Here is a 122,697-nt window from a genome sequence, read left to right as displayed (position 1 = left end):
AAAGAAAAAACATAATGAGACACAATGAAACAGAGAGCGGAGGTGGCTCGAGTGATTAGGCGCCTCCCTCCCACAGCAGAGGTTCCTGGTTTGGTCCCTGGTTCCTCCTGAAGAAACAAGGAGGATGAACAGACACAGCAAGAGCCAACAACAAGTGGGTGGAGGGAGATAAATAAACAAAATAAATATTTAAAAAAGAAAAAGACCGGTGGGGAGCGGGTGTAGCTCAGGGGCTGAGCACCCACTTTTTAAATATGAGGTTCTGGGTTCAATCCCAGTATAAAGGGCTGGTATTTGTGAGATGTGAAAATTCACGTGAAATCTGCCTTTCCGGGTCCACAAATAAAGTTTTATCGGCACGCAGTCTTTCCCGCTTACAACAGCCAAGTTGAGTCGTCGCGACAGAGACCGTGTGGCTCGCGAAACTGAAAGTGTCCCCAGTGCCTCGGACGTTGCTGGTGGCTCACCTCGGGGGCACGGTGGGGCTGCGGCGGGGAGGGGCGGGGCGGGCAGGCGAGGCTGAGCATCGGGCCCGCGGGGGCCCCCGCGCCCCCGCTGAGCTTGGCTGGCCCCCGCGGAGCTCGCGTCCGGCGCCGGCCAACAGTGCTTGGCGTTCTCCCCTCGCCCTGCCAGCTGTGGCCACGTTTCCCGTCGCAGGAGCCCCCTCGCCTTGGGCTCAGGACCCCCCACTCCGTTCCATCGTCACCACCGTGTTTCCAACGACAGGCTCACTGGTCCCAGGGGCGCCTGGTGAGAGGCTGGGGTCAGCCTCCGCTGTCCCTTCTTGGGAACCTGCTCGCCTCCCCAGGCCACTGTGGGGACGGGGCGACGTGACAACGGAGACGCGGCGAGCACACCAAACACCGCCTTTACTGTCCTCCTGGGCTAGACACTGGGTACAGATGTGTGGGGGCACGATGGGGGGCCCCGGGGTGGGTGTTATGGGCCAAAAGGAGCCCCATGGAAGCGGAGGTGGCTCAGGCTGCTGGGTGCCTGCCTATCACACAGAGGTCCCAGGTTCAGTTCCTGGTGCCTCCTAAAGACGGGCAAGACAGTGAGCTGACGCAACAAAGAGACCCAATGAGGAAATACGACGAGAGACACGACAATCAGGGAGTGGAGGTGGCTCAAGTGATTGGGCGTCTCCCTCCCACATGGGAGGCCCTGGGTTCGGTTCCAAGTGCCTCCTAAAAAGGACAATGAACGAAGAGCAGACAGTGCGTGCAGACAACGAGGAGGAGAAATGAATAAATAAAAATAAATCTTGAAACAGGAGGCCCAGGTCCCAGCTGCCCCCTTCCTCTCAGCTCCCGGGAGGGGCTGGAGCGCGGCCAGAACACGGGCAGGGGGCTGGAAACCGGGAGCTCCCGGCTCAGGCCCCCGCCCAGGCTCGCTCGTGCCTCGCTGCCCGGGAGGAGGAGCCGTGGGCCCCCACGGAAAGCGGGGGAGAAGCGGGGCGTGGGCCCAAGGGGCAGGGCCCCTCCTCTCTGACTGAGCCACGGCGCGGCAGGAGGACCTCACCTCGGGGCACGACTGAAGGGGGCGCCCCAGAAAGTCACAGAAACGAACACCATCAAGGGGGTTTTAAAAGCGGAAGTGCACGCAGACCGCCCCCGGGGACGCTGCGCCGCGCCAGGCTGCCGGCCTCCCTGGCGGGTTCCGGTGCTTTGCCCGTCCTGGGGTTTTCACCCGTCTTGGTGGGCTGTGTTTTTAACGCCACGCTGCAGTGTTACCCGTGTCGACGTTGGGGCTTCACTGGCGCCCCCTTAAGTTGTGCGCCCGAGGCGGGCGCTGCTCTCCTCGCCCTGGGCCGGTCCTGGCCTCTGCGAGAAGAGGGGCAAAGCGAGGCGGCTCCCAGGCTCCCTCCGTCCCGGGATACCCTTCTCCTGGCTCGCGCCCCTCGGTTCCGGCGCCGCCTCCTCCAGGAAGCCTTCCCGGATGCCCCGAGGCCGGCCGAGCGGCCCTTGTTCTGAAAACGCCCTTGCCCCGTGCAGGCTGGGAGAGCAGCCGATGCCCCCAGCCCAAGATCCCCTTTCTCACAGCCACCCCCCACCCCCAGCAAATGGGCAGTGAGGAGCGTGGACTGGGGTGGGCTCTTCTGAGCCCCGGGACGCGGCTGTGCACACCCCCACCCAACCCTCGTCCCCGAGGCAGAGCTCCCAGCTCACGACGGTCTCCGCGAGGTCCCGTCTCCCTAGACCACACTGGGGGGTCTTGGGGGCTGCCAGGCTCTCGCCCGCGCCGCCCATCCCTCGCGCCCGAGCCTCGCGGCAGCCCCTCTGTGGGGGCCGGTACCGGGTGCACTCACCGCACGTCCATGATGCTGCTGCGCCGGCCGTCGCGGTGGCTCTCCAGGTGGGGAGAGCGTGAAGGCGGGCAGCCGGCGGATGGCGAAGCGCTCGTGCTCCCAGGCCAGCATGTCCTCCGCCAGGTTGATCTTCTTGTGCAGCATGGAGAAGCGCACGGCCGGGAACTGGTGCGCGGCCACCTGCGGCAGCGGGGGGCTCAGGGCGCGGGCAGGCCCCGCAGCGCACCCCACAGACGCTTGCGGGGGGGGGGGGGGGGGAGCCGGGGGCGGGGGGTGGCCAGGTCCCGCCATCCGGACCCTCCTGCTCTGAAAAGCGGGGCGCACGCCCTGCCGCCCGGGGGCGCCTCCTGCTACGGCCAGGCCGCCCCGCGAGTGAGGACGGGTGTCGGGGCGCGAGCAGGAGGGAGGGGGAGAGCAGCCTGGGTGTACGAGGAGAAACAAAACGGGGACTCCCAGGAGGGAACCAACAGCCGTCAAGGGGGCGGCGGCTCTGAACCTCAGAGACGCCACAGCGAGGGAGAGAAGCTGGGTGAAACACTGCGGAAATAACCCGAAGTGGGCAACGCGCAGAGGCGGGGGCAACCAGGTGGGGAGGGGTGGGGGCTCTGTGTTTGGGGGTGGGCGGACACGCCCGGTGCTGGCAGAGGTGGCAGCCCCGAATTGTACACTCGAAAGGAGGGAAAACGGGATGGCACGTTGTGCACACGTTACTGCCGCAAAAATTAAAAAAGGAAAAAGCAGAGAGCGCGGGGGGGCGCGGCGTGCTGGCCGGGGAGGGTGCTCGGCTGAGCCGGGCCGCCCGCGCCCCCGCGGCCCGCGGGGCAGGCACCCACCGTCTCGAGCTCGCGCAGGAAGGCGTGCTGCGGCGTCCCCTCCCGCGGCGGCTTGGACACGTGCAGGTAGAGGCTGTTGCCGCGGCCCAGCGTGTCGAGGCACAGCACGAAGGCCACGTTGTCCTGCAGCAGGCTCGAGTCTGCTCGGGGGCAACGGGGGCTGGTGGGGGGCAGCGAGAACCAGAGGTGCCCCCATGGCCGCTGCCGCCCGACACCACCCCGGCTGCGTGCAGCACTCACCTGTGTGGTCCAGGTTGTCCTCCAGCCAGCGCTTGGTGCCCTGGTAGTTGAACTTGCCGCCCCCGGAAGCGAAGAAGAGGAGGTTGTACCCTGGGGGGGCAGGGGGGCGGGGCTGGGCAGGTGGACTGGGGGAAGAGCCCGAGGACGGCGGCCCCCAGCGGGAGCCCCTCGCCAGCCCTCGCCGGGCACCGGCCATCAGGCAGGGCCTTCTCCGGGCGGGCGCCCCGGGCGCCGTGGGGAGGGGAGCAGCCTCCCGGGCCCCCGCCCCAGCTGTGACGACCACAGACGGCTCCAGACGTCGCCCTGCTGAGAGCCGCTGCTTTGGGGTGCAGCCCCTGAGCCCCCTGAAGTGCAGGAGGGACCGGGCCGCTCCCTGGAGACTCGACGCCCGCTGACATGAGAGTCCTCATCAAGAGAAAAGCGGCACCACTCCCGGCGGGGTGGGATGGGGACAGACGGACCCCTCCCCTGCCCCAGGGCCCTGCTGGGCCACGGCCACCTGCTCCCGGTCCCGTGTCAGCCGGTGGGTGTGAAGAGCCGCCGGGGGCTCGGCCCCCAGGGAGCCCCAGGGAGCCCGGCCGGGCGCCTGCCCCCGTCTCCGCGCTGGACCCCGGGTTCTTTGCAGGCAGCGGCTCCCGGGCCCCCGTCCCCCCGGCTCAGCAGCTTCTGCGGGGACGAGCCCAGCGCCTACCTGCCACAGACCCACGTCCCCACTGCGTGGATCGGGGACCACCAGCCACTTCTCGCCCACCTTGGCAGGGGAAACGGCCTGGCTTGTTCTCGGCCAGGCTGGGGAGGTGGGGGGGGGGGACCGGTCCCCAAACCTGCCCCCCAAGAGTTGGGGTCCAAAATTGGGGTGCAATCAAGAACTCCGAGGAAATGGAGGGTGGCCCGAACAGAGGCCCTGTCACACAACAGAAAGCAAGTCGGTGGCAAAAAAGAAAGGAGGCGTGGAAACGGAGGTGGCTCTAGGGGTTGAGCACCTGCCTCCCACACAGGAGGCCCCGGGTTCGGTTTCCGGTGCCTCCTAAACAGAAAACGAGCAAACGCAGAGAGCAGACAGAGCGCCAATGAGGGAATGTGAATAAATACAATAAATCTGGGGGGAAAAATAAAAGGCCAACCTGAGGGAGACTGGGAGGTGGGAACTAACCCTAAAGCTGCTCTAGAAATCAAGTCAATTAACAAAAAACAATAACAAAACCAAAAGCGGCCTGTGGAAACCTGGCTGGGCCCTGGGAGGTCCACGAGAGAAAGGCCCGGCACCCCCTGCGGCAGGGCCACGCAGGCTCAGGCGCCGAGCCCTGAGGCCGCCCCCCGCCCCCCACCCCCCGCCCGGGAGGCCAAGCCTGCATGGCAGCGCCGGGGCCTGGACGCAGCCAGCCCTGCTCCTGCCGGGTCAACGTTCTGGTTTCTCGAAAGGCTTTGGCTGCGGGGTGGGTGGACCGCTGCTTGACAATCATCTGAAAGCCACGCTGTCCCCCTTGGAAGGACTAGAAATCAGGGCAGGAACGCAGCGCTCACCGCCGTGGCCAGCGAAGGCGGGCCGGCCCAGGAGGCCCCAGGTGGAGGTGAGGCCGCAGCGTGGGGCCCGAGCCGGGTCCCCCTCTGGGGCCCTGTGAGCCCACCTGGGGGGGCCACACAAAGTGCCAGGGACAGAGCCTGAGGGGCGGGACAGAGGTGGGGCTGGTTTCTCCGTTCATTTCAGGGGGGATCTGGGGCTCGAGCCCGGGACCCTGTACAGGGAAGCAGGCGCTCAACCGCCGAGCCACACCCGCGCCCAGCTGGAGGGCGTTTAAACACCTCTGGGAGCCGACACCCGCGCACAAAGGCTGACGGCTTGGCCCTCGCACCTGTTTCCAGCGAGCGCTGGGGTAAAAAAGCAGGGGGCTCTTCCTGGAGCACCTGCTGTGGAAGGCGGGATCCTAAGGTGCCCCTGCCCCCTGGGGTGGACAACAGGTGAAGCCCCCTCGCCCCGGGACCAGATCACCAACGAGTGAACGAGTCTCAGGGCGGGCTTCCCGCGGGTGGGCCTGACCTAATCAGGCAAGCCACCAGCAAGGCATCCGACCTGCTAGCTCTAAGGTGAGACTGCCATGCTGTGGAGAGGGCTGCGCACATGGCCGGGGCCGGCGGACGGCCTCCAGGAGCCGGGGGCAGCCCCCCGCAGCCACAGGGGCTTGGGCGCAGCTCCTCCCCCCAGCGAGCCTCCGAATCGGGCACAGCCTGGCGTGAGGCCTGGTGGGTCACCGTTAAAGAGAACGCGGAAGACGCCACGTGGCTGGCTTCGAGGACGGAGGGGCCACGCGCCCGGGAATGCGGGCGGCTCTAGAAGCCGGAAGAGGCAGGGCAAGGCGCCTCCCGGGAGCCTCCCGAGGAACCAGCCCTGCTGGCCGTCTCGAGCCCCGGAGACCCGTTTCCGAACTGCCCGAGAACGCGTTCGTGGGTCCTGGGCCCGCAGCGTCGGGGGCGGGGGAGCCACGGGACGCCCTGCGGCCCGCCTCGAGCTCCCGCCTCACTACAGGCCCAGGAGTCACGGGCGTGGCGAGGGCAGGCGCGGGGAGCCCACCCAGGTGGTCCCTCAGCCGCGCCCGGCCGGGGTCCCTCACGCCATGAGCAGCCGCGTGGGACTCCTGCCGTGGCCCTGAGGCCTGCCCGCCCCCGGCTGGACTCCACCCCAACAACTCAGGCGGAAAAAGTGAGGGTCCGGCGGCAGCTACCCACCGCCCAGGACCTTCCGGAAGGGGTGTGGACAGACTGAGGTTCGAATCCTGCCTCTGCCCAAGGGGAGCAGGAAGCCAGCAGAGCCTGACTCCAGATCAGCAAATACTCTTTTTTTTTTAGTATAAGCATATCCCGAACCCTGTGTGAGGTAAACTGATCCTTAAAGGAATTCTTTCGGTTGTTCTTGTTGAGCTGAAATCCAGGTTTCACCGGGCGTCCTGCGTTTTCATTCCCTAAGTCGGGCCGTGCCCCTGCTACGCGCAGGCTGTGATCGGGCCACGTGGCCACTGTCTCCTTCAGTAACCCAGCAGCCCACCGGCCAGCTGACCCCATGTCAGCCCCAAGCCCGCCCCGTGGCTGCCGCCATCACACGGAGCTGCCAGCACTGGCTACTCGCCCGGCCCTGGGTCCGCGACGCGGCTCCGTGTGGCGTGAGACAAAGGCAGACAGCTGGGGGCCGGGGGCGTGAGGAAGTCTGCTCGCCCCTTCTTCAGGCTTCCTCCCCTTTCCCACCCTCGCCCTGCCTGAGCTTAGATGTAACTGCTGGAGCCGGGGCAGCCACTCGGTGACCACAAGGGAAGGGCCAGGAGACGCTGGCACGGCCACGGAGCCGGGACCTCGCTGAACAGCGCCACCACGTGTGGCCCCCGCCTCCGGCTTGGCTCACGGGGTCCTACGGTGGCATCTGTGATAGGGAGCCATTCTCAACCGCGGGGGCGGCCCTGCCGCGTGGGGACCACTGGACCGTGAGCAGAAACGATCGGGCTGGCGTGACCGGGGGTGGGGGCGCTCTTGGCATCGAGTGGGTGGAGATGGGGGACGCTGCTGAACGGTGCCGCAGCACGGGACGCTCCTGCCACAGAGCGTCAGCCGAGGGGCGACACGCCGGCCGCTGCGCGGGGAAGGATTCCCGGCTGGGACGGGGCTCGGCCCGCGGCGACGTCACCCCGGGGCAGGGGCCGCCAGCACCTCCGCGGGTGCGAGGCCCTGCCCGCCACACTTACGCCGCGTGGGTGCGCTTGTACGTGTAGAGTCTGGAGAAGAGCCGGGCGAGCTCCAGCAGCACCGACACGCCGCTCCCATTGGAGTCTGCGCCGCGCGACAGCCACTGTGGACGGGGCGGGGGCGCAGCCGGCCTGAGTCCTCCTGCGTGGCGGCCCCCCGCCTGCCCCCCACCTCCAGCCTCACTCCCCGAACCCCCGAGGGATGGCCCCCCACGCCCGCTCCCTCGCCTTGGTTCGGCCCTGTGCCCAGGGGATGCTTGCTGCAGAGGCTGGAGCCCCTGCAGCCTGCTCGGCTCCTCCCAGCCCGACCACCGCGCCCCCTCCCTCGGCACCCGGGTCCTCGCTCTGACCACGCGTGCCCCCCGGAGGCCCGAGAGCGCAAACAGGCACGGGGGGCAGCTGCTCGCCAAGCGAGACACCCACGAGCTGTGCTGTCCCTTCAGGCCAGACGCCCGTGCGGACTTCCACGTGGGGGTAGGACGCGGCCTCGGGGCTGCCCGCAGGGGGGTACGTACGGGGGCCACTCCGAAGGCGTCATAGTGCGCCACGATGACGATGGTGGGCAGGTCCTCCCCGCCGAGCCCCGTCAGTCGCCCCTGTGGAGAGAACGCCCATGAGTGGCCCCGGGCAGAGTGGGGACCCCGGGGCTGGTCGCGGCAGGTTCCGACGTGTCAGGGAGACGAGGCTCCCGGCGGAAGCCGGTGGGGAGGGGGGACCCCGGCCCTGCCGCGGCCAGGCCCATCTCGTCCATTTTCCATGCCGGGGCCCCGTGAGCTGTGCCAGAACAAGAGGTGCTGGAACGTCGAGAGAGCGGGAGGGAGGCACGTCTCCGGGAGGCCACCTCCTGCCGGCAGCCGGGCCCCCGCCGCTTCCCTCAGCGCCGCCCGCCCACGGCTCTGCCGGCTCTCAGGCCCCGAGGCGGGTGGCCCCTGCGTGTGGCCAGGGAGCCCTGGGCTGGGCCGCCAGAGCCCGGGAGCGCCCAGAGCCTGCGTCCACCGAGCGGGCAGGGCCGGCTGCCACGGAAACCGCTCATGAGAGCGGGCGGCCGCCGGGCAGGGCGCGGGGACGCGAACGCACACCTGCACGCCTGGTGGCGGCGCCGATCTCAAAAGCCAAGAGACGGAAGCCAGGCGCGCGTCCCTCCACCGATGGTCCCGCCAAGCCCGCCTACCTCCCAACACCGATCCTGGAGCTCGAGGCCGCTCCAGCCGGGAGGTAGGACAGAAGTTTCCGGAAGCGCACCGGGAGGCCTGGGGCCTGGCGCTGCCACCCGCTCCTCACGCCCGGAGCTGCTCGGCCCCCCGTCTCCACCGGGACCCCAGGGAGGGTGGTGTGGGGAAGCGCTGACGCAGGAGGGCCCCGCGCCTCCCTCCCCGCTCCGCTCCCCCGTGGGGGCGCACGCGGCACAGATGCTTCTAGAACCGAAGCCCCTAAAACCTGCAGGGGCGGCCCCGCCCACTGCCAGCCAACCCGGACCAGCCGGGGCTCCCCGAGCACCGCCGGGGCGGGAGGAGACGCTGCTCGCCCGGCTTTCAGGGCCAGACGCGGGGCGTGGAGCCATGTGAGATGAACGGCCATCGAGTCCCCTTCAGCGCGCCCACCCCTCGGCGCGGCGTCCCCGCCCTGCGCCTTGCCCCCTGCACCCGCGTCCTGTCCTCTGCACGGCCACCGCGCCCCCGTCCTGGGCCTCATCGCCGTCCTTCAGCTCAGCCTCCGACGCCCGCCTCGGGGAAGCCGTCCCTGCTCCCGGACGCATCCCCGCGCCCTGCACCCCATTTCTCCCAGCTGCCTGCTCTGCTGCGCCCCCATCTCAGCCACCAGGCCGGCTCGGAGCCCGCATGGCGGGGGCACCGGGACCCCTCGCCAGAACGGGGAGTTCGTGCTCCCGGGGCAGGGGCTGCGAGGGGTGAAGGGAGGGCCCGGGGAGGGGAGGGCACCCCAACACTGGTGGGGCGAAGCCCACTGAAGGGGGCACATGGGGGAGGGGCTGGGGCGGGAGAGCGCACGGCACGCGGGGGTTTCCACGAAAAGGTGGTGGCAGCGAGGTGCGCCACGGGCCCTGCGCGGGGCGTGGGGGCGGCGGGGAGAGGCCCGAGGGCGTGACGCGGGGAGACGCTGGGGCGGGAGCTCGGGGGCCGCGCTGGAGGGCGTGCCCTGGGTGAGAACCCCGTTCTCGGGGACATCCACCGTGTGGCCGTGTTCCGGGAGCACGACCCGCTGGAAGGAGGCGGCTGGACCGACGGACAGGGGCCAGGACGCTGCACGAGCGCGGCAGGACGGCAGGAGCTGGGGCGCTGGGGTTCTGGGGCCGGGGCTGGGAGCGCTGAGCCGCTCCCCTGTTCTTTTCACGGCTGTCCTGAGGCTGGAGTCAGTTCATACAGTAAGCCGGGGGTACAAGGCCCCGGGTTCGAGCCCCGCGACTTCCTTAGAAATAAAAACTTGAAGTGGCAAACAGACACTCGCCGGGAGGCTGCTTGAACACGCCGGGGTCTGAGGCCTGCGACGGGGCCAGGGCCGGGAAAGCGGCTGCGCCCGACGCCCGCGCTCTGCCTGCCCCACCGCGGGGCCGGCCCCTCCTGCCCCTTCACAGCGCGGGCTGAGCCCCGAGATCCTGGCCCAGCCAACGCCGGAGGAACACGGAAGGGGTCCTGGGAAAGCCCGCCGCAGGGGACGAGCACGCGTCCCCGGCGGCTCGCGTGGGCCGCGGCGTGAGCAACAGTGGAGGCCGCGGTGAAAGTGCTCTGGGGCCAGGGGGAAGAGATGCGCCCCCGGGTGCTGAGCGACTCAGGCAGGGGCAGCTACTGAGGAGGAAGGAGAGTCAAAGGTGCTTTGGGGGCACCGGGATCGTGTGGTCACAGAAGCCCCTCAGGGACGCGCGTCGGAGCTGACAAGACGACGTGAGAAGACGAGAAGGGCGGCTGGGCTGGGGCACTGAGCCCGTGGGGGCGGCCGGCGCAAAGGCCCTGGGGCGGACGAGGCAGCAGCGCGGGGCTGGGGGGCAGGGAACGGCCCGGGCGGGCAGGGGCGCAGCCACTGCAGAGTGGCCGCTGGGCCAGGAGCCCGGGCTCTGCTCGGACGCCACGGGGAGCGGCCGAGGGTCTGGCGCCCTCTGAGCTCCCTCGCGTGGGGAAGGGGCGGCGACGGGCCGCGGCCCGCGCGGGGCACTCACCTCCACGCTGGCGATGAGCCAGTCGCTCACGGCCTTGCTCTGGACGCCGCTGGTGACCATCTGGAAGCCGTTGGCGGTGGCCGTGTGCAGCAGCACTGAGGAGGGAGCGGGCGTCAGCCGGGGCTGCGCCCCGAGACCCCGGACCGAGGGGCCCCCCGGCGCGAGCCGCCGGCTGCCGGGCGTCGAGGGTCAGAGTGGCTCTAACCCGGCCCGGCCTCGCCCGGGGGGCCCCGGTTCAGGAGCCGTGGGCGCCGGTGAGCCAGGCCAGCGCCCAAGTCCGTCAGTGGGCACCCCCCTGACCTCGCCGTCCCACGTCTCCCGAGGCCACGACTCGCCACGTGTGCGGCGAGGGCAGGAGTCAAAGCCTCCGCCGGAGCCCCCGAGCCCAAGCCCCAGCCTCCTCTGCAAGTTTTATTTCCTTCGGCTCATAAACGTGATGGGTTCTGGGAAGCGGCTGTGGCTCAGCTGCCTGGGCTCCCGTCCACCACATGGGAGGCCCTGGGTTCGTGTCCCGGGGCCTCCTAGAGAAGGCAGGCTGGCCTGTGCGCTGTGGAGAGCTGACGGCCGGGGCCCACAGAGCTGGCACAGCAAGATGACGCAACAAAGAGAGACAAGCAGACACAGGAGAACGCGCAGCGAATGACACAGAAAGCAGACAGCGAGCAAGTCCCAAGAGGGGGATAAAAAAAGAGGTGATGTTTTTTTTCTGGAAAGAAATTGGGCCTCAGAAGCATCAAGGAGGACGGGGATGGCTGGGACGGGAACAGGGAGTAACTGCTTAATAGATAAAAAGTTCCTATACGGGGTAAAAGCTTCCTGACGGGTGAAAGCTTCCGGGCTGGCTGGCAGTGATGGCGGAACATCGTGGCCGCGGCTTATGCCAACGAGCTGTACGCCTGAAACGCGTGCGGTTAGAATGCCGCACGTAGGTGCCACGATAAAAATTAAAAACGAAACACAAAAAGAAAAACCATAAAGGCAAAAAATCGCTCTACTCCTATGACCCAAGATAATTAGCACAAGAAGGTCATGTTTCCTTGTACTCTTCCTTTGTGCTTTTCCTTTCTACGACTAAAAAGCCATTTTAGTAGACTCTTGCCCTCCATCGAAACACGGAGACGCCTGCTTATTCTAGAACGCGCGTCCCTTGAAATTAATAGACTGTCCGTTCCTTAACAGCCTGCTGTGAGGCTTTCTCTCGGCATCCTTACAATTCCTTCTCTACTGGACAACTGTCCTCGGCTTCATCCAGGGCGACAGTGAGCTCGTGCTTTCTAGAAACTACCCTTCAGTTCTGGGAACGTGTTTAAAGTACAACCATAAACAGTAAGAATTTAAAAAGCAAAACACCATCATTTTGTCCAGAAGGCACCATCCTTGGGAGCAGCATGGACCCTGCCGGGGAACTCTCTGAACTAGTTTTGCAACTTCTTGTGAATCTTAAACTATTCCAAATTAAAACGTTATTGGGAATTGGACGTGGCTCGGGGGACTGCGCCCCTGCCTACCACACGGGAGGTCTGTGGTTCGGTTCCTGGTGCCTCCTAAAGACAGAGCGCTGGCGCAACGGGCAGGCGCAACAAGCTGACATAACAAGACGATGCAACAAGACACACAAGCAGAAAAACGTAAGGAGAGACACAAGAAAGCAGGGAGCAGAGGTGGCTCAAGCGATTAGGCGCCTCTCTCCCACATCGGAGGTCCCGGGTTCGGCTCCCAGTGCCTCCAAAAGAATCAAGGAAGACACACGAACACAGCCAGTGAAAAACGATGAGGGGGTGGGGGAAATAAACAAAATAAGGAAAGTCTTTTTAAAAATCATTTTAAAAAGTCACAATCATCCATTTTTGAGATTTAAGCCTGATGTTACCACTGATTCTTGTGAAATGAGCACATCCCTGGGCCATGAGAAATTCTACGTGTTACCATTTTTTTAGTTATGTAACAGTCCAGCAAATGTAACATTTCTTCCCTCAGTGAGTTTAGTTATTATAAAATATTCCATCTATTGCCACGTTACAGCTGGCTCTTGTCAAAGACTTTATTCTAGATGAGGCGTTGGCCGATTTTTCCCGTAAAGAGCCAGAATTAAGTATCTTCTGCTCCGCGGGCCAGGCGGTCTGTGGCGACTCAGCGCTGCCCTTAGGGCGCCAATGTGGCCGCAAAGTGGGAAACGAGTGGGTGTCGCTGTGTGCCAATAAAACTGTGACACAAACCGGCGGCTCTCAGCTCGGTGACCCTGTCCAGAGCCCCACGTGGCTGTTAGTTTTTGTTCTTTTTAAGGAACTGAACCCGGGACCTCGTACGTGGGAAGCAGGTACTCAAGCGCCTGAGCTACACCTGCTCCCATGGCTGATGATTCTGTCATGAGGAACCGGCTTTTTCCTTAGGGCTTCGACACAAACCGCCCAGCTGCTCATCCCGAAGGGCCGGCTGCGCCCGCTCTGTGCGCACACCTCCCTCCCTGCTGGGCTCTCTGCGCACCAGCTGCTCTGACGGGGGCCCGTTCTGAGCTGCGCTTCTTTGCGTATTTTGTTGTCTCACGCTCGGCAGCTGGCCCGCTCCCTGTTCTCCTCATCAAGGGGTGAAACTGGGCGCCCAGCTCACGACAGCCACCGGCTCGTGGGGTGGTTGAGTCTTTACTTCCCAGGAACGCTGCAGACCCATCCTCGTGAACTCTACCCAGACCAGGGCCCTGGGGGCTTACTCTGCAGGTAGGATGGCGGGAGGGGTGCAGAGATCCTGTTTGTTTTCTTACCACCGAGGACGCGGCTGGCGGAGCCTCTCCCTCCCAACGCGGCGCCCGCGGCCTCGGCACGGGAAGGCCGGCAGGGCTCTTTGGGTGAAACTCCGTCCTGGAAACGGCGGTGTCGCCACGGCCCCCTGGGCAGGACCCCCTGCCCACACCCCCGCTGGCGCCCGGCACCCACCTTCGGCGGCCGAGGCGGAGCCCTGGGAGGCGGACGCCGCGCGCGTCTGCTCGTAGATGGCGAGCAGGGCCTCGTCCTCCACGGCGAAGTACACGGGGACGGCCGTCTCCGTGACCAGCATCTCCGGCTCGATCTCCATGAATTGCTGCGGGGGGCGGGATCTCAGGGCTCCGCGCGGGGAGCCGGGCCGATAACGCAGGGATGGCGATGGCAAGGAGGAACGGGGCGGGGAGGGGGATGGGCAAGGCCTCTAAGGACGGGGCTCAGGGCCCCCTGAGTGAGGACCCCGACTTGGTGAAGGGAGGCAAAGCGGCCGGCCCGTGGCCCCCCAGACCCCGAGCTCCGCTACGGAAGCTTCCGGAAGGGCCGGGCCAGGGGCCCTGGGGCGGGGGCGCGGGGGCTCACCCGGATGACGTCCTGGGGCACGGCGGCCATGGCCTGCGGCAGGATGATGACCACGGCGCCGGCCGACTGCCGCAGCGCCCGCTGGTACCGCTCGTACGAGAAGTCCGCCAGGCGCATCAGGACGCAGCGGCGGCTCAGCACGTCCGCGTCCACCGTGCGGGCCTCGGTGTTGAGCACCGCACTCCGCGTGCCTGGGGGAGGAAGCGCCGTTCAGCGGCGAGGCCGGGGATCCTCGTCCGGGACACCCCTGACGGGCGGCAGGCTTGTGCCGCGACGGTCACTGCCGCGGCCCCTGCGCTGGCCTCGTGCGCGCTTTGGGCTGGCGGCTCCCACCCCCGGCTGGCTCTGCTGAGGGTCCAGCCCACGCCCCGGCCCTTCTCCTTCAAGAGCCCCCCGGCGCACCACGGAACTCTTCCGCGCCATCCCCGCGCAGCGGCCGGCAGGCCTTCCCTGCAAAGCGTCTGCGGGAGCGTTCCCAGCTCGGCAGGTCCATCTCTGCTGCGACCCCTCGGCTCTGCGTGGGCGGCGCAGAAAACCCGCCAGGCGACACACAAGGGGATGTAAACTGCATTTGTAGAAACCTGGGGGGGGGTTGACTCGGCCCGTGGGCTGCAGCCCGTGACCCGGTGCTAGAAGGTTCCGGCCTGGGAACGCCCTGCGGCGGCCCCGTTCAAGGCGCCAGGTTAAAGCCCCGCGCTGAACCCCAACGTCAGAACGCCCGCCCCCAACCAACCCTGGAGACTTGGCTTTTCCAGGAACGCAGGGCCTGCCACGTGTAGGCGCGCCAACCCCCCCGCCGCTCCTCTCTGGGGCAAAGGGGGCGCCGGGGAGGCGGGAGCGGCGGGGGCGCGGGAGCTGTTTTCATGCTCCAGCTGCGCAACCCTGTTTTCACAGCTCTGGAAGCTCCTACAGGGCTCCCACGGTCCCCGTTAAACTTCTCGAAATCTAATTCTGTTTATTTGACTGTTTCTTTTCTGTACAATAAACTTTAGAGAGGGAGAAACGGTTTAGACTGTGGGAAAGTTACGTCGAAAGTACAGGGGCGAAATGAACATGGCTCAACTGATAAGCGACTGCCTACCACATGGGAGGTCCGCGGTTCAAACCCCGGGCCTCCTGACCCGTGTGGAACTGGCCCATGTGCAGTGCTGATGCACGCAAGGAGTGCCGTGCCACGCAGGGGTGTCCCCCGTGTAGCGGAGCCCCATGCACAAGGAGTGCGCCCCGTAAGGAGAGCTGCCCCCACGTGAAAAAAGCACAGCCTGCCCAGGAGTGGTGCCGCACACACGGAGAGCTGACGCAGCAAGATGATGCAACAAAAAGAAACGCAGATTCCCAGTGCCGCCTGATAACACAAGCGGACACAGAAGAACACACAGCGAATGGACACAGAGAGCAGGCAATGGGGAGGGGGAAGGGGAGAGAAAGAAATCTTACTTAAAAAAAAAAAAGCCCTTAGCGGATACACGGTCTTACAGAGGGAGCACCCAAGTTTCCTAGTAGACTCTACGCCTGAGGTCTCCCACTGCCTGCATGACGCTGTGCTCGGCTTGCGTCTTGATACCTCGCCTGTCCATTCACAGAGTTGAAACGTTATTCCACACGTTTGCCTGTTAAGTTGTACGGGGGGCACGAGCAGCTACAACCCAAAGGTATGATGACGCTACAGGATTCTCCACTTTCCTCTGTGGCGCCACACTGCAGCGTTCTTCACTTCCTCCTACGGCGTCGAGTCACCATCCGCTGTCCTTTAGTTTCAGCCTGCAGGGTCCCCCTGAGCCCTTCGCGCAGGGCAAGCCTTCTGGGACTTAACTCGTGCAGCTCCTGTTTACCTGTGAAAGTTCTCGTTTCTCCTTCGTTACTGACAGATCGTTTTGCCGGGTACAGGATTCTTGGTGCACAGGTTTCTCTTTCCGGAACGGCTTTGAAAGAGCCGTCCACTGCCTCTGGCCTCCAAGGTGTCCGGCGGGAAACCCGCTGCTCCTCCCAGGGGCGACTCCCTGCGCGTGACAGCCGCTCCTCTCCCGCCGCCTCCAAGTTCTCTCTCTGGATTTCCGCAGTTTCGCTGGGACGTGTCGTGGCGCCGCTCCTCCGGTCTGTCTCGCCTGGGGTCCGACGAGCGCAGGGCTGTGCGTCGTCACCGCTTTCCCCCGGGCCCGGCACGTTGTCGGCTGCATTCCTTCCAGCGCTTTTCCTGCCCCTTCCCCTCTCTGGTTCTCTGGGACGCCAACCACGCGTGTTCGTATGCTTGACGCTGTCCCGCGGGTCCCCCCGGCTCTGTCCACTTCCTTTTCTTCCCTCCTGCTCCTCACGCGGGATAATCCCCATTTTCTTGTCTTCAAGTTCCCAGAACCGTTCTCAGACCTGCTCAGATCTGCTGCTGAAGGCGGGTAACGGCGTCTCTCGCGTCAATCACTCCGCCCTGCGGCTCCAGCAGCTGTTTGGTTCTGGCGCTGTGTCTGTTTCGTTCAGATGTTTTCCTAGCTTCCTTCGCTTCTCTGAACGCGTATTCCTTCAGCTCACTGAACACGTCTAAGACGGCTGATTTAACGTCTTTGGCGTTTGGTGCCAAAGTATGAGCTTCCTCAGAGATGGTTTCTGGCTGTTTCTTTTTTCCTGGGGCTTGGCCAGACCTTCCTGTTCCTTTGTGTGTTTTCTAACTTTCTGCTGAGAGGTGGGCAGTCCGAATAGTATGTCGTCATATTCTGGAAACCTGGCTCTCCCGCTCCACCGGGATTGCTGGAGTCAAAAGCCGGTGACTCTTCCAAGCAGTTTTTTGCTCCCAAACAGGCAGCGACTGAGCAAGGCGGCTGCAGGTGAGGACGCTGAGCCTGCAGGCGGACCCCGGACGCCGCGAGAGGCCCAAGCTTCACCTGGACCTCCACCTCCAGAACCAGGAGACACAAATTTCTGTAGTTCTTAGGGATTTTTTCGAGGTACCGGGGGCTGGGCATTGAACCCAGGACCTCGTGTGTGGGAAGCTGGTGCTCAACCAGAGATGCAGCGGCTTCCCTGAGTCGTTTTTTTGGTTTGTTTGCTGGTCGGTTGTTTTCGTGGAACCACACCTAAGACCTCCCGTGTGGGAGGTGGGCGCTCAACTGCCCGAGCCACCTCCGCTCCTGCTGTTTTAGGCCCCTTGTCCTGGCTGCCCCCTGCGGCCTCACGTGGTACCTCCTCGCCTCAGGTCGAGCTGTGCCCCTGGGCCCCTGGCCCCCCCCCCCAACAGCTTGTTCCCCCCGGGCCTGGGCACCCCCTGGGGTGAGGTCAGCTACTCGTGAGCCCCTTTCCTCACCGGCCGGGAGCCCCAGTGGGCAGGGCACTGGCCGTGCCTAGCTGTCTCCCCGGCACGGATGGGCTCTTGGCCAACGCCCGCCGGCTGCAGAGAGGCGCGAGGCCTCGGGTCCCGGGTCCTCCACGCTCCCTGAACGCTCTCCGGGCCGAGGCGCCCCTCGGCGCGGCTGACACCGGACGGGGCCATGCTGGCCGCCTGGGGGCCTCCCCAGGGTCCCCCACTCGGGGCCAGGAGCGCCCCCACAGTCGTGACGAGCGCCTGCGTCACCCGTGCCCCCGGGGGTGTCGCCTGGCTGAGCACCCCACTCTGCACCCCACCTCCCACCATCTCCCACTTTTCGCCAGCACTCCAGAGCCTTGCAGAGGGTGATGGCTGGCATTCCAGCTCGCCCGCACCGTGGAGAGGGGCGGCCGGGGGGCGCCGCGCGGGACCCCCAGGATCAGCTGACCCCCTGAGGCGCACACAGCAGGACTCCGAGAGGCCCCGCTGAGCTCGGGGGGCTCAGGCAGACGGGCTGCGGGGAAGGGGCTCAGGCAGGCCCCGGCCGCCAGGGACAGGGAAGGCGCGTCTCTTTAAGGACAACAAGCCCCCCGGGCGGCCCCCAGCTCTTAGAGGGTCAGAGCCCTGATGTGGACACCGCCGGGGCCTCCTGGGAGGCCTGGGGATTAAGAGGGGACGGCAGGGGACGGCTCGGCCCAGGGCCTTGCCCTCGGGTCTCACGGGAAGCCCCCATGCCGGCCGGGCTCGCCTAGGGGTCCCCAGCTACTGGAACCCCCGGAGGCCTCAGGGTCCCTGCCAACGAGCAGACGACGAGACCCCCTCCTGCCTGGGATGCAGGACCGCCCAGCCTCCCCCCCTGGACCTCGGACCTTCACCCCAAGCCCCCCGTTCAGCTCGCAGCCCCGAGGCTCGCCCTGCCTGGGCCCGAGAGCCCTGCGAGGACCCCGAGAGCACCCGTCCCATGGAAAAGGGGGGCCGCTGTCCACACCCGTGAGCCCCAGTGGCCAGGCTGAGAAGCTGGAATCCCGACTCTTAGGGGAAACGGCCTGAAGTTCAAGGCCGGGGAGGACGCCACACGCTGTGCACATGGCCGGGCGGACCCGAGGCCCGCGCCGTCTCCGCCCTAAGACGCCGGCGGCCCGCACCCGAGGCAGGCTGGAGGGGCCAGGTCCCACCGATGGGCTGCCCCCGGGCTCCAGCTGTCCCGGGCTGTGCGCAGGGGCAGGCGTGGAGGCCCCCACCCACGAGGCGACCTGAGGGGCTGGCTCGGGGCAGGGAGGGCTCAGGGCCTGACACACGGGGCGGGGGGCTCAGCAGCAGCCCAGGCTTAGACGAGGAGTGCGGGGGGTCCCTGCCGCAGGCCCGGGGCTCACTGTCTCTGCCCGCCCCCCCACACTTCGGGGACCCCTCCCGGGCACTGTCTCTGCCTTCGGCCAGGCCCCGGAGCCCCGGGAGGGGCTGGGAGGGCGGTGGTGACCTCGAGAGGGTCAGGGCCTGGGAATGCAGACCCTTAACCCCGCCCCCCCGCTGCCCGGCCTCAGCCTGCCCTCCCAGGGCTGGGACGGGGGCCTCAGGTCACGCACAAGAGGAAACCGAGGCCCAGGGGCGGGGGCTTGCCGGGGCTTGAAGCGAGGGCCGCGGCCACGACCTGGGGCCCCCGGGGCCTTCTGGGCAGGGCCCATCTCCCACCCGAACTGTCATATGCCCCCGGGGGCCTCACCCGTTCCCCCCACGGGCCGCCCACCCACAAGGACAGACGGACTCCAGCCTCCCCGATGCCTTGTGCTGACGTATATGAGCATCAGGTGGCCTTGCCCGGGGCCCGTCCAGACAAGCAGGCATCAGGGCCTGGGGGGCTTCGCAAAGATGGGGACGGGCCAGCAAACCTCTTCTCCAAAGGGCCCACGGCTGGGGTTTCGGCTGCGTTCTCTGCCTGGGCTCCGGCATGACAACCTGGCTGTGCAAGAGCCACCGGGCATGGCCACGTACCAATAAAACTTTATTTATAAAAACAAGCAAGGCCGAGTCCTCCAGGGGGAGGGGAGCCGACGTGCCCCGTGCACACCTGGATGAGAAGCAACGGGGCGGGGCACATCACGGGCTTCCCGCTGTCCCTTACCCACAGGGCCTGCGTGCCCTTCACGCGGGGAGGCCAGAGTCCATGGGGCGAGGCGGGGCGGCTGATTAGCCCCAGGCCCGGCCCTGAGCACACACCGCCCAGGCCTGCCCTACCCCAGCTTTCTCAACCGTGGAGCGAGAAGGAAGTTGAGAAAGGAGACCGAACCCCAGGCGGGGGTGCCACCAGGGGCACGGCTCAAGGCCACGCAGGGGACAGGAGCGGGAGCCACCACTGCCCGGGGCCTCCCGAGCCCTCAGGACACCTGAGAACCAAGATGGCCAAGTCCTGGCTGGGCTGTCAGGGCCTCCCGTCCCTGGCCTCGGCTTTGGCAACAAGCTCCCCGCTTCCGAAATGCCTGACACCCCCCAGCACCGACGTCCTCCTCCCCAGGCGGCCACAGTCCACCTCCCCGGCCCCCCAACCCCTGCCAGCGGGGCCCCGGCCCAGAAGCCGCACGGCCCCCTCTGGGACGCTTTCCTCCCGGGGCGCAGACACGCTGAGGCCGAGAGGCACTGGCAGCGAGGCCGGCAGGGCCCGGCCGAGGAGGATGCTGGCTCGCTTCTGGAGGGGTGAAGGCTGGGGCTGGAGACGGATTACTCGGCGGGGGAGGCATACGAGAGAAGACATCAGGTCGGGAAAGTGGAATCCGAGGGAAGGCCGGCCCCAGGGAGTCAGGGCAGGGAGAAGAAGGACGTAAAAGGAAGCCATCAGGGAGAAAAGAGAGGGGACAGGCACCCAAAGGAAACGGGAGGCAACGGGGCCAACGATCCGGAGGCCAAGAAGGTTCCAGAAGAATGTGCAATGATGGGAAGGCAAATAAGGGGGCAGCTTTTGCAAGTCCGAGAGAGCCTGTCTGGCTAAGAGATGGTGGGACTGCCGCCCGCTGCACAATTCCGCCGTTTCCCGGGCCGTTTCCCGGGCCGGGGCGAAAGGGGCCCATTTCAGCGGCAAGCGGGATGGAGCCTGCACCGGCCAGGGGCGCGTAAGGCGGCTGACAACCGCTCCCCTGGGGGGCTGGGGACAGAAGCCGAGCATGCCGGGAAGGGCTTGGGCAAGGGGCTCGTGGCAAGGTCCGGGCAGCGTGAATAAGTGAGAAGACAACGAACAGCGACTCCAAAGGACGCAGGCAAGCTGGCTGGCTCAGACGCCAGGGTCTGGATTCCTCTTAGAGCAGCGTCCTCTGGGAAGCCCAAGAAAGCTCTAGAACCAAAGCGGGATCCACCAGCCACGCGGGGCCTTTAACTGAGTTGCGGCTGAACAGTACTGAACGCTGGCTCCCTCGCTGCTCACGCCACACGCCGAGGGCTGAGTGCCTGCGGCCGGTGGCTCCGAATCAGGCCTGTCTGTCCTGGACTGCGCTGTCAACCCCACCCCCAGCCCCCGCAGAAAATGCCACGCAACGCGTGGGAACCCGCTCGGCGTCGGCGTAGCGCTCCCAGGCCTTGCGCCCCCACCATTCCAGAGCCCAGAGCCTTAGGCTTGGGGTCTTCCCTCTAAACCGAGCTTTCTCGGCCTCGGCCCTGCGGGCATCCGGCGCGGGGCAGTTCCCGGGCACCGTGGGGTGTCCAGTGGCAGCCCTGGACTCCCCACTCAATGCCATGAGCGCCCCTGTCCCTAGTCGTAACAACCACAAATGTCCTCAAATGTCACCGATGTCCCCACTAAATGGAAACAAAGTGGGGCGAGGAGGGCCTGAGGCAAGGTCTGGCTAACCCTGCACACACGAGGGGCTCCCCAAGAGCCTGAGACGCTCCAACAAGTGGGCCGATCCCGGAGAACCGGGGCTCAGAAATGGGGGGGGACCAGGAGAACCTGAGGAGGGGGCCGCTCAAGAGCGGGCCTCAGCTCCCAGGGAGTTGAAGAGCTAAGCTGGAAGAAAAACAGGGATCCCTGGCGGGGGACAGAAGGTTCTGGAACACCTGGGCCTCGCCCGAGGTCCCAGAAACGACCGCAGTCAGGAGATGAGGGAACTGACTACGATTTTGGGCACTGAATGAGAGCAGGGCTGGTGAGCAGGAAACTACAGGCTCCAACCTGGGGGCTCTGGGGGGCTAACCGGGATGGGAGGGGGGGGGTCCCTGAGCCAACAGGGCGTGCGTGAGGCCAGAGGTGGCGGGAAAACAATGAAGAAATCCTGGGGAGATGGAGCAACCGGGATTCTCGGCAGTTGGAGGTGTGGAGGGTGAACGGACGGGTTGGGGCTGCAAGCTGGGATGAGGAAAGAGGTGGGGCCCCAGAGCAGGAGGGCTCCAGGCAGGCAGGGAACATGGGCGCTGGACAAAGAGAACAGGGGCCCTCAGGGGCCGTGGCGGACACGGGGTGGCTTGGCTTGGCAGCCAGCAAAGCGAGAGAGCTCTGAGCTTTCAAGGAAACCGGGCCAAAGGCTGCGGCTCTGGGCGCACCTGCGGAGTCAAGGATTTGGAGAAGGAGACCGGGGTGCGGGAGTCCAGAGCACGAGCTTCTGGGCAGGTGGGCCGGGAGGGGCCTCGGGAAGGAGAGGCTGGGCAGGTGGAACTGGCCCAGGTGGGAGGCAGGTAGACGGTGAGAAGGAGGCGCTGGGCCGGAGGCGTGGGGGCTCGGGCACCGGGCAGGGGGCTGCGGCGGCTGCTGCGGGGTCCTGGGGCGCCGGGCAGACAGCGCGGGGCCCGGCCGGGGGGCTCGCGGCTGCCGGAGGCCGGGGTGGCGGGTCCCGGGAGCCCAGGGCGCGCTGGGGAGCGGGCGGGCCGGGCCGGGGGCGCGGGCGCGGGGTCCACGCACCGTAGGGCTGGCCCTGCAGGTCGTACTGCTGCATGCGGTAGACGGTGAACTCGTGCGCGGCGTCGGCGGCGGGCAGCGGCGGCGCCACGAGCAGCAGCACGGCGGGCAGGAAGACGATGAAGCCGAGCGGCAGGCACGACGCCTTCAGCATGTTTTCCAGCACCTCGCCCGCTTCCTCCAGCATCCTGGCCGGCGGCGGGGCCGTGCGCGGCGGCGGCGTACGAGACGGGACGGCGGCGGCGGCGACTCCCGCAGACTCACCTCGGCATGGGTAGCCGCCGGGGTCTTGCGGGCGCCGCGCCGGGCAGCCCGCGCCAGCCCCGGGGTCCTGCGGGCATCGCCGCGGACCGCCCCGCCCGGGCGCGCTGCCTCCTGGGAGTGGTAGTCCTCCCGGCGCGCGCGGGGCCTCCTGGGAGTTGTAGGCTGCCTCTCTTACCCGCGACGGAAGCGGTGGGCTTTTTCGGCGAAAGCTGTTGACGTTTCACAGACACTTCAAGTGATAAGATAAGACTTAAAAAAAAAACTACTTGCAGGAGAACTTTTTAAAACCCTGTCATTGAGGGATGCGAGAGGCTGGGCAGGTGGGCCGGCTGGCCAGGGTGTGACCTTGCGACCCGGAAGTAGGTTGGACTGAAGAGAAGGAGAGAGGGCCTGTCTGGCGCGCTAAGGCCTCCTGGAAATTGTAGTCCCAGTGTCCGAACGCAAAGTCTCATGGGAGCTGTAGTCTTGCCGGCAGAAGTTTCTGAGCAATCCCCAAACTGTCAAGGAATGTGGATCATATAAACTCCATGAGGGCAAAGACGTTGGTCGGCTTTGCGCACGGATGTGCTCCCAGAATTCCGCAGAAGATGCGGTACCCAGTGGGTGGCCTATATCATTTTTGAATGAATGAAAGACTAGAGAAATCCGGACGGACGTTTCCGGAAGGCGGGGCTGAAGCAGTGCGTTATGGGACTTGGAGTCTGGAGCAGTGGATTATGGGATTTACCGTCTGACGCTTGCCCAGGGTCCAGAGCAGTGGATTGTGGGACTTGCAGTCTGTAGCTTGGCTTTAGGGCAGGGGGTCAGTGGCATGGCCTTATTTATACTTTTCATGCTGGAGACATACTATTCGTTGCTCATCTGGAATTCAAGTTTAACTGAGCGTCCTGTGTTGGAATTTGCTAAATCTGGAGGAAGCATCAACTTGCACGCCCCTCCCTCTTGAACAGATGGGAAGACTGAAGCCAGAGGGTGCCGGGAGAAAGGCACAGTCTAAGCTCCAGTCCCATAGGCTCCGTGCCCCTCTCAAAAGGACTCGTGGCTCCCCTCGTCCCCCAGAGAGGGGTGGCAATCGTGCTGGCTAACCGTCTGGGTTTGTGCCAGCTCCTCCCTCTCTATCCTTCCCAGCCTGGTGACCTTGGGCAAGTCACTTCACCTCTCTGAGCCTCCGTTTCTCCAGCAGTCAAAGGGGGGTGATAATAAAATAATCATGACTTACCATCACCCTCCCCGCCACCTCCAGGGTTCTGTAAGACCTCACTAAGAAAATCCACAGAGACTGACTTGGAAAGAGTGGGTACGCAGAAACACGCCGTAAGCGTCCTTAGTGTGAGAAGGCGCCAAGCTCGTGCAGCCTCGGGGCTGCTGCACTGCCCTTCCTGCTGCACAGAACACTCTTCCCTCACCTCGTTTTATCCTCCAAGGCCCAACGCATACCGTTTCTGAATAGATGCTGTGCCTTTCTTCATTGGGTGTTTACGATTTGTAACTCCCACCAGACCTGTGGGAGGGCAGCGAGCAAGTCTGGGCTGTTTGCTGTTGCTTACAGAGCAGAGACAGCCCCACAGTGGTTAAGAAAATGAATGAGCGAGTAAGAGAAGGAGCGCATGACATTCCCCAAAGCCAGATCAGTCCCTCCCGGCTGCGACCTTTGCTTGCTGCCGTCCCCAGACCTCCCCCAGGGTTTCCAAGGTTGGGGAAGTCAGGAGGGGCCGGGCAGGGTAGGTCTCCTGCCCCAAGACAGTCTTGGTTTTTCTGTCCATAAAATAGGAGATTCGACTAAGCCTTCCCTGCAGAGATGAAAGCAGGGCCTGAAATGGAGCATCCTTTTTGGGTTTCCCAAGGAGGGAAGGAATTGGTCTTCATCCATCCATCCATCCATCCATCCATCCATCCATCCATCCAAGAAGCAATCAGAAGCCAAGGATAAAGAAGTCACCCTGGGGAAGTGGATGCGGCTCAACTGATAGAGCGTCTGCCTACTATATGGAGGGTCTAGGGTTCAAACCCCGGGCCTGCTGGCCCATGTGATGAGCTGGCCCACACGCAGTGCTGCCATGCACAAGGAGTGCCCTGCCACGCAGGGGTGTCCCCCACGTAGGGGAACCCCATGTGCAAGGAGTGCGCCCTGTAGGGAGAGCCGCCCCGCATGAAAAGCGCAGCCCACCCAGGAGTGGCGCCGCGCAGAGGGAGAGCTGACGCAGCAAGATGACGCGACAAAAAGAGACACAGATTCCTGGTGCCACCAAGAATGCAAGCAGACACAGAAGAACACACAGTGAGTGGACACAGAGAGCAGACAATGGGGGGAAGGGGAAAGGGGAGAGAAAAAAATAAAAATAAAAATAAAATAAATATTTTTTAAAAATGTCACCCTGCCTGGATTGGAAGCCTAGCTCCCCCATTTCCCAGCTGCGTGACCTTGGGTAAGTCAGCTAACCTCTCTGCACCTCGGCTTCCCCATCTGCCAATAGCAGGACCTACCTCCCAGGTGGTTTGTGAGGATAAAATGAGTTAAAATAAAAGGGCTCACAACAGCCCCCGGCATTCACCGATATATTAGGGTCTGTTGTGATTGCTCATTAGAGCACCCACGTGCACAATTGTTCCATTCATGACTGCTTCCTGGGTGCCAGGGCCTTTATAAGACTCACTAGCGAACTCTCCCAGCAACCCAGGAGGGCAGGGGCTCCACTTTGCGGAGCAGGAAGCTTAGGCCCATGGTGTGTGACAGAGCAGGAGAAGGCAAATGGGTAGCAATGCCAGCAAAGGCGTCGCCATCAACCCCGGGACCGTCCACGAGCAGAAGTTGGGATTCTCGGGGATGGTTCCGCTGCTGTCAGGAAAAGGGGGCACATGGGAAGCTGCGGGAGTCCAGAGCAGGCCAAGGGAGCAGGGGAAATCACGGGAGCCTTCCTGGAGGCGGTGATGCCAACACTGAGACCTGCAGGATGAGCAGGCAGCAGCCGAATGAAGAACGAGGGCAGCTGAGAGCTTTGGGATGCCCTAGACTCCCACCAATCACCCCACATTCCAAGACCCCCATCTTGCCTGCCGTCACCCCAGATAAACATTTTCAGAACAGGAATCCGACATGTTAAGAAGCATCCTGGCTTATTGTGCACCCTGAATAAGTGTCTGTAACATTATCGACATCCTATCCAATAGAACTTTCTGGAATGTTCTAGGCCTGTGCTGTCCAATACAGTAGCCACAAGCCACCTGTGGCTACTGAGTACTTGAGATGTGGCCAGTGGGGATAAGGAACTGGATTTTTCTTCCCGTCTAATTTTAATTGACACACTGTTGGTCAGTGCCATCAAGAGTTCCCAACCAGCAGAAGACAAAACAGAGGGTCAGAGAACTGCAGCCTCATGGCCAGGGAGCAGGCAGAGCTGGAATCCAGGACCTGTGCCCTGACCACCCTTGGCAAGTCAGAGGCAGGGAATTGCTTGGTTCTGGGCTCATGGCCAGAAAGAGCTTCCCCCCAGCTAAAGCCACCACGTTTTCGAGCGTTAGCACCTGGGCTGTCCTATATGACAGCCACAAGTCCCGTGGGGCTACTTACCCGTAAATTAATTAACGTGAAATAAAATTAAAAGTTCAGCTCTTTAGTCCCATTGGCCACCTTTCAAGGTCAGCACCTCCCAAGATGGACAGCTCAGGTGGAAAACATCTCCACCATCACGGGGCCTCTTCTTGGGCACGCTGGATGCCAGGGCTGAGTGGAAAGTCCTGGGCTTGCTCCAACAACCTTGGGCTGCAGGCCCCATTATTAGCCCATTTTACAGATGGGGAAGAGTGAGGCAGTGCTGACGGGAGAGCTGGAGGCTCGATGGTGCATCCAGTGCCTCGTTGTGGCCAGGTGATGGTGCCCGGTTGTTTGGTCAAGCACCGGCCTCGTTGTTGGCGTGGAGGTATGTCGGAGGTGGGTTGGCGCCGACAGCTCTGCCTCAACAGTGCATCCTGCGCTCCTCTGCGTTTCCATCCTGAGAACTCAAGGCTTCGTTATTTTACTGGGATTTCCAGCCTCAAGCCTGCCCTAGGAATTTGAACTTGACTGGCCCCATAAGCTGTGAGCAAGTTCCCTGTGATTAATCTATCTCTATCTATCTACCTACCTACCAATCCAATCTATTTATCCATCCTTCCATCCATCGATCCATCAGTCTAATTTATCTTCCATCCATCATCTATCTACCCATCCACTCACCCTTCTATCATCTATTTATCCATCTCCCCATCTGTAGCAGTCTGATATAGTTTGTGAATTCCAAAAATAGATATTGGATAATGTTTGTGATCTGGTCTGTACCTGGGCATGATTGAGTTATGATTGGGGCTTTGATTGGGCCACGTCATTAGGGCACAGATAAAAGGCATGGCACAGGACAGAGTCGGAGGGTTTGCTGTTGGAGTTTTGATGCTGGGGTTTTGAGCTGGAACCCGGGAAGTGAACACACAGGAGAAGAACACAGAGGAATAGAGACGGCTCTTTACACGGGGCAGAAGCCCCAGGGAGAGAGGCAGAGCCGTTTACCTGATAGTCTACAGCTTGCCTTGTGGGGTAAGCACAGCAGCTGAGCCCTGGGAGAAGCAAGTTCAGGAAGAGAGGAGCCCGGGAAGCCTGAGCCCTCGCAGACGTCGGCAGCCATCTTGCTCCAACGTGCGGCAACAGACTTTGGTGAGGGAAGTAACTTATGCTTCATGGCCTGGTGTCTGTAAGCTCCTACCCCAAATAAATACCCTTTATAAAAACCAACCCATTTCTGCTATTTTGCATCAGCACCTCTTGGGCTGACTGATACACCATCTATCCATCTATCCATCCACCCACCCTTCTATCATCTATTTATCTATCATCTATCCATCATCTATCAGTCTATCCATTCTTCTACCCATCCATCCATCCATCCTTCTATCCATCCATCATTTAGCCATCCATCCACCCATCCTTCTATCTTCTATCATTTTATCTTTCATCCATCCATGATCTATCAATCTATCCATCCATCCTTCCATTCTTCCATCCACCCACCCATCCATCCATCTAATCTATCCATCATCCATCCATTCACCCTTCTATCATCTATTTATCTATCATCAATCCATGATCTATCTATCTATCCATCATCCATCAGTCTAATCTACCCATCATCTATCCTTCCACCCACCCACCCACACTTCTATCATCTCTCTATCATTATCTCTCTCTCTATCTATCTATCTATCATCCATCTATCCATCCATCATCCACTCTGTGTTTCAGAGACTCTGGAGAACCCCAACTGATACAAGAGGTGGCCCCCGAACTGGGCCCCAGAGGACACAGAAGCCAGAGGCTGTGGGGCCGGTCCACTTTAGATTGTGAAAAATCAGCTGGAAGACGTGGGGACCCCAGAGGAGGGCAAGAGTCGGGGCGGGGCTGCCTGAGCTCGGGGCTGGGCAGGGAAGGGGAAGTGAGCGGGAAGAGGCAGGTGCGGGGAGCGCACCCCCGCGAGGCCACGCCCTGCAGCCTTGCAACACCCAGACACACTCACCGTCCACACACACAGAGCCGGGGGCCAGCCACACACAGGCACATGCACGCCCTCGGGCAAGGGGCCTGCCCCACGCCGAGATGGCTGTGCACCAGCAGACACTCAGGACACAGACACGCCAGTACACACACAGCACATGAAACACACAGAGATACCAGTGCACACTCGGCACACGAGACACAAAGGCATACCAGTGCACACTCAGCACATGAGACACACAGAGATACCAGTGCACACTCGGCACACGAGACACAAAGACACAGGCACATCCATGCACACTCACACACAGACACAGACAAACCAGTGCACATTCAGCACACGGAGACATACACCAGTGCACACTCAGCACATGAGACACACAGATATACCAGTCCACACTCAGCACATGGAGACACATAGGCACACACAGGCACATCCATGCACACTCACACACAGACACATACACACCAGTGCACACTTAACACATGGAGACACAAAGACAAAGACATGCCAGTGCACACTCAGCACACGAGAAACACAAGGCACATCCATGCACACTCACACACAGACACACCAGTGCACACTCAGCACACGGAGACACACAGGCACACCAGTGCATACTCAGCACACAGAGACACACAGACACGCCAGTGCACACAGCACACGAGACACACAGACACGCCAGTGCACACTCAGCACAGGAAGACACAAAGACACACAGGCACATCCATGCACACTCACAGACACAGACACACCAGTGCACACTCAACACATGGAGACACACAGGCACACCAGCGCACAACTCAGCACACAGAGACACACAGACACGCTGGTGCACACTCAGCACACGAGACACACAAGGCATATCCATGCACACTCACACACAGACACAGACACACCAGTGCATACTCAGCACACAGAGACACACAGACACGCCAGTGCACACTCAGCACATGAAGACACAGAGACACACAAGCACATCCATGCACACTCACAGACACAGACACACCAGTGCACGCTCAGCACATGGAGACACACAGACATTCCAGTGCACTCAGCAACGGAGACACACAGGCACACACAGGTTTGCCAGTGCACACTCAATACATGTGGATACACACACCAGGGTACACTGCACACATGGACACAGGCACACAGGTGCACACTCAGCACATGTGGATACACACACCAGTGCACACTGCACACGTGGACACACAGGCACACCAGTGCACACTCAGCACATGCAGACACACCAGCACACACTGAATACATGTGGGCATGCACAGACACACGAGCGCACACTCAGTGCACACTCAACACACGTTCACAGGCCCACAAGCTACACCGCCACGCCCTCCCAGCACACGGAGGCACCTGCTCCAGTGCGGACACTTCCCAGGGTCGCTCACGCACCCACAGGCCTCTGCTCACAGCCCACCTGCTCCCCCCGCTGCACCCCCTGCCCCCACCCACAGCCCACCCCGCCAGGCCCAGCCCCGCCAGGCCCCCGCCCGCGGCACGCCCACCTCCACGCCACCCCGCGCCCACGCACGGGAATAAGAGAGAGACCGCAACAGCTCGTACCGTCCTTCAACTTCCGTGTTACCAGGGCGTCCACCGCAAAGCCCACCCCCCGGGGGGGGCTGGAAACCCCAGCGGGGCCCAGAGAGGCCCAGGGAGCCCCACAATCTCACAGGCACTGGGGGTACTGCCGCCCGTGCCTCCTCCTCCTCTGAGGAAACCGCTGGAAGGAAGCTTCATGCCCCGGGCCCAGGGGGCCGCCTCCCCGGCGAACTCCTATCCACCCGGGCCTGGCCAAGTCCACGTGCCCCTTCCGGAATGCCCGCTGGCCTTCCCCCACCCCGTCCGCGTGCGGCCTCACACGCTCCGCACGCTGGAGACGCTGGACAGGGGCTCCCGCAGGCGGAAGCTGAGCGAGCGGGAGCCGCGGAAGCTGTCCCTGGGCCTCAGCGAGCTGTCCGTGGTGGACGTCCCCGAGTGGGCCTCGGCCACCCGGGCCAGGCAGTCCCCGGGGCCCCGCAGGCCCAGGCGGAGGCAGCCGCAGCACAGGAAGCCGAGCACGGCCCGGCACACCTCGCGGCTGCGGAAGGCGTAGATGACCGGGTTGACGGCCGAGTTGAGCACGGCCAGCGTGAGGATCCAGTCCATGCCGCGCAGGTACTCCTGCGCCCACACGTTGGAGCCGAAGACGTCGGCCAGCAGGAGGCCGAAGAGCGGGCCCCAGCACAGCAGGAAGGCGGCCAGGATGAGCAGCACGGTCTTGAGCAGCCGGCGCGTCTTGCGCCGGGCCGGCGACCGCGCCACCTTGCGCCCGGTGGCCTGCACCACGCGGAAGATGGCCCCGTACAGCGCCAGGATGGCGGCCAGCACGCCGGCGAAGAGCACCACGCAGAAGAGGATGTACTCCTTGGCGTAGAGCGGCAGCAGGCTGGAGCAACGACGCGGCCGGCACACGCAGTTCCAGCCGAGCAACGGCAGCAGGCCCAGTAGCGCGGCCAGCAGCCAGCACAGCCCGATGAAGCCGTAGACGCGGCCCGTCTTGGCCGCCCGGCTCTCGGCCGCGGGCCGCACCATGGTGGCGAAGCGCTCGCCGGCCGTGAAGAGCAGGCTGAAGGTGGAGGCGGCCAGCGCCGAGAAGAGCAGCCCCTCGCGCAGGAACCACTGTGCCGGCGTCAGGCGGAAGGTGCGGGCGCCCGAGAGCAGGACGTTGGCCAGGTAGGCCGCGCCCGTGAGCAGGTCGCTGAGCGTGATGTTGACCAGGCAGTAGTAGACCCAGCGGCGCGAGCGCATGCGGGCCACGATGGCCACCAGCACCAGCAGGTTCTCCAGCACCACCAGGCAGCTGGCGGCCACGAAGAGGCCGCGCAGGGGCCCCAGGCCGCCCTCGTCGGCGCCCCCGCGGCCGGCCAGGCGGCCCGAGTGGTTGTAGTGCAGCAGGATGAGGCGGCTGTGCCCGCTGGCCGCCAGCTGCTGGCAGGCCTCGGGCGCGGCCGCCGGGGACGCCGTGCCGTTCATGGCGGTCCCCGGGGGCAGACTGAGGCCTCTCCCCCCCCACCTCCGGGGCGGCCGGCCGCGGGCAGGGTGGGGCCCCCCGCCCGGCCCCGCTGGGTTTCCTGTTGTTTGACATTTCCTGTTATTGCTCGAGGTACCCCCCGGGGTGGGGGGGGAGGCTGGGCACAAGCGGGGAAGGGGGGGCAGGCGGGCCAACGGTCGGCGGGGGGGGGGCCGGGCGACGCCACCCCCGTCCCCGCCTCCTTGAAGGAGACGGGCCTCCCCGCCCCCCCCAGGGCCACGGCCAGCCAGGCCCTGCCGGGTGGGGCGTCCCCAGCGCCCTCGAGGCGTGCTGGGCACACAGCAGGTGCTTCGTAAATGCTCGCCCAGGGGATGGCGCCCCCCATGCGCGAGCTCCCCGCCGGCAGCCGCATCGGGGGCGCCGGGATCCCAGGGGGGCTGGGCCCGATGTGGGATGCGTTCGCCCATGGAAGGGGAAACTGAGGCTGGGAGAGGCGGCGGCGGCCGTCCTGTGGCCACAGGCAGCGGCTTAAGGCAGGACGGGAGAGGTGGACGTTCCGGAAGGGTCCGTCCCGCCCGGCCACACACCCGGACTCGGCCCGGGGCCCGCCTCCTGGCCTCCCGCGGCCTCTCCCGCCCCTTGGAGGGGAGGGGGTCCCTGGACAAGTGGGGGCAGGCGGGCCTCCACCTCCCCCCACGCTGGGCTCTGGTCACTCAAGCTGAGATGGCGAGGGTCTGAGGGGGGAGACATGGCTCTGCCCTGAGGGTCTGAGGGGGGAGACGTGGCTCTGCCCTGGAGGGTCTGAGGGGGGAGACAGGCCCTGCCCTGGGGGTCTGAGGGGGGAGACACGGCCCTGCCCTGGAGGGTCTGAGGGGGGAGACAGCCCTGCCCTGGAGGGTCTGAGGGGGGAGACACGGCTCTGCCCTGGAGGGTCTGAGTTGGGAGATATGGCTCTGAACTCAGGGTCTGAGGGTGGAGACACATTCCTGCCCTGGAGGGTCTGAGGGGGGAGATGGGCCCTGCCCTGGGGGTCTGAGGGGGGAGACACAGCCCTGAACTGGAGGGTCTGATGGGGGAGACAGGCCCTACACTGGAAGGTCTGAGGTGGGAGACATGGCTCTGAACTCAGGGTCTGAGGGGGGAGACAGCCCTGCCCTGGGGATCTGAGGGGGGAGACGGGCCCTGCCCTGGGGATCTGAGGGAGGGGACAGGCCCTGGGCTTGGAGGCTGCGCGTCATCAGCTGGTGACAGATGCGGGTCTCTACCCCCACCCCGTGTCTGCAGCGCCCCCATTCCTGAGCCAGAAGGTTTAGGGGGCGGTGTGGCTTGCATGCAGTCAGCACAGGGGCCCAGCAGGCACGAGCCTGCCCCACCGCCTCTCATCCCAAGGGGGTGCCGCTGACCGCAAGGAGGGGCCTCCACCTGCCCTCCCGACCCCCTCACTGGCTCTTGGCCTTGCTGGACAGGGAGCGCCTCAGTGTGGGGAGGGGGCAGTGGCACCGGGCCAGCCAGGCAGGGGGTCCCGGGGGCAGGAGGCAGGCCACAGGGTCCCTTCCCTTCCCCACTGTTCGTCCCTGGGGGCGGGACAGCTGCAGGGACGCACAGAGCCTGGGTGCTGGGGAGGTGGCCGTGTCTTGTCTCTAGGGGCAACCAGGCAGAAAGGGGTCTGAGGGGAAGGGGCAGCGGGGTGAGGCCAGCTTGACCGGGCACCCCCTTGTCTAGCCCACAAGGGCCCACCCTGCTGAGCGCCCCCACAGGGAGGCACGCTGCTCTTCCCAGGCTGGTTCCCAACCCACCTGAGCCCCTACCGTTGGACTGAGCCCTGATCCCAGGCCAAACCCTGACGGAGTCCCAGCCCTGGATGGAGCCTTGATCCCAGGCTGGACCCTGACCCTGACTGAGCCCCAATCCTAGGCTGAGCCCTGATCCCAGGCTGAACCCTGACTGAGTCCCAGTCCTGGATGAGTATTGATTCTTGACTAAGCCCTAGATCCCAGGCTGGATCCTGACCCTGACTGATTCCCAAACTCTGGACTGAGCCCTGATCCCAGCTGAAATATGATTGAGTCCCATTCCTGGATGAGTATTGATTCTGGACTGAGCCTTAATCCCAGGCTGGATGATGACTGAGTCCCAATCATGGACTCAGCCTTGATCCCAGGCTGGACCCTGACCCTGACTGAGCCCCAATCCTGGACTGATCCCTGATCCCAGGCTGAATCCTGACTGAGTCCCAACCCTGGACTGAGCCTTGATCCTAGGCTGAACCCTGACTGAGTTGCAATCCTAAATGAGTACTGACTCTGGACTGAGCCTTGATCCCAGGCTGGACCTTGACCTCACTGAGCCCCAATCCTGGACTGAGCCCTGATCCCAGGCTGAACCCTGACTGAACCCCAGTCCTGGATGTGTATTAGTTCTGGACTGAGCCCTGATCCCAGGCTGAACCCTGACGGAGTCCCAGCCCTGGATGGAGCCTTGATCCCAGGCTGGACCCTGACCCTGACTGAGCCCCAATCCTAGACTGAGCCCTGATCCCAGGCTGAGCCCTGACTGAGCCCCAGTCCTGGATGAGTATTGATTCTTGACTGAGCCCTCAATCCCAGGCTGGATCCTGACACTGACTGATTCCCAAACTCTGGACTGAGCCTTAATCCCAGGCTGGATGATGACTGAGTCCCAGTCGTGGACTGAGCCTTGATCCCAGGCTGGACCCTGACCCTGACTGAGCCCCAGTCCTGGACTGATCCCTGATCCCAGGTTGAATCCTGCCTGAGTCCCAACCCTGGACTGAGACTTGATCCTAGGCTGAACCCTGACTGAGCCGCAGTCCTAAATGAGTACTGACTCTGGACTGAGCCTTGATCCCAGGCTGGACCCTGACCCTGACTAAGCCCCAAACTCTGGACTGAGTTTTGATCTTAGCTGAGACTTGGGCTCCAGGGCCAGATAGCAAACTCAGGACCAGAGTACACGCCATGGGAGAGCAGAATTCAGCTCAACTGGACCTTCTACCATGAGCTACCTGCCTTCTGGGTGAAAGGCTCTATATACACTCTACCTTATTTAGTCATGCAATTATCGCTGTGTTACAGAAGAGCAGTCCTCTTTCCAGGAATCTACCCTGAAGAGACAGCACTCACAGTACAGAAATACACAGGCAGAAGTTTAGCCATTAAAGTGCTGCTCGTAATTGCAGACAATCAGACGAAACCCAAATGCCTGTGCACAGTAAAGAAGCTGGAAACTCCGGTCTGTCCCCAGCAGGGACTGCACACCTGCACGAAAGAATGAGGAGCAACTCTGGGGACAGAATGGAGTGACTTCCAGGACACACAGAAAAAAAAGTGTACAAAAGCATGTATGTGGAATGCTACCTTTTGTGTAATAAAGGAGGAGAAAGAAAATATCTACGTATCTGCTTATTTTTGTGAAAGGAAGCAAAAGAGAAATAAATGGGAACAAATGAAACTGGGAGTGAGTGGAGTTGAAATTGGAAAGGGGAGAACATGAAGCAGAGTATTTTTCTTGGTATAGTTTTTACCCCTATTAATGCTTTCTGTATTGAAAAGTTAAAATTAAATCACCACAGATGGAGAGAAAACTCTTTAAAAATCAAACATAAATAGAAAACACATGACCCAAACTGTATTTCAAATGGAAAACATAACTGTGCCAAAAGTTTAAAAAGAACCAGCTCATCTAACTTTTGAACACAGCACTCCCTCTAAAGACAAAAACTGCGAAGAAATCTTGGACTTTATTTAGGGGGTTTCTCGTTGGGAGTGGCAAGGGCATAGCAATTCTGAAACTGTCAAGTGTATCATGGAAACTGAGAAATGTAGCAAATATATTGATATTATTAGCACTCAGAAATATATTGATATTATTAGCAATCAGAGGCGTCAGAGCAGAAGAAAAGAGGAACAAGCATGAAATGAGAGAATGCAAAAGATAATCCTGTGGGTAAGTCAGGATTGAAAGCATCAGGATAAGTTTACAATTTAAACAAAAATCTGTTTCCTAAATTCTGTCTACTGAGACATCCCAGCAGCACCCAGCTCTTGGCTTCTAAATAACACCTCCCACAAGAAAAGGGAACAAGGGAAAAATGGTCAATTCCAGGAGTGGGCAGGAAGAGTACAGGATAAACCCGGAACATTTTGTTGTGACAGAAAGCAAAGCATTGTTCATGGAAGGAGGGGGAACTTGCCAAAACAGGACACAGGAACCAGCTTGAAGGGCTGCTTCTGGGCAAATCTGGAACAATTTGGGCCTCCAAAATGAATAATCTTGTCATATGACTTAGGTATCTACGCAAGAAAAATGAAAACGTCTGTTCACATAGAAACTTGTACAAAAACATTCACCAACAGCATTATTTGCAATAACCAACAAGTGGAAATAATCAAGATATCCATCAGCCAGGGGCTGGAAAAACAGAATGGGAGCCACCTGTACAATGGAATATTATTCAGCCGTATAAAGGAATGGTATTCTAAGGCATGCTACAATGTGAATAGACCTTGAAGGCACAATGCAGAGTGAAAGGAGGCAGCCACAAAGCATCCTTCCATTGACAGGAAATGTCCAGAAGAGGCAAATCCTTCAAAATGGAAAGTGGATTAGCGGTTGGTAGGGGGTAGGGGTTGGAGGTGGTGGTTGATGGCTAAGAAGTACAGAACTTCATTTGGGGGTGATGAAAATGTTCTAAAAGCAATTGTGGTGATGACTGCGCAATTCTATAAACAGAGTAAACCCCATGGGTTGTACATTTCAAAGGGTGAACTTTATGGTATGTCAGTTATATCTCAAGAGGAATTTAAAAATAAATAATGATAGTCATGAGTTATAACACATTGGGAAAAAATGATGCATGAATCCACATTGATACTAGTCATTAATCAGACAAAGAAACAAATAAATAAAGGGGGGGGGGATTTCCTTCCTTCACAAAAGAGGTAGAAAATCACAATTTTGCAGCCAGCAAAGTAATGCTCGATTCAGGCAAGAATCAGCAGATGCTAAACTTACTGGGGGAAAGTTTGTTGGGGAGTGGGGTGTTTACATCCTCTCAAAGTATCTCCCTGCAGATTACTTACTAGGCACAAAGAGACACATGATCTTAGAGGAGAAACCCATGAACACGCTCTCACCATGGAATGAAGGTTGACATCCCAGCAATGGGTCAAAAGGGAGGGCCAGCTGAATCAGGGACCCTAACAAAAGGCATGTGCGCCATCTTACCCCGTCTTCCCGTGGGGGCACCCATTTGTAAGGAGGGCTCCCTGAAGATGTATTCTCAGTTACGGTGTGGGCTGTAGATGAGTAGGAACTCCAGAGGTCCTTGGGGGGTGTGGCTCAGAATAACCAGGGTGGGCCTTAATTCCTATGACTGGAGGTCTAATAAAGAGAAGAAATCCAGAGGAGGCTGCAGGGAGAAGGCAGACGGCATGGAAACTAGAAGAGCAGACAAAAGGAGAGAGAGCAATGGCGGAGACGCAAGTCAAGGAACTCTGAGGATGGTGGCAGGCCAGTGCCAGGATGCGACGGATCCTGGGAGAAAGCCTGGCCTGGCGAGACCTTGACTTTGGACTTCTGGCCTTCAAAACTGTGAGCCAATCTATTCTTGTTGCAGCCAACGCTTGGTGTGGTATTTGTCATAGCAGCTTGGGCAGACTAAGACAGATACAGCAGAGCAGGTGTAGCTCAGTGGTTGAGTGCCTGATTCACATATACAAAGTCCCAGGTTCAATTCCTGGTACCTCTTAAAAAATAAAAATAAAATAAAAGACAGATGGATGTAGTGTGGGAACTGGAGGAGAGACAATCCGTGTTCTAAAGTAGCAGAGAACTTGGTGAAAATTGAGTTCTTATGTCAGATGGAAAGCGGAAGTTGAAAGTGATGAACATGGATATTCAGCTGAGGAAATTTCCAAGTTAAGCATGGAAAGTGCACTCTGGCTTCTCCTTCAGCTTATAATAAAATGCTAGAGGAAGGGGATAAGCTGGGAACTCCTGGGCACAAGGAAACCAGAAGCTGATGGTCTGGAAAATTACAAGCTTCTGAAAAGTGAGTCCCCAGAGAAGAGTGCTCCCTGTGAGGGTTTAACCAAACACGGAACTGGGCAGCCATTTCAGTGCAAGTCAGGGCTGGAAATGCAGTTATCCAGGAAGGACCTGTGGAAACTTCTTTGGTCTGATGGTTTGGACCCCTGTGTACTACACGCGAAACCGACAAGATTTTTGCAAACTCTGGATGAACAGAACCACTGCCATGCAGGGGTAAAAGGGACAGATTGAAGGAAAAATGACTTCAAAGGCAGAACCGTGGAAGCTGAGGTCTGGAGTCATCCTCTTGGCCAAGATTGCAGACCCCCCTGTCATGGGGTGAATGTCCCCCCAAAGTCATGTTCAGGGAAGTGAATTTGACTCAATGGATAGGGCGTCCGCCTACCACATGGGAGGTCCAGGGTTCCAACCCAGGGCCTCCTGACCCATGTGATGAGCTGGCCCATGCACAGTGCTGGCATGCGCAAGGAGTGCCCTGCCACACAGGGGTGTCCCCGCATAGGGGAGCCCCATGCACAAGGAGCACGCCCTGTAAGGAGAGCCACCCAGTGAGAAAAAAAAAGCGCAGCCTGCCCAGGAATGGCACTGCACACACGGAGAGCTGAAGCAGCAAGATGATGCAACAAAAAGAGACACAGATTCCCGGGGCTGCTGACAAGAATACAAGTGGACACAGAAGAACACATAGTGAATGGACACAGAAAGCAGACAACTGGTGGGGGGGGGGAAGGGGGGAGAAATAAAAAATAAATCTTAAAAAAAAAAGGACTTGGGGAGAAATGGATGTGGCTCAAACAGTTGAGTGCCTGCCTACCACATGGGAGGTCCAGGGTTCTGTTCCCAGTGCCTTCTAGAAAAGATAAGCAAGACAGTGAGCTGATGCAGTGGGCTGGCATGGCCAGCTGATGCAACAAGATGACGCAACAAAGATGCCGCAATGAAGAGACACAATGAGGAAATGCAACGAGACACACAACAAGTAGGAGTGGAGATGGCTCAAGAAATTAGGCTCCTCCCTCCCACAGGGGATGATCCTGGATTTGGTTCTTGGTGCCTCCTAAAAAGAAGATGAGCACATGACGAGCAGTGAGTGCAAACAATGGGGGAGGGGGAAACAAATAAATAAAATCTTTTAAAAAAAAAAGAAGACGTGGAAGCCAGCTTGAAGAGTTTCCCATGCCCAAAGGTGGAAAGATGAGGGCATAACAAAAGAATAGTATCTGCAACATACGGAAGCACATCGCAGGTTAAAATGCATGCATTTGTGGTGATGGAAAAAAAAAAAACTCCTTGGGTCATGTGGCAGTTTGAGGTTATCTGTGAACCCCAAAAAGAGAGATTAGGTTTGCAAACTGGTCTGTTCCCCGGGTGTGGTCCCCTTTGAATGGCATGTCTTGATTAAATTACCTGCTAAGATTAGGGCTCGGATTCCACCACGCCAGTAGGGTGTGACTCAGGGCCGAGTCCCCGCCCCTTTGGGCTATATATATGGACATCCACTCCGGAAGAAGACACGGAAAGGAGAAGGCTCCAACAGCCAAAGCTGGGGAAGAGAGACGAGCCCTGTGCCAGCCTTACAGCCAGACTAAAAGACAAGCCCGGAAAGAGCCTGAACCCTCGCAGATGTTGCCCGCCATCTTGCTTCACCACATGGCAACCAACTTGGGTGAGAAAGTGCCTCTATGGTACCTTGAGTTGGACTCTTCAGGGCCTGGTAACTGTGAGCTTTTACCCCTACTAAATCCCCTTTACAAAAGCCAGCAGAGTTCTGGTACTTTGCACCAGCACCCCTGTGGCTGAGTGATACGGGTTATCTTCGGTGGAGGTTGGAGCACCAACTTATTTTTCCGAAAACTGCTAAAGAAAGGAAAAGAACCGCACATGGAGCCCGTCTTCCCAGCTCAGACTATTTCTGGGAAGCCGATTACTTGATAGAGGAAAGGCTTTGTTTTTGACGGAAGAGTTCCGGGCAGTAAAAGCAGAAGGAACGAAAGCATGATGATGTCGCAATTTTGCGACCCCTGAAGATGTATCTGGGCCCTGATCTTCTGTGATGGGAAATTCATAGCGGGTGGATCAGACTGATGCCCCCTCAACCCACTGATGGGGGGAGAGAGGGCAGGGAGGAGAAGGAGAAGGGGACACGAGTGGTACGTGCCTGCTGACGGTGGCCCCCGGCGCCACCTCGGAAGTCCACTTGCCACGAAACCAAACTGGAATCTGCTCACGTTTCAAAGGCACACAAAGGCCGCCAGGGACGTGGGAATCAGCACCTGCGGCACGGCCAGTCCAGATGGGAAGCTGCGTGGCTTGATTTCCTGGGGCTGCCGTCAGTGCCACGGACTGGCTGGCTTAAGACCACAGAATTGTATTCTTTCACAGTTCTGGAGGCTCCAAGGCCAAAATCGCGCTTTTTTCACCTTGTCCAGCATCGGGTGGCCTTGGCTTGCAGCAGCCTCACCCAATCGCGGTCTCCCCTTTGCTTGCCTTGCTATGAAGACAGTCGTCCTGCTGGATTTAGGGTCCATCCTTGCCCAGGATGGCCTCGTCTGCAACTTGACGACAATCTGAAAAGACCCCATTTCCAAATAGCAGGTTGGTGCAAGACGAATTGCAGTTCCAGACCGTGAATTTTAAATCATTAGGACTAGGCTCAGACACATCTTTATTCATCCAAATAGGAACCATTACAATCAACACATTTTTGCCAATGAGAAATAAGTTTGTTTACTCCTGTAGCTCAAAATTCTGGGCCTCAGGATTCAGCCTTTGGGAAGCATTTTCTGCATCCTGCTGGCCGTGGAGGCATTTTCCCTGCAAAAACTCATCGAGATGCTTGAAGAAGTGGTAGTTGGTTGGGAAGGGGTCAGGCGAGTACAGCGGATGAGGTAAAACTTTGTAGCCCAATTCGTTCAACTTTTTTTTAAGAAGACTTATTTGGGAAGCGGACGTGGCTCAACTGACAGAGCGTCTGCCTACCATGTGGGAGGTCCACGGTTCGATCCCCAGGGCCTCCTGGCCTGTGTGGTGAGCTGGCCCATGCGCAGTGCTGCCACGTGCAAGGAGTGCCGTGACACGCAGGGGTGTCCCCCGTGTAGGGGTGCCCCCCCGTGCAAGGAGTGCGCCCCGCATGGAGAGCCGCTCCATGCAAGAAAAGCACAACCCGCCTAAGAGTGGCCCTGCACACACAGAGAGCTGACACAGCAAGATGACGCAACGAAAAGAGACACAGATTCCTGGTGCCGCCTGACAAGAATGCAAGCGGACAAAGAACACACAGAGAATGGACACAAAGAGCAGACAACGGGGGGGGAGAAATTTTTAAAAATATGTTTATTTATTTACGGACCCCCCCCACTGTCTGCTCTCTGTGTCCATTTACTGTGCGTTTTTCTGTGTTTGTTGTCTTCTCATTAAGCGGCTCCAGGAACTGATCCCTGGGACCTTCTGGAGTGGGAGAGAGGCGCTCATTCTCTTGCTCCGCCTCAGCTCCCTAATTCGCTGCGTCTCTCAATGTCTCTTCTCTGTGTTTCTTTTTGATGTGTCATCTTGCTGCGCCAGCTCTGTGTGGGCAGCACTCCTGCGCGGGGCACGCACTCCTGCATGGGGCGCACCCTGCGCTGGGTGACACTCCTTGCGCACGGCAGTACTCCACGTGGGCCAGCACGCCACATGGGCCAGGAGGCCCTGGGTATCAAATCCTGGACCTCCTAGATGGTAGGTGGGAGCCCAATTACTCGAGCCATATCCATTTCCCTCATTCAACTTTTTTTTTTAAAGACTTATTTATTTATTTTTCTCCCCTTCCCCACCACCCCTCCCCGCCTCGGTTGTCTGTTCTCTGTGTCTATTTGCTGCGTCTTCTTTGTCCGCTTCTGTTGTTGTCAGTGGCACGGGAATCTGTGTCTCTTTTTGCTGCGTCATCTTGCTGTGTCAGCTCCCCGTGTGTGCGGCACCATTCCTGGGCAGGCTGCACTTTCTTTCGCGCTGGGCGGCTCTCCTTACGGGGCGCACTCCTTGCGCGTGGGGCTCCCCTATGCGGGGACACCCCTGCGTGGCAGGGCACTCCTTGCACGCATCAGCACTGCGCGTGGGCCAGCTCCACACAGGTCAGGAGGCCCGGGGTTTGAACCGCGGACCTCCCATGTGGCAGATGGACACCCTAACCACTGGGCCAAGTCTGCCCCCCCCATTCAACTTTTGAAGCGTTGCTTGTGCGACGTGTGGCCAGGAGTCCTGGAGAAGAATTGGGCCCTTCCCGTTGACCAATGCCGGCTGCGGATGTTGCAGTTTCCGGTGCATCTCATCAATTTGCTGAGCATACCTCTCGGATGTAATGGTTTTGCCAGGATTCAGAGAGCTGTAGGGGACAGACCACCAAGTGGTGACCACGGCCTTTTTTCGGTGCATGTTTGGCTTTGGGAAGAGCTTTGGGGCTTCTTGGCCCAACCACTGAGGCGGGCGTCGCTGGTTGTCGTATAAAACCCACTTTTCATCGCATGTCACAATCTGATCGAGAAATGTCTCATTGTCGTTGCGTAGAATAAGAGAAGACGACACTTCAAAACAACGATTTTTTGGTTTTCGCTCAGCTCATGAGGCACGCACGCACCGGGCTTTTTCACCCTTCCCATTTGCTTCAAGCGCCGAACCATCGTGGAACGGTCGCGGAGGTGAAGAGGCTCGGCGCTGAGGAGTGCGCTCCGCTGTCGCCGTCAGCGTCCCGCGGCCCGCCACTCCGCTCTCACCTTCAAGGCTCTCTCCTTTGCAAAACTTCTTGAATCCCTGCACTGTCCGCTCGTTAGCCGTTCCTGCCCAAATGCGTTGTTGATGTTGTGAGTTGTCTCTGCTGCTTGACGACCCCTTTTGAACTCAAGAAAATCGCTCAAATTTGCTTTTTGTCTAACATCATGTCCATAGTCTAAGATAAATATAAAATAAACAACCAGTAATAAGTCATTAGCAAAAAAACCATAAAGCGAGAAACGCACATTAAAATGATGTATAACAGAACCACATTTATTTAATGCCAATATCAAACGGCAAATTTCAACAGTGCAAAACCGCAGTTCCTTTGGCACCAACCTGCTACTCAGGTCACCTGCACAGAAACAAAGGGGTAGGATTTGAACGTGCCTTTTTGGGGGTCATCCTTGAACCTGCTACCCTGGGAAATCTATAAGGCAAATGACCTTGTTTTTTTTTTTTTCAGCTAGATAATGGCAAAAGAAAAACAAAAAGGAGGGCCGGGAGCTGGTTGTGAGAAGAGATTCAAATGACACAGCAGTCAAATGGAACACCTCGTGTGGGTCCTGAGTCCAGCAAAGCCACACTGAAGACATTTCCGGTTTATGAGCACCAGGGGTGAGACACGGTGACACCCCTCTGGGGTCACCGCCGAGGCGATGGCTGGGAAAGACACAACGTCACCTCCCTGGAATTCTCGCCCAGAATGCACAACCTTCATCGCACCGCGAGCAAAGGTCCGACAAACCCAAAGCAGGGAAACTTCCGCAAAATCGCCGAGCCAGGCCCTTTGAATGTGTCGCGAGAGACGAAGACTGAAGAGCCAGGGCAGGCTGAAGAGACAAGACGGCTGAATGGGCTCCCGGACCGGTGTGAGAGCTGGGGAAATCCTAATCAGGCCTTCTGTGTCAGCTCAGGGGATTGTGTAGCCCTGCGTGTCCCGGATTCCGTTATGTCAGCTGTTAGCATCACGTAAATAACAGGGGCCGAAGCGTGTTTGGAAACTTGGTGCAATTTCTACAACTTTTCTATACCTCTAAAGTTATTTCAAAATAAAAAGTTTTTTTTAAAAAAAGGATACTTCTGAGACAATCTGGGACATCTGACTATGGACCGGAAGTTCACTGTTAAATCTTAAATGAATACAAGCTCGGTGGGGATGCGAACGTGGCTCAACGGGTAGAGCGTCCGCCTACCATATGGGAGGTCCACGGTTCAAACCCCGGGCCTCCTTGACCCGTGTGGAGCTGGCCATGCGCAGTGCTGATGCGCGCAAGGAGTGCCGTGCCACGCAGGGGTGTCCCCCGCGTAGGGGAGCCCCACGCGCAAGGAGTGCACCCCGTAAGGAGAGCTGCCCAGTGCGAAAGAAGCACAGCCCGCCCAGGAATGGCGCCGCACACACGGAGAGCTGACGCAGCAAGGTGACGCAACAAAAAGAGACACAGATTCCAGGTGCCACCGGATAATGCAAGCGGACACAGAACACACAGCAAATGGACACAGAGAGCAGACAACGGGGGTGGGGTGGGGTGGGGTGGGGTGGGGTGGGGGTGGGAGGGAATAAATAAATCTTTAAAAAAAAGGGCACGGGGGAGTCCATTGAAGCAGTCTCGGGGCAAACATCCTCTAGGGTTGGGGTTCACACTACTTTTAGGGGCGCAGGGAACAAAGACAAGGAATATAATAATAGTAAACATAATAATGAATCCATGCTTGCCTTTGTACCAACACGGTAGGAAAAGGTAATTTAGAGTGTTTTTTGATGGAGGAAGGGAGCCCACGCAGAGCAAGAGGCCTGCGACCCTTGGAAGTCTTCCGTGGGGTCCTGGCCAGTCTCGCAGCTTTCGTGTAGGTTTTAAAGTTCCAGGACAAAAATCGTTTAAAGTGTCGGGCTTTGGATGGATTGTATGGTGTGTGGATAAGACTGATATAAAAACAAAGTGAAGTAAAATATAATAAAAATAATATACAGTCAGTTAAATTGAAAATAAAATAATAAAATACTAAAAAGAAAAAAATTGTCGGGTGGCCCCTCGGCAAGGTCAAGGTCAAGAACAGCAGCAACACGTCAGGCTGACAGTCCATGACCTTGATCGGAGGTGATGGAAACCGCCCTTCCCCTCTGTGCAATTCCTCCCCCAGCTAACTAGGGGAAACCAAGCAGACAAATCCCAGCCAAGGGACGTGCCCCCGAAGCCCTGACCTCCAAACTGCCAAGGTCATCAAAACCCAAGAAAGTCTGAGAAGCCGGCCCAGCCCAGAGAAGCCTTGGGGGACTTGACGACCCCGTGTGACATGGGCTCCTGGGGCAGAAAAAAGGACTTTAGGGGAAAAACGGAGGAATTTTGAACCCATTGTGAACTTTCATTCAGACTATCAAGATTGGGTCATTCATTGCGACATTCAGATCTGAATGCGGGGAGCGATGACGGGGAACTTTGTACTGTCCTTGCAATTTTTCTGTAAACCTAAAACTCCTCTAAAAAAAATAAAGTTTATTTTTTTGAAAGTGCAAAAAAGTCAAAACCATGTGGTTGGATGAATGGGATATTGGGGTGTGTGAATGTTAGTCAAATCCTTCACCCTTTCTGCCCGGGCCTCCGTTTCCGCATCTGGAAGTTGGGGGTGATGGGGCTGGGGCCTCATGGCGCTGCCCTGAGGATGGCGGGAGAGCCCGGCGTCTAGCGTACAGCCGCCTGGACCGCCATCACCTTCATTTTCATCGGGGGGTGGCTGCTGCTGGAATTTTGGGAGTGGCCATGGGGGGGTCAGGGGTGGCCAGGGGGTCAGGACTGCACCCCCTGGAGAGGCGAGAACATAGCCCGGCATAGCTGTGAGTATGGCGTGCCGCACGTGTGGGCGGATAACAAGTAGAACTTTCCCTCTCCTTCCCCACGCGGCTACCCTTCCACACCCCCATCCCCGAATTATCACCGCTGGTGTCAGGGGAGAGACACAGGACGCTGCCCACGGGGCCCCTAAAAAATCACAGGTCTCGGGAAGGTCATTATTTTAATGTCCACGCCGCCTCGGGGCGCCCCCCGCAGAGGGTAAGGGAATAAATACACAGGTTGGGGGAGGCCGCAGGCCCGGCCCCCAGCCTGGGATGGAGGGGGACCCCCGTAGGCCTCGGTGTTCCTGCAAAACGGGGCAGGAACCACTGTGGGCCGCGAGGGACAGCGTGGTCTAGGGGCCTCCTGTCCCCCCAAAGAGCCGGAAGGCGCTGAGCTATGGGTGCTGGGGTCGGGGGACGCGCTCCGGCAGGGAGGGGCCTCCTGCCGTCCACCAGGGGGGCGCCAGAGCCCGCGCCCCCCTCCCGAGGGGTCGCATGTGGGCCCTCACCTCTAGGGATCCCCGACTCCCCAGAGAGCCCCGCCCGCCCCCCGGTCCGCGAGCTCCTGATTTCTTCTCCGGCCTCACAAATGGCCGTTTCGCCCCCTGTCCGAGGAGGTAAACTGAGTCAGGGCGGGAGAGCGCGGCAGGGGCCGTCCGGGGGAGAGGCGGCCCTCCGTCCCCTCCCGACTCGCCCCAAGGCCCTCTGCGCGCCCCCCCCCCCCGGGGCTGGAGTGACAGCGGGGCGGCGGGCGGGGCCTGCGTCACAGCAGGTTGATCTCGTCCAGGTAGCGGGCGAGCACCGAGTCCCGCACGTCCTTGAAGACCTTGCGGATGTTCTGCGTGTCCGTGGCGCACGTGTAGTGGCTGAAGAGGCGCCGCGAGCGCGCGCCCTTCTTGCTGCCGTCGGCGCCCTCGGCGCAGCGCGCGTACATGCCCGCGTACATGTCCAGGATGAACTTCTTGGCCGCCTCCGCGTCCTGCTTCGGGCCTGGGGGCGAGGAAGGGCGGGTGAGAGCGGGCTGCGGGCCGGGGCAGAGGCGGGGCGCGTGGTGCCGCGGGCGCCGCCATGTTTGGCGGGTGGAGCTGGTCACGTGACTCGGCCCCGGCCAATGGGAGCGTCGGGGAGTGGCCCGGGACGATCACGTGACCCGAGAGGGCCCAATGGGATTCGGTTCTGGGTCTTTGGGCCAAACTGTCGGGGCAGAGCGACCCTGGCTCTTGGCAGGGTTTGGGGGATCTGGAGGGGCAGAGACAGACGACCTGATACTGTGCAGATGGGGAGACTGAGGCCAAGAGGAGAGGGGATGGTGGCCCTGGGAAAAGGCATTGTGAATTAGGGGCTTCCGGAGACCCAGTTCTGGCTGTGCTACTTACTAACTGGGTTACCTTATATAATCCATTCACCCTTTCTGAGCCTCAGTTTCCCCATTTGTAAAGTGGGGCTCACACCAGTCCCAGGCCTTCTAGAGTTGTGACGTTTCAGTGCCAAGGCCTAGAGGTCTCAGTGTTACGTATCAGAAGCCACGGTGATCACATTTCAGAAAAGCAGGGTAGGATAGTGGTTAAGGACGGCAGGTTCCCAAAGCAGACTGCCTGCGTTTTAATCCACCTTTTTTCCCACTTACTGGCTCTGCAACTCCTGGCAAGTGACAGCATGGCCCTGTGCCTCAGTTTCCCCCCTCTATAGAATGGCAAGAAAAATAATACTTATGGCAGAGGACTAAGTGAGGTGCTCCAGCCACCGGTGCTGAGAGACGAGGGTGACTCATGGGGGTTCTCTTTGATCTGGATGAGAAAAAACTCTCTCAAACTTTCCATCCATGGTCCGAGCCGTGGTCCAAGTTCCAGGGCTGCTCGGTGGGGAAAGGAGTGAGGGGTACCCAGGCCACCATCCTGGGGACGGCCAAGCCAGTGGGGATGTCACCAAAGCTTATGATTACCGACTGTTGACCAAAGGCTTCCCCGACTGTGGGAGCTTGGATTGGAAAAGGTCCCCTCAACGTTCAAGGTCATCGGGAACCTCAGAGTGTGGCCCGATCTGGAAGTAGGGTCTTTGCAGATGGAATTAAGTTAAGGTGAGGTTCTCTTGGATTAGGGTGGGCCCTACAGTCAGTTCCTGGTGTCCTTATGAGAAAAGAGAGGACGTGGAGACACAGAGGGAGGCGGCCGCGTGGAGGCGAAGGCAGAGCCTAGAGGGGTGCTGCTACAAGCCAAGGAGTGCTGAGGAGGGCTGGAAACCAGGAGAGGGCCACGAGCAGAACCTCCCTCGGAGCCTCCAGAAGGACCCCTACCCTCCATACACCTAGAAGGCTTTGAGCTACCCAGTTGTGTGGCCATTTTTATCTCCAAGGTGGCCCCCATCGTTCCCTGCATCCCTGCCTGCAGGCCATTCCTCCGTCAAGAGATGGAGTCTGTTTCCTCTGCTTTCAAATCAGGACAGGCCCAGATGGCTTGCTTGACCCACAGACTCTGGAGGGTGTAACATTGTGGAACTTCTGAGGCGGTTTACAAATGCTTGCAGCTCCCACCTGGACCTCTTGAACTACCCTCTAAGAAGCCTGAAGACCCTGGGACCGCCATGCTGGGAGGAAGCCCAATCCACATGGAAATATCAGACACCCAATTATAAGACACCGAAAGGAGGGGACGGGCACCAAAGTCCCAGGTACACAGGGAAGAAGTCATTTTGGAATTGTCATCTCTGATCCCAGCCACCCCAACTGATACCTCATGGATGGATTTTACCCAGGCAAGGGAGCCTTTCCCAAACTCCTGACCCATAAAATTATGAGCAAAGAAAATTATTGTTTTAAGAAACTTAAGTTTGGGAGGGGAGTTTGTTACGCAGCAATAGCTAACTGGGATACATCTACCACTTCACTTGCTCTCTGGGTGAGGTAATACCTAACACACTTTCCCTACTCAACTTCCTGGGTTAATCAAAAACCTACACCCCCCTGTAAGACACACTCAATGGTGCCCACACCTACTGTGTCCCTCTCCTGGTGGGCCTGGCTCTTGGCCCCTCCAGTTGTGTTCCCAAACCCATTGATGCCAGTTTCACTTAAGCTGATGAACACACAATTGAATGAAACATTACAAAAACCACAAGCACCAAATGAAAAAGGGCTCTTATAGCTGTGAAAACTGAATCACATACTTTGGAAAGACTTGTTAAAAGGTGAGTCATGGATTTTTTAAAAAAATTATCCAATTAGATATAGGTGAGATGACTATGAAAGATCAAGAAAGGAAAAGTTTAAAAAAATCTGGACGATGCCTTCTGGGCATGGCCTTTGACAATGAATTCTAAATGGCAGACCCATACCCAAACCAAAGATCTTGGACTTGACCCCAAGAGGTGGCCAAACAAGTGCAAAACTAAATGTTCAAGGTCAACGTCATATAATGTGTATTTTTATAACTCTCCACTATAATTGACTGGACGGCAGAAGGGGCTTCTGCTATTTTATCCCCATTTTACAGATGGGAAAACTGAGGCCCGGAGAGGTTGGGCAGTGGAAGGAGCTAAATCTGGATCTGTCTGATCCTAAGTTCTTTTTGAAACTCCAGTTTCAAGCCTGGAGGAGGGCTTGGAAGGGCTTCTCTCCACCGGTTTGCTTTTGGGAGGTGAAGGTTACGCAATGTCCTGGAACCACTCACCCTGGAAACCGGGGAAGTAGGTGGCCAGGTGGGACGTGTGGATCTTCTCCTCGAGGATGTCGGTCTTGTTGAGGAAGAGGATGACTGATGTGCTCTTGAACCAGGGAAGCTCCAAGATGGTACCGAACAAAGCCAAGCTCTCCATCATGCGGTTCTGTGGCGGGAGGCACAAGCGGTTAATGCTCCAGCCAGCTAGCTTGGGCTTTCCAGGAAACCCTTGGCCACATGGAGTGGGGACAGTGGCCGTTCATCCAGGGGCTGGGGGGCTCCCCTTTTTCTGCCCAGCTGGGTCTGGGGATGGGGGTGGCTGCCCCTAAACCTGACTTCAGCCCCCGTATGTGGCCGTGTGTCTGAGCAGCTGCCTTGCCAAATACTGGGTCAGTGGTTGATGACTGTCAGTCTGTCCTGAGCGTGCATGGCTGCAGATTTCTCCAGGGACTCAGCTGAGGTTTGTACACCTGGGCGCACCTGTGACCGGGCAGGGTTGTATATCCAAGCGTGACAAAGAGCTGAGCATGTGTGAATGCTCGTGGATGTCTAGGTGGGGCCACCTGTGTGTGTAGCTTTTAGCAGCAACTTCTGGCCATCTGTATTTAGCCACCCACAAATAAAGCTGTTATCTCGTGTGGCTGGATTCGAGGAAGAGACGTGTCAGTATGACCTCGAATGCTCGCTGGCTGATTCAGTCTGAAAGTCACAGTTATAACATCTGTCCCTCCCAGCCCCAAAGGGGTCTATCTGAAACTTCGGCCCCTAAAACCCACGCCTCCCGGACGGTAACTGATCTTCGCGCTGGGGCAAGGAGAAAAGTCCGTGCTCACACAAAGGAGCGCGCCCCCCAGCCTTCGGGAATCAAAGTGGGAAGACTTACCTGCCTAGAGTGAGATTCCCACGGCAGCCTGTGTGTGTGTGTTTGAAGGTGACTGCACCTCCAGACTTGAGTGTTCCTGTGTGTGTGTCATGGTAGAGCTGAGCCTGTGACTCACCCGAGGTTGGCTCCTTGAGTAGGTGTAACAAGCCAGGTGTTCCTTGGGTGTGGCCCCCCGGTCGAGCTCATGGGGACTGGAATTCCCATGTGTCTGGTTGTGTGTGCGTGTGTGTGTGTGTGTGTCTTGAGGCACGACCAGCGACCACTTAAGAGTAGAGGGTCGGGCTCGAAGCCACGTCAGGTGCTCACAGGTGAGTGGTTCCTTAAAGGCAACCACACCTGCCTTTCTGACGATGGGGATTCCTGCTTGGGTGGGAGACGGGGGTCCCCGGGGGTGGGCACACACAGATGACACGCCTGGCCCCGCGGGCGCCCTCACCTCCTGATTGTTCTCCTCGAGGCGCTGGTCGTACTCGCTCAGCGAGGCCAGGTAGATGAGGGCGATCACGTTCTCGAAGCAGTGGATCCACTTCTTACGTTCCGACTTCTGGCCTCCGACGTCGACGATCCTGCCGGCGTCAGAGCCCAGGCTTAACCGGGACCCCCGCCGCGTGGCGCCCCCTCCTCCCCCGATGGCTCGTCGCGGTGGCAGGACTAACGTGGCAGCCGCTGCGTCTGCCCCCTCTCGTAAATGATGGCGCTTTACCAATGATAATGAACATCGAGCCATCTGACAGGTGGAGAAACCGAGGCACAGGGAGGAGAGGGAACTCGTCCAAGCCTTCTGCCCGCCGCGGGGAAGATAGAAGGCCGGACGGATCATCCGCGGGTCCCCCTGGGAGAATCGCCAGCCCCCTCCGGCCTCCGTGTCCCCGTTGCCCTCTTTGGCTTGGGAAGTGCCCAGCTGGCCGCACAGGCGGGGACGGAGGGCCGTTCCGCCAGCAAACGGCGCTGGCCCAGGGCGGGGGCCCCAGCGTCCGGTGCCACACTCCACAACAAAAGCCCGAGCCCCCCCTCCTTCCTGTTCTCTCTTCTCAGAAATGTAGGTCACTGATAGCAGACGGCGCGTCATTTCCCCGGGGATGCAACCGTTACAGGAAAGGCCGGAACTCAGGCTCTGGGCGGGCAAGGCCCAGGACCTCAGGGCGAGAAGGGACCTGCCCGGCCTTACGGGGAGGCAGGACGCGAGGCCGGCGACCCAGTGGCTGGACGGTGGCTGGGCCACTGGCGCCCAAGCCCGTCCCCTCTCGCTGCTCTTTACACTTCCTGGAACCCCCCTCCCTGAAGTGGGACAGGGCAGGCTGAAACTGGGGCTCTGGAGGCTGAGACGGATATGGGTTTCCAGTCTGGGGTTGGCTGCTGGCCAGCTGGGGGACTTGGGGTGCGTCACCTTCCTCTCTGAGGCCGGGCTTCCTCTGAGAGGCCACTCGAGTCACTAGCCTCTCTCTTCGGCCTGCAGCTTACCCAGCTCTCCCCAGCCTAAGGGTCGCCTCTCCAGCCCAGCCTTCCCTGTGAGTTTCCCCCACCTCTACCTTCCCTCTTAAACTCCTACCCACCCATCCATCCACCCACCTTCTATTCGCCCACCCATCCATCTACTCACCCACCCACTTGTCCATGCACCACCCACCCACCATCTGCCCATCTATCCACCCACCCATCCAGCCACCCACCCACCCATTCACTGATCCATCAGTCCACCATCTGACTATCCATTCACCCACTCACCCATCCCTCCATCCATCCCTCCACCCTCCTATCTATCTACCCAACCATCTAACCATCCATTCACCTACCCATCTCGTCACCATCTGCCCATCCATCCATCCACCCACCATCCATCCATCCGTCTACTCACCCACTCATCCACCCACCAATCCACCCACCCATCATCCAACATCTGCCCATCCATCTATCCATCCATCCACCCATCTACCCACCCATCATCCACCCATCCATCCATCCACCATCCACCCATCCATCCGTCCATCCACCCGTCCATCCGTTCATGCACGGATCCATCCATCCAAACCCACCTATTCATTCCTCCATATTTCCAGCCATCCACGCATATTTGCCAACTTCCTCTCTGACCTTGAGCTGACTCCTAGAGAAACAGGAGAATCACACTTGGCCCCTAGCCCGGTGGGACTCTCGGTTCAGGAGAGGAAACCCGTGGTAACCTGATGAATGATGAGCCCGCCCCGTAGGGGCTCTCACAGAGGACGGAACGGTGTTGGGGGAGCCCAGAAGGAGGAGAAACTCAACACAGCCTGTCTCCGTGCATCGCCTCCCAGCCTTCCTCAGCCTCCCTCAGGAGCCGATCTCGCTGCGGTCACTGATAACCTTCTAACTGCCAGTTCCAGAAGTCTCTTCTCTCACTGTGTTCCTCTGGATCTCTCTTTGAACCTTGACATTAGCCATCACTCTGCCTGGATGATTCCTTCCTGCCTAACTCTTGAGTCCTCCTGGGTCTTCTTTTTTTTTTAAAGATTTATTTTTTATTTATTTCTCTCCCCTTCCCCCCCCCCCCAGTTGTCTGCTCTCTGTGTCCAATTGCTGTGTGTTCTTCTGTGACTGCTTCTATCCTTATCAGCAGCATGGGAACCTGCGTTTCTTTTTGTTGCGTCATCTTGTTGTGTCAGCTCTCCGTGTGTGTGGCGCCATTCCTGGGCAGGCTGTACTATTTTTTGCGTGGGGCGCACTCCTTGCACGTGGGGCTCCCCTACACGGGGACACCCCTGCGTGGCAGGGCACTCCTTGCGCGCATCAGCACTGCGCATGGGCCAGCTCCACACGGGTCAAGGAGGCCCGGAGTTTGAACCCTGGACCTCCCATGTGGTAGACGGACACCCTATGCACTGGGCCAAGTCTGCTTCCCCTCCTGGGTCTTCTGGCCTCCAGCCTCATCCCCTCCAGGCCCACCAGAAGGTTCACTCTCTGGGCTCCCGCAGCCCCACATCCATTCCTCTGGCTGAGCCTTGACCACACAGGCTGTGTCTGGTCCTGTCTTCTCTTCTCCAGCAGCCCCTCAAGAGTCAGGACTAGTGAACTCCTACTCATCCTTCAATGCCCCAATGCCAATGCCCCTCTTCCAGGTAGGACTCCCCTCCTGGAGCTCCGGCTCCTCACTCTGGGTTTCTCCAGGCTCCATTCTCCCTCCCACCCAGTCCTGACCACACAGAGTTGGACATGTCTAGGTACAACTTTGCTTCCTCCAGTCTGACAGCTCCTTGAAGGCTGGGACTCGGTGACTCCTATTCGTGCCTCAGGGCCCCAGCTGCCTTGCCCCGCCCCAGGGGCTCAGCCGAGCGCTCACCGCAGGTTGGTTTTCTGCACGGAGAAGCAGTACTCGTTGATGCCGGTGGTGGGCATGCGGCTGCGGAGCACGTCCTGGGCCGTGGGCACGTAGTCCTCCTCCGTGATGCGCTCCAGGTGGGACAGGTAGCTGTGGAGGAAGGAGGCCCAGCCCCGCCTTGCTCCTTCGTTCCTCGCACCCCCATCCCCACCCACGAGGACCCTGTTGGGGGAGGAAGGACCCGGGCCCCCCCCCGGACAGGGCCAGAACCTCTGAGGGTGGAGCCCACCTCGAGTCCCCCCAGCAGCTCCCCCACCTCACTCCACGGAAAGCAGCCCCCCCCGGGGCCCCTCTGCCGGGGTTCCAATCCCCAAGGGTGGACTGGCTGAATGTCGGCCTCCGGCTGCCCCCTCCCACGGACCCTCGTCCTGTAAGCCCCCCCCACAGGGACCCCCGCGGCCCCCAGACTCACTATCCAGCCGAGTCCAGCAGGTGGAACTCGCGCCGCCGCTCGTAGCAGGCCCGGACGCCGCTGTCCCGCCACAGCCACTGGATGGCGGTGGCACAGCGCCTCTGGAAGGTGGTCACCTTGTAGGGGTCCTGGCTCATGACCAGGCTGGCGTGGTGCTGGGGGGACGGCCCGGCCGGTCAGAGCGGCGCCCCCCGCGCCCCGCCCCCAGACCACGCCCCCGCGACCGCGGCCCCGCCCAGACCACGCCCCCGAGGCCCCCGCCCCAGACCACGCCCCACCCCCGAGGCCCCGCCCAGAACACGCCCGAGGCCCCGCCCCAGACCACGCCCCCGCGACCGCGGCCCCGCCCAGACCACGCCCCCGAGGCCGCGCCCCCAGACCACGCCCCGCGGCAGCGGCCCCGCCCCCCGCGGGCCCGCCCGTGCGAAAGTGGGGGGGGCGCGCATGCCGGGCAGACTGCGCTCTGCACGGCCGGGCCTCTTAGGAGGCGAGTCGCCGCCGTCTCCCCCATTTTACAAAGTAGACAACGAGGCTCGGAGAAATGAGGCGACCTGCCCAGAGCCCCACTGCCAGTCGGGGGCCTGCTCAGCCGGAGGTGCCCCCCGGCCCCCGGGCCCCCCGTCCGTGCAGCGACCTCCTGCGTTCCTTCCACCAGAAGCGGGCAGCTGTGTTGTTCAGACCTTGGTGTGTGCGTGTGTGTACACACGTGTGTATGTGCGTGCGCGTTGTGTGCATACGTGTGGGTGTGCCCATGTGCTACTGGCGTGTGCTCGTGTGTATGCATCCGAGCGTGCACGTGTGCAGGTATGCGTGCCTGTGCGTGCACATTCAGATCCATGTTTCTAGGTGCACGTGTGCTCGCGTGTGCATCTCTGTGTGCACGTGTCTGTGCACGAGCGTGTCCACGTGCGTCTGTGTTTGCATTTGCGCGTGTGTCTGTGCACGTGCCTGTGTTTGCGTTGGCGCGTAAACATGTATGCATGTGTGCGCACACGCACGTGATTGTGTTCCCGTGCGCCTGAGCCTGCGTGCCGATGTGCGCGTTGGGGCGGACGGGTGTTGTATGTGCATTTCTAGAACATCCGCCCCAAACCCTCCTGACTGGTCGAGGGCCCAAGAATGTGGAGTGCTGGGGAGGGTCCGGGCTCCCACGACCGAAGACGAGGGTCAATTCGGCCATCCCCCTGCATCAGGCCAGGCAGGCACCGAAGGCCTCCTCTACGGAGGCGAACATCTGGGTTGGGTGGGGTCGGGGAGGGCACGAGAGGGTGGTCCCTGGGAAGCGGCAGGCTTGATCCCTAAAAAACTTCTCTGGGCTAAGGACTTTGCACCAGGCTAGAAGGCAGGCTGGCCCAGGCAGGGCCAGGAGGGAGGGATCTGATGCTTCCACGCCCTCCTTGGCCCCCACACCTCCATGCATGGCCCGGAATTCCCCACCGGAGATGTCTGTTCCTTCCATAATCACCCTGGATGCTGTTACTGTCTGGGAGATGGAAGTGAGAGCGGGGCGGCTCTGGTAACTTCCGGGTGACTGTGGGTGACAGCTAGATGGGAAACTGGGTGTTTGTGGATAACCCCTCTGTGACCTGAAAGTACATTGGCTCCCATGTTTGAAAAAAAAATACAATCAAAATGAATAACAATTTTAAAAGCAAAAAATTAGGGGGAAATCCTTTCAAAAATTCACAGTAAAAAAATATACTCAATGAGGATCATGAATACATCTGAACCTGTTTTGGATGAAGTGAATGTGGGTCCTTGGAAGCTTTTTAAAAGGTAGGAGATGTTTCTTCTGAGACTGGGAGTGAAGCAAGGATGTCTACTCTCACCACTTCTAATTCACACTGTTCTAGAGTCCTGGCCAGTGCAATAAGGCAGGAAAAACAAATTAAAGGTATAAGTTATGGTAAGGAAATAAATTCATTGCTATTATTCATAGATGACATGAATGTAATATATGTAGAAAATCCAAAATAATCTACAGATAAATTATTAGAATAAACAAGTGCATTTAGCAAGGCCTCTGAATGCAAGGTCAATCAATAATCAAAACCAAATATGGGGAAGCGGCTGTGGCTCAATCAGATGGGCTCCCGTCTACCATATGGGGGGCCCTTGGTTCCCATCCCGGGGCCTCCTTGTGAAGGCAGGCTCGCCTGCACACTGTGGAGCGCCGCCTGGCCTGCAGACACTGCGGAGAGCTGACTCAGCAAGGTGACGCAACAAAAAGAAGGGAGACAAGTGAGAGCACAGAGGAGCCCACAGTGAATGAACACAGAGAGCAGACAGCAAGGAAGCCTCAAAGGGGGAGGGGAAATATAAATACATACATATAGACAGACAGACACAGAAGAACATACAGTGAATGGACACAGCGAGCAAACAGCATGCAAAAAGCCACAAGGGGGGGATAAAAAAAAGCCAACCCATTAAAAACAAACAAACAAACAGAAAACAAATATGTCTGTATATTAGGGACTGACTAGTGGAAAATTGAAAAATGTTTAAGTACCATTTACAGTCACATCAAGAAACATCAAATACCCAGGAATAACTCTAGCAGCATATGTGAAACTTCTCTACACTGAAAACTGCAAATTTTTGCTAAGAGAAATGTTCTAAGACCCAAATAAATGGAGGGTTATTCCATGTTCATGGATTGAAAGACTCAGTATTGTGAAGCTCTCAGTTCCTCCCAGATTTATCTACAGATTCAGTGAAATCCTAACCAAAATCCCCAAAAAGGTGTGGGGTATGTGTGTGAAAATTGGCAAATGAATTCTAAAATTTTTATAGAAATGCAAAGCCCATGCAACACTAAAGAACAACAAAGTGGAAGGACATGCATTACTGGGTCTCAAGACCATACTAGAAAGCTACAATAATTAACATGACTTGCTCCTGGGAAGGTAAATTTATCAGTGGAACAGAACAGCTTGCTTTAAGAGTTTCAGGCGCATATGGATGCTTGCTGCATCCCAAAGGTGAGATTGTAGTACAACAGGGAAATGATAATCTCTTCAATGTGGAAAACAAAAGGAAAGAAGCTAGCCTCACACCCTACACAAAATTCAGTGCCAGGTGGAACATAAATCTAAATGGGAACCAATGAAGCGGCTAGAAGATGGCAACAGAGAATTTCCTCATGACCTTAGGGTAGAAAAATATTTCTTAAACAAGCCACCCAAAAAAAAATCCACCAGAGAAGAAAAGATCATGGGGAGCAGAGGGAGCTCAGTGGCTGAGCGCCTGCTTCCCATGTACGAGGTCCTGGGTTCAATCCCCGGTACCTCCTAAAAAATTCAATAAACTTCATTAAAATTAAGAATTTCTGGGAAGCAGACTTGGCCCAGTGGTTGGGGCGTCCGCCTACCACATGGGAGGTCCGCGGTTCAAACCCCGGGCCTCCTTGACCCGTGTGGAGCTGGCCCATGCACAGTGCTGATGCGCGCAAGGAGTGCCATGCCACGCAGGGGTGTCCCCCGCGTAGGGGAGCCCCACGCGCAAGGAGTGCGCCCCGTAAGGAGAGCCGCCCAGCGCAAAAGAAAGTGCAGCCTGCCCAGGAATGGTGCCGCACACACGGAGAGCTGACACAACAAGATGACGCAAAAGAAACACAGATTCCCGTGCCGCTGACAACAACAGAAGCAGACAAAAAGAACACGCAGCAAATGGACACAGAGAACAGACAACTGGGGCGGGGGGCGGGGGGGAGGGAGGAAGGGGAGAGAAATAAATAAAAAATAAACAAATCTTTAAAAAAAATTTCTATTCTTTGAGACACCATTCAAACAGTGAAAATGTAAGCTATAAATGGGAAGAAAATATTTTTAAATCATATAACCAACAAAGGTTTCATATCCAATCTATACAAAGAATTGTTACGAATTGATAACAAAAAAAAGGTGAAGAGCAATACTTTAAAAAATGGCCTAAAATAAAATAAAAGCAAGAACAAATGAGCAAAAGATCTGAGCAGACGCTTCACAAAAGAGGGCAACCAAGTGTCCAATGAAACGTGAAAAAGTGCACAGCATTGCTATGAACTGGGAAAATTCAAGTCAAAGCCACAGCGAGATCACTAAAGATTTGTCCGAAGGGCTGAAGTGAAATGACAGACAGCATCAACTGTTGATGGGAAGGTGGGGCAACTGGAATTCTTTGCGTGCGACTGGTGGGAGGGTGAATGGATACGATCCAAGAAAACAGAAGCATCACAATTGTAAGAGAATCATATACTGCTCGTAATTCCATAGGTGAGAAATTCAAATACAGGCAAAGCAATGGTGATAGAAGCTAGGAGAGTGGCTACACCTGGACGTAGTAACTGAGAAAGGGCTTAGAGGGCTCTGGGGGCTTGACAGGAGCAAGGCCACAACTAGAAATCATTGGAATCATACCACCCACTGACATTTACTGAGCCCAAACTATATTCCAGTTTTGAGATGTTTTGAAAGATTTACACACTTTTAATTTATCTCATCCTCACATCGGCTCTTTGAGGTGGATACTGCAGGTCCCCAACTGCTCATTTAAAATCTTTGGCAGCAGTGAGCAGATGTGGCTCAAGCGGTTAGGAAATGCCTCCCACACGGGAGGGCCCAGGTTTCTTTCCCAGTGCCTCCTAAAGAAGACGACCTGATGCAATGAGCTGGTGCAATGAGCAGACACAAAGAGCAGGGAGCAGGTGTGGCTCAAACAGTTGGGCACCTACCTCCCACATGGGAGGTCCTGGGTTCAGTGCCCCGTGCCTCCAAAAGAACACACGCCGACAATGAGCAGACACAAGAAGCAGAGACAATGAGCAAACACAACGAGCAGACACAGCAAGCAGACAACGAGCAGACCAATGAGGGAGCCATCTTGGGGAGGAAGATTAAAAAAATCCTTGGGACCAGCTTGGATTAAAAACTGAAAAGCTTCCAGATTTGGGGAAGATGGTATGAAGCACAGACCCTTTTGCCACCGTCCCCAATCAGGCCTGGTGCTGGGATCAGCTGTAGCAACATTTCTAAGCGAGCCAGGCACTATCCCAGGACCCACTTCTCGGGCACCACGGGGACTAACAAGAAATGGGCCCGCCCTGGGGGGTCCATGGGGGAGACGTGAGGGGCAGGGGGTGTCATCCTGGTGCCGACGGGCCTGGAACGCCACAGGAAAGTGTGGGCGCTCCCTGGAGGATGGCAGGAAACTGAGGCTTCAGCTGGGAGGACATATATTGGGGTGCAGGGGGCTGGAGAGCAGAATGGGGCTGGGGGCTTGCACAGGTGGGGGGGTGAGGACGGCTGAGCTGGGTCGGTGGGGACGGCGGGGAGGGGCAGGGTCCAGACGCAGTGGACGCAGGCTCGGCCGAGGGATGATGGCCGGGGCACTGGGGTGGGGAGGGGGAGCAGGGCGAACTTGGGGTCGTGCTTGGGGGTGTCCGTGAGAAATCAGGAGAGAAGTTTAGACTCCAGACTGAGGGGGGCCCGGCCCTGCCCTGCGGGCTTCAGGGGACCCCGCCCTGACCTGGGAGGGTCTCAGGGGGCTTGGTCTTGAGCTGGAGGTCTCGGGGGGCCTGTCCTTGAGCTGGGGGTCCTGGGGGGCCTGGCCCTGCCCCAGGGGCCTCAGGGGGCTCGGCCCTGCTCTGGGGGTCCCGGGGGGCCTGGCCCTGCCCTGGGTTTCAGGGGGCTCGGCCTTGAGCTGGGGATCTTGGGGGGCCCAGCCCTGCCTTGGGGGTCTGGGGGGGGTCCGGGCCCTGCCCCGGGTGTCTGGGGGGTCCGGCCCTGCCCCAGGGGCCTCGGGGGACCCGGCACTGCCCCGGGGGTCTTGGGGGGCCCAGCCCTGCCCTGGAGGTCGCGGGGGGCCCAGCCTGACCTGGGGGTCTCGGGGGGCCGGCCCGGCCCGGCCCAGGGGTCTGAAGGGCCCGGCCCTGCTCTGGGGGTCTCGGGGGGTCCGGCCCGGGGTCTGGGGGGCCCTGCTCTGCTCTGGGAATCTGGGGGGCCCGGCCTGGCCCGGGGGTCTGGGGTCTCAGCCCTGCCCGGCCCAGGGTCTGGGGGTCCCTGCTCTGCTCTGGGGATCTGGGGGGGCCCCGCCTGGCCCGGGGGTCTGGGGTCTCGGCCCCGCCCTGGGGATCTGGGGGGCCCGGCCCGGCCCGGGGGTCTGGGGTCTCGGCCCCGCCCTGGGGGTCTGGGGGCCCGGCCCGGCTCACCTGGCTGTCGGGCCTGCTGAAGGGGATCTGCAGGCGGTCCATGGCCTCGAGCATGGCCTGCACGGACACCAGCACGTTCTGGTAGACCAGCGGCCGGAAGCCCCGGCGCTCCTCCTCCGAGTAGCCGGCGCCGTGGATGATGCGCATCTGCTTGATGAACGTGCTCTTCCCGCTCTCGCCGGGGCCTGGGGGGACCCAGCCCCGCTCAGCCCGGGGGGACGGGGGCTGCCGCACGGGACCCCGCTCCGCCACCCCCACCAGGGACTCACCCCCGAGCAAGCACCGGGCCCAGCCGCCGCAGGCCGCGGGTTCAAATCCCGCCTCGCCCGGGCCCCTACCCATGGCCCCGGGCGCTCTGTGCCTCAGTTTCCCCACCTGTAAAACGTGGACTGCCACGGAATCCGCTGTGGAAAGGGGGCGTGAGCATCACCTGAGTCCACCCTAAAGTGCTGGGGGCGGGGGCCGGCCCCCCACGGCCCACAGGCCAAATCCAGCCGGGGCCCTAGTTTTTGCACGGACAGCAGATTTTTTCTGACATTTTTAAAGAAATGGCTTTTAGGTTTTTAAGACCTTTTATGGTTGTGGGTTTTGCATTTCCAAATGGTTGAAAAGAATTTAAAAAGAAAAAGAAGCCCGTGGCACATGAAAATGATAGGAAATTCACATCCCAGGGTTTGTAAATAAAGTTTTATTGGCACACTGCCACGTCCATTCATTGTCACGTCATCTTTGATGACTTTTGTGCTACAGCAGCAGAGCTGAGTGCCTGCGACAGAGACTGACTGGCCTGTGAGGCTGAAAATATTTATTATCTGGCCCTTGTCAGGAAAAGGTGACTGACCCCTGGGTTACGCCATCCTAGCAAATAGCAAGAACTGATAAGAACTCATTATTATGATGATGACCATTTCCTATAGTAATAAAATATTATTTCCTATAATAATAATTACTATTATTTGCTATAATAATTTCAGGTAGAGAGCTTTTTTTGAAGGAGATATGCGGAATAAGTAGGATAAAGAGTGATGAGGCAGTTACTATGGCTGAGAGATCCAGGAAGGCTTCTCGGCGGAGGTGACTCGTGGGCCTGGGGTTGGAAGGCTGGGAAGGTGGACCGCAGGCCGAGTTCTGGAGGAAAGGTACATCACGTGGGGGGAGCGGAATGTGCAAAGGCCCTGAGGCAGCACCGGGGCTGGCATGTGGGGGGCAGCGAGGAGGCCCCGTGGGGCTGGAGCGGAGGGAGCGGGAGGAGGGGAGGGGATGGGGCAGGGCGCGCGGGGCCTGGCGGGCGGCAGGGAGGATGTGGGCTTCCCCCCTGAGGGAGGTGGGAGCCCTGGAGGGCTGCGGGCAGAGGAGGGACGGGCTCTGAGGCAGGTGCTCCCGGGCGCCCTCCGGCTGCTACAGGGAGAGCGGACTGCGGGGGGGGGCTAGGGGGGGAGCCGGGGACCAGGGCAGAGGGTCCAGGCGGGCGACGAGGGCGCTGGACCCAGGGGCGGCCGTGGAGACGGAGAGCAGGCGGCGTTTTCGAGAGAGACCCGGGGACAACAGCCGGCGCGGCCAGGCAGGTGGACAGGACAGAAGGAGGGAGGGGTCCTCGCAGGGCCCGCTGTGGAATCGGGGGGCCCCAGGTGCAAAGCGACAGTGCGACTCGCCCACGTCACGCAGCCCCAAGGCCAGCCCCGGGCCCGTGGGCACAGCGCTGCTGGAACCTTCTGGGGCCCCGGGCCGGGCCTCTCTGTTTTCCCCAGAATGCCGGGGGGGAGGGGCGGGCACCCCCTCCCCGACTCCCCAGGAATGGAGGCTGGGGGAGAGCGGAGCAGGAGGAAGTGTGAGCGGCACAAGAAAAGGGAAGGGGCGGCCGGGCTGGAGCCCAGAAAGGGGAAATAAGTGGGAGATGGCGGAAGTGGGGGGGTGGAAAGCAGGAAGGGGGGGCGGGGGCTCCATCTCGCCGTTGCCCCCTACTCGCCGGGACCACCCGGCAGGCCCCTCGCCCGCGCCCCTGAGGGCGCCGTGGGCAGGCCCGGGGGGGGGGGGGTGGCCTGCTCCCTGGGAGCCTCCGTCTCCCCAGGGCTTGGGTAAGTCTGGTGGCCTCGAGGTCTGGCTATCAAGGACCCTGGCAGCGGGACACTGGGGAAAGCGGCCGGCGGAGGCCAAGGTCAGCGCGCAGCACGCGTCCCGCCCACTCCCCGCTTTCAACCCACGGGCGGCGGCTCTTGCTTTCGGGGAGACTCAAACCCAGCCGGGGTGTTGAGGCACGAGGAGGTATCGGGTCCGCGACGTAGCGCAGATGGTTCAGTAAATAAATGGGGACGCGCGTCAGGTGCGGTTTCTCAGCCGCGACCGCGCACGTGATTACGGAGAGCTTAAACCCGGGTTGACACGGGAAGGGGGGCCACTTTTCTATAAGTGTGAACTTATTCCAAAACGAAAAGTTTTCTTAGAAACAAAACCAAACACACAGGCCTGGGACTCTCTGAAACGCTCCAACGTGTCCGATTCCAGAATTTCTTAGATTTGGGGAAGGGGGTGTGGCATGGAGTCCCCGGACCCCGCAGGCTCTGGGGCAGCACCCCACGCCCCGGCCTCTCACTCATGGAAGTTTCTGCAGCGGGACGCGTGAACGTTCTCAGGATGCAAGGTAAGGTTTCACGCAGAAACTTCCAGAAGCCTTCCGGGTTTTGGAGCTTCGGCGATTTGGGGATCACGGGAAGGGGATCTGCAGAGGGGGCTGTGAGGCCACTTCCTGAGTGCTCACCGTGTGCTGAGGGCGAGCGCCACCTCGCCTGAGCCCCACGGGGACCCCAGTGAGAGAGGGCGAGGCCTTGCCCCGCTGTGCATGAGGGAAGCTGAGTCTCACATGAGCGGAGATCCTTGTCTCGGGTCATGCAACCGGTCTGTAGCCAAGCTGGGACTTGAACTGAGAGCTGCCTGGGCCCAGAGCCCCGGGCTTTTAATTGTTATACCTGCAAGTTCCCCAGGCCCTGCCTGAACCCCATCATCACCGCCACCCAGCACTATCACCACCGTGGCCGTGACCACCACCATCATCACCCTCATCACCGCCTCTGTCACCACCATCACATCAGCATCACCATCGTCACCCTCATCATCCCATCATCCCATCATCACCATCAGCATCATCATCATAGTCACCACCATCATCATCACCACCATCTCCACCATCATCCCATCATCACCATCACCATCATCACCACCATCACATCAGCATCACCATCGTCACCCTCGTCACCACTACCACCACCATCTCCACCATCATCCCATCATGGCCACCGTCATCATCACTACCACCATCACCATCATCATCATCATCATCACCAGCACCACCATCACCCTCATCACCACTTTCTCCATCATCATCCCATCATTGCCATCATCATCATCACTACCACAATCACCACCATCACCATCATCATCACCATCATCACCACTACCACCACCATGACCATCATCATCACCATCATCACCAGCACCCTCATCACCACTACCACCATCATCATCCCATCATTACCATCATCACCATCACGATCACCACCATCACCATCATCATCATCAGTCACCATCACCACTACCACCACATCCCATCATCCCATCATCACCATCACCACCACGATCACCATCATCATAATCACCAGCATCATCATCACCATCACCACCACCTTCTCCATCACTATCACCATCTTCACCACCATCACCACCATCATCACCATCACCATCACCACCATCATTCCATCCCTATCACCACCATGACCATCAGCACCATCACCACCACATCACCATCACCACCAGCACCATCATTCCATCCCTATCACCACCATGACCATCAGCACCATCACCACCATCATCACCATCACCATCACCACCATCATTCCATCCCTATCACCACCATGACCATCAGCACCATCACCACCACATCACCATCACCACCAGCACCATCATCACCACCTTCTCCATCGCTCTCACCACCAGCACCACCATCACCACCACATCACCATCATCACATCACCATCACCATCACCACCACACCACCATCATCACCACCGTCACCACCACATCACCACCATCACCACCGTCACCATCACATCACCACCATCACCACCGTCACCATCACTATCACCATCACCACCATCACCACATCACCACCTTCTCCATCGCTCTCACCATCATCACCACCATCACCACCACATCACCACCACCATCATCATCACCACATCACCATCATCACCATCACCACCACATCACCACCACCACCTTCATTATCACTGTCACACCATCATCATCACCACCTTCTCCATCGCTCTCACCACCATCATCATCATCACCACCTTCTCCATCGCTCTCACCACCATCATCATCACCACCACCATCACATCACCATCACCACCACATCACCACCACCACCTTCATTATCACGGTCACACCATCATCATCACCACCCTACAGACAACAGGGTTTCAGTCTGCCCAGCCCTGCACCGAGGCCCTCTGGGAGGCCCTCGTTCAGTCCCCACCATGACCCCAGCTATTTTCCCATTTGCACGGGAGAAGAAGGGGCTCCGAGAGGGCAGGTGACTTTCCCAGGGTCACACAGCTAGTGGGGAGCGGGGGCCTAGGCGCAGTCTGCACACCTGCCCCACCAGGGGAACGGGCCGTGGGCCCTCAGCCTGGCCAGGCGTCCCCAAGATGCCGGGGAACGTGGTGCTCCTACGGACTCTGGGAAGGCAGGCAGCACCTGTCCACGCCGGCAGAGGCAGCATTTAGACCTACGGCAGGGGACTGGACCCAATGAGCTCCCCGAGTCGGGGAGGCGGTGTCTCCCAACTCTCAGGTCCTGGCCTCCCCGTGCATTACGTAACAAGCAAAAATTCCACGAAGCCACAGTTCTTGTTACTTTGCCGCCACGCACGATCTCCAGCTTCTATTTTGTTCTTTTCCATTGGAAAAAAACAAACAGACAAAAACCCGTTGTCATGCACCAAAGGGATGTCATGACTCACAGAGGGGTCCCAGCCCCGGGTCTGAACGCTCGGCCCGAGCCGCCCCCTGCCGCTGGCCGCTGGCCCTGAGGCTTCTGGTCGTGGCCCTGCGGTCCCCACTCCTGCGTGGAAATGGGGCCACGGATCTGCGTCAGGAAACCCCCCAGCGGGGCTGCGGGCTCGGGGGAGAGCTGCTCCCTCCCGGCCCGGCCGCACAGCCCAGACGGGAAGTGGCGCTTCCTCCTGTGCGGGGACGGGGAACTGGAACCAGCTGCCAGCACCCTGGGGCCGCGCCAGCACCCGGGGCCACGCCAGCACCCAGGGCCGCCTGCCTGGGATGGGCGCTCCAGCGGTTTCCGTCCGCCCAGGGACCCGGGGCCGCTCGGGCCTCAGCTTCTCCGCCCAGCTCCGGCTCAGATGGGCTGCTGACCCCAGACAGATCCGGCCGCCTCCCTGCACCTCAGTTTCCCCATCTGTCATTGGGCTTCTGCAGCTCTGCTCTGCCAAGGACAGTCAAGAATACAGAATTCCACCTCAAGGGACACCTGTCAATGCTTCCTTCTGTCTTTTTTTTTTTTTTTGCCACCCCCTCCCTGCCACATGGCTACCGCTTCATGTCAGAGACGGACCCCCAGCCCCCTTGCCCGCTTCCCCGAAAGGATCAGCCCACCTCCAGGAAAACAAAACAACTCTGGGATTCAATTCCTGTTTTCAAGAGGGGAGGGAGATGGGGAGGTGGTCTACACTGCAGCCCCTGGGGCCACAGAACCCCCCATCCGCCAGCTTGAGGGGCTTTCCTGATTCGGGGCCGCCTGAGCATATGGGAGCCGTAAGAGAGTTCACCAGCTCCAGGAAGCTAGGTGCAGCCCTTGGAGGAAGTTCTCCCCGAAAATGGGTTCATTCATTTTCACGCAGCCTTGGCTGAGTCTGCCCGGGGCCAGGCTCAACGTACGACTGAGCCAGGGGCCGGGGGCTCAGGGGCGGATGAGATAGACGCGGTTCTGCCCTCGGGTGGTAATGGGAGAGACCGAGAATACGCAGGCAAACCAGTAACAAAATGCTCGTGAGGATGTCAGCTCCTAGGCGCCGCCAGGACAGACCAAGCAGGAGAGGGGGGATGAAGGACGGGGGCTGCCCTCGTGGCCAGGGCCGTCGGGGAAAATCTCTCTGAGGGGGCGACCCTTGAGCTGAGACGTGCAGGGAGTGAGGCAGCCAGTCGTGCAAAGGCTTGGGTGAGGGTGAGAGCTCTTGTCAGGGGGAGAGGTGAGTGCAAAGACCCTGGGGTAGGGATAGATGAACCTGAAGGAACAATCGATGAAACTGACCGACTCCCAGCCCGGCGGATCAGGGGGAAAAGGCCCGAAGACACGAATGACCAAATAGCAGGAAGGAAAAAATCCCCGTGGGCGCTGGGTTTCTGTCTGGCATGAATAGAAAAGTGCCGGTCACGGTAGCACGCATCGTGAATTAAGTAACGCCACCGTATACGTGCCCGCGGTTAAAAGGGGAAATGGGATGTCGCATATACGTTCCCACGGTAGAAATTTTTCAGAAAAAAGAACGTGAGATCCTGTACCACGGATCTTAACAGACATTAAATGGATAACAGGAAAATGTTAGGAAGGAATTTATACCTATACGTTTGACCATATAGAAGAAAGGGGCAAAGTCTTCGAACGACACAAACAACCAAAGCGCACTCCAGAAGAAATAGATAGCCAAAGTAGCCCTTTGACGCTTTTTTTTTTAGAAGGTCCCAGGGATTGAACCCAGGACCTCCTATGTGGGAAGCAGGTGCTCAACCACTGCGCTCCACCCTCTCCCCAGCTTTTTAACTCTTGCAGAAATCATATAAAAAGATCTATGAAAGAAATGAAATCTGTCACGAAAACCTTCCAAGTTCTGACAGTTGCCTTCTCGTTTCTACCAAATGTTTGAAACATTGAAGAACAAATGAAATAGTCAATGAAGAACGAAGAAGTCAGGGGGCAGCAGCCAAGCAGCTACGGGTTAGAAAGGTCAAACGGGGGACCGAGTTTGACCTTCAGGCCGCACCAGAGCACCTGCTTACAGGGTGGGGGGCGGGGACTCTCTTACCCAGTTCAGCCATGGGGACCCAGTCTAGAATCACCGGAATGGCCTTGAATTGGGACTCAGTTCCTGGCGACCCCTTCTCCCTTCTCCTTCCTCTCCATCCTCGGGCCCTCCTCTTCCTACCGCGCGGCAGAGGCTATTAAAGATGGCGGAGGTAGGGGAGACCTTCTCGGGGACCCCGGGAGAGCCCCCAGGGCTCGGGTTTTGGGGTTCGGCCAATGAGGCCATGAGCTGGGGGTGGGGGGCAGAATCGTGTGGACGACAAGGACTTGGGGTTTCAGGGCTGCTCCCCGCCCCCCGCCGGCCGTGACCCCCCACCCTGCCTTGCTTCTCTCCTCGCTGCCTGGAACCCTCTACCCGGCTCCCACGTCCCAAAGAGCCGGTCTCGGGAGGGGGGGCTGCCGTGGCCCCAGCGCCCGGCGCGGTCGGGGCCTGGAGAAAGCGCTCGCCGATGAACGCGGTGAGCCCAGCGACCCGTCGTCGCCCCCTTGGCACTGCTGTGGCCCCTGGCGAAGCTTCCGGAACAAATGTCAAGGGGGAGCCTCTGGGGCCAGGGGCCGGAGGGGACCCAGGCTCCCCGCCGCCGAGGGAGAGGCTGGGGCCGGCTCGTTGCGCCATCTGGGCTCTCACCCCGCTCTGCCCGGGACCCGGGCGCGGGCAGGGTGCGCCAGGCCCCGCGAGAGGGCAGGCGGGGGCGGCCTCCCCGGGACTCACCGAGCAGCAGCAGCTTCAGCTCCCCGCGGTCGCGCCTCTTCTGCTCCAGGAGGATCTTGTTGATCTCCTGGTCGATCCTGGCGGCTGCCTTCTCGTCGTCCGTCAGGCAGCAGGGGCAGCAGCGCCAGGCCAGCGACCGGGCCATGGTGGGGGGGGGGCGCGGCGGCTCAGAGGGCGCCAGGCGGCATGGCCCCCCGGCTGGCCCCGGCCGGGGAGGGCTCCGGGCAGCCGGGAGGGCAGGGGGCGCCTCGGGCTTGGGGGTCACCCCCCTGGGGCCCCCCCGACTTCCCTGCCTCGGGGCGCCCGGGGTGCCGGGTGACGGCGAGGCCGAGTGCCGGGAGCAGGGCGGGGGCCGGGGGAGGAGCGGGGGGGAAGGTGGGGCGCTCGGGGCTCCCCGCCCAGCGCCGGGCCTGCCTGGACCCAACCAAACAGGTTGGCGGGCGCGGGCGGTGGGAAGGGGTGCGGTGGGCGCCCCGGGGGAGGGCGGCGGGGAGAGCGAGCCCCAGCCACAGACGGGGCCCCGGCAGGGGCGGCCGCGCCGTCTTCCTCATTCCGGAGAAGGGGTGGGCTCCCACCTCCCTGGGCGCCGCCCCTCGCCACCCCAGTCTGTCCCCAGGCCCACCCCACTTTCTGGGCGTCCCCGAGCCAATAGGAGGAGGGCAGGGGGGACACAGCGGACCCCGACGGGGGCGGCTGGCGCAGATATCAGGACAAATGCGCGTCTCTGTTCCAAGAATGGGGGGGGACACGGGGAAAAGGAACCCTAATGCGCAGCAGGCACCATGGTTTCAGGGCGTCGCTGGAAGCGGACGCAGATTTCACGTGATTTTTATGGAAACCTCCAGCTTCTCTAATTTAAAAAAAAAATTACAAAAAGTATATACATATTTTTTGAAAAACCATTATGCTAAGTGAAAGAAACCAGACCCAAAGTAGGGTCGGGTTCCGTTTGTATAAAACGTAAATATGAATAAATCCGTGCAGACAGTCTCGGACGGGCCACTCGCAGGGCGGTGACGGACAGAGGGATTGAGGGGCGAGGCCGAGGGCTGTGGGTCCCCCCTGGGTGACAGAGCTGCCCCGGGTGGAGCTGGGACGGCAGCGCCCCCCGGGGGATGCCCGCTGATGGGACACTTGGGATAGACTGGACGGCATGTGCCTGTATCTCAATAAAAATGCTTTGGAAACAGTTTTTTAAAAGCCACGGCCCGTTGCCCTGCACCGGTCCCAGCACTTCTGTCTGTCGGCTCGTTGAGCGCACGCTTCGACCTGTGGTCGCTCTGCTTCTCCCCGTTTTACAGATGGGGAAACTGAGCCTTGGAGCAACGGGGTGACTCGCTGGGGGCCGGTTAGGATGAGAGGCGGGAGTCTCGCCCACGAGGGCCAGGGTCTGAGCTTGAAGCGGCCGGCTTTGGGGAGGGGAGGGGCCGGCTTGGCCTGAGCTGTTGACTCATTCTGCATTTATCGAGTGCCGATGTGTGCCAGGCACAGTTCAGGGCGCTGGGGACACAAGTCCAAAAAACCCCCAACCCGCTTCGGGATGGCTGAAGACACGGGAGTGGAGAGGGTCGGCTTATTAACGGCAAGGTTCCTGAGCCTGGCGACAGCACGGAAGGGGCCACGGAAGGGCACGTCCTTGTTCTTAGGAAACGCACAGGGAAGCATTAAGTGTTGGCGGAGCCTGAGGTGGGCAGTCTATGCTTGAGTGTTCAGAAAAGAGACAGATGGTAGGTAGGTAGGTAGGTAGGTAGGTAGGTAGGTAGGTAGGTAGATAGATAGATAGATAGATAGATAGATAGATAGATAGATAGATAGATAGATCAGGAAAGAGATATGGGAGGAAGGAAAGAAAGAAGGAAGGAAGGAAGAAGGATGTATGTATGTATGGATGGATGGTTGGATGGATGGATGAATGGAGAGATGGACAGATGGATGGATGGATGGATGGATGGATGGATGGATGGACGGATAGGTGGACGGATGGATGGATGGATGGGTGGATGGATGGATGGACGGACAGACGGATGGATGGATAGATATATGGACAGATGGATGGATTGATGGATGAATGGAGAGATGGATGGATGGACAGATGGATGGATGGACGGATGGACAGATGGATGGATGGATGGACTGATATACGGACAGATGGATGGATGGATGGACAGATGAATGGATGGATGGATGGATGGACGGACAGACGGATGGATGGATAGATATATGGACAGATGGATGGAGAGATGGATGGATGGACAGATGGATGGATGGACGGATGGACAGATGGATGGATGGATGGACTGATATACGGACAGATGGATGGATGGATGGACAGATGAATGGATGTATGAATGGATGGATGGATGGAGAGATGTACAGACGGATGGGTGGGTGGATGGATGGATGGATGGACAGATAGATGGACAGATGGATGGACGGATGGGTGGGTGGAGAGATGTACAGACGGATGGGTGGGTGGATGGATGGACAGATAGATGGACAGATGGATGGACGGATGGATGGATGGATGGATGGGTGGGTGGATGGATGGATAGATGGATGGATTTATAGATAGAATAATTCAGCAAAATATTACAAATTGGTCATTGTGGATCTCTGGGCTGTGGGGATATCAGGCTTCTCTCTGTTATTTTTGTATTATTTTTGCCAACTGTCCTGTAAGTCTGAAATTATTTTAAACCTAAATATTTAAAAGTTAAAAAACAAAACACCTCCCCCACGTCCCTGACCGGGCGTTCTGGTTCGGGAGACAGACAATAAATAAAATCAAAACACAAGATTCTGGAGCCCGACAGACGGCGATAAATTCTCGGGAGAAAGAAATAGCCGGGGAGGGGGCTGGCAAATGCCGGGGGGCCCAGGGTGGCGGCCTCAATTTGGAACGAAGAGGTCGAAATGGGGGGGCCGAGGGATTTGGGGGTTGAACTCGCCGGGTCCTTCACGAACAGGGCTACGGGGACCCCGGGCCTCCCCCCCGGGCCACAGGGCCCTGAAGAGGGATGGGGAGGTGGGGTGGGAGCTAGGACACCTCGAGGCTCAAGGAAAAGGGGGGACCCGCAGATCTCTGCCGTGCTTGGGGTGCATTGGAGACTCTCGCAAGCCCCCCATCAGACCCGGAGAGCCCCATCATTCGGGGGCCTCCGGCGCCCCCCCAGGGCTCAGAGAGGGCAAGCGGCGTGCCCAGGGCCTCCCAGCAACGGGCGGCCGTGGCCGCCGCCCTCCCCCACTGCCCGTGCGGTTGGCTCTGCTGTTGATTCATAACGAATGGCAGATATGGGAAGCAAGATAGGGGGCCCCGCGGGGTCATCGGGGCCGCCAGCTGCTGCCCTGCCTCCCCTATCCTCCCCATCCGGGCGGCGGCGGGGCGGGGCGGGGCCGGGTGGCTCCCTACCGCGGGGCGGGGGGCAGGCGGAGGAGAGCGACGGCCCAGCAGAGAGAACCAGCTTGGCAGACTCGGGTGGCCTGGCTGAGTCACCGCCCGCAGTGCCAGGAGGCGCGGGGCCACCCCCGCCGGGTCAGGCCTCCTGCGCGTCCCCGCTGGCCGTCCCCGGACGGGGGACGCCGTGTCCCCATCACGTCCGGGCAGGTGGATGCTCCCGGTCTAGCGCCTTCCACGGCTCCCACTTGCTCGCTTCTCCAGCTTCAGAACAAGGTTGTCCAGCTGCTTCCTCTCCCGTGCCTGGAGAACCGGTGGGTTCATTGGCAGGATATGGGGTAAGCTCAAGGGGGTAGCAAAATAAAAACAAACCCGAAAACAATAATGCATGGAAAAGTGACCTGACACGAAAGGGTCGTTTGCCTCCAAGTATCTCCCTTTCATCTTCCCCTTTGAAGACACTGGCGTTGCTCAATTAGGCTTTGTTCCTTTTCTAAGGATGCCGACAGCGCGCTTTACTCAGCAGCCGGTTTGGTGGATCGTGTAGAATCTGCTTACTGGACTTTCTTAAGCATTTGCGTGACTCTTAGTGCCTTGAAGTCAAATAAAAAGTGCACGAGCTATCAAGACAGAAGAGCCACCTACCCCGCCTAACGAGGACTCTGGAAAATTCTCACACAGAGACCACGTGTCCATTTCAGTTTTGTGTTTCCTGTAAGTTGATTGAAATATCTGGGGGGACGGGGAATGACCCCAACTGTTCGCCCCTTTGGATATGTTTGTCACTTGCTGTAATAATAAAGCTTCTTTTCGTGAAAAAAAAAAAAAAAAAAAACATGAACAAACCAACCAAGTGCGTTGTCTGAGCCGCCCAGGGCTGCCAGGAGCGAGCCGGGCACTGGGGGGCTGCGCAGCCACAGGGACCCCTTCCCTCCCAGCTCTGGTCTTTGCTGGCCTCTTCCAGCTCCTGGTAGGTCGCCAGCTGCCCTCGGGTTTCCTTGGCTTGTGGCCACGTCACGGCGACCTGCCTCCGTGGCCATGGGGCCGCCTTCTCCGTGTCCCTTTCCGTACCAGGACGCCAGTCCTGTCCAATAAGGGCCGCTCCCCTCCATTTGGCCTCCCCTTCAGTAACACACCTGCAAGGACCCAATTTCCAAGTAAGGTCCCTCACGTGGGACATTCACATGAAGCGTGAAGGTACAATTTAACCCACCCCCGCCCGCCCCCAACCGGGCCGAGACTAAAGCTGTTTCCAGCCCAACGAAGGCCGCCAGTTATTCCGACTGCTTTGGTGTTTATTTTCATGAATTGGGGTTTTATTTGGGGGGAATATCATAAAATTTACTTCGTTTATTTTATTTTTTTAAATTTACATCGAGTTGGGGTCCCTTTCTTTGGGGTACAGTTCTCTGAGCTTTGCGTAAACACCAAAACAGTTCCATCAGCGGAGGAAGCGTTGTCCTGCTGCCCTTTTCTGTGGGATCCCCTCCCCCCCAGTCCTTCGCCCTTTTGGAGAAAGTCAGAGAAGTGGAATGATGCGCGATGTCACTCTCAGGCCCGGCTGCCGTCATCTGGCATGATGCGTTCCCACGTCCACTGAGGGCCACCTGCGTTGCTTCCGTTTGGGGGATCACAGAGCGGGGCTGCTTTAGACTTTCGCAGACAGGTTTTGAATGAATGTGTTTTTGCTTCTCTGGGATAAATTCCTAGAAGGGGGATTACTGGATGCCAGGTGAACGGGACGCTGAGCCTCGGGAGGAACTGCCACGCTGATTTCCAAAGCCGCTGCGCCGTTCTGCCCTCCCAGCGCGAGCGCGGGAGAGTCCAGGCGCTCCACGTTCTTTCCAGCACTCGTCTTCCTTTTTCTTTTTTGGCCATTCGAACACGTGTGTGATGTCAGCTCATTACGGGGGGGATTTGCAGTTTCTCTCATGACAAGCGATGTCGGGCCTCTCGTCGTGTGCTGGCAGGCCACCCGCACAGCTGCTTTCGTAAAGCGTCTGTTCCAGCCTTTTGCCGCGTCACTTACTGGGTTTCTTTGCCTTATTATTGGGTTTTCAGATTCCTTTGTATATTCCGGATGCAAGTCTGTTGTTGGATAGGCGGTCTGCAAATATTTTCTCCCAGTCTGTGGCTTGCCTTTTCGTTCTCTTAACTGCCTCCTTGCAGGGTGAAAGTTTTGTTTTTTTCAAATTTTGATGCTGTTCGATACCCCCCCTCCCCCGCTAACAACATCTCTCGTTAGGGTGGTCATCTGTACAATCGCCGAGCACAGATCGAAGCCCTGTACTAACCGCGGTCTAGCATCTACGCTATGGGTTACACTTTGCACCACACAATTTTACAGGTTTTGACAAGACGTATAATGGCCTGTACATCCGTCACTGCAATGTCACGCGGGACAATTCCAATGTCTCAAAAACGCCCCGCGCTCCGCCAATTCTTCCCTCTCCCTCCCGTCGGAACCTCCCCTCAGAACCTGCTGCCTTTAAATCAGTGTGACACGTTCTTCCACTGCTAGAATAATCCTAAGTCTACTTTAGTCCATAGTCGCAGTCCCCCCTTACGGGCGCTCACTCCTCAATCTTGAGGATTTGGGAGTGGTGACGCCCACTCTCCACGCTGTCTCTGTCACTACAGCTTCAGCACAACGTAACACAAGGGGCTGCGCATCTTCCAGCTTTGTTAACACAGTTTCCACCGTGGTGTGCTGTGGTGGTGCATGGGGCATCGTATGGGAATTTTACACATGTGCATGATTGTTTTCCACGTTCACAACTTCTGTAATAAAAAAAAAAATCCTTTTGCTTATTCCTGTAACTTTCCATATACATTTTAGAATCAGCTTCTCTAGATCTACACAGAATCTTGTTGGGATTTTTTTTTAAGGTGATACTGGGGAATGAACCCAGGACATTGTGCATGGGAAGCAGGCACTCACCCACTGAGCTACACCTGCTGAACTCTGTTGGGATTTTGATTGGGACTGCGGGAAATCTCTAGCTGTGCTTGGCGAGAATTGGCGTTTTAACTGTAGTCTCCCATCCATAACTATAGTGTGACTTTCCTTTATTTAGGTTTTCTTTGATTTCTTTCATCGCAGTTTTGTACTTTTCAGCCTACATATCTTGTTAGATTTATACTTAAGTATTTCATTTATTGGAGTCATTGTAAAGCGTACTTTTAAAAATTTTTTTGTTTCCAATTGTTCATTGCCATAGTATAGAAATATAATTGATTTTCATATCCTGTGGTTTTGCTAGCCTTAAGTATTACTTCCAGGATCTTTTTCATAGATTAGCTGGGATTTTCTAGACAATCGTGTCATCTGTGATTGGGAGTATTTTCTTTATTCCTTTCCCATCTGATTGCCACTTTTTTTTTCTTGCCTTATTGCACTTTCTAAGGTTTCCAATATGATATTGAAAAGTAGTGGCAGCACACATCTCTGTCTAGTTCCCAATTTTTTTTTTTTAGGAGGTACTGGAATTGAACCTGGGACCTGGTACATGGGAAGCGGGAATTCAACCACTGAGCTACACCCACTCCCCTAGTTCTGGATCTTAAGGGGAGAATGTTAAATCTCTCACCATTAAGTATGATGTTAGGGGACAGATGTAGCTCAAGTGGTTGAGCACCTGCTTCCTCTGTATGAGGCCCTGGATTCAAACCCTGCTACCTCCTAAAAACAGAAACAAATGGAAAGAACCAACTCTCATTGGGGAATGAATGTAGCTCAGTGGTTGATTGCCTGCTTCCTATGTTCAAGGTCTTGGGTTCAATCTCCGGTACCTCCTTAACAAAGTAGGATGTTAGCGGGAGAATTTTTGTAGCTGTCTTTACCAAGTTGAGGAATTTCCTTTCTATTCCCAGTTTGCTGAGAGTTTTTATCCTGAATGGATACTGAATTTTGTGAAATACATTTTCTTCATCTATCGATATGATCATGTGATTTTTCTTGTTTGGTCGGTTAATACGGCAATTTATATTGACTGATTTCCAGATGTTTGAACCTGCCTTGCATGTGTGGGGTGAACTCCACTTGGTTGCAAAGTATTTTTCTTTTTATATACGGAGTTGATTTGCTAACATATTACTAAGGATTTTTGCTACGACATACATGACAAATACTGGTTTATGTCTGTATATCTTTGTGTGTGTGTTTTTAGGAGGTACCAGGAACTGAATTGGGGCCTCCTGTGTGGGAAGCAGGTGCTCAGCTGCTTGAGTCACATCTGCTCCCCTGTATGTCTTTGATTTTTGTATCAGGGTACTGCTGGCCACAAGAGTGAGGTAGGAAGTGTCCCTTCCTTTTCTCTTTTCTGGAAAAGACTGTGAAGAATTTGGTTTTATTTCTTCCTTAAATTTTTGGTAGCATTAACCAGAGAAATTATCTGGACCTGGAACTTTGTTCTTTGGAAGGTTTCTAACTTCAAATTTAATTTCTTTCACAGACATAGCATAGTACTATTCAGGTTATGTATTTCTTCTTGAATGAGTTTTTGGGGATTTCTTCATTTTTTTCCCTCTCTTTCCCTCCCCCTCCCCCTCCCCTGCCCTGCTGTTTTTGCTGTCTATATCCATTCGCAGTGTGATCTTCTGTATCTTTTTCTCCTTTTGTCTTTTCTTCTCGTCTTTCTCCTCTAGGATTCACTGAGATTCAGTCCTGGGGACCTCTGATGTGGAGAGAGGTCCCCTGTCAATTGTGCCATCTTAGTTCCTGGTCTTTGCTGTGCTTCACCGTGACTCTCCCCCTTGTCTCTCTTTTGTTGTGTGATCATCTTGCTGTGTGATTGATTCACTTGTGCAGGCACTCGGCTTGCCACGCAGGCACTGGCTCGCCACATGGGCACTCACGTGGCACTCGGCTTACCGTGCGGGCACTGGCTCATCACGCGGGCATGCTTGCTCTTCTTTTTCACCAGGAGACCCCAAAGATTGAACCCGGGTCCTCCCATATGGTAGGCAGAGGCCTACATCTGCTTCTCTTGAATGAGTTTTGGTAGTTTGCATCTTTTGAAAAATTGGTCCCATTCCTGTAAACTGTCAGATTTACGTGAATACATTTCTTCATAGTATTTCCCTTATTATTTTTTTAAATTTCTGTGGTGTCAGTCAAGATACTATTTCTTTTGTAGCTACTGTTTATAATTTGACTTGGGTTTTTTTTCTTGGTTAATCTGACTTTTCATTGTTTGTTTTTTGGTTTTGGGGTTCCCCCCCCCCCCCGGAGAATCAGTTTTCAGTTTCATTGATTTTCTTGGGTTTTCTCTGTTGTTTTGCTGCTTTCAATTTCATTGATTTCTGCTCTTATCTTTATTATCTTCTTGCTTTTAGTTAATTCCTCTTCTTCTAATTTCTTGTGATGGAAGCTTAAAATACTGATTAGAGACCTTTCTTTTTTTCCAAATATGTGTTTAATGCTATAAATTTCCCTCTAACACTGCTTTAGCTGCATCCAGTCATTGTCATGTGTAGGGCTTTAGTTTTCATTCAGTTCAAAGTATTTTCTAATTTCCCTTGAGACTTCCTCTTTAACCCATGGCTTATTTATCAGTGACATCAGCTAACTCCCAAATATTGGGGGACTTTCCAGATCTCATTCTATTATTGATTTCTAGTGTGGTTCTGCGTTGGTCCGAAAACATACTTTGAACATTGTCAATTCTTTTAAATTGGGTAAGATTGGTTTTGTAGCCAGAATTTGGTCTACCTTGAGGAATATCCCACACGTCCTTCAGAGAGTGGATGGTCTGCTTTCGTAGGGCGGCGTGTCCTCTAAATATCAATTAGGTAACTCTAGTCGATGGCGTGGTTCAGACAATCTATATTATTTTTCTGTTTACCCTACTGAGTTCTGAGAGAGCAGCAGTGAAGCCATTTGTCTATTCCTCCTTTCCGTTCTCTCAGCTTTCGCGCCATGTATTTCGTGTGTATCCCTTTAGGCTTATTCTTTTCTCTTGGTGGACTGGCTCTTGTCATTACATCATGTCCCTCTTCACTTCCTTGCTCTTAATAATTTCCCAACCAAGTGAAGTAACCTCAAAAAATACTATTTAATTTTTCCCAACGTTTAACTTTCTGTAAACGGACTCGCGCAACACGGGGTTCTGGCGTGTCTGGTTTCTATCGCCCGGCATCGTGTTTGTGCAATAAATTCACAGGGTTGCATTTATCATGGCTGCAGTTTATTCTTTCTTGTTGCCAAAGACAATTCCACTGCGTGAAAGCACCAGGGTTTTTTCGTGCGTTCCGCTGCTGACGGGCATTGGGTTAAACTTCCCTTGGGGGCTGCGACGCAGAGCACGGCTGTGGACGTTCCGGCGCCGTTTGATGGCCACGCGCATCCCGTGGGGAGATCCCCGGTTATGGAATCGGGGGGGTCACATGCTATCTTTTTAGGTATTAACTATCTTTTTGGCCAACACGTGTGCACCAATTTACACTTCCATTAGCTCTGGTTAATTTTCCTGGAGCTAAATGCATTCCATCAACATGGCTTTTTATTCAGAAAGGATGTACCACTTGCTACTATTTTTGGTATTAGAAGAGCCCTTTCTGGTTAAACAGAATAGGAGGTTTACACAGTTTCAAAGGACCTCCCATGAAGAGCCCAGAATTACAATGGGACGGAGGAACTCTGCGCAGCTAGGACACGGTGGACACGTCCCTAACCGGGCGACCGAAATGGCCATCAGCAGAGGGACGTACCACCCGACAGGATGCCGTGAGAGCTCTTCTGGCCAAAGGTGTAAATCCCAGATTGATTCAGGAGCAAACACCTGGCAGACCTGGACTGAGGGATGCTGGCCAGAAGAGCGGACGTGCGCTCTTCAAAGGTGTCCAGGCAGATGTGCGGGGCTGACCCCAACAGAGGAGTCAGTTGGCCAGCAGGAGCAGGAGCCGCCCCGGCACCCTGGCCCCCTCCGAGCCTCGGGTGCTTCCCTAAAGCCCGGTCCCCCACCCCTCCCAGCTGCAGCCCTCGCCCGACGCCGCCCTCTCGGGGGCCCACGGGCAGTCCTGGCACCCAGAGCCCCCTCGCCTCCATGCTGGGCGGCCCTCTCCGCCTGGTCCTGCCATGCTCGGTCTCGGGGTCTGTTTCCAGGGAAGACACCTAGGGCCAGGGGTGGGGTGGTCTCAGGACCTCAAAGGCCTGCCGGGGAGCCCCGAGGAGCTCCGTTCTCCCCCCGACAGGGAGGTCAGCCTCCCCCAGGGCCCGGCGCCGGCCTCCCGGGGCAATGCGCTCTGCCTGCCCCACCAGGCACCCCCCGCCGCCCCGGGACCCCCAGGGACGGACGCGCGAGGGATGCCCCGGCGAGGAAACGGCGCCAGGCTGGGGCTGTGCAGACGCCGGCTCAGCGACCACGCGGGGGTCCTGGCTTGGAAGGAGGACGCTGGAGGATGGGGGCGCCTGCCCCGCGGAGCGAGAGGGGCGGCCTCGCGCCGGGGCGCCGTGCCGCTGCCTGGAGATTCCGCGTTTCCTGCGATCCGTTCTGCAGCTGGGCCCTGCAAGTGCCGCCCCGTCCAGGCGCGGGGAGGGCAGGTCTGGGCCCGCGCCTCGCCGCCGGTGCCGCCACCTCCCTTTCGGAGAAGCGGGGCCGCTGCCCGGGAAAGCGGAGCTGGTGAAGGGGCTGCTCCGGGCGACACCTGCTGGCCGCGGAGGGGAGGACACCCGGCGGCCCAGGCGGCTCCCGGGACCCCGCGGAGCCGGAGACGCACGGCCCCTGCCCCCGCCCCCCGGCCCGCGCCCTGCGGCAGCCAGAGGGCGCCCGCGAGCCCGAGTCTGAACTGCCCTCTGCTGCCCCCAGCCCTCCACGGCTCCCAGCTCCCTCCCCTCCTGCTGCTCCCCACCCTCCGCCCCGGCCTCCTCCGGCCTCCTCCTCCAGCCTGGCTCCGGCTTGGCCCTGCCTCAGGGCCTTTGCACGGCTGTTGCCTCGGCCGACCCGCAGGTGACGCCTCCTCCCGACCCCTGAACGGCGCACGAAGGCAGCGGCCGCTCTGCCCCACGCCCTGCCCCGCTGTCCTTCACGGGTGACACACGTCATGCCCCTGGGGAGCTGCACCCCAGCACCCGGGCCGGCCCTCAGGGCACAGGCGAGTGGCGGACGCCCCGAAGGAACCCGAGGAAGATGGGCCATGCGCCCTCGGCTCGCACCTGGGGTGCCCCCAAGAGGGTGCCTTCCAAGGGGCGGGGCAGGGCCAGGGCAGGCGCCCCCACCCACCCCCCGCCCCCCAAGGAGCGGAGCCCCTGGAACAGGAAGCAGGAGCGCGAGGAAGGGAAGAGCTGGACGGGACACGACGACCGGGGGCAGGGACTCGGTGCCACCCGCGCTCAGGGCCCCAGGCCCACCCGGGCTCGAACCCCCCACCCACCCCTTTCAGCCGACACCAGCGAATGAGGCCAGAAAGGAGGGCCGCAGCATTTAGGAACAAAATTTATTCCAATTTTTAAAACAGAATTCATCTCAGGAGGAAGATATGAAAAGTCGGTTTCCATCGGGTGTCCCTGGGTGACTACCGGGCACGCTGTGGCAGCGCCCACCAGGCGGGTGGCCCTGGGCACCCCAAGTTGGCACTGCCCAGCGCCCCCCGGCCCCCAGCCCGCCCGGGGCGCATGCATCGCCAGGGACGGAAGGTTTAAAAACAGCGCTTGGTGGAGGGTTCTCGCTTACACAGGTGAAGGTGGCGGCGCGAGTCGGACAGTGGACTGTACAGGGTGCCCCCGTGTCCCGGCGCGGGCACCGCAGCCTCGGGCGGGGACATTGGCACGAGGCGCTCCCTGGGGGACTGGGGCGCCTGTCTGATCTGTTGGCAACTGTGGGTGCCTGGGCCTGACGCGGCGGGAGGGGGCCGGCTCTCCCAGAAAGGACACCCCACGCGGGCGCTGGGTGGGGGATGAGGGCTGAGTGGCCCCACGCCTGCCCAGGTGGGGTGGAGGGGCCCTGGCACTGCCCTTCCCGCGCGTCCCACGTGGCCTGGGGTCTCCCGGGCCATGTCCATTCGGCCTGCGTCAGGGCCTCTTGGGTGCGCCCAGGCCAAGTGGAAAACTGGAGCAGTGTGGGGGGACGGCCCCCCGGGCAGGAGGGCAGGGGGAGGCGGGGGCGGCACCGGCCAGGCCCAAGGCCCACCGCCCGGCCCCCAGGCCCTAACACTGGCACTGGTTTTGGCTGGGCCCGGGCCTGAGTGCCAGGGCCGCGGGGGGCCCCCAGGAGACAAGGCCACGGCGGGGGGACGTGGTCTCCTCCAGGACGTGGCGTCGTGCCCGAGCCCCCACCGCCGCCGGCTACCAACATGGGGCAGCGCCGTCCGTTCCAGGGGCGCCCAACCCTCGTGGGGGGCTCGGGGCAGCTCTAGGTTCTTGGCACAAACCCGCTCAAGCAGGGACTTGGCACAGACACGAGGTGCGGTGTGAGGATGGTGGGGGCCGGCTCCGCCCCTTCTGCGCCCGGGCGCCTCCCGGGGAGGCCGCTGCGCCCCAGCTACCCCGAGGGGTGCGCGTCGTGGCCAGCAGGGCCCCCTGGTCCTGGGCCAGCGGGCTCCCTGGCACGCAGAGGGTGCGGGAGGGGCCGCGGGCGCCTGCCCGGCTGCTGCTTCCTGCGTGAAGGCCGTGGAGTCGCGGCGGCTATGGCCCAGATGTCGCGGGGGTCGAAGGCATCGCTGGCGATTCGTTCTGTGACGGTTGTGCGCACACAAAAGCCCCGCTGCCACGCGCTGGGCCGGCGACGGAGCAAGAAGCCGCCCCTGCCCCGTGCCGGGAAGCTCCGCACTGGGGCGCCCGCCTTCAGTCACCCCGGGAGAAACGGGGCGCAAGGGGCGGCGGGCACCAGCGGCAGGGGCCAGCCACACGTGCGTCCCTCTGACTCTCGGGGACAGACCTGAGAATATTCTGAAAAAGTCCCCACCTCGTGCTCACTGCTTCCAAACAAGGAAAGATAAAACGACCCAGGGCTGGACAAAATGCAAGTCCCAGCCCCGGGGACACCCCGGGGACACCCTCCCGGCCTCAGGAAACCCTGGGGGCCCCTCCCTCACCCGCCTGGGCTGGCGCGAGACCCTCGGGCGCACGGGGCGGCGGCTAGAGGCTCAGGGGCGGCGGCGGGCCCCAGGGGGGAGCGCCGGGAGGGCCCCCCGCTTTGGCACGGACAGCACGCCCTGGGGAGCCCCCGGCCCCACGGCTTGGCGCATGTGGGGTCTCTGCAGAGGCCGCTAGAGGGCCGGGGGCCGGGTGGTCACACCGAGGCGCCGAGGAGGACAAGGGGGTCCCTCGGACCAGGCGGGCTTTTTTTTCCTCAAAAAAATTGGCTAGGCACTTCCCAGGGTGGCCGTCTGGGGGTGCCACCCACCCCCACTTCTTGGAGTCCAGTGAGCAATGACAGCGTCCGCAGCGATGACGCCCAGAATGTCAATAACTTAAAAAGGGGGGCGTAGCAGAGGCGCCCCGAGGCTCCGGAGCGCTTTCATAATCACAAAGGAACCGGGGAAAGAGGGAGCCGCCGCCGGGCGAGGCTGGCTCCCGGGGCGGGCGCCGGGACGCGGGGCAGGGGGGCCGGGCCCGGCTCCGTCTCCGCGCCGCCGCCTGCTCTTCCTCTTAGAGAGAAGGAACCACAGGTCCCGCGGGAAAAGGCCGCCCCTGGCGCTGCCGCGGGGAGCCGGCCCGGGCGGCGGGCAAGAGGCGTCCTCCCGGGGGCCGGGGCAAAGGCCGCCTGCCGGGGGGTGGCGGCTCCCCGGGCGGGCCGCGGCGGCGCTCAGACCAGGTTGTACTCCTTGAGGTTGAGCTGCAGGATGGTGTCCTTGACGGCCGCGAACACGAAGCGGATGTTCTCCGTGTCGGTGGCGCAGGTGAAGTGCGAGTAGATGATCTTGTCGCTGTCGGGGTTCAGGTCCACGAACATCTTCAGGATGAACTCGCGGGCGGCCTGCGCGTCCCGCTGCGGCCCTGCGGGGACAGCGGGGACAGCCGGCTCAGCCCCGCCCCGGCCCCGCCAGGCCCCACCCCCGGCCCCGCCCTCCACCCCTGGCCCCGCCCTCGCTGAGCCCTGCCCGCCCCACAAAGCCCCGCCCTGGCCCCGCCCCTACCCCGCCCACCCCATCCCTGGCCTCGCCCTGCCCACCCCACAAAACCCCGCCCTGGCCCCGCCCTCACCGAGCCCCGCCCTGCCCTGCCCACCCCATCCCTGGCCTCGCCCTCGCTGAGCCCTGCCCGCCCCACAAAACCCCGCCCTGGCCCCGCCCTCCCGCCCAGCCCGGCCCTGCCCTCCACCCGCCCTCGCCAAGTCCCACCCCTGTCCTCGCCCTCCCGCCAGGCCCCGCCCACCCTGGCCCCGCCCTCCGCCTGGCCCCGCCCCTAGCCCGGCAAGCCCCGCCAGGCCCGGCCAGCTCCACCCACCCCTGATCTCACCCAGCCCTGCCCAGGCCCCAGCCCCTGACTCCGCCCCCGAGCCCCGCCCCCACCTCACCCAGCACCCCCGACCCCGCCCCGTCCCGCCCGCCCCAACCTTAATGTCACCCTTCCCACCCCGCCCTGTCCTCTGTTCCTCCTGCTCAGCCCCCAGTGCCCCCCCAAACTCCCCACGACCCCCACAACCCAGTGCAGGCCCCAGAGAGCAGTGGCCTGCTTTTCTCAAGACCCCTGCCCCCTGCTGCCACGCCCCGCACACACCGCACACCCTCGGGCGCCCCCAGGGCCCCTCCCACCAGGGGCACCGGCTGCCCGCACTCCTGGCCACCCCTGGCCAGCGCGGCCCTCACCCGCCCCTTGGGAGCCCCCGACAGCCAGGGCTGACGCTCCAGAGGCAGAGCAGAAAGGACCGGGCCGCGCTCACGGGAGGAAGTCAGGGAGGAGGCCGGGGGCAGCAGGTGTCACGCCGGGCGCTGGGGAGGCTGTGGGGCCCCTCTGCCCCCGCCCACGCCTCACAGCAGGGGCAGCCCCGGCTCCCTCGCACGTTCCAGCCCACCGAGCAGCGTGGAGGCCCCCAGCACAGCGCAGGCCTCCCTGCCCCCTCCCTCAGGTCAGCATGACGGAGGGGACAGCCCTGCGCCCGCCGCCTCACCCGGGGACCCAGCCCGCCTCCCACAGCGCCCCCGCCCTGCCCGCCGCCTCGCCTGGGGATCCAGCCCGCCTCCCACAGTGGCGCCCGCCGCCTCGGGCCGGGGATCCAGCCCGCCTCCCCCAGCAGCCCCCGCCGCGCCCGCCCCGCACCCGCGGGCCCACCGTCAAACTCGGGGAAGTAGTCCACGAGGTGGGAGTAGAGGATCTTGTCCTCCAGCAGGTCCTTCTTATTGAGGAAGAGGATGACTGAGGAGTTCTGGAACCAGGGGTAGGTGATGATGGTGCGGAACAGCGCCTTGCTCTCCTCCATGCGGTTCTGCGGCAGAGACGGAGGCGCGTCCCTACAGGCCCGGGCGCTCGCCCGCTGCCCTTGGCCGCCCTGCGCCGGCGCCCCCGGCCCGCCCCTGGCCGCCCCGCGCCATCACAGGGCACTGCCTGCACGGCTGCCCTGCGCCGCCACCCCCAGCCCGTCCCCGGCCGCCCCGCGCCGTCGTGGACCCCGCGGCCACCCTGCCCCCCGCGGCGGGGGCCCACCTCGTTGTCCGACTCCACGAGGACCTGGTCATACTCGCTCAGGGCGACAAGAAACATGATGGACGTGACGTTTTCAAAGCAGTGGATCCACTTCCTCCGCTCAGAGCGCTGCCCGCCGACGTCCACCATCCTGGGAGGGGACAGTGGTGCGGGCAGCTCAGCCCAGGGAGGGACGGGGCGGCCTTGCCGGGGAGCCCCTCTCCGACGAGGGCCCCTGACACTCGGGAGCAGGGCAGGGCCCCACCCTCCGAGACCACGTGGACGGAGCTGGGAAGCCAGGGCAGCCCACGGCATGGCGCAGGGGCCACGGCACAGGGCACCAGCAGAAGCGCCCCGGCGGCCTGTGGCTGGGGGCTCAGGACGGGCAGGCGGCGGCCCCACGCCTGGACAGCCCCCTGAGGGCACAAAGCCTCGTGACAACGTGGACGGGCACGGCAGCGCCATGTCTGAGCAGGAACGCTGGCGATGCCTTCACCGCCCGCCGCCGCCCGCCGCCACACGCCGGCCATTCCGCCAGGACGGCGCGTGGGCTGAGGGCAGACTGCAACTCGCCTGCCAGGCTTACCAAGGGGCAGGGGGCAGGGGGCAGGGGGCAGGGGGCGGCGCACAGGCACCATGGGGGGGCCCGGTTTTCTGCAGGGCTTTTCTGTAAACCTACAGCTTCACTAATAGAAGAACAAACAGAAAAAATAAAAGGGAAGAGAAGCCCACGGCAGCGGCCTCGGTATGTAGGAGCTGCCCCGGGGCTCCGTCCCCTCCAAGAGACAACGCGCAGCCCCCCGGGCGGTCCGCCGCTGGCCCGAGAAGGCCTGGGGGCTCCTGCAGCTCCCCGCTACAGGCCTGCCGTGGGGACAGGGGTCCCACGCCTCACAGACCGGGTCCGACTGGGGTCTGTGTACCGCCTCCTGTGGACCCCCGGTAAGGCGGGCAGGGCCGCAGCCCCCGCCAAGCTCCGGGCCTGGAGGGTCGGGGCGGCCCCAGGAGGGCACGAATGGCCGAGCTCACGGAGCCAGGGCTGTGGCGGGGGCCGCGGGGGGCACTGAGAGGCTGGGCGAGGGGCAGCTGTGCCTGTTCGGGCCCTCCTGGCTCATGGAGCCGGCTGGGGACCTGGATTTTTTTAAGAGAAAATCCCGCAGCACCCTCGCCAGCAGCCAGCCAGGCCCAGGCAGCGGCCCCGCACCTCCAGGGGTCCTCAAGGACCTCCTGGGGGGAGGGGGTGCCGCCTCCCTGGTCTCGGGGCACACCCTGGTGGCAGGTCTGAAATGAGAGGGACCTCGAGGCAAACCCAGCAGGCATCCTCGGATCTGCTGTTGGACCGTGTCTCCTGAGAAGGGCTGAGCCCGGTCCCATGTGGAAACGGGCGCCTGAAAACGCATCTCATTCAAGCGGGCCAGAGGAGGCTGCCGCGGGGGCCACGCTGGTGGCTCTCGGGCAGCGCCCTGAGTGCTAGCCCACGGCCAGCAACCGCACCCTGGAACCGAGAGCAGGCGTAGGCAGATCCTGCACCCCGAGGCTCAGAGCTGCCAAAGGGGGCCAGGTACGCCGTGACGCCTGTGCGCTGAAGGCCGTCGCCATGAAGGCACACACGAGCGTGCGGCGAACCTTGGGGACACGGTGCTGGGCAGAGCCGCTGGGCAACAAGGGCGGCCACCGCGCGCCGGTGCTGGCGGGAAGTCACCAGCACGGGCAGGCCCGGGGTCAGGACGAGGACAGGTGCCCGGGAGGGGCCCCCGAGGCCGTTCTAGTGCGCCTCTACCCCGGGGCTGGAGGGCGGGGACGCGGCGCCACGCTGTGAAACGCCATCTGATTCCTACAAGACTGCGGCCGTCAGGCCGAGGCAACGGGGTGAGACGCTTCACGGCCGCGCCCGGCTCGCTGCACGGCGAACCCCGGGTTCGTCCGCGGGGCTTCCTATTTACCAGCGGGATTCTAAGAACGTGCTTTCGTCACCCGACAGGCGCCCGCACCGCGCTGGGCGTGGGCGGGGACGCGGATCCCACATCTCGCACATGATTGCTTTGTGAACCCACAACTTCTCTAATTTAAAAATAAAAAGCCACTTTTCAAACGAGGCTGAAGCAGCTGGGGCGACCCTAACCTGACGGGACCGGCGTCCTGATAAACGAGGAAACGTGGACACGGACGGGAGCAAGACGGGCCGGTGGACGCGGAGAACGGGCCGTGGCCGCGAGCGGGGGCAGCTGGAAGGCCAGGAGGCGCGTGCCCGAGGCCGGGGGCGAGCACGGCCCCAGATCGACTCCGACGGCGCCCTGCAGGGCGAGGCTGCCCGCTGCTCCGGGCGCCAGCACCGAGGGCCCCTGCGCAGGGTGAGCTCCGGCCCAAGGGCGGGGGGCGCCGGGGGCGTGGGGGTGGCTTCGGGGCCAAGTGCGAGCACCAGGGCAGCGCGTGCCTCCAGGTGGGCCGTGCGAGGACCAGAGACCCCGAGGAGAATTCCGGATCCCAGCGGCCTGCCCCCGCGTCCAGCCCTGCGACGCGGCCGCCTCCGTGCCCAGGAGCCCGTGCCCGGCGGCGCCCGCTGCTGCAGCCGGCCCTGCGGCTGCGTCTAGGCCCCCGCCCCGCGCCCGCCCCGCGCCCGCCTACCTGAAGATGATGTTCTCCAGGTCGAAGGGGTACTCGATGATGCCCGTGGTGGGCACGCGGACGCGCAGCACGTCCTGCTGGGTGGGCAGGTAGCCCACGGCAGCGATGCGGTCGACGTCCGTCAGGTAGCTGCAATGGCACGGCGCTCAGGTGGCGTCCTGGCTCTTCCCGGGGCGACCGCTGAGCTCTCCCAGAACGCCACACGCTTTCCCACCCCCTGGGGGCCTGGCAGCACGAGCTGGGCGCCACGCGGTGCCCGCAGTTTGCCCCTAGGTCCCTGTCTGTGGCCCCCCAGGCCCCCCCGACATTCGGCGGGCTGCGCGGGCCTCGGCCACTGGTACTCGCTGCTCTCAGCAGAGCCGGCCGCATGGCCACGCGGCGCGTTTGCTCGAGGAGCGCCGGGGCTGCTGGGGGGACGACCCGGGGCTCCTCGGCCCGATGACGCTGCCCGGGCTCTGGTTAGAGGCCGAGCTCGCCTGGGCCCCCTGAGCTCCCCGTCGAAGGAGCCAGAGGACGGGGAGCGGCCCCCGGCAGTGGTGAGAGGGGAACACAGCACAGCCCGGGTCTGCGCAGGGCCGCCCCGTCGCTGGGGCGTGAGCAGATCCCTGGGGGCGGAGTGGCCCCGCTCCGTCCACCCGTCCCTCTATGGCCTCCCCTCAGGCTCTGGCCTGGGCTGGCCCCCGCAGGCCACAGTGCAGCTGCCGCAGCCAAGGGCCGGCGGCACGGCCGGGAGCGCGCAGCGGGCAGGCCGGAAGGTCGTCGGGGCACAGGGGCCAACAGTGACGCCCCTCCCGGCCTTGCCAGCGCCCGTCAGGCCTGCGCAGCAGGGCAGGGCTGGAGGGCAGGACACCATGCCCGGGAGAGCCCGCCTGGGGGCTGTCGGAGGGGCTGCCGGGGACGCCTCAGGGCGCGGGCGGGGGGGGGCGCACTCACTACTTGGCCGAGTCGGAGAGCTGGAACTCCCGCCGCCGGTCGTAGCACTCCTGGATGCCCGGGTCGGTCCACAGCGTCTTGATGGCGGTGACGTACTGGCGCTCGAAGGTCGTGACCTTCTCCACGTCCACCTCCCGGATCAGGAGCGCGTTGGCCTGCGAGGGCGGGGGCGGCGTGAGCGCCTCGGCCACCGGGAGCCCCGGGGCCCTGCCGTGGCAGCGCCAGACCCTCGGCCAAGCGTCCCCGCGGCCGGAAGGCAGCAAGGCCGTGTGACAGGCCAGGCCCCTGCTCGGCGGGCCGGTCGGGCTGTTTCCCGGGGGTGGCGAGGAGGCCCTCGAGGGGACTGGAGGCACTGGGCACAGATAAACGCGCGCTTTTAAATGCGCACGAGGGGCGGTCCCAGCCCCAGGCACGAGTCAAAGACGGGGGTGAGCACTTCCAGGGAGGGAAACTGAGTCACAGCGCTGCCAGCTGGGGGCAGGGCCGGGAACAAAGCCCCGGAGCGTCTGGCTGCAAAGTCTCAGCTCTGCCCAGACCGCCCTCTTACACCAGCCGGGTATTTATTGAGCGCCACAGAGAGCAGGGCCTGGGCATGGCGCTGGGCCAGGCTCGACAGTGCACAAAGCGTCTCCAGGAAGGCAGACCCTGGGCGGGGGGCGGCGTCCGACCCAGACTGGCAGGTGGGGTGCGGGAGCCGCGAGCTGCCCCAGGCCTCATGGGGGCACAGCCGCTGCTGCCCTGCAGCCCCCCGTAAGCCCCTGCTGGAGGACGCCACTCCACGGGGACCCTGCATTCCCCCACCTGGCCAGTCTGTCCTTAGGCCACTCAGGCTGGCACCACTGGGGACGGAACACGCCCGGCAGAGCCCCAAATGGGTACCGGGGGGCCTCCCACGGGCTCCGGCCGGCTCCCTGGGGGTCTCCCGGGACTCCGAGCCTCACCCCCGCCGCCTCACCCCGCCTCGCCTCTGAACCTGGGCTGGGGACAAACGCGTCTCAGAATACCGCAGAGGGCCGTCCTCAGCTCTGGGGACGTGGGAAGGGGGCGCCAGCCCAGGAAATGCCGCCGGCCGGGGGACTCCCAGGGCAGGGGCCGGCACGCCATTTCTGCCACGATCACTCAGCTCGGCCGCTGTGGCACAGAAGCCGCCACGGGGGACAGACGTGAACGGGCACGGCTATGTGTCAGTAAAGCTTCATTTACTGACGGGCCGGGGCCGGGTCTGCCGAGCCCTGTTCCCGACGCCATGGGGATCCACGGTCCAGAGTGACTCTGGATGCTCAGAGACGCGGCTGGGCGCGTGGAGAGGGGCTGCGTGGGAGGCAAGCCCGGGCCAGAGGGCAGGAGACGCACCTGGCCAGCACCAGGCCCCGGGGGACCCTGATTATCGTGAGGGAGCAGAGAGGGACACCCATCAGAAAAGCGGGGTATCGGTCCCCTGACGCCTGACAGGAAATGGACTAGTTGGGCCGTGTTTGGAGAAAACCGCGCTCCCGGGCCAGGCTCGCACCCAGGGCTGCGGCTGAGCAGGAAGTCCTGGAGAAAGAGCTAGGAGCGAGGTCGGTGGCCCTCACGAGGCTCAGTTCCCACGGCGGGTGCGGGCCTGGCGGCCTCGCAGGGTGCACAGCACGTCCCATCTGCAGAGGAGCCTGCACCCGCGGAGCCGAGGGAGGCCCTGGTAAGCGGCCTGCCAAGAGGCTCCCGAGACAGCGAGCTGCAGGGACCAGGGAGGCGCATGTCGCTAACTTGCTGTGCAACCCTAGGCAAGCTGCTGCCTGTCTCTGAGCCTCAATTTTCTCATTTTTAAGGCAAGGAAACTCTTTGGGTGTGAAAATAAAGATGAATGATCCAGTTGGAGAACAGCAGAGGGTCTGGTCAGACATTACTCCAAAGAGGGCCTGCAAATGGCCAGGAAGCCATAAATATACTACAAAGATGCTCCTTAGCCGTCAGAAAAAGGCACATCTAAACCACGGTAAGGAGGGAGAGGGGATAGCTCGGTGGTTGTGCACCTGCCTCCCACGTACGAGGTCCCGGGTTCGATCCCTGGTACCTCCTGAAAACAAAACAAAACAGCGAGATGCCCGCTAGGACGGCCAGAATCAAAGACAGAACCCCAGTGCTGGTGAGATGGGAAGGCTCCAGAGGCCTGTCCCCTGCCAGCGGGAGTGGAGAGGGGCCACCTCCAGGGCAGCCCCGTGGCCGTCCCTCAAAAGCTGACAGAAATGAAAACAATGAGAAAAATAAACACAAAAGGCCGGCAGAGACCTCTTGCATGACCCAGCAATTCCACCCCAGATTCCCGCCCGGGGCAGTTTGGGCACAAGCCCACACAGGAACACGGGCATGCGTGTCCAGAGACTCATCTTGCACAATGGCCCCGAGGCAGGAGCCCCCAAATGCCCACTCTGGGGTGATGGAGAGACACGGCGTGGCCCAGCCACGCAACGGGACGTCCTTGGCCCGTAACAGGGAAGGAAGCTCCGGGCCACGCTGCAGCACAGAAGGACCCGGGGAACGGGGCGCCGGGCGAGGGGGCCGACGCCAGCGCACAAACACCGCCCGAGTCCACCAACAGGAGGGGCCGGGACCGGCCAGTCCCGAGACGGGAAGGGAGGAGGGGGCGGGGCGGGGTTCTTCCGCGGCCACAAGAACGTTCTGGAGCCGACGCGGCGGGTGCGGCCCGCGAGCACGGTGGCCGTGGCTGGACGTGCTCGGGGAGGCACCCGGGGACTGGGCCTCGGCGAGGCGGGGACTTTCCACAAGGGGCGAGGCCCGGGGGTCCTGGGGCGCAGCAGCCGCAGGCATGCCTGCGAGGGGAGCGCGCTGTGCCCCGGGCCTCAGTTTCCCCCGCGCCGACGAGGAACCCACCTTGTTCTGCTCGTACTTGTAGAGGATCTTGAGGGTCTCCATGGCCCTGACCATGGCCTGCATGGCGGTGAAGACGTTCTGGTAGACGAGCTTGGTGAAGCCGCGCTTGTCCTCCTCCGAGTAGCCCGCGCCGTGGATGATGCGCATCTGCTTGATGAATGTGCTCTTCCCGCTCTCGCCAGTGCCTGCGGGGGGGGGGAGTACGCCGTGAGCCGGGGGGAACCCCACGCGCCCGGAGGCAGGGCTCTCAGAGGGCGGGGGCTCCTCCGTGGGCCTCACACCGGCCCACGCGGGGCAGGCACCCGACGTGTCTCAACGGCAGCTGGCTGCTTTGCAGAGCACCCCCCACGGTTTAGTGCCCAGTCACACCCCAACTCTACAAGAGAGACTGAGGCTCAGAGAAGAGACCAATGATGCTTCAAGTGCCTGGTACTCGCTTCAAGTACTAGGTAAGCACCATGCGCTCAGTAAGTACCACAGGCTCAGTAAGAACTGCAAGCTTAGTAAGCACCTCAGGCTTAGTAAATCCCATGTGTTTAGTAAGTACTGCAGGGTCAGTAAGTATCACACATTTAGTTAAGTACCACGTTTAGTAAGCATAGAAGGCTTAACAAACACTGCAGGTTTAGTAAATACGTGTTTTTACACGTACAGCAGGCTCAATAAGTACTGCAGCCTTAGTAAGCACCGCAGTCTCAGTAAGTACCACACATTTAGTTAAGTACTATGTGTTTAGTAAGTACCGCAGGCTTAATAAACACTGCAGGCTTAGTAAATACAAAGTATTTGATAAGTACCACAGGCTCAGTAATACTGCACACTTAAGTACGTGTTTAGTAAGTACTGTAGACTTAGTAAGCACCATGGGTTTAATAAGTACCACAGGCTCAGTAAGTACCATGTTTAATAGTACCACAAGCTTAGTTAGCACTACAGGCTCAGTAAGTATCATGTTTAATAGTACAACAAGCTTAGTAAGCACTGCAGGCTCATTACCATGGTTTAGTAATCATCGCAGGCTCAGTAAGCACCATGTGCTTAGTAAGTACCACAGATTCAATAAGTACCACATGCTTAGTAAGTACCACAGGCTCAGTATGGGCCATGTGCTTAGTAAGTACTGCAGGCTCAATAAGTATCATGTTTAATAGTACCACAGGCTTAGTAAGCACTGTAGGCTCAGTACACAGGGGGATGCAGAACACGCGACCCAAGTCACGGGGTGGACACAGGACTCAGGTCTGCAGCCTGCACATGGGTGCTGTATTCACCACCCGCAGCCTCGACGCCCTCCAGCCCGAGGGAAGCTGTGCCCATCAGAGAGCAGGTGGCCTGGCAGGGGTGCCGACCCGGCAGAGGGTCCCAGACGCTGCCCGCACGCGGCCCCAGAAGCAGCCGCCATACGCGCGCCCCCGCCGGGGGCCCCGAGGGCCCCGGTCCCTCCCCGAGCCACCAGGGACTTGAGAGTGCAGAGCGGGCGGGACGGCTGTCGCTGAAACCCAGACGGAGGGTGCCGGGAAGACGCGTTGGAGCAGGCGGGCAGGCTCGGCCCCTCACAGCAACGAGAAAAAGGGCCAGAAGGCGCCCGGGGGCCGCTGTGGGGTGAGCGGCCAGGGCAGGGGTGCACGGCCGCCAGGAGGGCGAGCAGCAGAGAGACAGAGGGCCCCGAACGACGGGCGCGAGCTGCCGGGCCCGGCTCGCTGCCGCCGCCTGGGAGGGGCAGGCGTCTTCCTCCAGGCCAGCTGGCTCAGGGGACGGATTCCGAGAACCAGCCGCTCTGAGGCTCAGCTCCGGCCAGGCCAGGAACCCCAGGGAGAGGCAACTCCGCGGCCAGGGCACCGGCGCGTGCCCCCTGCTGGCCGGCCAGGAAACCGCACAGAGGCAAACTGCTTTCAGGGCTCACCTGAGCCCCAACTCCTGGGAGGTCACCTGCACCCCACCAGTGAGTCCCCAGCCCAACCTTTGTTGTTAAGGAGGTACCGGGGATTGAACCCAGGACCTCGTATGTGGGAAGCAGGTGCTCAACCACTGAGTATATTCGCTCCCCAACGTGGCCAGATTCGTGTAACTTAAGCTGCGCAATTTTAAAGACAGAGTAAGTTGAGCCAAAAACCAAAGAGTTGGGGGAGGGAGGGGAACAGGCAAGACAGAGAAACTGACCACCAGAGCAAATTCACCACCATATTCAGATGCCTAGACATCAGCAAAAAATTAGAGACCATACTAGGAAAGAGGAGACGGCCCAGCCAAAGAAGACCAAGCCCCCTGACGAGACACAGGGTTTAAGACAACCCACCAAAGAAAATCACACGCCTCCTCAATCAATTCAAAGAAACGGAAGAGGTCAAGGACATTAAGATGACACTGGGTAAGTATAAAGAACAATGTGAAAGCTTGCAAAGGAAAGTAACAGCGCTTATGGGAATGAAGGTGACACGACGGGTGAGATTAAAAATACAGTGGAGGCACATAACGGCAGATTTGAATCACTCAAAAAAGAATTAGTGGTTTCAAGGACAGAACATCTGAAATGGAAAAGACTGGAACACAGAAAGAGAAGTCACTGGAAAAAATGGAACAGGGTCTCAGGAATTGAAAGACAATGAGAAACCCACAAACATTCATGTTACCGGTGTCCCAGAAGGAGAAGGGAAGAGAAAAGGGATAGAAAAAACATTTGAGGAAATCGTGACCGAAAACTTCCCTACCTTTACTAAGGACACAAATATCAATATCCAAGGACAATGCACCCCAAACAGAATAAATCCTAATATTCCTACCCCAAGACACCTACTAGTCAGAATGACAAATATCAGAGACAAAGACAAGACTCCGAAAGCAGCAAGAGAAAAAGGAAAACATCACATACAAGGGAAACTCGATAACATTAAGTGCCGACCTCTCATCAGAAACCAGGGAGGGGAGAAGGAAGTGGTATGATGTACTTAAGGTACTGAAAGAGAAAAACTGCCAGCCAAGAATTCTGTATCCAGCAAAACCATCTTCGAAAATGAGGGTGAGTTCATTGTCTTCACAGACAAACAAAAAGAGAATGTTACCAAAAGACCAAAATTACAAGAGATACTAAAAGGAGTGCTACAGCCAGAAAAGAAAAAACAAGGGCGGGAGACTTGGAGAAGAGTATAGAAATGAAGATTCTTAAGAAGGGTAAATTAAAGGGTAAAAAGACAGTCAATAGTAAGATATGACAACAAAAAGCCAAAGGACATAACAGACAAATAATTACATTGAATGCTAATGGCTTGAACTCCCCAATCAAAAGATATAGACCGACAGGATGGATTAAAAAATACGAGCCGTTCATATGCTGTCTACAAGAGACCCCTGAAGAAGGAAAGACACAACCAGGATCAAAGTGAAAAGCTGGAAAAGACATTCCATGCAAATGGTAACCAAAGAGCTAGACTAGTGATACTAATATTGGATAAAATATATCGCAAGTGCAAAGTTGTTGCAAGAGACCAAGAAAGTCATCACCTATTAATAAAAGGGGCAATTCACCAAAAGAAATAACTATAATAAATATTTATGCACCTAACCTGGGTGCCCCAAGACACATGCGGTGCACGCTGCAAAGCTGAAGGGAGAAGAGTTATGGCTGCAAAAATAGCGGGGACTTCAACACACACCCCAGTACTGGAGAGAACATCTGAGCGAGAAACAGAGCACGGATAACACGGGAGATGAGCTAGGCCTAAAGGACATCTGTGGAGCACCGCCCCAAACCACCACATTAAAAAGTGGGCAAAAGACTTGAGGAGACCTTGGTCCTAAGAAGAAATACCAAAAAACAAAAACAAAAACAAAACATGAAAAAAAAAGTTCAACATCACTGGCCATTAGGGAAATGCGAATCAGAGCCACAATGAGACACCATGTCACACCTATCAGAATGACCACTATTAAAAGACGGAGAACTTCAAGAGCTGGAGAGGATGTGGAGAGAGAGGAACACTTATTCGCTGCTGGTGGGAACGCAGAGTGGCATATCCACTGTGGAGGGCTGTTCGCATTTCCTAAGGAAGGTGACAAAGACTTGCCACCTGACCCTGCAATACCACTTGGGTATACGCCCAGAAGAACCCAGAGCAGTGACACGAACAGACCTCTGCACACCCATGTTCACACCGGCGTTATTCACACTTGCCGAAAGTTGGAAACAACCCAGGTGTCCATCAACCGATGAGTGGATAAACACACGGCGGTCTAGGCACACGCTGGAATATTACACAGCGGTTAGAGGAAATGAAGTCCTGAAGCACACGACAGCACGGAGGAACCTGGAGGACATCATGAGGAATGAAAGCCAGACACAAAAGGACAAGCACGGTATGACTGTGCCACCGTGAACTAAGTATATCGTGTGACCTCAGGGAGTTAATAATTAGAACACAGATCACCAGAAAACAGAATGAGGGTAGAGGAGAGAGCTGAGGGTTGATCTGTGCAGAGCTGGCAAAAAGGGTGTTTGTAAATCTGTGGAAATGAAGAGAATGGTGAGAGCACATCAGGGTGTTTGTGACTAGCAGAGCTGTTACATGGGTGTGACGGTGCTTGAAAGAGAAAGCCTAAAGGTTGTACATTACAAGGAGGAAAGCTTAAAAATGTGACATGGGATTGTATGAGTGAACCCTTATACGAAATACGAATATGAGTGATACTGCATATATAAGACTGTATTTACAGAACACAGACACAAACTAGAGACGGACACAGAGTAGCGCCTACGTATGGCAGATGAAGCAGAGAGAGACTGAGGCGATGAATTTTTATTATTTTTATTATTGGAATAATGAAAATGCTCTAATGATTGAAGTAATAAAGGCCCAATTCTGCGTTGATACCAAGTATCATTGGTTGTACACTCTGGGCAGACATATGATTTATTAATATGTATCAATAAAATTGGTTTGTTTAAAAAAAACCAAAAACCAGACCATAACGATTTGGGGTGCCGCGCACAGCTGGCGGGCAGTAAAACAGTGAGGCCGCGGCGGGAGGCGACGTGCTGCGCCTGAGGAAGTAGACAGGCGCCCTGGAGCGCGGCAGGCCTGCTCCTGGGCACGGCAAGTGTCCTTCGCCAGGTGATGGGGAAAGAGGACAGGGTCCCTGCGGACGATGAGCCGCCAGCTCTGCAAGGGGGCAGCACGACACGACGTGCAGGGAGGGAAGCCCGACTCCTTTCACACGCCGTACCCAGAACAACGCGCGGCGCAGGCGCGGGAAGTGAACGCCCGGTTACCAGGCGCAGGGCGCGGCGGGGATGGCTGCTTCCGGGGCAGCGTTTCCTTCCATTTGGGGGACGGGAAGGTTTGGGGCACGGGTGGTGGGATGGCGGTGCAGCCCCAGAACGGAGGCGCACACTGGACAGCGGTGACGCGGGGGCGGGTGTGGCTCGGCGATTGAGCACCTGCTTCCCCCAGGGAGGGCCGGGGGCGGTCCCCAGTGCCTCCTAAACACAAACTCACAAGCAAAACAAACAGAAGAGCAACCTGGGGAGCCAGCACGACCCGGTGGTTGAGCGCCGGCTTCCCACACAAGAGGTCCTGGCTTCAATCCCCGGCCCCCAGTACCTCAAAAAAGGAAAAGGTGGAAACGGTAACTTGGTTGTGCCCACCGATCACCACCATAAACAAAAGCTATGAAACCCCGAGAAGCGGGCCAGGAGCGACCAGCACCCCGAGTCCGGCTGGAAGGCACACTCGTTCTCAGGCCGCAGGGGAGGCGCCCTCTGCTCTGCAGGTCCCGGGTCCCTCAGCCCCGGGGGCTCACGCCACCAGCCCCTTGCCCGAAGACCCCTCGCCCAAAGACACCCCACTGTCTGCCCTTCCTGCCCCTGGACTCCGCCTCCGAGACCCTGGCAGCCCTCCGGGGCCCCAGAAACGCCCCCCACCCTGCCCGGGGCCGGGCACGCTTGACGGCAGCAGAGGCAGCGCTTCCAGATGCTTCTGGCAGAGGCCCAGGGAGCTCCCGGCAGTGGCTGGGGCCGGCAGGACAGCACTTAGTGGCTCAAGCTGGAAGGGCCGAGCCCCGTGGAGGCAACTCCCAGTGACAGGCCAGCGGGAACCAAGTCGCCGCCCGGTCCCACGGCAGGGAGGGGGCGGCCACGGCCACGCGCACGGGGCCCCCGGGTCCGAGTGGAAGGGACGACGCAGGCCCAAGATCACGGGTCCGTGTGCAGAGAGGCCCGGGGGGCTGGCGGCAGAACCTGCAAAGCCGCGACGGCGAGGGGAGCGGGCCGGTCACACGCGCCCAGCGGACTCGCTGCCGGGGACGCCGCGGAGCACGGGAGGTCGCAGCACCATCACGCGGCTGCAGGGGGGCAGTCTTCAGTTCCGGACCCCCTCATCCGGGAAACGGGCGTCGATGTGGGGAGCGGCCCTCCTCCCGCGTGGTGCCCAGCAAACGCGCGGAGTTGAGAGCGGGCGGCGGGGGCCCCTGCGAGGGTGGGCGCGGTCTCTCCCGTGCTGGCCGGGCAGCTCTGTCGCGGGCACGAGGGATCAAGGGAACAGAGCTGGGTGCCAGTGAAACTTCCTTTATGAAAAGGGGTGGCCCGGGGGCCACAGACTGCGGACCCCCGTCTAGAACAAGGGCCCGTGTTCCAGCGGGCAGTGGGGCCCGGCCAGAGGGCGGCCCGGTGGCGGCGGCAGAGCTGGCCACAGACCATCTGCCACAGGAGAGCCGAGGGCCAGGCTGGGTGGACTCAGCCAAGGCCGCACCCACGGGCGGGACGCAGCCCCAGTGGGCGCGCAAGGCGGCCGCCAGCATCGGGGTAAGGAGCCCGGGCCGGGCACTGCGCGGGCAGCCACGAGCCCCACGAGCAACCAGGCGGGCACGTGGCGCAGGCCTGGCTGTTCAGCTCGGCAAGGCCGAAGGACGCCCCCCACACGGGACAGAGGCGAGACCCCCGGCCGGAGGCGGGGCCCCGCTGCCCCCTGCTCGGCCGGCGGCACCCTCTTCCCCGGGACGCAGCGGCGCCTGACGGCTTGGCAAGGTGGGGGTTCGTGGGGAGCGTGCAGGGCCGTCTTCGGGGGGTGCGGCCTCGCTGCACACTTACCCGTTTACCCGTGTTCCCGTGAGCGATGTGCTTGTTCAATAAAACTTTATTTAACTAAGCAAACCCCTTCCCTTGGGCCCACGGGGCAGCGGCTGCGTGGACGCATGGAGCCCACCTCCCTGGCACTCTGGCGCCCACCCAGGGCCGGCGCAGCGCCGGGGGGGCCAAGTCTGCTGGGCAGACTCCCAGGCCCAAGAGGGCCGGCACAAGGGCCCAGGAAGCACCTTGCCGACCGCGCGCGGGGGCGTCCCGCAAGCCTGCTCCTCGCCGTCCCAGTCCACGTCTTATGGTGACGGCGGGGACCCAGGAGCCCCCGCTACCCTGTCCGCGGAGAGGGGCCGGCGAGGGGTGACGGCGCTGTGACCCGTGGACGCGGCCCCGGCCGGCGGCAGAGAGGACGGGGTCTAGTTTTCCCAGGAGTCACCCTGGGGTGAGGGGGCGGGGGCGCGTGGCCGCTCCCAGCAAGTCGACACCTGCGGGGGCCCCGCAGCGCCCCCCACCCCACCCACAACCCTGGGCTGCCACGCCCTGCGCTCCCCCAGGCCCCCCCGAGTTGGGGATGCAGGAGCCCGACCCACGGCCCACGGGCCTCAGGTGCGCAGCGGTCCCCACGGGGCCCAGTGCGGGGCTGGCGGGGCGCTGCGACAGCCTGGGGGTCACCTGGAGGCGGGCCCCGGCGTCCCGGCCGTGGGCAGCAGGGCGGGCATGTAGGACGGAGGCGGCAGAGCCCGGGCGGCGCCGTGCCGCTTCTTCAGCCGCTGGGGGCAGCTTTCCCGGCCAGGACCGCCTCGTCCCCAGCAGGGTGCAGGGCAGCCTCCTGGGCAGGGCTGCCGGCGGCGCCCTCAGCGGGAACCGCGGGGGTCTAGGGATCAGACCCTCGGGAGGAGGGCAAAGGGGCGCCCCTCCTGCCCAGGGAGAGGAGCAGAAGCCAGCGGGGACCAGGCGCAGGACGCTCCGCCTGCAGACCTGGGGGGGGCTCAGCCTGGAGACCTGGGGGGGCTCCGCCTGGAGACCTGGGGGGGCTCCGCCTGCAGACCTGGGGGGGCTCCGCCTGCAGACCTGGGGGGCGGGGGTGCTCCGCCTGGAGACCTGGGGGGCGGAGGGGCTCCACCTGCAGACCTGGGGGGTGCAGGACACTCCGCCTGCAGACCTGGGGGGCTCCGCCTGCAGACCTGGGGGGGCTCTGCCTGGAGACCTGGGGGCCGGGGGGGCTCCGCCTGGAGACCTGGGGGGGCTCCGCCTGGAGACCTGGGGGCTCCTGGCAGACACAGCCATGACACCCGCCCCACCTGCCCCCAGGGCCCGCGAGGGCCAGGGTCGTGGGCTGAGCACCGGCAGCTCCTCCGCTGGTCACCTGGGAGGCTCGAGTCCCGCTGCGGCTGCGGGGGGCGAACGTCCAGGAGGGCCCAGGAGCCACCTCGGGACGAGCCACTGGCCCCGCTGGGCCCCCGGGCAGGGCCTCCAGCAGCTCGGGGGACACGCCCCGGGACCCCGCCTGAGCAAGGCCTCGCCCAAGGGCCCGGCCAGCACCGCCTCCGGGCGGGGGCCGTCTGCATCGAGGGGACCTGCGACCCGGCCGAGCCCCTCGTGCCCCCAACGTGAGACAGGCACAGCGGAGCCACACCGGGTGCCCTCGGCGCTGCACACGCCATGACTGCGACGCGGAGGGTCACTCGTGCCGGGGAGCCAGGCGGGCGGGTACCGCACACACGTGTGCACGGTGCTTGTGTCCACGCACACACACGCATGTGTGCGACCCCGATGGTCTGGGCTCCGGGACTCTCCTCAGGAGCCCACCCTCCGACACGGCTACCCCGGCTCAAGGGGCCACCGTCCCGCAGGGGCCCGGAAACCGAGAGTCCTGGGGTGCGTGCAGGACGGGGGCACGACGACCCCCGCACCCCGCCCCGTGCCTTCCCAATGGCCCTCGCAAGCACCACCTCCCCCTCCTGGGACCCTGGGCCGAGCGCCCCTGCAGCCTGCCTCCCACCCAGGACGCGCATCTGCCCACGCTGCGGGCGGAGCACTGCGCAGGGGAGGAACGCGGCCGCGGAGCCTGACGGGGAGCGCAGGGAGATGGCGTGAGGCCCGGGCGTGGCCGGCTGCACCTCTGGACCCTGAAGCCGGGTCTTGTATCCTGCACAGCAGCTCAGCGTGCGGGGCCTCCAGCCCCCATCCCCCCCGAGGCTGCCGGCCCGGCCACGCCACCTGGCCCCAGCCCTGGGGTCCCTGCGCACACCAACCCAGCGTGGGGCGCCGCCCGCACCGCCTCGGTCAGGAACCATTCGTTCAATGCGGGGTCTGCAGCCCTGCCTCGTCCCCCCGAGCTCCCCACCTTGGCCCCTCGGACAAACGCCCCCGAGGCCCGCTGGGACTGGGGGAGCCCTGGCACGCGCCCCAAGTCCAGCCAGCCCTGCCGTGGTCGGGGGCATCCCCTGCCTGTGCCCACGGCCCCCCAGAGCTTCTGCGCTCACCGGCCAGCAGCCCAAGGCCAGGCCCGGGGCCGGGGCACCCAAAGCCCAAACCAGCGCCGCCCCCGCAGACCCGCTTGCAGCCCGAAGCTGCGGCCCACTCAGGCAGAGCGAGCCCCGCGGGCAGACGCGCCGAGTGACGGCGAGAAGCACGGCGCACCCGAGTCGACACCAGCCCCTGCCCCCCGTTTCGCCCTCACAATTGTCCAGAAAAGTCGGGCTGATGACTTCCACCCGAGGGGACAGGCCCTGGTGGCACACCTACTGTGCGTCACGCACACGCAAGGACATCGAGGAAACAAGGAGCAGGTCGCCGTGACGACAGCAGCCCATTCCAGCGGTGCTTACGTAAGGCTAAACGCTTGTTGTGGGTTTTAGCAAAGGAGGAAACTGAGGCACGGGCCTGAGGTCCCATGGCTACCGTGTGGCAGAGGCCAGCCCTGAACCCCAGCTATGTCCACAGCCCTCGATGGCACCCTGCTGTTGGCCTGAGGACGAGACCGAGGGCCGGGGAGGAACAGCAGCGCAGGCCCCAGGGCTTTAGTGGGTCAGCCTGGCGCCCGCCAGGGGTCTCCCGCTGCGGTCCCGGGGGGAGGGAGGAGGTGGGCCGGGCCCAGGAGAGCCTCGCGGCGGCGGCAGGGACGGTGCAGCCGGCAGGTCGTGCTCAGGGGCCGCCCCTCGCCAGCTCTGCCGTGGAGACCAGAGAGCGGGGCGCTGCGGTGGGAGAGCAGAGCGGACGCGCCCTGCGGGCTCAGTGAGGCCTGCACGGGGTGGGAGGGCGGCCCCGAGGGAGGGCGCACGTGCTTCGCAGCTGCTGCGCCCCTCCCAGCCCGGCGGGCCTCGAGTGGGGCGCGAGCCCCAAGCCCCCGGCCGCCCGGGGCTTCCTGCTCTCCGCCGGCAGGAAGGCGGCGCCGCCCCTGCCCGGCCGTGGCCCCATGGGCGCGGGGCGCGGGCACGCCCTTCCGGCCGGCCCCCCCATGCAGACTCCACGCCTGTGACGTCCTGGGGGACCCGTGGGGCCGGACAGGAAGCCTGCAGGTCCAGCCGCCCGCTCTGGTCAGGAGCTCAAGGCCGTGCTGGCCCTGCCGTGCCCCGACGTGCGGAGCGCCCGGCACGAGAGGGCGAGCGGGGAGGCGGGCGGCGCCCCCGTGCCCAGGCCCCAGCGGGCACCTGGGGCAGCAGCACTGACCCCAGCCCGCAGGGGGTGCCCCAGGGGCAGGGCTCGGCCGCCCAGGCCCTCGAGACGCCACCGGCACCCCCGGGCCTGGTGGTCAGGAAGACGCGGCCGAGACGCCGCTAACAAACACCACGTGCACACGCACATGCACACGCGCACACACATGTCCACACACATGTGCTCAAGCGTGTGTCCACACACGTGCGTTCAGGCACACGCGTCCACATGCACACATGTTCAGGCACACGCCCACATACACACGCCTTCAAGCACATGTCCACATGCACATGCGTTCAGGCACACATCCATGCACACATGTTCACACATGCACTTGGACACTCAAACATGCGCACACGACCACGCCTGCACACGTTCGGGCACACATGTCCATGCGCATACAATACACATTCAAGCACGTGTCCACGCACACGTGTGTTCGGGCGCACGTCCACACACATGCTCTCACATGCTCGGGCACACGTGCACACTTGTGCACACGTGCATGTTCAGGCACACGTGTTCACACACGTCCACACGCGCACTGGTTGCTGAACACACGCAGCGCTGTGGCCTCACAATCAGAAACACTCCTTCCCGGGGCCCCGCACTCCCCGCCGCCACCTGGCGGCACCCCGGCTTCCCAGCAGAGGGCAGCGGGTGGCACCGGGGCACAGGGCACGGCACCCGGGTCTGGGCGGGAGACCTCCCTGACTGCCAGGCCTGGGGGAGCCCGGGAGGCTGCTCCACGCCCCCGTGCCCAGGACGCCACCCGGAGGACGGCCGGGCGGGAGTGGAAGGCCAGGCGCGAGTGGAAGGCCGACGGGAGCCCCTGCTGCAGGGCAAGGCCCGGGACAAAGCGCCCGTCCCAGCCCGGAGGCTGCCCCGGCCCCTCCATCAGGACCAGAGCGTCAGCAGCGGCTGGGCCGCAGCGGAGGGGCAGGGCGGGGGCGGCTGGCACGGCCCACCTGCCCCACCTGCCCCACCTGGCCCACACGCAGGTGAGAAGCGGCAGAAGCCAGGCGCCCCGCCAGCCCCCGGCAGCGCCCCCAAGGAGCGTGGGGGGCAGGCATCCCGATCCCAAACGGCCTCTCCCGGGCAAAGCAGGCCTGGCCCCTCTCCTGGACACACGGCTCGGGGGCTCTGACTGCGCTGTGCCGACGCGCACGGCTGCCACGCCCTGCCTGGCACCTCTTCCTTCCTGCAGGATGGGGACGAGGCCTGCGCGGAGGGAGCTCTCCAGAGCCCACCTGCCTCCCAGCGAGGCCCCGGCCCCAGCGCGGGCAGGATCGCTGCGGGAAGATGCCCTCGGGCTGCGCCCGGCGCCACCTCGGGGGAGCCCTCCAGCCCATGGCACCTGCGCCGACCCGGGCTCCCCCAAGTGCTCCTCTGGCCTCCAGGCCTGGAACTTGGTAACGGCTCTGGGGCAGGGGCTGAGGGGGCACCGGGGGAGTGGGCCACCCGCCCGGGGTGATGGCAGGGGAACCACACAGATGCGCCCCGAGGCCCCACACGGCACACAGTGCGCGGGGCCTGGAAGCTCACCCCCAGGCCGCAGCCCCACGACTGACCAGCAAAGCCCAGTGCCAGAGGCCTGAAGCTCACGGGCCCCCGAGGCAAGGCCACCCGCTCACGCCGCGGCGACACCAGGACCTGAGCCCCTCCCCACAGGGGAACAAGCCCCCTGCCGCACACACGCTGCCCTCCGCACACGGCCCTCGGGCCTCCGTGTAGAGCTTCCTCCAAACTTTAGGGTACCTCTCTGCCCGCCTTCCCTGGAAGGGTGGCCCCTTTTATAACCTTCGGGACAGCTGGAATCAGGTGTGAGATAAAGAGGAAAGAAGGTGCCTCCTCGAGAACTCCTCTCGGGCCCAGGGGGCACCCAGAGGGCCACAGCAGGGGTGAGAAGCAGGGCGGCCCCTGCACGCTGCCAGCCCCGGCCGCTCACCCACGCCGGCCCTCGGAGCCGCCCCCAGCAGCGTGCCAGCCTCACCAGCCTCCCCGCGGCCGCGGCGCCCGAGCAGGGGCCGGGAGGGCTTGTTGTGTAAACGACCGCTCGCCCGCGCCTGCAGGTTAAGTCCTCCTGCAGGTAAGTCCTCCGGCGGCCCTTATTTGGGGTGACAACACCTGGCTGACAGCTGGGCTCCCTGCACAGGGGTGCCTTGGGGAGGCGAAGAGGGGGACGCAGACTCCCCCAGGAGGGCCCCACGGGCCAATTCCACGCCCCAGCTCCCACCAGGCCAGCCTTCCAGGGAAGGGGGGGGCGAGCCAGCCGATTCAGAAAACTTAGGAAGGCTCCGCAGGTGTCACCCAGCCTCCAACTGCCACCGGGAAACCTTGGGGGGGGGGCGGGGGGGCAAAGACCGGCTTCTCCCTACAGGGTGGACTCATGTGGGGCCACTGCCCAGCCCCACCCTGCAGAGGGAGGCGAAGCAGGGAATGGACCTGAAGGGACGAGGGCCGGGGAAGCACGAGGCAGCCCGGGAGGGGGACAGGCCCTGTGACTAGGGGCGGCTCCACCTGGTGGGAAGATCCAAACGGGGGACCCCGGTAGAGGAGGGCGCTGCCTGCAGGACACGGCCCGGGAACTGCCCTGAGCGGACGCAGGCGGCAGCGGGAGGGGCTTGCCCCTGGGGAGAAGGCAGGCAGCGGGCTCTCAAAGACCCTGGGGCCACCTGGATAGCAGGGGCTGGCCCCCGAGGGGGAGCTGACCCCCCAGCGGGATGGTTCTGGGGACCCTAGTGGACAGTGGAGGCTGGGACTGATTCAAAAAGGTTTGGGGGCCCAACCCGGGCAGCAGAGGCAGGCTGACCCCCAGCAAGGTGGTTTTGGGGGTTTAATGGACAGCAGAAGCAGGAAGTGACTCGGAAAGGTTTTGGGCCCTGATCTGAACAGCAGAGGCAGGAGCTGACCCACGAGGGTCCCAGGGCCTCAAATGCACAAGAGGAGGGGCTGGGCCCCGGGGTCCCGGGTGTCCCTGGACAGGGGGACAGGGGCTGAGCCCCGAGGTCCCAGGGTGTCCCCTGGACAGGAAGAGGGGCTGAACCCCGAGGTCTCGGGATCCCGAGGTCTCCCCTGGAGGGGCGGCAGAGGCTGGGCTCCGAATCCTGGAGTCTCCCTTGGGCAGGAGGAGGGGCTGAGCCCCAAGGTCCCGGGGTGTCCCCTGGCCAGGAGCAGAGGCTGAGCCCCGAGGTCCTGGGTGTCCCCTGTACAGGAGGCAGGGGCTGAACCCTGGAGTCCCGAGATCCCGGGGTGTTCCCTGGACGGGCGGCAGAGACTGAGCCCCGAGATCCCAGAGTGTACCCTGTAGAGGAGGCAGGGGCTGAACCCCGAGGTCCTGGGGTGTCCCCTGGACGGGTGGCAGGGGCTGAACGCCGAGGCCCTGGGGTGTCCCCTGTACCAGAGGCAGGGGCTGACCTCCGGGGTCCCAGGGTGTCCCCTGGACGGGTGACAGGGGCTGAGCCCCGAGGTCCTGGGGTGTCCCCTGTAAGAAGGGAGGGGTTGACCCCCGAGATCCCGGGGTGTCCCCTGTACAGGAGAGAGGGGCTGACCCCCAGAGTCCCGGGGTGTCCCCTGGACGGGGGGCTGGGGCTGAGCCCCGGAGTCCCGAGATCCCGGGGTGTCCCCTGGACGGGAGGCAGGAGCTGAGTCCTGAGGTCCCCGGGTGTCCCCTGCATGGGCGGCAGAGGCTGACCCTCGGGGTCCCGGGGTGTCCCCTGTACAGGAAGCAGGGGCTGAACCCCGGGGTCCCGGGGTGTCCCCTGCACGGGCGGCAGGGGCTGAGCCCCGAAGTCCAGGGGTGTCCCCTGTACAGGAGGCAGGGGCTGAGCCCCGGGGTCCCCGGGTGTCCTCTGCACGGGCGGCAGGGGCTGAGCCCCGAGGTTCCGAGGTCCTGGGGTGTCCCCTGTACGGGAGGCAGGGGCTGAGCCCCGGGGTCCCGGGGTGTCCCCTGGACGGACGGCAGGAGCTGAGCCCCGAGGTTCCGAGGTCCCGGGTCTCCCCTGGGCCGGCTGAGGGGCCGGCTTGGGCCGGCGGGGGCAGGGCCGCGGGCCCCGGCCGTCTGGGGTCGCCCGGGGCGGGGGGCCGGCGGGCCGGGCCGCACTCACCGAGCAGCAGCAGCTTGAGCTCGCGCCGGGCGTCGCGCTTGTCCCGCCGCAGCTGCTTCTCGATCTCGGCGTTGATCCGCTTGGATTCCTTCACCTCGTCGCTCAGGCAGCACGCCATCATGGACTCCAGAGTCATCGTCCCGGCCCCGGGCCGCCCCGCGGCCGCCCCCGCCCGCCGCCGCCGCCCCCCGGGCCCCGGGGCCTGGCCCGGAGCCGCCGCGCCCGCCGCCCGCCTCGGCCCGCGGCCCCCGGGGCCTGGCCGCTCCCGCCTCGCCGCCGCCCCGCGCCGCCGGGCCCCCGCTCGCGCCGCGCTCCGCCGCCCGCACGCCCCGCAGCCCGCGCGCCGCCGCCGCCGCCACCCGCAGCCGCCGCGACCGAGCGACGGCGCCGCACAACCTAACCTCGGGCTGGCGGGGCCGCGGCCGACGGGCAGGCGGAGCGACCAATGGCAGGGCGCGGCGGCCCCGCGCGCCCGCCGGCGGGGGCGGGACTAGCGGCGCGCGCCGGGCCTGGGCGGGGCGTCGGCGGCGCGCGGGCGGGGCGGGGCGGGGCCAGGGCGGGGGCGGGGGGCGCCCGCGGGGTAGGTTGCGCCGACGTGGGAAGGGGGACGCGCAGCCGGGAGCCGGGGCGGGGCCGCCCGGGATTGTGGGAATGTGGCGGACTCGGCCCGCCCGCTCGGCCGCGCTCGGCCGCGCTCGGCCCGGCTCGGCTCCGCTCGGCCCGGCGGGGCCCGGCCAGGGGAGGAGGGGCGCAGAGCGGGCCACCGTGGGGTCCGAGGAGGCACCCCGCTGTGCCCCGCGCCCCCAGCCTCTCCAGGGTCGCGGGTACGCAGGGAGCCGCCGCTTCCACCCGACGGTCGGCTCGGTCCTTCTTGGAACAAGCAATAATGGGACACCGACGGTTTATATCCGGACCAGCATTAATGCGGCGCCGGCCATATACCGGGCGTGGAACAAACGTTAATGCCTGCTCTATAACAGTCATAAACCAGGCACTAATTGAGCATCCGCTATGTACCAGGCGTAGTCCAGGAATTACTGTGGCGCCTGCTGTATACCAAGCAAGGAACAAGCATGAATGCCTCGTCTGCTGTATACTGGGCACGAACTAGGCATTCACGCAGCCCCTGAGAATTAATGAAACGCTTGCTAGATACCAGGCATGGAACAAGCATTAATGGAGTGCCTTCTGCATACCAGGCCCTGCTTTAAACCAACCCTACCCAGCTGATATTTTTATCCATGTTTTGCAGGCGACACTAAAGCAGCTACCGACTTGGTAACAACAGAGGTGGGTTCACCCTGCCACGGTGAATTTCCCCGACGCCCTTCTCCTTCTGCCACCTGCCCAGCTCCCGCTCATCCTCCAGGTCTCGGTTCCAACGTCACGAACTCAGGGGGGCGTCGCCTGGCTCCTCGGAACCACTCGAGAACCCCTCTCTTGAGGCACCGATTGAAATGATCTCTTCTTGTGGTGTATCCGTGGCCTCGGTTTCCCCAAATGGCCAGAAGTGGGCCTCCCCGTCGTTGGCAAGCTCCGGCCCTCCGGTGTAGGCTGGCCCACGGCGGGTTTTTGTACAGCCCACTGAGAAACCTTTTGCCTTTTTTAATGGTTGGGGAAGAAGGGGCGTGAAAAGAAAATAGTATTTCAAGATGTGAGAATGATCCGGAATTCAAATTTAAACGTGTGTCAGTACAGTGTTACTGGCGTGCGGCCGCCGCCGTTGCCTTTGACTGAGCTGAAGACCGTGGGTCCCAAAGCTGGAACTCTTTCCTATCTGGCTCCTTATGAAGATGTCGAGAAGGTCCCGGCATGCAGTAGGCGCTCAAGCCATGTTTTTCGAATGACGGAAGAAAAATGAAAGTGCCTGGTTGAACCCACCGTACAGAGGAGGAAGCTGAACCCCCCCCAGCTGCGCGGCACCTCTCCCCGCCCTGACCTGGCCTGACCCCCCCCCCAGCGCCTCCCCCCACCTGGTCAAAGCTCTCCATGCCCCCATCCTGACCATGACATGCTGTTCCCCACTGCCTTGAGATAAGGGCTGGTGGAGGGTCAAAGTCTCCATTTATTAGTGGCTTGGGTGTGGGAGATTAGCTCCTTGGAACCTCAGCCTGGGGGGGGGCCATCTCCACCACCACCACCCCCCCCCCGGGGGGCAGGCAATGCCTGGGGGTCCTGCCACAAAGAGAAGCTTCTGCTTACACAGCAGGAATCGAACTGTGAGCGATCATAGGTTACCTGGCGGCTGACACTCTCCCCCAGTCCATCCAGTGGGTTGTGGCGGGAGATACAATGTCCTGCATCTGTCCCTGCAATGTCATTCAGGACAACTCCACCACCCCAGGGAACTGAGGGTCGACACCTGCAAGCAGGAGAATCCCATCCATCAGCCACGTGGGATCGAAGCCCCCTCTCGTGTGAGAGGCAGAGTGGACATGGCCATCCCAGGGTCCTCAGGATAGAGGAATAAAATATGGATTAGGGTGGACTTACTGGTATCCTACGATAGAATTATTGTGACTCCAGCAATGGAAGAAACTGTATCGTTGATGTGGAGACAGTGGCGGCGGGAATTGCTGAGGCAGGGAAGGGGAAGAAGAGGTGTGATGTGGGGGCATTTTCGGAACTGATCAAAGAATTTGGTGATGTGGAAGGACTGAAGGGTGGGGTGGGGAGTGGGGCTAAATGGGATCCTCTTATATGTTTTTAATGAAACATTTTGTATGATCTATGTATCTTTGTAAAAATTTTTAAAAATTTATTTAAACAAAGAGGAAAAAAAAAAAAACCTATGAATGAAAACACTGTCACTCCGCCTTGGCTAGATGCCCCCTCCTCCAAGAAGCCTTCCAGGATCTGCGCCTAGCTAATGCCACCCGGTCACTCTCCAGGCCAAGGACCTGCCAAGCGCTTCTCGCCGTCTGAAATGATGTACTTTATGCGTCTCTTGACTCGCTTATTATCTCTGCCGTTGTAAAAGAAGACGCCTCTGCCCTTGATCACCGCAGTCCCTAGAACCCGGGCTGGCACGCAGTAGGTGCTCAGTAAGGATTGAGTCCGTAAGCCATGACTCTCTCCCATCTGGTGTCTTCGATGGCCCCTGCCCCCACGCCGGTGGCGGTCGGGGGTTTATTTGCCTGCTTGTTCCCGGTCCCTCCTGGCCACGGGGCTCGGGGCAGCGGCGACCAGGAGGACGTGCCTCGGTCACCCCTGGGTCTCCCGTGTCCAGCGCAGGACCTCGGGCCCCTTCCCTGTCCCCCTGCACCCCCGCCCGGGCCGTCTCGTCGGTTCCGGGGATTTTTAAATGCCCCCACGACGCCCCCGAGGCCCGGGCTGTGGCCTGGGGTCGCGCCCTGAGCTCCAGATTCGATGTCCAAGCTGCCCCTCGATGCCACCACGTGGGGCCACGGCCCCTCGCCATCAACACGTCACAACTGTGCCCCCATCTGTCCCCCGACGGCTCATCGCAGACTTTGTATCTTCTGTCCCCTCGGCCCGGGTTGGCCCCCCCAGCCAGCCCCCCACCCCTCTTCACCAGGAAAACTCCTCCCCCAGGTCTCATCCGAACAGCCTCCTTCTCGACCCCCCCAAACTCCACTAGCCCCCCCACCATCCCCAGTAAGACTTCTCGTCATGCCCTGTCCTTAAACAGTATTTGTCACAGTCTGGAATGGGATTTATTCCAAATGAATAGATGAATAGGGAGGCAGATGTGGCTCACCTGATAGGGCGTCCGTCTACCACATGGGAGGTCCAGGGTTCAAACCCCGGGCCTCTTTGACCCGTGTGGAGCTGGCCCATGCGCAGTGCTGATGCGCGCAAGGAGTGCCCTGCCATGCAGGGGTGTCCCCCGTGTAGGGGAGCCCCACGCGCAAGGAGTGCGCCCCGTAAGGAGAGCCGCCCAGTGCGAAAGAAAGTGCAGCCTGCCCAGGAATGGCGCCGCCCACACGGAGAGCTGATGCAGCAAGATGATGCAACAAAAAAGAGATACTGATTCCCAGTGCTGCCTGATAATGCAAGTGGATGCAGAAGAACACACAGTGAATGGACACAGAGAGCAGACAACGGGGGGGGGAAGGGGAGAGAAAGAAATAAATCTTAAAAAAAAAAATAGACGAATAGGTGCTAGATTGGCTTTTTAATTTTTTTAATTTCTCTCCCCTCCCCGTTATTTGTGCTCACTCTCTGCTGTCTGATCATTGTGTGCTCTGTGTCTGCTCGTCTTCTTTGTAGGAGGCACCAGGGACCGAACCCAGACCTCCCATGTGGGAGGGAGGTGCCCCATCGCTTGAGCCATCTGTTCTCTGCTTGTTGTGTCTCCCACTGTGTCTCCTCATTGCGTCATCTTGTTGTGTCAGCTCGATGCCTTGTTCGTCTTCTCTAGGAGGCACCAGGAACTGAACCCAGGACCTCCCGCATGGTAAGCGGGCGCCCAGCTGCTCGAGCCACATCCACTTCCCTGGATTGACTATTTCATTTTCCCCGCCTGTGGGAGCTCCGTGCACCCAGGGCGCTTCATCCGTCTGCTCTCCCACAGCCGCCCCAGGTCCGGCCACGGCACCAGGCACACAGCAGGTGCTCAATCAAAGTTTGTGGAACCAGTGAAGGAGCCCAGCTCTCCTGTGTGTTTCTCCTCTTTCTCGGGGGAGGTGGGGGAAGAACAATAATTGGACGTGTCTCCTTTTGTCCCTTCTCTGCTCCGGGATCGAATCTTGCTTCGCTGCTGACTGCTCGCGTGGCGGCGAGAAGGGGATCTGACTTCCTGTGGACCTCTCCCACCCTCTCTAGAGTGGGGTTCATACTAGTCTTCTCTCAGAGAGCTGCTGTAAATAGCCAACAAGAGTACACAGTCGGTGCTTGATATGTGCTTGAACGTTTAAATTGTAGGAGACTGGTTGGTGGGCTCTGCCAGGGCCTCCCGAGACCCTGGCTTCCTGATTTTCCCAGCCTTGTGTCATCCCCTCCCCTGGAACGTGGGTTGAATTTAGGGATTCGCTGCTAAGACGCAGAACCTGGCAGGTGCGATGGACTGTCGTTTTCAGAGCAGGGTTCTAGAATGTCTACGTGTTCTCTCTTGGGCTTCTTCTCTCGCTCTGAGAGCCCAGCTGACACGTAAAGAGTCCCAGCTGTCCTGCTGGAGAGGCCACGGGCAGACACCTGGGATCCCCAGCCAAGAGCCAAGCGCGGGAATCCTCTTGGATGAGCCTTCAGAAGATGCAACCGTGGCCCACACCTTGACCTTGAATCAGAAAGACCCCGGCAAAGCTCCTCCCAAGCCCCCAACCCTCAGAAAGTGTGGGAGGCAATCAGTGCTTATTGTTGTAAGCTACCGAGGTCGGGGGTATTTGTTACGCAGAAACTGATGACCGATACGCGCTCCCAGAAGAAATGAAGGCACGTGTTCTCACAAAGCCTTGTAAGCAGATGTTCGCAGCAGCTTTATTCATAATACCCAAACACTGGTGACGATCCAGATGCCCCTCGATTTGCATGGCGGTGTCCACCATTTGCGTAGACAAATCGTGCTCCATCCACCCACGGAATAAGATTCAGAGATAAAAAGGAACAAACGACAGATACACGTCACAGCGTGGGGGACTCTCAGGGGCTTTGCGCTGAGTGAAAGAAGTTCGACCCGAAAGAGGATGCACTGTGTGATTCCATTTACGCAAAATTCTAGAAAGAGCCAACTCTGGAAATCTAGAGGGACAGAACATAGGCTGGGGATTGGGGGGACTCTGGGCAGAGGGGAACTTTTGGGGGTGAAGGAACTAGTTGCCCCTTTGTGCCGGTGGTTGCACAGGTGTAGACAGAAGTCAAAACTCATCAGACTTCAAACACGTGCAGTTCCCGGGGTGTCGATTATGCCTTAATAACGCTGGGGGGAGGGAAGGTTCAAGGAGATGTAAAGTACGTAGGAGCTACTTCAATGTTTAAGAGACAGAGACAGGTGCGGGCAGAGGAGGGGCTGCAGGGCTGGGGAGGGGGTAAATGAGGTGAGGAACGGCCCCCTGGCACCCCTGCCTGGCACTGGGGGGGGATCCCGGCGGTGGCGAGAAACGCAGGCAGGTGTTTTGTAATTTTCGTGCGTTCACTCAGCGTGCACCGGGACCCTCCGGTAGGTAGACCCGGGCCCCGTCCTGCTAGGACCCCTGCTTCCAGGTGGGGAAACTGAGGCCCAGGCGGCGACGGCGACCCGGCCCTGGGGCCCAGGCCCGAGCAGATCAGGGACTCCGCTGCCCCACCCCGAGGCCCCACGGATGACAAAGTCCACCGCCGCCTCCGGCTGCGGGCAGGCCCTCCCCCTTCCCTCCCCCGCGGCCTCCTGTCTCCCTCCTGACCTTGGAAGTTTGCCTTCCCTTATCTTGGGGAGCTTGGTTTTATGAGGGGGGCCCGGGGGCCAGGGTAAAAGGCCAAGGCCGTTTTCTGGCCCGGAGCTGAGTGCAAAGGTGAGCGGGGCCGGGCAGGCCGGAGGGGCGCAGGAGGCCCCGGCCCTGTCCCCGCGCTCCCCGGGGCCTTGGGGTTGGAAATGGGGCGGCCACGACCTGCCCTGCCCCGGGTGGGAGGAAACTCCTCGACGCCCCCGGGCTCATGTCGCAACCCTCACCCTCCAGGTGCCCCCCCACTTGCCCCCAACCTGCAAGCACAGCTGGTATTTATTTGCTTGCTTTTCATTTCTTTTTTTTTTTTCACCGATTTCCAACTCCAAGAGGGGGCTCTGCCTCCGTCCCGGCTGTTTGCCGGGCGCCCACCACGGGGCCTGGTCTGCAGTTGGCACCCGTAAATGTTTACTGCCGCGCTCAATAAACATCAGCTCTCGCCTTTGACTAAAGAAGAGATAGGAGCCGCCGAGAAGGAACCCAGGTAAGAGCGAATCAAAACCACGAGGCAGGGAGGACTGCCGTGGAGGAAGAAGAAATGGAAGTGGGCGCGCGGGATAACGTGTACGCACCTCGGAGACGTCAGGCGGCGTGGAAAAAGCAGCTGCACGAGGACAAATATTGCACGGTCCCACTAATACGAACTAAATATGAAGAACGAACGCATGGGGTGAAAACCTAGAGGACAGGTTATTAGGAAACGAGAAGGGCTGAGGAGGGGTCCTGCTGTTTCGTGTGTGTGGAAGTTGTCATGAACTTGGCTGTGGCAACGGGCGGCGTCGACGGCAGCACGTTACAGCGAGTAGCCGCAGGTTTATAAGTGGGATCATGGCTGGAAAGTCTAGGGACGGAAACGCCAGTGGAAAGGAAGCTAGAGAATCAGCTAGGGGCCGACTAACACAGTGAACCCAGAGGTGGGTGAGATTGTGGTTAAATAGTACAAATGCAAGAACGTTCTTCTATGAACTAGAACAAACGCCCATCACTGTGACAAGGTGGTAAGAACACAGTGATGCAGGGGAAAAACACAATTACTGCAGCTTATGGATTGTCGCTAACAGCGGTATTGCCATACTCTTGCATCAATGCCAAAGGTGTGCTGTGTTAATAAGAGCGGGTATGGAAAAAATATGCCAACTGCACACCAGAGACCATACTTAGTGGTGATCGTCTGATGCTATTGTCCCATAATCTGTAACAAATTACGGTGTGGTGCGTCGGTGGAGGGGTGCTGCGTGGGAATTCCACACATGTGCACGATTGTTTTGTAAGTTCACAAGCTCTCCCATAAAAAAAAATTTTTAAAAAGTGAACGGCCACAATGAAAAAGACCGAACATGCTAAGTGTTGGCGAGAAAGCGGAGTAAATGGGACTCTCAGCCCCTGCCGGAGGGAGGCAGACGGCGCAGCCGCTTTGGAAACCGGGGTAAAGGGTTCTTAAAAAGTTCAACACGCCCCTACCACAGGATCCCACCACTCCACTCCGAAAGAAACGCCAGATGGGTCCATTCGAAGCCTCAAGTGGAGATGTTCGCAGCAGCTTCAGGTCAAGCAGGTAGTAGGTAAGGGTCAAAGTATTCGGCTTTTCTCCCCCACGCCTGAGCTGTGTGGCTTTCCGGGAGTGGCAGCGCCTCTCGGAACCTCCGTTTCCTCATCTGTGAAGTGGGGGAGAGGATAGGAATTTTCACCTACTGACAAGCACAGGAGAAGCCGCTCTGCACCATTAGCTCTCAGGGAAATGCAAATCCAGACTGCACTGAGACCTCACTGCGATAGAAAGCAGTGGAAAGCAGCAAGTGTTGGAGAGGACGTGGAGAAACTGGGACGCCCTCGCTTTGCTGTTGGGGACGCAACACAGTGCCACCGCCCTGCAAAAACAGTACGGCGTTTCCTCAAAAAGTGAAACGTAGTTGGGAAGCAGTTGTGGCTCAACCGATAGAGCGTCCGCCTACCATATGGAGGGTCCAAGGTTCAAACCCCGGGCCTCCTTGACCCGTGTGCAGCTGGCCCACGCGCAGTGCTGATGCGCACAAGGAGTGCCCTGCCACGCAGGTGTGTCCCCCGCGTAGGGGAGCCCCACGCGCAAGGAGTGCGCCCCGTAAGGAGAGCCCAGTGCGAAAGAAAGTGCAGCCTGCCCAGGAATGGTGCCGCACACACGGAGAGCTGACACAAGATGACGCAACGAAAAGAGACACAAATTCCCAGTGCCACAGGATAATGCAAGCGGATGCAGAAGAACACACAGCGAATGGACACAGAGAGCAGACAACTGGGAGGAAGGGGATAGGAATAAATAAAATAAATCTTTAAAAAGGAAAAAAAAAGTTAAATGTGGAATTCCCGCCTGACGGGCAGTTCCTAGGTTTACCGGCTCAGGACCCTGGACAACCACGGTCTGAAGCCTCCCCTGCCTGCGGGGTGGGGGTCTCTGTCATCAGGACCTTCCAGTGAGGTGGCCGGCCTCAGTCAGGACGGGGTGTACGCCGATGATGGCACGTCTGATGGGAAAGGTCACAGAGAGAGACCCCATGGGAAGCCAGCAGCCAGTGGAACCTGGAAGAGAAAGGCCGTGCACGTGCATCGCCCCATGGCGGGCAAGCCCAGCGCCAGGGGTCTCCGCAGCCAGCCCCCACGCCGCGGGGTTCCGGGGGGAGCCTCAAGTCCGTGGATCGAGTCCCGTTGTCTAAGCCCCTGCACGGTGCTAGGTGTAGCAGCCGGGAAACCAAAGCACTGAAAGCGCGGGCCCCCCGAAAACTTGCCTGTGAATAGTCACTGCAGCTGGTTCCTAATCGCCCAAAACAGAGGCAGCCCAAGTGTCCGCGGATGGGCGGGAGATGCGCCAGATGTGGTCCAGCCAGCCGCGGAATATTACGCGGCCGTGAAAAGGGGTGCAGTGCTGGTACGTGAGACGGTGTGGCTGAAGCTTGAAAACGTTTTGCTAATTGAAGGAAGCCAGGAACGAAATGTCACGCGTGGGACGGATATAATCCATGTACACGCAGTGTCCAGGAGAGACGAGCGCTGGAGGAAGGGCGCCGGGGCGACTGCTAGTGTGCTCAGGGCTTCTCTGGGGTGATGGAATGCTCTGGACTAGACAGCGGTGAGGGCTGAACAGCTTTGTGAATAACTAAGAGACCCTGAGTTTATACTTGAAAATGGTGATTTTAATGCCATATGTATAGACAATTAAAAAAAGAATTGCCAACTAGATGAGCACACAGAATTCATAGACTCAGGGTTATCACAATAATGGGCTGAAGACACAATAGAGCCGACTGTTTATTCAACAAGCAGACGGCAAACCAACAAGCATTTATTGAGCACCTGCTGTGTGCCAGGCACGGTTATGGCCACCAAAGACACAACCATGAAGAAGTCAGACAAAAACCCCTGCCCTCGTGGAGGTGACTTTCTTAGCAGAGAAGACAACACACAAATGTAACTACTTAAAATATACTGGGGGAAGCGGATGTGGCTTAAGCGATTGGGCTCCTGCCTACCACATGGGAGGTCCATGGTTCGGTTCCCAGTGCTTCCTAAAGAAGACAGCGAGCTGGCACAACGGGTAAGCCTGGCAAGCTGACGCAACAAGGCGACACAACAAGAGACACAAGAAGAAAAACATAATGAGAGATGCAACAAAGCTGAGAGCAGAGGTTCCCAGTGCCTCTTAAAGAAAACAAGCCAAGACAGTGAGCTGGCGCAACGGGCAGGCGTGGCAAGCTGACACAACAAGCGACACAAGAAGAAAAACCATAATGAGGAATCAACAAGGCAGGGAGCGGAGGTGGCGATTAGGCGCCTCCCTCTCACATCAAAGATCTCGGGTTCAGTTCCGTGTGCCTCCTAAAGCCACAGCAAGTGCAAACAATGAGGAGGTGGGGAGAAATGTCTAAATAAATAAACAACTCTTTTTTAAAAGATTTTAGGTGAAAAAAATTACATTAAGTATATTGGGTGCCCGATGGGGTAAAAACTAAGGGGATGAAACCAAGCAGGGAAGGGGGCTGGGGAAGGGTGTAGGATTTTGGATAGAAGGATGAAGAGAGCCTCTCTGAGAAACTGAGCCAGGCAGCCGTATACCTACGGGAAGGTGGTTCCTGGTAGAAGGCACGGCCGTGCAAAGGTCCTGAGGCAGGACTTGGGGTGCTGGGGGAGCGGGAGGAGGCCGGAGGGGCAGGGGCAGGAGGGGAGGGCGGGGAGGGGCGGGGCGCGGGGAGGACGTGGGCTGTCTCCCCCGGGGCGCTGGGAGCCACGGAGGGCTGCGGGCGAGGAGGGCCGGGCCCCGCCGCGGGGCTCACGGGCGCGCTCTGGCGGCTGCGGGGGGAACAGCGGGTGGGGGCGCGGGTGCAGCCGGGCACGGGCAGAGGCGACTGCGCAGGCCCAGATGAGGGAGCCCGAGCGGGCGGGGGCCGAGGGCGCGGTGGGAAGTGGGGTCCTGAGTTCCAATCCCGGCTCTCCCCCTCACGCGCGACGTGACCTCGAGCCAGCGAGCCGGGGCCCCCGGGCCTCCCCTTTCCTGTTGGTGAGGTCAGGGCGCACCGTCACCAACCTCTTGGGGTCTGGTGCGTGGAAGTGCTTGAACGGAGACCTAGTGACGGGAGCAGCGGTGAATGTCCCCTGTGGCTGTGACGACAGGTACTATTATTGTTGTTGTTGTTTCTTCCAGCGGGGAAGCTGCTGGCCGGGAGCCGTTTCACACCAGTCGCTCTTCCCTCAGTTTCCCTCCTGGGGAAACCGCGAGGCCCAGCCCGAGGTGGATCCTGGGGGACGAGGACTGCAGTTTTGTCATCCCCATGTCCCTGGCTTCCAGGTCAGGGTCAGACATCAGGAAGGTGGCACTGAAAGCACGGGTGTCCCTCCTGACCCCCCTGGCTGGCCCTCAGGGCTCTCCAGCTCTGGGTTCCCTTTCTACAGACACTCACCCGACTCCCGCTTCTAGACTAGGGGCTGCTCCAGGGCCGGAACTAACAAACTCCTACTCATCCTTCAAAACCTCAGCTCAAATGCCCCCTCCTCTATACAGCCTTCTCCAGCCTGCCTCCAGCAGAGACTTGTCCCCTGGGCTCCCCCAGCCTCAGGCCCTCGTCCACCCCAGCCCAGTATTCCCAGGTCTCTGAGAACATTACCGTCCTCAGGTCCCCTGAAACGCCTCTCCTAGCCTTGCTACTTCCAGTCAGACTGAACTTGGCGCAGCCCCTGCAAACCCCGTGCAGGTTCCTCCCCTGAGCCTTTGCACATGCTCTGCTTAGCCAACTTCCTGTAGCCCAGCTCCAACGTCTCCTCCTCTACCCGGCCTTCTCTACCACCCCCTTCCCCTACCCTGACCCCTGAGCTCCCCAAGCCTCAACCCCCTGAGACTGGGAGCATCTTTGCCTAGCTCCCTCTCCCCAAGTCTGGGCATTTCTCAATAACCAGAACTGGTGAACTCCTATTCATGCTTCAAAGCCCCAGCTTAAATACCCCCACTCCTGCACAGTCTTTGCCATCCCCCCTCCTTTGACCCAGATACTTTATTCCTCTCCCTGGACTCCCCACCAGCAGGTCTCCCCTTCTGCCCCAGCGCTGGCCCCATTCGGCTGAAATCTGTGTCCCGGTGGCTCCCGAAGACTGGGGACTTCTCAAGCCAGGCCTCAGGTCAGGCTCCACCAGGGCTCCGGGGTCTGCCCAGCGTGAGGGTGGGCACAGCGGGGACGTCAAGGAGGACACTTCACGTGAATCGGTGTCCACGTTCCGCTGTTCCAGCCTGCACCGGGGCTTCCGGCAGATCCGAGCCAAGACTCTTCTCTTGAAAACACACACTTTGCGCCAACCTTCTTGCTCTCAGCCACTCGTTGTTTCTGCTTCCCAAGGGAGGGCAAAAGATTCCATGCCCAGGGGCCGCGGGGGGGGGGGGGGGGCGGGGGACGGCGATGCCTCGGCTTCTCGGAATCGCCCTGGGGCCCCCGGCTCTGGCTTTTCGGGGCCAGGCCCGGGAAGCTGCATTTTTCACAGGCGCCCCAGCCGACGGCGGGACGTGAGCCCTCACTCCCACGGGCGGCCAGGGACCACCCCAGGCGGCGCGGTCCCCGCCCTGCCCTGCCCCTCGTTCCCTCCCGCCCAGCCCCACGGGGTCCTCTCTGACCCCCAGCTCCCCAGTCTGGCCTGCCCCGGGGCCTTTGCACGGCCGGTTGGTTTCCTCCTCCTCCCTCGCTCCACCGCCAGGCCTTGCTCTCTCGCTGACCTCCTCTCTCTCGCTTCATTCATCGTTTATTTTGGGCGGGAGCGCGAGCTTTCGTCCCCTCTTTCTTTTTCCTTTTTTGAATGGTTTAGCACTCACGACGGCCTTTCCTTCTCTTGGTGCTCTGCCTGCCCCAGCCTCGGCCAGACTGCCCTCTTGACGGGTGCCCGTCGTTTCTCAGCCTTTCTGGTATAAAAAGATGTGCCCTGGAATTGACCGTTTCTCCCCTGAGTCACCCCCCGGGCGCTGAGCACGCTCTTTGCCGCTGGGGCATTTGCCTCGAGACCCCCTTGGCAGAAAATTCTCGGACGTATGTACCGGCACGCCGAGAAACGTCACCACGTACCGCCTGCTGCTTGCCCTCGCTGCCCGAGCCAGGGCCGGGCGCGTGGTCAGGCCTCTCCAGTCACGATTCCACGTTTGCAAACCCGCCAGCTCGCTGACGGTGCCTCGGGATCCATCCTCTTGGCGCTGTCGCTGTCACTCGCAGGCGCGTGCAGGGCCGCGAAGAAATGCAGTTGCCCCCCGCGCACGTGCAGCCCCGGCGGGTGGAACAGGCGCGCGCTGCCTTCTCGTTCCGGCTCCAGACGATGGACAAGGTCTCACGCGGCCCGTGGGCGCCAGGCGCGTCGCATCGTGGGGCTTTCCGCGGGTGCTCTTGATGATTAAAACGGCCCCTGGGGAAGCGGACGTGGCTCAACGGATAGAGCGTCCGCCTGCCACATGGAGGGACCACGGTTCAAACCCCGGGCCTCCTGACCCGTGTGGAGCTGGCCCATGCGCAGTGCTGATGCGCGCAAGGAGTGCCGTGCCACGCAGGGGTGTCCCCCGCGTAGGGGAGCCCCACGCGCAAGGAGTGCGCCCCGTAAGGAGAGCCGCCCAGCGCGAAAGAAAGTGCAGCCTGCCCAGGAATGGCGCCACACACACGGAGAGCTGACGCAACAAGGTGACGCAACAAAGAGACATGCTTTCCCAGTGCTGCCGGGTAATGCAAGCAGATGCGGAAAAACACACAGTGAAGGGACACAGAGAGCAGACAACAGGGGGAAGGGGAGAGAAAGAAATAAAATAAATCTTAAAAAAAAAAGAGAGAAAGAAAAGAGCCCCTGCTCTAGAAGCTCTCCGCGTACACCCAGTTAGCAAACACCGAGCCGCGGCTCCCTGGGGGAAACAGGCTTAGGTCCTGCTGGCCTCTGTCACCGCGTTTTGTCACTGTGTTTGATGTGTGTGTTGGTTTAAAGACGCTTTATTGAATTCACACTGTTGACTCGTTGCTGTTGAACTCACAGCCGAAGCACTAAAACCCACGCCTGCCCGAGCTCCTCGTACACTCACCCCTAGCAACACAGCCGGCTCCTCGCCGCTACCCTCGGGCCGTTTTATTTTATTTTATTTTTAATTAAAAAAAAGGTTCATTCCTCTTCCCCCCACCCCTGTTGTCTGCTCTCTGTGTCCATTCGCTGTGTGTTCTTCTGTGTCCGCTTCTACCCTTGTCGGCAGCATGGGAATCTGTGTCTTTTTGTTGCGTCATCTTGTGTCAGCTCTCCGTGTGTGCGGCGCCATTCCTGGGCAGGCTGCGCTTTCTTTCGCGCTGGGCGGCTCTCCTTACGGGGCGCACTCCTTGCGCGTGGGGCTCCCCTACGCGGGGGACACCCCTGCATGGCAGGGCACTCCTTGCGCGCATCAGCACTGTGCATGGCCAGCTCCACACGGGTCAAGGAGGCCCGGGGCTTGAACCCTGGACCTCCCAGGTGGTAGACGGACGCTCTATCCGTTGAGCCACATCCGCTTCCCACGAGCAGGGGCTCTTGACCTTTTTCATTCCACAGGCCCCTTTGCCAGTCGGGAGAAAACCACGAGCCCTTATGAAGCGCACACTATCCTGCCGAGGACTGAATGAGCACATCCCGCCCGCGCCAGCACGTCCCACGAGGACACCGGCTTTGGAACGTCAGGGCGCGCCGCGGCCCTCGTGAAGCTGTTCTAGAACAACCGCCGCCCGCGGGGAGAGCCAGCTGCGCCTTCTCCCCCCTAACGCGCGTTAAAATGAGCACTGGGCTTTGGAAGTAAATGCCGGCCATCGTGCAGCAACGACACCTCGCAAACCTGTCGGAGGCGCTGGGAGCCCGTCCCCCCGACAGAGAGGGAAACTGAGGCTCCGAGGCGAGGAGTCGAGGGCTGGGCCTCTCGTCGCGCTCTGGCCAGCCGCTGGCTGCAGAGACTTTCGTCTTCTGTTTCTTCGGAAGTCTGTCCATCTCGCTTCCCTGGCTACCCCTTGTCTGTGTCTGGCAATAAAGTCCCGTTCTGTCCTGGCCAGGAAGCGGACGCACTTGTGCGAGGCCGGCCCCCGGCTCGGCCCGCGGAGCCAGCCCCCTTCTCAGAAGAAAGGCCGAGGGAGGAGGATTGGGGGGCCGGCAGGGGGTTGGGGAGGGTGGCCCGAGACGGAGGTCCTGGGGAAGTGCCGCTCCGGTGGGACTGCCAGATCTAGCAAATAAAAATATCGACTGCCCGGCTAAACGTGAATTTCAGGTAAGTCACAAAGAAGGTTAAGGATGCCCCACGCCATGATCTTTTATCTGGCCAAGTCCCTGTCTGCCCCCCCTCTTTGGGCACCCCAGCCCCGCCTCGTCCCTCTGACTCAGCCCCGGCCACGGGGGGGTTGGTCATGTCTGTGTCCAGCTCTGTTTTCCCTACACAAGCAGAACTGCCTCCAAGACGGGCCCTAGAGAACTCCTGCTGACCCCTCAAAACCCCAGCTTTCGTGCCCCTCCGAGAAACTTTCCCTGAGAGAACCCTACTCCCTCTTCGGAGGTTTCCCAGGCCGCTGGCCTCTCTTCTCAGACTGGAGAGGAGATAGAGGATGCCGCAGAAGATATCCGGAATCAGGGAAGCCCACCCGCCTGGACCTGAGCGGCAGCCTCCCTGCTGGGGCGCAGCTTCACTGCCCTCTCCGAGTCCCCACCACCTCCTCCGCGTAAAGGGGACGGCGTGTCCCCTCTCGCCGCGCACGTCAGGGGTCGGTAGCCCGGCCCCTGGGACAGCTGGCAGGCCTGCCCCCTACGAGTGGGGGGCGCTCGGCTGGGCCGCTCTAAGGGGCCCCTCGGAGCTCCCTGGTTGGGGACAGGGGCGCACGCGGTCGCGCCGGGGGCCCTAGCGTCTGCCAGGAGTCTTTGAAGGACCGCCGTGGACCGCCGCCCCCATCGGCGGGTCTCAGAGGCGCGCGGGCGTCGGAGGAGCTAGAGGAGTCGCCGAGGGGGACCCCGGGCCCACCCTGACCCCACCTCCCACGGCGGGACCCGGGGGGGCTAGGAATGGGGGTTTCTAACGCGTTCCCAGGGGAGGCCGTGCCCCCGGGACCAGCCGCGAAGAAGCACGGCTCGACAGCACCGCCCGACTGGGGAAACTGAGGCTGCGCGAGGTGAGGGGGTCCACCAGAGCTCCCACGGCCCGGCCGGGGCCTCGGGGACAGCGCGAGCGGAGGGGGCTGAGGGGGGCTCTCGGCTCGGCCGGGATTGTTCCCTGTCGGCCTCTGGAGGCTGGACGGGGATAAAGAAGGACCCAGGGGCATCCAGCACCCGCGGGGAATCTCAGCCCCTCTGGACATAGATGCGGAGTGGACACAGCCAAGCCAAGGCCCACAGGAAGGAGGAACAGAGTAAGGATCAGAGTGGACTTACTGATATTCTATTCATGAACTATTGTGATTAGTAATTGAAGAAAATGTGGCCTTGGTGTGGAGAAAGTGGCCATGGTGGCTGCTGGGTGCGGGGAAGGGGAGGAGGAGAGGAGACGTGGGGGCATTCTTGGGACTTGGAGTTGGCCTGGGTGGTGCCGCAGGGACAACTGCCGGAGGTTGTATGTCCTCCCATGGCCCACTGGATGGAACGTGGGAGAGTGTGGGCTATGGTGTGGACCACTGACCATGAGGTGCAGCGATGCCCGGAGATGTACTCACCAGACGCAATGGATGTGACATGATGATGGGGGAGAGTGTTACTGTGGGGGGAGTGGTGGGGTGGGGGTGGTGGGGGCGAATGGGGACCTCATTTTTTTTTAATGTAATATCTTTTTAAAAAATGAATAAATTGAGTAGAATTTGGAAAAAAAAAAAAAAAAGAAGAAGGATCCAGGGAAGCAGACGCGGCTCAACGGACAGAGCGTCCGCCTACCACGTGGGAGGTCCAGGGTTCAAACCCCGGGCTCCTGACCCATGTGCAGCTGGCCCATGTGCAGTGTGATGTGCACAAGGGGGTGTCCCCCACGTAGGGGAGCCCCACGCACAAGGAGTGCGCCCCGTAAGGAGAGCCGCCCAGCGCGAAAGAAAGCGCAGCCCACCCAGGAATGGCGCCGCACACACGGAGAGCCGACACAGCAAGATGATGCAACAAAGAGAGACACGGATTCCCGTGCCTCTGACAAGAATGCAAGCGGACACAGAAGAACACACAGCGAATGGACACGGAGCGGGGGGAGAGAAATAAATAAAATGAATCTTTTAAAAAAGAACACGTATAAGGCATTTCAAAGAAGGGCTGACGCGCGGGGAGCTCAGCACGTGGCTGCTGAGTGAATGAGTGGAGGAAGGAAGGGCCTTGTGAAGATGCAGAGGCAAGCGCCAGGCAGAGGCACATGGCACGTGCAAAGGGCCTGGGGCAGCAGCCACGAGGCCGCACCCCGCAAGGAGCTGGGCTTTTCTCCCGAGGGCAAGGGGGGTTCCGTGGAGAGCTGGGCACCCCAGCTGGGTCTCCAACCAGCTCGGCGACCCTGGGCAGGTCCCGGGCCCTCCCTGGGCCTCAGCCTGTCTCTTCTGCTCCACCAGCTTCTCCAGGTAAGCCCCCCCCGACTTTCGAAGGCCCCCACGTGGCCTCACGTAGCCAGGCTGCGCCAACATCCATGGGGCACAGAACTTCCGTCCGCCCAAAACTGCCGCCGGACTGCTGAGAGGATGATTCCTTTGCTCTGAGGAGCAAATCAGAGAGGCCTGGGGCCACCCAGAGTTGCCCAGCCTCAGGGCTCTAGACTGGCCTGACTTGGGTTTGCACCCCAGTTCCTCCGCTCAGGCCTGAGCAAGGGTGAGGAGAGCAAGGCACCCGCCCGCCACGCCGAAGCACTCAGTGGCCCAGAAAAAGACTTTTCTTTTTAAATCAAAATCAGCGCCCCTGAATTCACGATGATCGAAATATCAAGGATCCAAACTTTAAATCGAGGCTTGATCGGTGTCGCGATTTTCCCCTTTGTCTCGACGCCGAAGGCCACTCGGCGGGCGCTGTCACTGAGCAGGTCTTTACGTGCAGGTCTGACGGTTAATATTCCTTTTTACTTGTATTTCTAATTGGAATGTTCATTGTCCTCGCCGTTTTCGTTTTAATGGTGCTTTTAGTTTAAATTGTATTTTCAGTGTAACCGCCTGGTAACCCAGACTGGGCCGAACCGAGAGAAAAAAGCACAATGACTCATCCTGGGGAAGCGAATGTGTTTCAGATGATTGAGCTCCCGCCTACCACACGGGAGGGCCCGGTTCCTGGTGGCGTCCTGGAGAAGACGAGCAAGACAGTGAGCTGAGGTGATGGGCAGGTGCAGCGAGCAGAGGCAAGAAGATGACGCGACAAGGAGACACAAAGAGGAAACACAATGAGTCACAACAAAGCAGGGAGCTGAGGTGGCTCAAGTGAATGAGCGCCTCTCTCCCACATAGGAGGTCCCGGGTTCAGTTCCAGCACCTCCTAAAGAAAAGATGAGCAGACACAGAGAGCAGGCAGCAAAAGACACAGAGCAGCCAGCGAGTGCAAACGACGCGGGGGGGGGGGGGACAGGAAAAAACAAATAAAATAAACCTTTGGGGAAAAAAAAACTCATCCTGTTTTTAAATGTTGCTCTTTGGGTCATTACAGATTGCTTTTTTACATTAATTTTTATTTTTTAAAATATTGCATTGAAGTTATTTTATCTTGGAGCGGATGTGGCTCAAGCAGTTGAGATCCTGCCTCCCGCATGGGAGGTTCTGGCTTCAGTTTCTGGTGCCCCTAAAGAAGACAAACAGTGAGCAGACACTGAGCAAAAAAAAACACCCTACAATAACAACAAGGAGCAGACAACGAGCAAAAAAACCTAGCAAGACAATGAGCCAACAATGAGCGGACAAGAAAAAAAATAAAACAGATGAGCAGGGAGCGGATGTGGCTCGAGCAGTTGAGCGCCTGCCTCCCACACGGGAGGTCCTGGGTTTGGTTCCCGGCGCCTCCTAAAGAAAAAAAGAATTATCTTGATGACCAAGTGTTTTGGCAAATGCTCCACCCCTAAATTCTGTTCCTAGTTCCAGCTTTGTCTTCCATCAGTGACTTCAGTA

The 122,697-nt window shown here is 60.4% G+C and overlaps 4 protein-coding genes across 5 annotated transcripts; all 4 read right to left on the bottom strand.

Moving 5' to 3' along the window:
* Positions 1-2,259: 2,259 nt before the first annotated feature.
* NCLN (nicalin) lies at positions 2,260-22,074 on the bottom strand. The gene is given in 10 exon segments (XM_058282271.1): positions 2,260-2,358; positions 2,360-2,488; positions 3,142-3,281; positions 3,382-3,470; positions 7,110-7,213; positions 7,625-7,705; positions 10,279-10,373; positions 13,209-13,353; positions 13,614-13,804; positions 21,782-22,074. Coding segments are annotated over 10 exon segments (1,212 nt in total). The 5' UTR covers positions 21,966-22,074; the 3' UTR covers positions 2,260-2,304.
* Positions 22,075-29,139: 7,065 nt separating this feature from the next.
* On the bottom strand, positions 29,140-30,602 carry S1PR4 (sphingosine-1-phosphate receptor 4). The gene has a single exon (XM_004453643.4). The coding sequence runs from the start codon at positions 30,595-30,597 to the stop codon at positions 29,440-29,442; it is 1,158 nt and encodes a 385-aa protein (XP_004453700.2). The 5' UTR covers positions 30,598-30,602; the 3' UTR covers positions 29,140-29,439.
* Positions 30,603-43,888: 13,286 nt separating this feature from the next.
* Positions 43,889-67,073, bottom strand: GNA15 (G protein subunit alpha 15). Of its 2 annotated transcripts, none has more exons than XM_058282269.2 (7): positions 66,541-67,067; positions 58,740-58,924; positions 52,550-52,704; positions 52,099-52,227; positions 49,219-49,348; positions 47,912-48,065; positions 43,889-45,236 (listed from the first exon to the last, which is right to left on the bottom strand). In XM_058282269.2, exons 1-7 carry the CDS (start codon positions 66,683-66,685, stop codon positions 45,010-45,012), a joined length of 1,125 nt encoding a protein of 374 aa, XP_058138252.1. In that variant the 5' UTR covers positions 66,686-67,067; the 3' UTR covers positions 43,889-45,009. The 2 variants fall into 2 exon arrangements, with proteins under 2 accessions (XP_058138252.1, XP_058138253.1); XM_058282270.2 differs by lacking the exon at positions 43,889-45,236 and adding an exon at positions 45,243-46,033 and having other exon boundaries at positions 66,541-67,073.
* An 11,283-nt stretch (positions 67,074-78,356) lies between these two features.
* On the bottom strand, positions 78,357-103,935 carry GNA11 (G protein subunit alpha 11). The gene is made up of 7 exons (XM_058282268.2): positions 103,752-103,935; positions 88,923-89,107; positions 86,052-86,206; positions 85,119-85,247; positions 82,518-82,647; positions 82,146-82,299; positions 78,357-80,870 (listed from the first exon to the last, which is right to left on the bottom strand). Exons 1-7 carry the CDS (start codon positions 103,885-103,887, stop codon positions 80,680-80,682), a joined length of 1,080 nt encoding a protein of 359 aa, XP_058138251.1. The 5' UTR covers positions 103,888-103,935; the 3' UTR covers positions 78,357-80,679.
* Between the last annotated feature and the right edge of the window lie 18,762 nt (positions 103,936-122,697).

This window comes from Dasypus novemcinctus, chromosome 19 (assembly GCF_030445035.2).
Source record: "Dasypus novemcinctus isolate mDasNov1 chromosome 19, mDasNov1.1.hap2, whole genome shotgun sequence".
Lineage (NCBI taxonomy): Eukaryota > Metazoa > Chordata > Mammalia > Cingulata > Dasypodidae > Dasypus > Dasypus novemcinctus.
This window is presented reverse-complemented; position numbering and strand designations above follow the sequence as displayed.

What these genes read in the sequence shown, in the direction of transcription:
- S1PR4 (XM_004453643.4), bottom strand. Translation starts at nt 30,597, where the DNA reads ATGAACGGCACGGCGTCCCCGGCGGCCGCGCCCGAGGCCTGCCAGCAG.
- GNA15 (XM_058282269.2), bottom strand. Translation starts at nt 66,685, where the DNA reads ATGGCCCGGTCGCTGGCCTGGCGCTGCTGCCCCTGCTGCCTGACGGAC. An exon ending in CTGCTGGACTCGGCTGGATA is followed by an intron (nt 52,228 to 52,549) that starts GTGAGTCTGGGG and finishes CTTCCTCCACAG; the next exon opens with CTACCTGTCCCACCTGGAGC. An exon ending in CTACTTCCCCGGTTTCCAGG is followed by an intron (nt 45,237 to 47,911) that starts GTGAGTGGTTCC and finishes CCTCGCCCCCAG; the next exon opens with GCCCGAAGCAGGACGCGGAG.
- GNA11 (XM_058282268.2), bottom strand. Translation starts at nt 103,887, where the DNA reads ATGACTCTGGAGTCCATGATGGCGTGCTGCCTGAGCGACGAGGTGAAG. An exon ending in CTCTCCGACTCGGCCAAGTA is followed by an intron (nt 85,248 to 86,051) that starts GTGAGTGCGCCC and finishes GTGCCATTGCAG; the next exon opens with CTACCTGACGGACGTCGACC. An exon ending in CTGGAGAACATCATCTTCAG is followed by an intron (nt 82,648 to 85,118) that starts GTAGGCGGGCGC and finishes GTCCCCTCCCAG; the next exon opens with GATGGTGGACGTCGGCGGGC.